Source organism: Myodes glareolus, chromosome 19 (genome assembly GCF_982192425.1).
Source record: "Myodes glareolus chromosome 19, mMyoGla1.1, whole genome shotgun sequence".
Taxonomy (NCBI): Eukaryota; Metazoa; Chordata; class Mammalia; order Rodentia; family Cricetidae; genus Myodes; species Myodes glareolus.
The window spans coordinates 42,665,440-42,807,483 of record NC_142044.1 but is presented as its reverse complement, the minus strand read 5'-3'; the positions used below and the strand labels follow the sequence as shown (position 1 = coordinate 42,807,483).

The 142,044-nt window shown below is 49.1% G+C and overlaps 4 protein-coding genes, 1 long non-coding RNA gene and 1 pseudogene across 16 annotated transcripts; 3 read left to right on the top strand and 3 right to left on the bottom strand.

Moving 5' to 3' along the window:
• The first annotated feature begins 23,469 nt into the window (after nt 1-23,469).
• Nucleotides 23,470-49,095, top strand: Ncf4 (neutrophil cytosolic factor 4). 2 transcript variants are annotated; one of them, XM_087899031.1, is made up of 11 exons: nt 23,470-23,485; nt 23,605-23,740; nt 36,328-36,412; nt 37,050-37,203; nt 39,713-39,783; nt 41,668-41,795; nt 42,435-42,492; nt 43,078-43,176; nt 47,048-47,178; nt 47,432-47,497; nt 48,707-49,095. In XM_087899031.1, the coding sequence occupies exons 2-11, from the start codon at nt 23,709-23,711 to the stop codon at nt 48,900-48,902; spliced, it is 1,020 nt and encodes a 339-aa protein (XP_087755157.1). In that variant the 5' UTR covers nt 23,470-23,485; nt 23,605-23,708; the 3' UTR covers nt 48,903-49,095. The 2 variants fall into 2 exon arrangements, with proteins under 2 accessions (XP_087755157.1, XP_087755156.1); XM_087899030.1 differs by lacking the exons at nt 23,470-23,485; nt 23,605-23,740 and adding an exon at nt 31,091-31,253.
• Nucleotides 49,096-61,164: 12,069 nt separating this feature from the next.
• On the top strand, nt 61,165-104,732 carry LOC146890946 (cytokine receptor common subunit beta-like). 11 transcript variants are annotated; one of them, XM_087899025.1, is made up of 16 exons: nt 79,971-80,246; nt 81,379-81,583; nt 88,921-89,031; nt 89,482-89,657; nt 90,759-90,882; nt 92,447-92,640; nt 94,200-94,357; nt 94,434-94,602; nt 95,095-95,230; nt 95,351-95,508; nt 97,801-97,940; nt 99,224-99,383; nt 100,273-100,363; nt 100,564-100,621; nt 101,271-101,374; nt 102,018-104,732. In XM_087899025.1, the coding sequence occupies exons 4-16, from the start codon at nt 89,570-89,572 to the stop codon at nt 103,132-103,134; spliced, it is 2,697 nt and encodes an 898-aa protein (XP_087755151.1). In that variant the 5' UTR covers nt 79,971-80,246; nt 81,379-81,583; nt 88,921-89,031; nt 89,482-89,569; the 3' UTR covers nt 103,135-104,732. The 11 variants fall into 11 exon arrangements, with proteins under 11 accessions (XP_087755148.1, XP_087755151.1, XP_087755153.1 ...); XM_087899022.1 differs by lacking the exons at nt 79,971-80,246; nt 88,921-89,031 and adding an exon at nt 61,165-61,539; XM_087899027.1 differs by lacking the exon at nt 88,921-89,031 and having other exon boundaries at nt 81,467-81,583; nt 89,486-89,657.
• A 962-nt stretch (nt 104,733-105,694) lies between these two features.
• On the bottom strand, nt 105,695-106,660 carry LOC148118960 (uncharacterized). Its single transcript, XR_015735640.1, has 2 exons — nt 106,085-106,660; nt 105,695-106,032 (listed from the first exon to the last, which is right to left on the bottom strand). It is a non-coding gene; the product is annotated as an uncharacterized LOC148118960 (long non-coding RNA).
• Nucleotides 106,661-111,184: 4,524 nt separating this feature from the next.
• Nucleotides 111,185-124,096, bottom strand: LOC148118959 (cytokine receptor common subunit beta-like). Its single transcript, XM_087898689.1, is given in 13 exon segments — nt 111,185-112,486; nt 112,489-113,058; nt 113,061-113,131; nt 113,133-113,333; nt 113,922-114,025; nt 116,172-116,381; nt 117,123-117,262; nt 119,552-119,709; nt 119,830-119,965; nt 120,452-120,620; nt 120,697-120,854; nt 122,426-122,613; nt 124,015-124,096. Coding segments are annotated over 13 exon segments (2,238 nt in total). The 5' UTR covers nt 124,047-124,096; the 3' UTR covers nt 111,185-112,385.
• On the bottom strand, nt 124,063-126,722 carry LOC148118958 (cytokine receptor common subunit beta-like; the record flags this gene model as incomplete). Its single annotated transcript, XM_087898688.1, has 3 exons — nt 126,521-126,722; nt 125,312-125,435; nt 124,063-124,096 (listed from the first exon to the last, which is right to left on the bottom strand). Coding segments are annotated over exons 1-3 (246 nt in total), but the record flags the coding sequence as incomplete, so codon positions are not given.
• An 11,571-nt stretch (nt 126,723-138,293) lies between these two features.
• LOC148118957 (small ribosomal subunit protein uS2 pseudogene) lies at nt 138,294-139,197 on the top strand (annotated as a pseudogene).
• The last annotated feature ends 2,847 nt before the right edge of the window (nt 139,198-142,044 follow it).

The following is a 142,044-nucleotide window of genomic DNA, read 5'->3' as shown; positions in this document are numbered from 1 at the left end:
TCAGGTATGACTGTATCAAAGGACTCGTTGGTATCACCAGTCTATAACTCAGGCAGATTCTCTGCCTGATTGGTAAGATGGCTGCTTTCACTAGGAGAACCATATTCCAGAGTTCAGTGACCCTGTGATAAGGTGTCTTGTACTATTGTCTTATAGCAAGTTCCGGGCAGATCTCCAGCAGCTCATATGGGTTACACGCCTGCCTTTAAACCATCTCTGTGAGTAGCAGGTGGAGATCTCTTATCAACCAGGTCTAGAACCCCACTCAAGACTGTAGCTCCAGAAAATTGAATGGGATGAATTCCTTCCATAAAAAATAAAGAGGAGGAAACCACCATGGGAAGAAAAGACAGTGGATAGAGATTGAGAAGAAGGGAGAAAAGGAAGGAAGAAGTGGAAGAGGGAAGGAGGGAAGGAAGGAGAAAGGAAGTGGGGAGGCAGGGGATGGAGAAAGAAAGGGAAGGAAGGAGGGAGGGAGAGATAAAGGGAAGGAAAAGTGGGTTCAGCTGCCAGCCAAGGTTAAGCCAGTTAGCAGAGAGATGGCACGGTCATCCTCATTTCAGATGGGAAGAATCAGTCCCTCAGCAATAGTCAGGGAGCGCCTGGTCCACATGAGGCATGACAGGGTGACAAGGGCTCTCTCTGGTCTCCCAGATGCCAAGCAGGCTCCTCTTCCAAATGTCTGGATTACACAATGGTATTACAAACGAACAGTGACACAGAGTGATCCAACGATGAGGGAAGCCCTGCTGTGATTCTGAGGTGACAGGCAGGGCCACGTGCTGGGCAATGGGGAGTTATGAGTCAGTGGACTTCCCCAGTAGGCTGGCCAGGCCTGAGAGACGGTCACTCTAGGACAGGAGGGCAACATGTTCAAACGTGCTCTGGGAGCTGATGATTCTGACAGACTGAGGGAAAAGAATGGCTTCCAATCTGGTGCTGATGCTCTCTGGCCCAGGTTGTATTACAAGCATCCCTAGAATCAGACTCTGAATCCTGCCTGTGCCATAGGCAGATAAAACCCATTGTGCTCCCCACCCCCACCAGCAACTCCTCAGCTAGTCTCAGAAGAATGACTATATCCATGTTGAATTTTTGTTTACAAACGTTTTCTTAATCTATGAATAATAAAAGAATGATTGCTATACTTATTTGGGAGTTATCTTCTTAAGTTTTAGTCAACATATATAAATTATACACAATTAATTTCATTTTGACATTCTCATAATACATATAACGTCTTATGATCATATTCATCTCCTGTCTCAGTTTAGTTTCTATTGCTGCGGTAAAACCCCACAACCCAAAGCAACTTGGTCAAGAAATCTCATTCTGCAGTTTATAATCCACCAAGGGAAAACACGGCAGGAGCTCAAGGCAGGAGCCTGGAGGCAAGAACGTAGAAGACGTGGAGGGACACTGTTAACTGGCTTGCTTCCCATGGTTTGCTTTCTTATAAACCCAGGACCACCTGCCCAGGAGGGGCACCACCCACAGTGGACCCTCACTCATCAACTACGAATCAAGAAAGAGCCTCTAGTCCAGTCTAATAGGGTATTTCCTCAGCTGCAGTTCCGCTTTTCAGATGACTCCGGCCTGCACCAAGTTGGTCAAACCCTGACGATAACATGCCCCTTTGCCTCTGGACTCCCTCCCGCTCTCCTTCCTGATTAGTCAGCCTTCCATGTTCACTGATACTTCGTTGTTGTGAGAGTTCTTTCCTGGGATGCCTAAGCATCATCCGCCTCCTCCTCACAAAGCCCTAACAACAAACAGAGATATGAACCCACTAAAATTCAACCAGTAGGAACAATGAATGTGTTAGATTTTTCCCACAGAGCATGCACAGTGGTTTGCCTACCAGAGCATGAGTGAACCCCAAGCAGCCTCACTGGCTGGATAAAGGCTATACCAAAGCTACATGAATGGAGACTCTTTGCAGTCAAGCTCCCTCAGCCGGCATCCTTTAGTAACCCCCAAGACCCCATCAGTGAAGGCAGTATGGTGGTTTGAATGAGAATGGCCTCATAGGTACAACGTTTGAATGCTTGGCTCCCAGTTGAAACTGTTTGCAAGGATTAATGTGGCCTGGTTGGAGGAAGTGTTGTCACTGGGGGCAGGCTTTGAAGTTTCAGAAGACTTTTGCCATTCCCACTATGTCTCCTTTCTGCCTTCTGCATGTGGGTCATGTGATCTCTCAGCTATTCCTGCCACCATGCCTTTGCTCTGCCACCATGGACTCTAACCCTTTGAAACCATAAACCTAATTAAATGCTTTCTTTAATAAGTTTCCTTGGTTATGATGTTTCATGACAGCAATAGAAACCCTAACTGTCTCAGCTAGGCTTTACTGTTGTGAAAAACACCATGACCAGAGCAACTCATATAAAGGAAAACATTTCACTGGGGCTGACTTACGGTTCAGACGTTTTAGTCCATTATCATCATGGTGTGTAGCATGGTGGCATGGAGGCAGATGTGGTGGCTGAGAGGTAGCTGAGAGTTCTACATCTGGATCTGCAGGCAGCAAGAAGGGACAGTGAACCACTCACCCTGGCCTGAACCTCTGAACCCCCCAAGCCCACCACCCACTGACAAACCTCCTCCAACAAGGCCACACCTCTCAATAGTGCGCCACTCTTTATGAGTCTGTGGGGCCATTTTCATTCAGACCTCCACAGTAACTAAGACAGAAAGCCTTGCATACAAATGGTGGGGAGGTGCAGACCCTTCCCAACTCCGCCCTCCATGAGGGGATATCAATGTCAGTACGTCTTGCTGTGATGACATTTTTGCAAGTAGGTATAGTTGATCTGGTAACAACAACAACAACAACAACAACAATAATAATAATAATAATAATGGCTGTTGCACTTGGAGGGTCGCATTCAACAGCAGTGGTCCAGTGATGTAGAGAGCTGCGTGGAGCTGCACCTTTAAGATGGCACTGGCTGCCGCCCTCTGCAAGCCCGAAAGCGAGTGCTCTCTGTGACAAACAACTCCTTTTATGGTTATGGCCCGTAACTTGCTATGATCGTGTGTCACTTGCGTATGCTTGAGCCTATGGGCGATGTCCACGTGGCACTCTGGGATAGGCAACCATAGGTTATATAAGGGCTGGGAGAGGTCTGCCCGGGGAGAGAAGTGAGAGAGAAGCCATTGTTCAAGGTCCTGAATAAACTGCCTGCAAGAAGAGCTCCGGTGTCGCGTTGTCATTGCTGGTTCGAGGCGGTCGTGACACAGTGACATTCTGGCAAGAAGAGGGGAGGATTGATAAGACCCCACCCCTTCCTGAGGATCTGCAGCCTATTAATGGTTGCTGGGGGTGGGCGGAGAGTCATTTTCTTTGCCCATGTTTCTGTATCTCTTTATCCATGCTTCTGTGATTGACCCTAATTATACTTTGTTGAGTTGTTAGATATTCTGAAGGAGACTTGGTAACACAAAGTGCTGAGAGACATTGTTCACAAATACAATGCCAAGGGGTCATTTTGAAACCGAGGGGAGTGAGGGCACAGAGAAGAAATAAAAATGCAAAGACAGTTTTGGTTTTCTTGCGTTCTACCTTAATGCTACTGCGTAAATATCAATATGTTATTTTATAGTCTATGGAATCTCACCCTTAATCTCAAAAGCTGTGATAATTAAAAACAGCTGTACACTAAAAACCTGATGACTCTTCATATTCTCACAAGAGAAACTAGAGAGAGGACTCAACAGTTAAGAGCGCATGCTGCTTTTTTTCGGAGAACTAGACTCCAGCTTCCAGTGCCCACAGCAGACAGTTTGCAACCATCTGTAATTCCAGCTCTAGATCACCCAACACCTTCTTCTGGCCTCCACAGGAAACTGCCTTTATGTGCACATGCCCACCCACAGACACACAAGCATACACAAGTGTAAAATAAATCTTTTTAAAAACATTCTCACAAAGGGAAGTTATGCTATGTGCATAGCAGATGATGAAAACAATACGTTCTCATCTTCTGAGATTTGCACACACAAATTAAATCTCCACCAGATTCTGCCTTAAGTTTAATGATTTACTAACATTGTGGTTATTGGACACTTCATGATAAAGAAGCTCTGCTGTTTTGGGGGGCTTATCTTGATTCCTAAAGTCTAGAGCAATTCCCCGGGTTACTGTGGATGACAGTGGGGAGCTGTGCCTTCTACTACATGCTTTATTGAGTATATACGGTTTGCTGTCTCCAGCAATGACACTGTCTCTTTCAGATTCTTCTTTGAGAAACCCACATCCACTCTGTCAGATGTCTGCCTTTTCTTCTGAATGCTTCTCTTTCCCTTAACCCTCATGCTTAAGTCTATATCAAAATGTCTTTATTCAGTCCCGACTCTACTTTACAAGCTAGATAGTCCTAAAATTGTTTTCCATATCAAAGCTCCAGATTCTATGCTACCTAAAGTTGAGGTTCCTAACAGTCTAGAGAATTCCCTCAGGCTATTGTGCATTTGGCTTGGCCCACAAAACATGATATCCTGAGGGCTCGTCTGGGATCCTTCCGAAACATGGTTGCTGGGTTTCTTTTCTTGCAATTAGCATTTGTGCTCAACTGTTGCATGATACTCTTGGTTTCTCAGCTTCTCTTTTGCTGGCCAGAGACCCCTGTAATGCTAATGAATTCCACTGGCATTAAAACCAGGAATCCCTTAGGCCCATCCATGTCCTGCACCTGGGTTAGAAGGAACTCCACCGGCTCAGCCAGACAGACATGCAAGACACGGTTGATCATCTAGGGTCTTGAACTCCTTATCAAGTTCCCAAGAACATGCAGGACAAGTTGTGCCTCCTGTCTCTGTCTCCAAACTTTGACATTCAATCCTGGGTGTCTCTCCACTGTTACTTTCTTGGGGCTTGTTTTGCCAGCGCTGAGCCTCAGGCTTCCCCTGTAACATGAGGTGGTTGACACCACTGGCTATACTTGACTCTACTGAATTCTTAAGTTCTAAATGATCAAGATGGTAAATTCCATGCTATGAGTGCATGAACTCAAAATTCAACACTTATGTGATTTTTTTTTAAATTGGGCAAGGCTATAGGGGCCCCTGTCACTCCAGTGCTGTAGAAGGGAGAGACAAAAATTGCTGAGGCATGATGCTTTCCAGACAAGCTCCAGGTTAAGTGAGAGACCTTGTCTCAAAGGAACAATGCCAAGTGTGATAGAGCAGAATGCCTGGTGTCCTCCTATGAACCTCATATGTATCCACACACACATTCATAATACATAATACCATACACGCAGGTTGTTTTTTTTTTTGTTTTTTGTTTGTTTGTTTTTTGTTTCTTTGCTTTTCTGTTGCTGGGATTGAATACAACGTGGGAGAAAAATGGGTTATTTGGCTTACAGGTTAAAGTCCATCACTGAGGGAATCCAAAGTAGGAAGTCAGTGCAGGAACCTGGAGGCCACAGAGGAATGCTGCTTACTGTCTTACTTCCCATGACTTGCCCAACTACCTTTCTTTCACAGCCCAGACCACCTCCCCAGGGAAGGCACAGATCATAGTGGGCCCCTTCCACAACAATTAGCAATCAAAAATGCCCTACTGGCATGTTTATGGGCCAATGTGATGGAGGCAATTCCTCAACTGAGGTTCCTTCTTTTAAAGTGTGTCAAGTTGACAACTGAAACTATCACACACGAGAGAGAGAGAGAGAGAGAGAGAGAGAGAGAGAGAGAGAGAGGTTGTGAGATTGTGAGATTGTGAGATTGTGATCAGGCTTGTTTTAGCTTTTTAACTGCCTCAACTTCTGCAGGTGATAAAGGGAAGAAATGTTTGATGAGAAACCAAGACCTGCATAATGACATTCCTGGAGCACACAGACAGCTGGGGCTCTCCAATGGGTCGCAACATGAAGCCCAGCCCCACTGACCAAAGAGACTCAAAGACATAAGGACCACAGGAGCCTGGTTTCAGATCTTCACTTCCCAGTCCCCCATGTCATGTGCCCTTATGGATTCTGGGGATTGAACTCATGTCCTCATGGTTGCAAGGCAAGCGCTTTACTAACTGAGCTATCTCCCAACCTCTGTCAGAGATGACTGTGAGTACTGTACTCTCTTGTGACAGCCTGTTCAGCTGATGTGTTCATGATTCATGCTGCACCACCATGGTAACAACTCTGTCAGGTGACAGTGTAGGGTATAATTTTCACTATACTTTATATGCTAGCCTTGAATGCATAGTCCCCCTGCCTCAGCCATCTGAACACTAGGATTGCAGGCACCTGCCTCCAGACCCAGCTCACTTATGACCCTGTGGGGACTACCGTCATTTATGAAATCTGTCATTAAGTGAACTGCCATTACATGGTGCCTGGCTGTCATTATTTTTCCTAGCCAGAGTTTTTTTTGGCAGTTGCCTCAGGCCACTTCAATACATCAGATGTCAGTCTACTGGGCCAAGTGTATCTAGACCAACTGTTCCCACGGGTCTGCTTAGAGCATCAAAGCTTTCATGATGGGTTAATCCATAAAGATGGCCCCAGTGTCTCCCCACTGTGCATGTATGCCAAGCTGGAGTCTCCTCCTCGGCTCCGCTGATGGGCAGAGATGCCTTGTGACTCACTCTGATGGACAGGAATGGTGAAAAGTGGACTGTGCCTGTCTGGAACCCAGAGTGCGGCACGCGATGCAGTTCCCACCTGTCCTCTACCAGCAGTCGAGTGCAGAAGTGGAGACGGACCGCTAAGTGATGAGAGTCTACGGCTCAGCCAGCTACCCACTGTTTCAACCACCACGCTGGATGCAGCCCCCATCGATGACAATCCCTCTAGTGACATCATGTGGAGAACTGTTCACTCTTAACCCAGTTCATCCCCAGAAAGAATATATTTGGGGGTTAGCAGGAATCCTGAGTTTCTCTGACAGTACACAGGCATCCAACAAGAGTCATGGAAAACCCACATTGTTCCAAGGCAAGAGTATGGTGAAAGGCTATTCCACAAGGAAATAGAAACTATTCATATTTTTAAAAAGAGATCTCTGAAGGTCACTGAGATGGACTAGCTGGTGAAGGTGCTTGCCCCCAAGCCTGACAACCTTAATCTGATCCCCAGGATCTCCACAGTAGAAGGAGAGAACTGATTGCGTAAGCTGTTGTCTTAGTTAGGGTTTCTATTGCTGTGAAGAGACACCATGATTGTGCAACTCTTACAAAGGAAAACATCCAACTGGGGCTCACTTACAGTTTCAGAGGTTCAGTCCATTATCATCATGGTAGGGAGCATGGTGGCATTCAGAAAGACACGATGCTGGAGAAGGATCTGGGAGTCCTACATCTTGCAGGCAACAGGAAGTAGACTGAAATATTGGGTATGACTTGGGCATATATGGGACCTCAAAGTCCACCTCCACCGTGACATACTTTCCTCCAACAAAGCCACACCTCCTAAGAGTGCCACACTCTATGTGTGAGTTTATGGGGGGCAATTATATTCAAACTACCACAGTTGTGTACACACACACACACACACACACACACACAGAAGGGTGGATAGATAGACAGATGATAGACAGACAGACCAGCAAAATATGTAATAATTTTTTTTTGAAAAAAAAGTCTTTGGGACCCCCAACTTTTTACACTTAAGAACAAAGTGGAGAGAGTTCCTGGGCTGCCTGTGTAGACATTTGTCATGCTAAAGGACAGACGACTCAGAAGTTAGAGCCAGGAGACCAGATGGCAGAGTCAAGAGTTTAGGATAGCAGTTTAGGGAATTGCTTTCATGATGAAGTAATGTTTCTTGTCCCGTGTCTCCAGCTAGACCTCCCCTTGTGAGGGATCAATGTCAGCTGTGGATTTCTCTTTCTCTTCATTTTGAATGGGGGTGTCTCTTGTGCTAACCTGTCACTCTCTCACCATTGTATGTTTTGAAGTTTTACTGTTAAAAATCTTCTCTTTAATTCATGAAGTTTTGAACCAAAAGGCGCTATGCCTGTGGCGCCTCTGATGCTGAGATCCAAGCCTCCTTTCTGATGTCTCCATGATATGGGAATTCAGGATCCTTGGGATGTCTGATCTTGTTGTTTTGATCGTGTGCAGGTGGCCATAGATAGTGTGAGTTCCTTAGTGTAATAGTCACATCACGTCCAGAAGACAGCATGCTACAGCCCTCTTGCCTGTTCTATGTTCCTTACTCTCTTCTCATCACATCTTCCTTGATGCTCCCTGAGCCTTGGTGGTTGGGAGATTGAGGTATATGTCCTATTCAAGACTGAATACCCACAGTCACTTATGAGGGAAGATATGTTCCATGTGGGAAATATCTGAATATTTGCTCTGAAAGTACAGATTATTGTGGATTAATGAAAATCACACATTCTTTGTATCTCTTCTCATCAAGACATAGAGTTCACACTCTTCTCTTTTAGAATATTGACTGGTCCTGTGACATGCCTTTACCAACATAGTGCTGTAGAAAGCCAACCACTATGAATAGAAACCTTAGCATCTTTCTAGCAAGGCAGGATAATTGGGTAGAGAAATTCTGAAGAGTGACAGATACATGGGTGACAGGGAAGGCCAGGCATTTCAGCCACAGTCTGTCACTGTTTTAGATCCCTTAGCACTCAGAGAACTAACTCAATTAGCAGCACATGGAACATTGATGAGCCATTCCCACTACATCTTGTATAATTGAAGTGTCATGAGGAAAACTAATGATTTCCACAAAGTTAGCTTCAGGATAGCCAAGGCTATGCAAAGAAAACCTGTCTCAAAACAAACAAGCAAAATAGAAATAAATGTTGGTGTCAACAGTTGCTCTGAAAAAAAAAAAAGCATATGTGAAAACTGGTACCAGGAGTGGGGTTTGACTTCATTGATCACAAATGCCTTCTGTATTTCAAATTACTATGTTATATAGTCTCTTTCTGTGTGTCTCTCTCTGTCTCTCTGTCTCTGTCTCTGTCTCTCTCTCTCTCACACACACAAACACAAAATACAGTTATGCTTTTGTTGGGTTGCTTATTTAGGATCGGTGATGATACCAATAAATTACCCTTTTACCTCTGAAGTCATTAGATTAAATCAAGACGGTGTCCTTGAGGCTTCTCACCTGAATCTAGATCTCCTGTAGACCAAGACATTGATCCTTGTGTTGCTGAAGTGATTGGAATACCTTGGGAAGGCAAGGATTATTTCAACTGTTGGAGATCTAGGGATCTTTATGGTCATAGGAAAGACTGTGGCTGCCACCAGTTCCTCCTGGTCCTAATTGTGCATGCCACTTCACTCATTAAAAAGGAGAATAGATTTCTCCATCCTCTTGACTCTGGGATGTCGTTGTGTTTTTCTGATGGACAAAATTCACAATATCACATGAATTTTCAAAGCCTAGACTTCCTATTGTTTTGAAGTTTTCAACCTAGCTTCTTTGGACATGGCCACAATATAAGCAGATTGGAGCGAAATCCCTCAGTGATAAAGACCCTTATGAATGAAGCTTAACTAGCCTCCAGTCTTCAGTGTATCCCAGATAACGTCTCAGGTTTGTGGGTGAGGCTACCTTGGGATTCCAATGTATCCTAGCCTGTTTTCTTTTGTGATCACAAACTACCTGAGGATGGTAACTTATGGGGAAAAGAGTATTTCTTTGGTTCATGGTTATGGAGGCTGGTAAGTCCAAGATTATGGTGCTAGAATCTGTTTGGCTTCTGGCAAGTTTTTATGCCATGTAGAGATGATCACATGCTTTCTTGGGATTCCTTTCTTATAAAGTCACTAATGCTATTATAGGGGCCCCAACCCCATGATCTAATCTAACCCCAACCACATACCAAAGACTTTACTTCTAACTGCCACAGCATAGGAACTAAGGGATCAAGATTTCAGCATAAAAACTTTGTGTGAGTGCATCTGCACCATAGGGAAACGTCAGCCAAAATGCCAAATAAATGGCCTTTAGTGATACTGCATGGAACTGAAGAACTGACTAACTACCTAACCCAAGACTCATTAGAAATAATGTATCATAGGGCTGGAGAGACAGCTTAGAGAGTGAATGTGCTTGCTGCATGAGGCTAAGCAGTCTGTCTTTCATCTCAGAACCCATGTAAAGCAGTCAGGTGTGTTGGATGTCCCAGAACTTCTTGGACCAACTAACCTAGAGTGTGCGGCATAGAAGAAAATTGACAGAGAGCTTCCATCACGAGGTGGAAGGAGACTCAACTCTTAGACATTGTTCTCTGATGTCCACGTGTGCACCATGACCAGTACCCGTGTGTGCATGCGTGTGCATATGGAAGTACATGTGTGTGCACACACACGTGGTAGGGGGAGGAAGAGGAAGAGGAGAGCCATTCACCTAGGAATGGACAGCTGAGCTATATCCCAACAATTTCTCTTTAGGGTTGGGGTTATGCCTGGCCCTTTAAAAACCTCTTCTAAGGAACCATCTTCAACTTTCAAGTTCTCAGCTTCTCCCATTCATCTTTTTTTGTGCATTGCTGTGGGGGAAAAGCCAAGGAGACACAAACCGGCGTTGACACCCTTGTTCGTTAGGTCAGTTAAGTGTTCCAGAGCAGGGCTTGGAAAACCCCAGTCTGAGACCCATCCAGCTGGTCTCCCTTCACCACTGTTCGAGCAGTTGGTGAATGCTGACCATGAAACCTGATGCGAGCAGATACTTGCAGAAACCGATGCATCCAGACTCTCACGTTGGAGGACAGAAGAACTTGGCAGCTCCTGTCTTACACCGTTAGCTCACATTCAAGTGTATACAGCTCCTTGCCAGAGTATAGGTGCTGAAGGGCACAGCATCAAGGCCAAATAAACATACAATGCATCGTGGGAAAATAAAAGGCAAGGAAGCTTCCGCAATCCCAAGATTCTCCCCAAGGTAAGAGGAGAGCTGGAATATTCAGTTTTACTAATCTCCTAGATCTCTTTCTGCTGAGGCATCTTCTGTGACTCACCCTGGCACCTGCTGTTACCAGACTCAACAAGTGGCCCTGGAGGAGGGCAGCATGGAGCAGTGGAGCAAAGGGGACAGGATTCTTCAGGGCCTGCCAAGCAGGCTAGGCTGGCCAGTGAGCCCCCAGACAACCTGCTTGTCTCTGCCTCCCCATGCAGGCATCACAGGTGCATGCGGACACAGCTGGCTTATCTTCCCCCTCATGTGTGTAGTACTTGTCTGTGAATTTGCACGTGAGGGTGCACGTCTGTATGGAGGAATTTCCCTCAGTCACTCTCTACCTTGTTCAATGAGGCAAAGTATCTTAGCTGAGGCTAGTATACTAGCTAAGGCTAGCCGGCTTCCTCTAGATATCCCTGCCTCTTCCTTCTGAGTGCTGGGGTCACAGGCATGCACTACCTTATACACACTTTGCTTTTATTGATACATAACAAATGTGCAACTTTCTGGAGCATGGGTGATGCTTTGATATGTGTTGTTCTTCTGTAGCTGTCAATAAGAGCATGTAATATTTCCCTCTGTGGTGGTTTGAATTAAAATCAGCACTCCCTGGCAGGACTATATGTTTAAATACTTGGTTCCCAGTTGGTGGAACTATTTGGGAAGGATTAGGAGGTGTGGCCTTATTAGAGGAGGTGTGTCACTGCGGGTGGGCTTTAAGGTTTCAAAAGTCGCATGCCACTCCCAGCATGCTCTCTGCCTTATGCTTGTGGTTCATGGTGTGAGCTCTCAGCTGTTCCTTCGAGCATGCCTTCACCCCACCATCACGAATTCTCACGCTTTGGAACCATAAGCCCAATTTTAGAAGTTGCCTTGGTCATAGCATTTTGTTGTAACAACAGAAAAACAAGTATTAAATACATCCTCCTACACTCATCTCTTTGAGATAGAAAGGAAAATTCCTCTCTTCTAACTAATTTGAAAGCTATGTTGCAGTGGTGTCAGTCACAGCCAGCCTGCTGTGAGATACACACCGGAGGGCTTTCCTTTGCCACCTTGTACTTAGCCACTCCCAGCCTGCTAGCCCATCCATCTCCAGTAACCGCCCTTGTTGCTAATCTCAATAGGCTGGCCCCCACTGTGTGTCTGGACCACGTGTTCTTCATTCATGACTCAGGTTGATGCTGTCTCTTGGCACTCATAGCCAATGGAGCTATGGGCGTGAGAATGCAAATATCCCCTCAAAGCCCTGATTCCTTCTCTGCTGTGTACTCACTAGCAGGTAGGCTCCTCATATGGCAGTTCCCGTTTTAAATGTTTGAGAAGCCTCAGTACTGTTTTTTGTGATGCTCATACTTCCCAACAGTGCTTAAGGGGTCCCCCTATTCCCTTCATCTGTCTCTTCTCTTTCTTCCCTGGGTTTTTCTGGCTATATAGCAGGGGGATTAGCTTTAAAAGGACGGGGGAAGGGGTACAGCTGAACCCTGCAATCCTCATCTTTCCTCTCTGTTACCATCAAAGCTGCTGCCGGCCATTGTGTTCCTCTCCTGTACCAGGTGCACAGTTTGCAAGTGCTACTCTGGAACAGTTTGTGTGTGTGTGTGTGTGTGTGTGCGCGCGTGTGCGTGTGTGTGTGTGTGTTTGTGCGTGTGTGTGTGTGTGTGTGTGTGTGGTCAGAAAGAATATCTTATACCTGAGGACATCTGTGTGCTTAGCCTGATGTCTGTTCCCCATCAGCCAGGCTCCTCTGCAGGGGGATGTTCCGCACCCCTCCCCTGGCCCATCCACGCTTCCTTCCCCCTTTGACGTGCTCAGAAGCCTCACAACTCAGCTCCTGCCCTCTCTCTGCTGGGCCTCTCTACTCTCTTATCCGCTCTTAGGAATGAACACAATGAACTTGCTGAGTAAGCAGCACAGGGATGTCCGCTCTCTCTGGAAGAGCATTTGGGTTTAGAGGAAGATTTGTGCAGCTCTGTGAGCAGCAGCAGTGTCAGCCTTTTCTTTCCCACTGGACCACAGGCCTTTCTGGTACCTGTGACCATCACAAATGTCCCCACCCCCAAGCTTTAGCGGCTTACATTCCAAGGCCAACTTCCTGATTCACGTTCTTTTTGCCTCTAATTACTTGGACCAGAGGAGGAAAGGGAGTGTTCCGGGGTACTCTGTGTGTACTGCCTAACTGACCTGGACAGGCCTGGGCTATGCATTTGATTCAGTTCTGGCAAAGTGGGCAGTTCTACTGTGGAGCTTTGCTGAGGGCCAGATCTGGTGTGTGGCATCTGCATGGGCTGGTCCTTAGAAGCCAGACCAGGCTACTGTGACCTGGCACAAGACACTGGGTCATAGGTGGGTGCTGCAAAGAGCTTACTGAGCCTGTGTGTCTAGATGTGACAGAGGGCCTCCCTCCCTTCAGATAAAAGGAACAGATGTTGGAACTTGCTAAGGTGACACTGGGTCCAGAGCAGGCAGGCCCTGAGCATCCCTTTAAAAGGTGACCATAGCAGCAACATGTATGTGGCTCTGCTAACTCAGACAGTTTCCAGGAGCTGGTTCAGAACCTGAAACAGCCTCATCGTCCCTCTTGTCCCTTTCGTCCTTCAAGTCCCCCGCTGACTTTTCTTTATCTGGTTGCTGCTGAGGTCAGTATGCAAGGAAGTCCCTTATCACGGAAATGAGATGTCTCATCTCTTGGGTCTCGAAACTCCTCTCATTTCCCATTGTTTGTAGAAGAGAATCCTAACTTCTCTGGGCACCAGCAGGCTCACATCCCAGAACAGGTGGGGAGGTCCTGCTGGCCTGTAACATGCACACACTGTATATATGGCCATTTTATGTTCCTCACTCGAACCGCAGAAACTCCACTGCTTTCTCCACCTGAAGCCTTTCTCCGAACACCCATAGCTCCTGCTGCACATGAGTTACTTTATCAGAGAGATATCTCCAAGCCACATCAGAGAAACATGGCCTCCACTGTCTCCTCCTTCCTCTTTCTCTGCTCAAGGTTCTCCTGCTATTGAGCGTGGGATTCCCACTCACTTGTGCGTCACTGAGATAAGATCACAGGTATTCTTGCACCCCCAGGAAGCTGCCTGGAAACTAAGGGCATCCATAAACAGTTATTGAATTTGAAGAATGGCTCAGTAGTCAAGAGTACTCGAGGCTCTTTAGAAACAGAAGACCCGAGTTCAGTTCGCAGCACCCACATCAGGTGGCTTACAACCAACTCCAATCTGAGGGGATCCAACACCTTCTTCTGGCCTCCTTGGACATGAGGCACATACCTGGCACACAGGCAGACAATGTAGCACCCAAGCATTTACACAAAATAAAAATAAATCTTTAAAAAAATAAGTTAAAAATGTTTCGGATAAGTGGATGAGACTTTGTGATTAAAGAAGTCTCTCGACAGAAACTGTGACCTGTGTGACTCCCAGAGTGTCAGAAAGATTGTAAGGGCCAGAGGGCAGGGAGGGCCAGACTGAAGGAGTGGCTTCCGGACGTGATAGGCCCACTGTGCTCTTGACCTCACAGTAGCTGTGGGTGCCCACACAAGATCAAGTCAGTCAGCACTCCAGCGTGGAGGGAGGGAGGGACCTTGAGGCCCACCCGCAGGTGAGTTAATGACAGTTAAAAGCTTCTTTGTGTGTGTGTGTGTGTGTGTGTGAGAGAGAGAGAGAGAGTTTTCTTTAAGAGTGTGGCCTCTCAGAGCTTAGCCATGCTCCAGAGGATGCCCACACACCCATAAGTTTATGGGCAACACAAACATGATTCCGTGGGTCATTTAAAAAAGAGAGACAAAATGTGAAGTTGGGAGGGAGTGGGAGGTGGAGGCGTGGATGTGGGAGCGGTAGTCAGTGCCTTGGGGGGGGGTGTGAATACGATCAAAGTTCATCATATGAAGGAATTAGTAAAAATATTATATTTAAAAAGAAAAAAAAAAGGAACGGTGTCCTGTAGCTAGTGGGACACCATACATTGGAGGGGAGAGGCCCCCTTAGGCGCTTTGACCTCCAGGCCTCAGGACAGGCAAGGGGGGTGGCTGCACCCGTCATAGCTCACAGAGCCGCATCTGATACACCGTGTCCACCACTGTGGAGTTTAATTTAGCCAATGCCTTGGCTGCAAGAGACAGCTGGTAAATTTAGTCGGGGGATTAAGGAACGTATAAGATGCATAACTCCTTAAAAGGAACTGGGTGTCCAGGGAGAACCAAAGCCCGAGCACCCCGGGGCTTGGCCGTGAAAGGTAAGGCAGTATCCCTCTTGGTGGAGTCTGCAGGCCAAGGAGCAGGTTTGCTGAGTCTTCCGAGGAGCAGCACGGGGTGGCGCAGGGCACGGGCACAGCCAGTGACTGAGAGAGCACCCTCCTTTAATCTGCTGACAAGGAGCCTCCTCAGCCTCCAGGCTGCCTAGAAACCAGAAATGAATAGGTGGACCAGTTACTGTGGGAAAATGAGAACATTCTGCAGGGGGAAATTAAGGATGACGATCGCAATTAACCAGGAGAATGAGAACACACTTCTTCACCACGGGCCATGTAGAAACAGCCAGCACACAGCTTCACACGGAGCTCACACGGGTGGAGATTAAAGAGCTGGCAGGAAAGGGTCCCTGGCCACAGACAGGGCAGTGACAGGAGAGAGGAACAGGCAGGAAATACTTTAGACTCTGCTCAGCCTCGTCTCCTTCCAGAGAAGCACAAAAGCGAAGAAAGACCCTGAACCTATCCTATTTTAAAATGTTTTAGGTGATGATCGGAAGCAATAGTGAGGAGGGGCAGCCAAGAAAGTTCACTTACGGAGCAAACAATGGTCACTTGTATCTAATTAAATTCACATGCCTTTTGACCTAACGACAACTCATCTATGCTTACCCTAAGAATATTCTTCCTTTTTTTTCCTTTCTTTTTCTTATTTTGGGATAGGATCTTAATATGTGGCTCTCACTGGCCTTGAACTTACCATAGAGCTGAGATTGACCTTGAACTCTTGATCTTCCCAAGTGCTAAGTAAATGCCTCCACACTCAGCCCTGAGAGTCCTGGGGTAATAGCACAAATAAGCTGAGAGCTTCCAGTTTCCACCGGTGAGACTAGATCACTCCAACAACATCCTCTTTTGAAACTGGAAAAAGCCAGACATGGTGTGAGGATCTTGAAATTTCTGCTCTAGAAGGCCGAGGCTAGCCTGGGATCCTGAGTGGGACACAAATTCATCCCTGACTGACAAAAAAGATAAAACCGTGTTATAAGGTAACTCAAGCTTTTCTTTTTCATCTAAACTCATTATTTTGGTCAATTGCCCTGAAGTTCAAATTACACCAACAATATATTTTCTTTTTCACGGTTTTTTAGGTTTTGCTTCATTTTGTGTTTTATGTGGTTTTGTTTTGTTTGTTTGTTCTGTTTTGTCGAGATAGCACATCTTCTCCAAGACTGACTGGCCAGTGAAGCCCCCAGGGGATCTGCCTGCCTCTGCCCCTTGCCCAGTACAGTTACATCTAGCTTTTATATGGGTGTTGGGGTCCTGAACCCAGGTCCTCAAGGTTATGTGGCAGGGACTTTACCTTCTGAGTCATCTCCCGTCTCTCACTACCCTCTTCCAATTTTACAACATAGAAACAAGATAACACAGCCTTAGTATCACACAAAGGCCACAATCCCTGCTTCTCTCGGCCCCTCAGATAGAGCTTAGACTCCCCAGTGTGTCTTAGAAGGCCTTCCCGAACCTGCTCAAACTAACCTGGTGCCCTTTCCTCTCCTATTTCCCCTCTCTTGTTTTATTTTCAATAGTGTACAGCATCTCCTAGGCCCTGACTTGGAGTTGTACCTACTGCTTGTCTGACCTTCCACCGACCTTCCACCTGCCTCAGAGTGAGGCCACACCAGGCTCTGCAGAGCTTGGTCAGGTCAGGTATGTATCAACGAGGCCATGTACAGAAACGAATGCTCTTTGAGCCACGCTGGAGTCCATGCCTGCCAAAGACATGACTCTCGCCACGCGTCACATTCAGCATCCTCAAGCACAACTGTGTGGTTGAGCAGTTGTGACCAGGTGCCTGCTGATGCGCCAGACATTAACCCCTGCAGTGCTAAAGGGGACCCTTGGGGTCAGAGAGGAGCCTGTGTCAGTATGTCATCCAGAGGTGAGAGTGCTTTAACCAACCAATGCAGCCTTATCTTCCTCCCCAAGAGCCCCTTCTTATCCCAGGCCTCAGCCTCCTCCCTCTCCACATTCTTATGGCCCACCCTGTCCCCATGCAGGTCACCTCCATCTCTAGCCTATTGCTTTTGGAGGCTTTTATTTTGAAACTTTTGCAGGGTTCAGAAAAATATGTGACCCATTTTCATTTTACCCCCAGAGTTTGTCCACAGGGCTTGGAGAGCTTCCCTTACCACACGGCACCGTGGACACCCATCTGGCTCCATGCTTTTGCCTAAAGATCTTTTGCTCCCATGACCCTAACCCTCAGAATGGGGACACTGAGCTTGGAACCTAAACAAAGGTCAAGGCAAGGACTGGGAGTTCAGGTCTGGAATCACAGAGAGACTGAAACAGGAGAATTGTAATCCAGGGCCTGCTTTGGGTTAAAAAGACAGAGACCTTATTTTAAAAAAAATGAAAAGTCAAAAAGGCCAAAGTTGTAATTCCAGGGCAGAAAGCTCCCCTGACATGCGAGGGGCCCCAGTTGGATTTCTAGTATGGCAATCAAAACACAAACAGGCAAACCCCCAACCTTCTAACAACAGCAAGAAAGGGCAGATGAGGGGCTTACAAACAGTGAATCCACCAGACACTTCTAAATCAGTTTGCAGATTAGACCTGCCTTTGAGACAGCAGCCTAGTGATGCTGAGAACACTTCAGAGAGCACCCATGGTCACAGGTACGTGTGAGGCTGAGGCAGGGGCATTATTTGAGCCCAGCAGCCCAAGACTAGCTTGAGCAACCTAGGGAGACTCTTCCATGAAAATGCTGACTCCGAGGCAGTTGAAGCGGAAGCTCCAGGTTGTGTGGAACTTTGAACAGCAAATATTGCCTCTCTGGGACTACGCCTCATCTGTCAGGTAGGTGACAGTCTTCAAGGGGAAAGGCTCTCTCTGTGTGTCTGTTTCTCCACATTCCTTCAGCATCCATCTCTGAAAGTGTGGAGCAGTCTGAGATGCGGCACAGGGTGGTAGGTGGGTCTTCCACAGAGAGGGTCGGCTGGGGGAGGGTAACGCTGCATCGCTCCGGCGGTCCTGAACCTCCGTCTACTTGTATACTTGTAAATAGTCCACTCCGTCTATTCTGCCCACAGTTGTACTGGGTGAGTGAAAGCAAAGCCCCTGGGACCTGGGGCTGCACCTTGCTCCTCCCTTAGATGAGACGCTAGGGACCAGGCCAGGGGTACCCAGGAAGCAGAAGGTGTTCTGAAACCAAGACAGTTTGAGTTCCTTTTGCTCGTGTCACCTCTGTGACTGTTCTATTGCTGTGGAGAGACACCATGACCAAGGAAGCTTGTGAAAGAATGTATTTAACTGGGGGGGGGGAGGGTTCACGGTTCTGAGGTGGGGAGTAGTAGTGACCATTGTGATGGTTTGAGTGAGGATGGCCCCCATTTGAATGCTTGATCCTTAGTTGGAGGAACTGTTTTGGGAAGAATTAGGAGATGTGGCCTTGTTGAAAGAGGTGTCACTGGGGAGTGGGCTCGAAAGTTCAAAATCCCACTCCAGACCCAGTCTTGCTCTCTGCTTCCAACCTGGGGATAGGATGCAAGTTTTCAACTACTGCTTCCGTGCCCTCCCTGCCTGCCTGCCGCCTGCCTGCTGCCTGCCTGCCTGTCTGCCTGTCTGCTGCCCGCCTGTCTGCCTGTGTGTTGCCTGCTACCATGCTTCCCACCATGTTGGTCACAAACGACCCTCTGAAACCATAAGCAAGCCTCTAATTAAATGTTCTCTTTGATAAGTTGTCTTGGTCATGGCGTTTCTACACAGCAATAGAAATGTAACTAAGATGCTGTCATGACCGGGAGCATGGCAGCAAACAGGCAGGCATGGTGCAGGAGCAATAGGTGAGAGCTTGGATATTGAAGCAACAGCCACGAGGGCAGAGAAAGAAAGAGCTGTCAGTTAAAAAGTCAAAGCAATATTTGACTCATGAAAAACCAAAGTTGCTCAGGAAGGGGGAAATCACCTTAATACGCACAATGACATTTAAATAAATAATTTATGTGGTTGTACAAATGAACACCAGACCATTGCTGTAAGCCAAAGTCATGATATAAACATCTTGGGGGCATGGAAAGGAGTGCATTAGGCATGGCAGAGCACTGGATTCTCATTTACATAAAGAGGAGACTGACATATAATTTGAATGAATGAATGAATGAATGAATGAATGAAAAATAAAATGACAGTGTCGGCTTCTGTTCAGAAACAAAGAACCACACACAGGAGCTTTTAGCAAAACCCCCTGAGGAACGTAGGAAACACCTTCCCAGCGGGTGTTAGCTAACCCCTAACTTTGGTTCCTTTTCTTTTCTTGCTTAATTAACCTTCACACCCAGGAAACCATTAGCTCATTCCACTTCACCCCCCCCCCCCACTAGTCTCAGTGACACCAGAAAGCTCACGCCTGGAGTGACAGCCAGAGAAATATGGAGTCAAATTGGTATAACAAAAAGCAGACTTGAATCAAAGGCTTGTCATTTCTTTCTTAGTCACAGAGTCAGAGTCAGAGTGTTCCCTGATCTTCACAAAAGCAAGATTAATAAACCATTCCAGGGTCCACCCTATAGGACCCTCACCTCTTCACACGTGGACGTCCACCAGAAGGCTAGTGCCAGGTAAAAAGATGGGGGCCTCAGGGTCTAGCTCACCACCTTCCACTCTGTCCTGTTACTAATAGAGGTTTTTCTTTCTCCTGCCACTGCTTTGGAGTCTTTGTCCTGTGTAACTGTAGTCAGGTTTTACGATGGTAGGAGGCTGGCTATCTTTGGCTGTGCAAAGGGAGGAGAGAGTTTATCAATATGCTCTTTGTTGGTATAAATTGAGCACTCGCATTTCTGGTGCAAATATTGATAAATCAATGGAATAAATCACAGGAGCAGAAGCAAAGGCACTGGCTCGGGAGAATGGAGCAAACGGCTGTGGAGAGGGGACGTAGGAAGAGTCAGAATCATCTTGGCCGTCCTCTAAAAATAAATATTACGTATGTTTAATGATGTTGGTGTGTGTATGTGTGTGTGTGCCTGTGTGTGTGTCTGTATGTGTGTGTGTCACCGCCTGAGCATGGAGGCCAGAGGACGAATTGAGGGAGTCGGTTCTCTCCTTCCACCATGTGAACTCTGCAAACTCAGCTCGGGTCATTAGGCCTTGAAACAAGGTCTGCCTGTTAAACCATCTCACCAGCCTTTTCTGCAGCCACTTTTAGTAGCCGCTGCCCATCTGCCTCTGCGCTGTGTCTGACTTAACACTCCTTTTTCTTTTCTTTTTCTCTCTCTTTCTTTTTTTAAAATAGGGTTTCGTGTAGCCATGCCTAGCCTAGAACTCACTATGTAGCTGAGGTTGACACTGAACTTCTGATCTTCCTGCCTCTACTTCCTGGGTCCTGAGGTTACAGGAAGACCTGCCAGAGTTGTTTTGTGTTTTGTTTGTTTGTTTGTTTGTTTGTTTCAACTCAGAATGTAGATAAGTGTGACACACCTCTCTAGCTTCCACCAACACTAAAACAGAGGCCGTGGGCTAGAACCCACAGACCCTGCCCCTCGCCACTGCAGCTTTCTGTCTGATGTGCTGACCTCTGCATTTTATAAACATATTGATTTATGACTTTCTTTCCTGTGACTATCAAAGCCCATGTGACCTTTTCTAGCCAGAGCATGTCATTCAGGGTAACTCGGATCTATGTTCCCCTGCCACCGTTGTTCCTCTCTGGCTGAGAATAAATTATTAGCTTATTTCCTTAGGGCAGAGTTGGTGTTTTTCCGTTCACAGCACAGAGGCACTCCGGGAAGGGAGGGGAGCCTAGTTCTCTCCCTCAGCTCAGCTGAAACACGGTTGATTCTTCTCCGCTCAAGGAGGGATGGGAGTGGATGGGGCAGTAGGATTTGGGGGGCCAGTGTGGATAGCAGGCCTGGGACAGGAAGACCCTGAGGGGCAGCCCTTGACATAATCACAGATGGAGGAGGGCAGTGTGATCTAGGACAGGGCTGTGGGGCCCTAAAGGAGGCCAGGTGCACTCCTAACAGACTGTGTGTGTAGGGTGAGGGTGAGGGGGGGCCAAAATGATGCCCGGAGTGCATGAAGGGGAGATGCTATTTAGAGAGAGAATGCTGGATGACCGGGATCAGCGAGGGTCTAGGGACAGCGACTCTTGGCTCTGGCTCAGGGAGAGGCTGCAGACCCAGGGGAGGTGACACACACATATACCCAGAGAGAGCTAGTGGCAGGAAGGCAGCCAAGGAAGGGCTGTAGTGAGCCCTGGGAAGGAGCCCCAGCCGTGGGGCAGGGAGGTGGGAGCGGCTCAGGCAGGGCAAAAGCTGTGTCTCCAGCAGAGAGCTTAGTTGGGACAGGGGCTTTAGGAACGGCAGGTCACTGGTGAAAGTAGTTTAGCCTCAGGCAAGGGACTTGGAGGCCAGTAAAGAAAAATCTGGCGGTTGTGTTGCAGGAGACCAACTATAAGCTGGGGCTAGAGGGGAGGCAGGGAGAGGCATGCTGGTCCAGCAGTCACTGCCACAACATGGGCTTGACAAGGGACACATTTTTCCCCAAGGCCCAAGGTGGAACCCATCAAGATGCAGAAATGGCCTCGGTCCCAGCAGAGGCACTGTTTGTCCATCCATCCGATTGCCTCCCCTCTGCCTCCCTTCCCTCTTTCCTTTTCTTTCTCGCCAACACGTGTGGACCCTGTTTGGACACTAAAGATTTAAAGATCAGTGGTACACATGACTTGCCCTAAATGTGCTGTCCTGCGTCCCAGTCCACTGGAGGGAAGGGCACCCCTGGGTTGCAGCATTGGGGGTGGAGGAAATAAAATGGTGGCAGGAAACAGCCTTGATCACATCCAGGCAAGAAGTGTCCCTGGGGCAGCACTCTGCCTCCTTACACTGAGGACAAATCTTCCCAGCTCCTCACCCTTGCTCTTGCCCTGGCTCTTCTGCGCGCAGAAGCACTCGCTGGCTCTTCCCTCTTGACTCTGGAACGGTTCCGTAAATACAGAGCAAAGACTTCACTGGGGCTGCGGGAGGACTGTCAGGGATTTATTGTTTACAACTGTTTTCATGCCATGACAACAGAACCCAGCAATCGTGACAGAACAGCACCCCGCAAAGTCTGGAGTGTTTACTATCTAGCTTTTCCTGAAAATGGCTGCCAGCCCCATGCTGTCACTGAGCAGAGCGCTGTGACAATTCTCTCTCCAGTCACTCTCAGTGCGAATGGAACGGGGTCATAAACTGGAGTTTGCTGTCGCTGGGCCATTTTTCCAGAAGGTGGGAGGAGAGAAGGGAGGTGGAAGGGGTGCTATGTTCCTTTAACAAATATGTACCCCTGGCTTCCCTTTCCAGGGCACTGGCAGGAATATGCTACCCTGTTCCACGTAGCTTTGAGGCAGGTTGGTGACGTGCTTTGGATGTGGTTTGTCACCCAAGGATTTCTGTGTTGGAACATGAGATGTGGTAGCAGAACTTTATCTTAGGGAGCCAGTACAGGGTGTCTGAAATTCCTCCCTCAGAGCCTCTTCACACCTAATAAGTTTATACAGGACCCCGGGTAAGCAGGTACATAAACCAAATGTTTGCTGACAATAAAATTGTATTTTTAAACAATTCCTTGACATACATATAAGCTTACAACTTATTAAATATGAAAACAAATTGGCATATTAATGAGAGGAATATGCTTGCTATTTTTAAATAAATAACCAAGTCTTGGATAAAGATATCCTGCAGGATGTCGAATGTCTTCAGTGCTTTGCAGCATTGGTAGATAAATATGATTTTAGAATTATCAACGATGAGACCACCAGAGGCAGGACAAAGTGACAGTGCATTGCGAGCCATCTCAGACATGGCCGGAGATTCTGCACTAACTCCTAGCTAAAATCCACCAAATGGCACTCTTACAAAGCAAAACTCAAGCCAGCAACTTGAAAAGCAGTTTTCAACAATCAAGCATTTTAACGCCACACAACCCAAAGGCACCCCAACCTGGAGCTTACACACTAAAGAAGGCTGAAGTAATATCAGAGTTCTTCAGGTATACTTCCATGAGAGAAGAAAATGACAGACAATGAAAACATTGCAGTTCAAAGTACGATCAACTGGAATCTGAACCTTTGTGTTTCAGGCAACGCTTGTCAGCATTGGGAGATATGACGTCACGTTCCGTGCAGAGTGCGCATGCGTGTTTGGAACCGAAACTGCAGTGACGTCACATGACAAAATTGCCGGAAACACGGGGCTCATTACACACCTGATTTTGAGTTAATTTGTGATCAAATGTGGTTCATAAATTTTTTACTGGGGATATCTGTGTATGTGTGATATTTCCACATTTAATTAGGTGGCCCCCACATTGGGGTAGGGGAGTTACAGGGGGTCACAACCCACAGCTTAAGAAGCTGGGCTCAGGTGGGTGATGCTTACTTCTCTGACAGACACACCCTAGGAAGAGATTACAGTGGTTCTACAGGGACCCACCCAAAGTTGGCTTGCAGTTCTTATTACTGGCTCCTCACCCCTGTGTCCAGCTCCTGTTTCCAGTCTCTCTGTGTGAGCATCTTATCCCTGCACCCTGTGATGTCATCCTCTGTGGTGTGATGCAGCCAGGTGGTACCTCAACAGAGCCAGCATTATGCTGTTTGGATTTTCAGCTCCCCCCAAATGGTAAGTTAAACAGGTATCTTTTCTTCATCAATTCGCCAGCCTCTGGTATTTCATTGTAGTAGGGAAACAAGAAGCTAACTCAACTGGGAAATATTATTTTAGATGGGTGGCCATGAGTTCTCTTGCTGCACCTAGCATTTCTGAGTAAAGGAGGTGGGAGAGAGTGAGTTGTAAGGGACAGCATTCTCTGCCACATAAGTCAAGAGGTGCAATTTGTAAACGCTCAGATTATGCTGAGGTCAGCAACAGATAAGAAATCCCTGCTTCCTCCTCAAATATTTGTAGAGCCCTCAGTTATATGAGGGTCCAGCCAAATGCCCTTTATAGACAAGCAAATCAGAGAATAGGAGGTGGGGTTAGAGCTGAGAGGAGACAGTTTTATCACCAACCTGGAGCTCTGATCCTTGAGACACTTGTTCCCTGTCCCTGCGGAGCAGGGACCCAAATAGAGCCAGTGAGACCTGGTGCCTTGGGAGCAGCCATCTCTGAGAAGTACAACCTGGAGCCAGTTTCAAATTGGGGATCTGTGAGAGGTCAGTGCCAGCAGGTGAGAGCATCATGGGCCAGATGCCAGCCTGTCTTTCTCAGCCCTCATCTTTCCCAGACTCTCTCTGAAACAGCAAGGCTACCTGTCACTCCCCTGTGGCAGGCATTGCACTGGAAATGGGATAAGAGAAACTAGATTGTAAACATGGATTTCCTAGTCTCTCCCTATCGGTGCATGTATGAAAGGATGCATGTGGCATGCATGTATATGTTTATAACCCGTGCATGAGAGCATGTGTGTATGCGTAGATAAGCACATGTGAACATACGCATTCATTCATGCACGCAAGGTTGATCTGTGTACCTTAACAGTGTTTGGAGATGCTTGGCAACATTGTACTGGATTTGTTTCTATCTACTCTTAATCTACTTCAGAGTGGAGGTTAACTGAATGCTTGTGTAGCAAACAAGAGCAAATGAATGGGTAGATGGATGGATGGATGGGTGGGTAGGTGGATGAATGGGTAGGTGGATGGATGGAAGGATGGATGGGTGGGTGGATGGATGGGTGGGTGGGTGGATGGATAGATAGATGGGTGGGTGGATGGACGGATGGATAGGTGGATGGATGGATGGGTGAATGAGGGCCATTATGACACAGTAACAGCATGAACTTTGGAGTAAGCCACAGAAGAGCTCCACACAACATTCTGCCGCTCACCAAGGCACTTTAGTTTCCTAATCTCATAGTGCCTCAGTTTTCTCATCTCCAGAACAGGTATGAGAACGTTACCCATACCATGCACACAAAGTCACTTCATTCCTAGTTGGCCCACGGCATTGTCCTAAGGGCTGCCGCACAGCTCCTCCCCACCATTCGTGGACTGTGTGCCAACACAAACACTTAACAGTGTACTCTGGCTGCTTTTGTATTTATGGTCAGTGGAGGGGGACTACATAGCAAACCCTGGTCCCAAACAAACAACAATCCAGCTAATTCAGCATCCTCAGTCCAGGAGCTCAGACCTTAACTTAGGAGTCTCCAGACTCTAGGTGGTGCTGCAGAGAGGAAGCCTGATGACTGAGTCATAGCGCCCCCTGGTGTTCATGTCCTTCAAAATTTAATAAATGGGAAGCTCTTCTCCCAAGTGAGAGTGGAGGGGGTGAGGAATTAAATTTCAGTGTGATAAATTGTATCATAGAAAGGAGCAAGACAAATGGGAGATAGACTTGCGGGGGAGAGAGAGAAGGGAAGGGTCAAGTCATACTAAGGAAATTATCATGGGTAGCGTTAACATCTATAATTCCCTCACCGCCTATTTGATGTTGGACTAAGCATTCATTTCCTTGGTTAACACAGGGTCGCAAGGTATGGTTAGAGCCATGCACACAGTAGGTGCTCTATACAGAAGTATAGATGGTTCCTATACTTCTTTCAATTTTTTTTATTGCATTTGTATTTATTTTGTGGGAGTGCATGGACCAACTACATGCATGTGAGGTCAGATGACAACATTCAGGAATCAGTACTCTCCTTCCATCATGTGCGTCCTGGGAATCAAACTCAGATGAGCAGGCATGGCAGCAAACACCTTTACCCACTGGGCCACCTCACTGGCCCAGATGGCTAACATATGTCTATGAGGCAAATATTATCTCAGTTTGGAAAGCTGGATGCACAGACTCGTGGCCAAGAAGGTGACAGGGCTGGGACATGGGCTGCTTGTGAGTTCACACTGGCTCTGCTTCCGGAGAGGGTGGGGCCCACCTTCAGGGAGTTTGCCTTCTCGATGGTCTCCCGGCAGCCTCCGGGTACTCAGCTCAGCCTGGGACCTGCCCAGGATGGCTATTTATGGCTCAGGGAGGCGTCCAGTGAAGCTCCCCTCATAAATTATGAAGGGAGACACATGTGGGTCAGGACGGGGGAACTCAGGGCATGAGGGAACCCCAGCAATCTCTCTCTCTAATCAGGGAGTTTCCTTCTGTTCCTAAGGCAACAGCTGAGGCAGACAGCAGAACTGTCAGTCTCACGAGGGGTTCTGAGGTCCCCTCAGGTCCTGCTGTTGGTCTCCTAGCCCTGACTGCTGACAGCTCTCTGCCTCATCCCCCTGAATGGGGGCTGTCTGCTGTTTCGTGTGCCCTGTGCCCACACAAGCAGGGCTTGAGCAGTGCTGGGTGTTTTGTGACCTCCACATTCTCTCTCTATTCAGACTCTGGGAACCCCCAGCTGTTTTCTGAGCATGGTTGTTCCCCTCCTGGGGGTATCAGAAACTGTGGGTCATGTGGAGGTGCTCCTTGGCATCTGCTTTTGAGTTTGTGGTGTGTTTTTAATACTTCAGTTTCTTGGTCATGGTTAGTCTTTTGTTTAAATCCTGTACACCCCTAACTTCCTCTGACAATTCACTCCTCCCCCTGGCTTGCTCATCTCAGGTCTCTAATCTGACCACTGGGTTGTTAGTTTTGGGGTGTCTGGACCTGACGGAAAGTAAGAAGTTGAGAATTTTCTTCTGTGAATGAAACGTGCCAGTCTTCATGTGGTCTTTAAGCTTCAAATTAAATGGATTTTTGTTTGTTTGAGACAGAGGTTTGCTATGTAGCCCAGGCTAGCCTCCACCCCAAGATTCCATGTGGCCTTTGCTTGTTTGTTTACTGTCAGGCTGCTGAGGGTGGAGGCCATCAGGATGTCAGGCTGGAGTTGGATTGCTCCAGGTTTTTTTTGTTCGTATGCAGAGCCATGGAGGCTTACATCTCAGGAACTTCAGGAGCCCAGATGCTTACTGTCTCCCTGGAACAGGTGGGATCATGAAATGAAGAGGGCCAGGGAGGAGTGCAGGAAGCGAGGCAGCTCAGGACTGGAGCCCACTGCTGACAGGGTGTCTGGCTTCCAATTACACTGCCTCAGAGCTGCGCACAAAATTAGCAGCAACATTCTCCGTAAAAGGAGCCAGAGAAATAGCTTCATTCAGCAGAACCCCAGGCAGGGGCAGAAGACAGAGGAAGAAAGGGGTCTGGCCTCCCGCACTGTAGACACAAGTTCCAGACTCCTCCTAGGACACTCCTGGTCTCTGCTGCCCAGGTGGCTCCCAGGCTGAGTCAGGAACACAGGATGATCCCTTGTGGGGAGAGAGGGCTGAGGGTGAGAAGGTGAAAACTCAGAAAACCTGGAGAAGGTGGCCTAGAGAGCACAACACACACACACACACACACACACACACACACACACACACACGTGTGCACGCGCACGCACGCAAACACACACAGATGAATAAAAACTTAGTTGGCTGGTTGTGGTAAACCCAGCATGTGGGAGGCCTAGACAGAAGAATGTCAAATTTGAGGAGATCTTGGGCTACATAGTAAGACCTTGTCTCAAAACCAAAAGACAACCAAAAAGAAAATGTCCTGCCTTGTGGGGTGGCTCACACCTGTAATCCTAGCATTACTCCAGGGTGGGGTAAAAGATTACTTCAAAAAAAAAAAGATTACTTCAAATTATAGGCCAGCCTAGGCTGTATGATGCATAATGAGCTCCAATTTAGTCTGGCTTATAGAGTGAGACCCTAACACACACACACACACACACACACACACACACACACACACACACACAGAGCCAAAAAGAAAATAAATGAGAAATGGTTTAGAGAGTGTGTGTTGGCCTGTAGGAGGACAAACTGCCATTGTGTATGTGTGTATGTGTCTGTTTGTCCATCTGTCTGTCTGTTGACATAGGCTACCACCAAGACTCTCTCAGAGAAGAGCATTATCTTCTGTTTGTGAGGCCACCACTCTCCACATTAGAGGGTCTTTTAGAGGCTCTGAAAGAACCCTAACCCTTGCCCACACAGTTGCACTATCTCTGCACAAACTGGCCTTGGACTTGAGACAGAACTAAGGGAGCCCTGAACTTCAGCCCTCCCCAGGGCTGGGCTTCCAATATTCACTCTTGCTTTATTTGGTGCTGGGACTGAACCCAGGGCTTCACCCAAGCAGGGCAAGGGCTCTCCATCCAAGACCCAAACACATTTTAAGCCAGAGCATGTAGGCTGTGACACAGTCTTTCACTAGTGCTGTGTGGCATTGTCTTGTGGAAGCAGTGTCACCATTTCCTGTTTCCTGACCACCTGTTGACCAACACTCTGTTGCCCCTGGGCCAAGCTTGTACCTCTGTGTTCAGAGATACCCTCCTCTACTGCGTCCCTCCCGGTTCCCCTGAGTCTTTCCTCCTAAAGCCACGATGTCTGAGTCCTGAGTCCTGAGCCAGAGTCCGTGTCTGTCTAGCTCCTCAGGTGTGAATTCTTCTGAAGCCCAAGGCGCCTGCTTTGCAGTTTTGTGTTGCGCTGACTCCAAACTGCTTCCGCAGCACAATTCAGGGCCAGCTTTTCTCTGGATTTCACACCAGTGGGGGCTTCAGGCTTGATGCTCTGACCTAGTACTTTAACTCCCTCCCTCCACCCGTTGCCTGGAAGGGTTCCTCGGCTCCCACAGGCACCCAGGCCAACAGCTGAGAAATCCTTTTCAATGCTTGCTGTGACACCCAGCTCCTCATGGGAGCTCAGGGTGTGGGAGCCAGCCATGATAAGCTGAGTATGGGCAGGTCACCCAAAGGAAGTTCTTTACTTCCAACTATTACCACATGCCAGAGTAGAACTCAGCCATCAATAAATTTAATAAGAGGCCTGAGTCTCAGTAGTTTACCCTGATCCAGGGTAGCAGGAAGAATCACAGCTGAGATTACCCAACCTCCACCCAAGAGCAGACCATTCAAAGGAAATGCCTAACATTTCAACCACTGTAGATAGGACCACCTGCCAGAACACACTCACCAGGACACCCCTAGATAAATGTCAGCCAATCAAGGGTCCTAAAACCTCAGAAACCCCTCATCCCCACCTTTACTACTATAAAACCCTCTTCTAATTGAGCTCAGGGCTCTCCATTTATTCCAATACATTGGACATGCAGAGAGACCAAGTTTTGCAAACTTGATTAAAATAAAGGCTCTTTGCTTTTACATATGGGACTCGGTCACCTTGTTGGCTTTTGCAGGGACTTTGCAGCTTTGGGCATATCAAGGGTCTACTTCCTGCCAGCAGCAGGACCTGTGGCCTGCACCTGGTCTCCAGCCAGTCACTGGAGACTCCTCTCGAATAGCACATGTGCGCGTTGCTCCCAAGGTCTGGTGATCAAGTCTCTAGCTCCAGTCATGGGTGTAATTCCTACCCCATCTTAGAACCTGAAGATCGCCTTGCCGTGTCTTGAACAGGACTCTTATAAGTATGCTTTAAAGACCAGCATTTTTCTGTGCTTGGAGTAGGATGGGCCTTCCGCTTGTCACCTTGATCTATCTCTGCAGCACAAATACCTTGACAAACACGCAGCCACTGGTGGCATGCCCCTCTTCCCCTTTTCTGTCCCTTCCAACCTCACTTCCATCTCCCCAGGAGCCCATGCCCTGCAGGGCCATGTGAAGGGAAGTTCTTACTGGACAGGTTCTATCCTGAGATGCTGGATTCATCCACTCTGGGCTGAGTCAGGATCAGAAGGTCCCTTGGGGTAGCAGAATGGAGAGGGGCATTTCAAAGTAAGGGGCTGGGCTGCCAGTAGTTCTGTATTCTTGGAGTCAGAACCTGAGGGGTCTGAGATTGGTTCCAACCCAGCCCTACTTAAGGTGAGACATGTGGATGGCTCCAGACTCCCCAGCAGGGGCCCTGTCCCAAGTGCCATCTCCAAGTTGGGGAGATATGATACTGGTTCAGGCAGGAGGGGTACAGGATTCAGGCTCACGTATTTAGTGATGGCCAGGGACACCGTAGCAGACTGCTCTCTCTTTTTGTACACTCCAGCAAGTGAAACTATCAGGGGACAGGGAGTTAGGAGGGATGGACATCCTGCGGGGCAAGGGCTCTCCATCTCCATCCCAGCTCTCCATCCCAATTTTAAGCCAGGACACATAGGCTGGGTTGCAGGATCCATCCTCATTGCAGGCTTCTTCCCTGAGAGCTCCCTGCAGAGCCCAAGGTCCCTGTACATTAGAGGAAACTGTGCTCACATAGTCTGGGAGTATGCAGGATGGCACTGGCCTGGAAGAAGCTGCCTGGCTCACAAATACACAGGGAATACAGCTGGGAGGGGCTTGCTGCAGGAAACACCCTAAGAGTGAAAAAGGAGGCGTGGTCTGGACTGGACGCGCCTGTCACTCAAAGGACAACTTCCCAGCTGAGACCTACAGGAGGCCAGAAGGGAGTATGGGAAATGAGGAGGCAGTAAGGTTAGAGAGAGCTGGGGGAGATGAGGCAACTTGCCGGCCCTTGGGGATTCTGAGGCCAACTGAGGATTGGGGCTCTTCTGAGAGCAGAACGGGGAGGTGGAGGCAGTTTGTAAGGAGAGCTTCCGAGTGCTTGGCAGCTCTGGCAGAGCTGAACGTGGGATCTCAAAGCCCCGAGCACCAGGATGAGATCAAGATGGGGCATAAGTCAACCTTCACACCCTTGAATAATGGAAGAAGGGGAAGCAGGAGAGCTTCCCGCCAGGAGTTGTGTCTCCACCAGACCTTAGGGATGGCACGTCTTGGAAGCCTGGGCAAGGGGCTCAAGACATGAAAATGAACAATGAGTTTCCAGGGTCGCAGGGCTCCCTAATGGACTAACAGAGCTGAAAGTGCTTCGCTGGTGGGTGGGGCTTAGCACCAGAGGCAGGCACTGAGGAAGTCCCCGAAGCCCAGAACCCAAGAGTAGCAGTTCCTCAACTGCTATGCAGCCAGGAAGTGGGTGAGAAGAAGTGTGGGGCCAGGCAGCTCAGAGCCTGAAGGAGGTACTTCAGGGAGTGTCCAGAGAAGCTGGGGAGGGAGGGACCTCCTCAAAGACGGCTTGGGGAGACTCCCCCAAGCCCCGGGTGGCTCCCAGACACAGACAGGAGGAAGTGAGAGGTGAACTCAGTTCTGGGCCTGGCTGGGTAAGGCCCTGGCCCACCTGCCCTCGTGACTACCCACAGCCATGGCCCTGGCCCAGCAGCTGCGATCGGAGAGGTGAGAGTTGCCCACATCCCCTCCCAGACTTCCTCACTGATCCCAGCAGGTCTGGGTGGGCGGTGGGGGTGGTAAGAGGCTGTCCCTCCGGTCTCCTGGTGTCAGTGCATCAGACCCAGGCTCCTGCACTTGGCTTTGTCGTCTGCACTGAGAATTCTAAGGCTCAGAGTGGGGAGTGGCTTAGATGGGGCCAATGGCCCACAGGATGAGTGGGCGGCAGAGTCCTGAGAGCACAGGTGTCCTGGGGACTAGGCTTGCGTTCCTGGATCCACACTGCAGTCAGAGGTGGCTTCCCATCTGCTGTCCAGACAGAATCAACCCGTGTTTCCTGTCTTTATTCAGGGCTAGGTTTAAAGAGCCCTGGCTCTGTTAAAGAACTCCACTTAATTTTCTGCACAGCCCTTTGATATCTAACAGTATTGCGGGGGGGGGGGGCGGGGGGGGCTTTACTAGTCACTATTTCTATCTCTCCTGTGCCTGCCCAAGGTGTTTTTGGTCTTTTGGAGCACAGCTGCATCCCTGGGAGGCAGAACAGCGCTGGTACCCATACTAGATGCTCAGTAAATCCGCTAGAGCTCAAGAATGACCTAGATCTATCTTCGGCAAAGCGGACATTGTACAGATAGGAACAGTGAGGCCTGGTGTCCCCCAAGCTCGGCCACCTCTTTCAGCCAGCCCTTGCTCGGTGTCTCTTCTGGAGCTCAGGTCTGTGCTGCCGTCTGCATGCGAGAACCCAAATGGCAGAGCTTAGAGTCTGTCCCCTGGATCAAACAGAAACAAGCACTAGGGAGCACGTCTCCATGTGAACCACTTGAGAGACCCCAGAGCCGGGTCTGACTGGTGAGACCCAGGTGGGAGCAAAGGGTGCATGAGAGCTGGCAAAAATGATGGGACTTCTGCAGGTCAAAGGTCAGAAGAGGCTTGCCTGTGTGGCAGCAGGAGTTAGTGCTGGGGCGGGGATCACAATGAGCCTCCATAGCTACCAAGGGGTGCTGGATGTGACATGATTCTAGTCCCCCTGATCCCACGTTCTCCTAGAAGACTGACAGACACGCAAACTTGATTATTCTAGGAACTGCGGCTGCTTGAGGCTTGGGTCCCTTCCTGTTTCTTGGGGTGCAGATGACGCCTGTGATGACCAGTAGGGTTGTGTGTCTCCTCTGCCCTCAGAGGGGCAGCTCCCCTTCTCTGCCCCTCATGGAGTCGTGGGCCCAGGTCCTAGGGTCACCAGATCGAGCATCTCCAGCGCCCTCTTTAGTACCAGACCAGCAAAGATAGGGAAGAGGAGACAGTACATACAACAGTCCTTTCTAGAAACTTGTGGACACGTGTCCAAAGCTAAACAGGGTCACTTCAAGGGCAGCTGGGGAATTTAGTTCCGATAGCCACATGCCAGATCCCACTGTGGATGAGATACCATGAACCTGAAGTTCTCGGTATTCTTGCGGATTGGGTCCCCAAGCTGACCACCACTTCTAGCTCCCTTGTGCATGGAGCCCGGGGTTGACCATGAATGGGGCCCGAGGAGACAGCTGCTCAGGAGGTGTAGTGGGTTCCCTACCCCCACACCACTGCCTCTTGCCAACCCAGCAAGCTAGCAGCCCGCTCGCTCTGCCTCTACCAGCGTGCCAGCTAGTCATGGGCAGAGGTAACTGCTGAGAGCCGACTAGGTACCTGGTACCATTCTGGGCACTTAGGGAGGCAGTGTGCCAGTATCCCTGCCCTGGTGGGATTGTAAGGATCCTGCTTGTCACAGAGGGATCTCCTGATCCGTATGACATAAGTACTAGGTTGTCTCCAATGCCAGAGGGATGGGAGGAGTCAGAGGATGGGGAGAGGCCCACAAGGTCTCTTCTGGTCCAGCTCACAGTGCTGGTCCCAGGCCCTATCTGGCCCCACTATGTCTTCTGACACCAGCGCTCCCTCAAACACTTCTGGGTTCTTTTACCTGACAGAAAAGTTGAGGTTTTTCCATTAGGCATCACAATCCCTTGTGTAGGACTTGAATGTGTCCGGCCTCCTCTGTCCTTGTTCTGCCTCATGTCCTTGTGTTCCGGTCATGGATACCTTCCTGAGGTTCCTTGAAATTGTCCGCTTTCATGTCCCCAGACTTTTACACTCACTGCCTGCCCGGCCTGAAAGGCCTTCCCTGCTGCCATCTCCAGCTCCTCTGTGAGTCCCTGTTCATGGCTGTAGGGAACTTTGCTTCCCCCTGACAGCCCTACCCAGGACAAGCTGTCCTCTGCCATGCTCCTGCCTCCTTGAAGGACTGGTAAGGGTCACCTCTCCTGCAGAAAGGTCTTAGTAGCGGCGAAGCAGGAGGCTTACTTATTGGGTATTCAAATTTCCCCACTCCACGGAGCTCTGGGGCACAAGAGAGCAAGGTCCTTGTGTGTTAGGTAGTGCCTGTTCTATGGTGCAGGAGCAGAATATGGGAACAGGCCAAGTGCTCCGGTTCATCCAAGATCTCTCAGCTGCCTTGCCTCAAATCCTCACCTGGGCAAGCTCCTTAACCTCTCCAGCTTTCTAGTTCTGTGCTTCAGGTACCTAGATCCTGGGTGCTCCCGGCACTCCCAGGTGTCACTGTTACCCAACCTTCCAGAATGGCCCATGGCCGTGTCTTCCTTTCCAGTTCCTTCCTAGTCCAGCCCATCCTTGGTGCCCAGGAAATTACTACTGAGTGTAATATTGTACTAAGCCCTGGGGGAAGTAGACGAGGCCACTCTTGGGCCATGTTGAAAGTGAGTAGGAAGGTCCCCAGTAGCCACAGAGGTGCCCCAGCCTGGAAGACCACCCCCGCTGGCCTGCTGACTCCCTGAGTCACTGCCTGGTGACTTCTGTGTCTTAATGCACCATCCTGGGACACACCAGGTCCCAGGAGACAGGTGAACAACGTGGACTGGGATGAGAGTGTGCAGGCTCCTCGACCCCTCCTGCTGTGAGACATCGTATGGGACATGTCCCATTTGTCTCTCGGGCTCAGACAGGAGAACCCAGTTGCTTCTCCTCCTCCAACCATTCTCACCCTCCCTCTTCCCCATCCATCTTCCTCTTCCCTTCCCTATCTCATTCTCCTTGCCCTTCTCTTCCTTCTCCCTGTCTTAATCTCCTCCTCTTCCTCCTCAAGGGCCTCCCTCTGCAGTCCAGGCTCATCCCCTTCCCTCCACCTCCGAATTTCTGAGATCACAGATACGTGCCGTGCTGCCAATGACTGGCTACATCTGTTTCCTTCTTCTTGGTCTGAGCATAAGTGGCTAGCCGGGTGACATTGGCTGTGCTGCATTTGGTGGCCTGTTTTCTCTTTCTGATTGCCCTTCCCAACCCTCTTCCATTCCCTGGCAGCTCTTCTCCGAAGGGCCTTACGTCTAAGTCTAACCTCAGCCATAAGCCATAGGCTGGTGGCTCTCACCTTAGACAGGCCATGTGGACCCCACCAGGCCAGCCCTCACACCTGCACACCAGTTTCCTATTGGATGTCTGCCCAGAGGCCTCTCACAACAATTAACCCGGTCTGAACTGAGTCGCCAAGCCCCGCCTCTCCCTGTGCCATTCAGAAGCAGGCAGCATTCTTGTCACGCCCCTTTCTTTCAGTCCAGCTGTGCCACCATACCTTGGTCAAAGGTCCTTTTGGAAACTCATTAGGCTGCAGGGCAAAGAGGAACTGGTCTTGACTTGAACTGTTCTTTCTTCCTTCGCAGAAGTCCATAGGAAGGCTGTCTAACTCTGTAGCGCAGGGAGCTCCACACCGCCACCCTGGATTCTTTCTTTGTGCATTGTGTTTTTGTCTCATGGGCACACTGTGGTTGCTACAGATCCAGGTGTTCCCCCACCCCATCCCATTTCACTGACCGAGCTAGTCACCTGGTTGCTTTGGGCCTCAAGGGCAGATGGGAACAGGATTGCTGTTTGGGTCAGGCCAATCATGACATACTGCCTCTCCAAGCTGGGCACCCTCAGAGCCGAGCATGGCTGGCACTTGATTGGCCAGGAGAGAACAGGGACACACAAAATGCTAATAGCATCTTCTGGGGTCTTATCTTTTGTGTGTCTTGTCCCATATGACTCCTCACTCTTGGGGCATCCTGTGACTTTGTCTCATTCAGTCTCTGCCCCTCCTTTTCTATCCACGTAACTGACTGCCCTTGGTGAACTCCTGAAACCAGGCTTTACTGAAGCCCACCCCGTTCCCTGCTCCCAAGACCCTCAGTAACTTACCCACCTCAGGGCCCACCAGGCTCTTCCTTGGGGCTCAGAACCTGAGTGTAGGCTTTTTCCACTGCCTAGAACCTCCCTAGTTTCCAGGGAATTCCAGTTAACCCACTTAGATCTGGCTCAGGTGCCGTTTTTTTCTTTGCTTAGATATAATCAACTGTTCTCTTGACTGGGGATAAGTGGGGTTCTCCATCAGTCAACCTCATGTTACCATAACAACACACCAGATCAATATATGGAGTACAAAGTCTTATTTGGGTCCATAGTTCTATAGATCCCAGTCAAAAGTGGGACAGTCCCTTTGCCTTGGGCCTCTGGCGATGGTAGCAAATTGGAGCAAGGGTACAAGGCAAAGGGAACTGCTTGCATCTGGAATCAGATGCAAGGAGAGGGGCTAGAGATGAACATGGTCCCTTGGTCCTCCTCAAAGCAAGCCCTGGGAACCCAAGGACCTTCCATGAGGTTCCACCTTCCTAGAGATCCGCAGCACTTACCTGTGGACACCCTGGGGACTAAGTCTTTAACTGTGGCCTGTGAGAGACATTCATACACCTTCAGACACCCCAGCACACTCTTCATCCTGTCATGCAGAGCCTAGCTCAAGGCTGCCGCAGAGGGGCCAGGCTCTTTGGTGGGCAATGAAGCTGCTGAGTGGTTGGCTGGGCAAGAAGCTGGCTGTGGCGTCCGACTCCAGATTGTGTCCCTCATGCTCAGAGCTTGACCTGTGTCCTGATGTCTCTGGGTTCCCAGCATCAGTGAGGTGCTGGGCATGGACAGGGTGCAGAATGAGTGTGGGGCTCTACCAGCTTTGCCCAGAACAGACAAAAGTGGTAACTGGTGCCCTCCCTCTGGCCTCCTCCAGTGACTTTGAGCAGCTTCCTGATGACGTGGCCATCTCCGCCAACATCGCTGACATCGAGGAGAAGAGGGGCTTCACCAGCCACTTTGTAAGAGCCAGCCCTCTAACCTCTGCCCTCCTTTGCCCTCTAACCTCTGACCCTCCACCTTTTGTCTCCTGTCTCAGTAGGACCGCTTTTTTCTTTGAAACACCTGGCAATTCTCTGTGACACCCTGACTATCAACTTGGTTTTTCTAGACAGGTTGATTGTCAACACATGCTGAATAGAATGTAGGGGTGCTTCTGAACACATCCAAGCACATGGAACACTCCCAATGAAGCTTACCCCATCTAATACAGTGCAGGGCTTGAGAAAGCCTGTTCTCTCTCTGTGACCTCTAACCTCATCCTGTGCCTGATAGCTTTTGCCCTGACCTCCCGGGTTCTGTGCCTGTCTCTGGGTCCTCCCTACTTCACTGCCCTGTGCCTAGCTCTGGGCTCTCTTGTCCTCCCTTGTATCCCAGTCCCTCTACCTTCTGGTCCTCTGACCTCCCCAGCCGGTCCATCTCCCAGCCCCTCTCCAGGGACTCTCTACCTTCTAGACACCTCCATCTCCCAGCTCACTCAACTCATAACCCCCCCCCCCAGCCTCCCAGACCCTCCCCCAACTCCCTACCCATCTACAACATCCACAACTGCCCCGCCCCCCACCTCTTCCCCCCACCCACACACTCTCTCCTCCTCAGGTTTTTGTCATTGAAGTGAAGACGAAAGGGGGATCCAAGTACCTCATCTACCGCCGCTATCGTCAGTTCTATGCCCTGCAGAGCAAGCTGGAGGAGCGGTTTGGGCCAGAGAGCAAGAGCAGCCCATTTACCTGCAGCCTGCCCACGCTGCCAGGTAGGCCGTACTCCGCCCTGATGCCTCCGAGCTAACCCTGGTCCCCGCTTCACCTTCCAGCTCTGCAGAATGTCATTTCAAATCCTTTTACAAGTTACTCACTTGGCCAGTGGTCCTCCTGTAGCCCCAGGCTGGATGTGTCTCCCAGCAGCCCCCTCTCTGCCACCTCTGTATATGTGTTCCCCCAACACTGCCAACTCTCTCTCTTCCAAGTACCTTCACTATTAGAGCTTCTGCTTCATCATCTTTGGCTTCTGGTGGCCAGGACAGCCAGCTTGTCACAGTCGTCCACCTGCTGGGAGCCTGGGTTGGGAGCGCTCAGCACCAGGGTTCTGGTCTTTCCTGTCTCTCTCAGTCACCCACGAGGTGAGCTCTCTAGCTGAATGGTTTCAGCCTCTACAGATCCAATGGCTCCTTCCCTGTCCTTTGAGGAAGCAGGGTACCACATAGTTCTGAGTACAAATAGTCTCCAGCCCCACCCCTGACCTCTCGGGCCTCCTCACATACCTCACCTCATTCCAAATCTCCAGTGCCTGCCTGAGCCTGCCAAGCAACTCCTTAGAGGCAGTCTCTGTCCTATCCCTTACCCCTTTACTAAGCCTCAGAGGCCTGCCCCTCTTCCCTTTTTCCAACCCGCCTCCCATGTGTGCACTGCCCACTACTCTAGAAAGAACCTTATTCTCTTCATCCATCTCCAACAAGGACACAGGGCTGAGAGGCAAGAGCCCTCCCATCCCGGTCCCTCCCTCTCCCACTTGTAAGTGGTGAGGAGGGGCCTCTACCATTCCAACTAACACCTCTCTCCTCCCCACATACTTTCTGTTTCTTTGACACACTGCCCCCTCCTATGCATCTGCATAGGCTCCCTCCCCCCACCAGCTGCTGAGTTATTAGGAAGCCTCCCTATGGGGAACATCTCTTCTGGGCCTCCTGTCCCAGGTCTCTAACAGATCCTGCTTTCCTTCCTTTTGCAGTGACTCTTCTCCTGCAGGCGCAGGGTCTCACCCTTGTGTCTGCTCTGGTTTCGGCTCCTCCCACCCCACCAACACTTACCTCAGGAGGAGTCCTGTGGTTCCTGTCTGATGTCCTGTCCGGAAGCTGCTGAGGGTCCCCTTTGTGCTTCCTCCATTAGACCTCCTTCATCTGAAGTTCCCCTCCTGCCTTTATGATTCCTGTTTACCCTTGTGTACACTATGTTCTCCCAACCACCCTAGGAGCAGGGCACCCTCCCCAACATCCTGGTCCCGTCTTGTCTTCTCAGACTGGACATCCACTCTGGCAAGCCAGCTGGGGCCTGAGACTTTGCCACTTTCTAGTTCATGGCTCCTGTCTAGCCCCAACCTTTATATACTTCCTTTCTGGCACCACAGGCACCCAGCCTGCCTGTCCTGTGGCACAGGGGTTGGACAGGATTGCCTTCTGGGGCGGCCCTCTGGGTGGCAACTCCCCCAAGTGCCTGCCTAAGGGCTCTTGGAGGACACTTATCACTTGGTAGGATATCACCTGCTTCCTCTTTCCCAGAACACCCCTCCTTGCATTTGGTACTTGGCTCATTCGTCCACCCAGGAGATACTTTGTCCTCTGCAGTGTCAGTATGTGTAGTGGGGTATGGGGCCATGGTTTCTAATTATGGCAGCCCACTGAAAGGGACCTTAGGGCTCTGGGAACCCCTACTTGGTGAGGTGCTTGAAAACTCATGTGGTGACCTAAACATTATCCAAGTCTGAGGATGGGAGACCACAGTGAACAGGACAGGCAGAGATCCCATGCTCCAAGCTAAGGCTTGTGAGTGTGTGTGAATACATACATGTGCATCTGCTAAAGAATATTTTATGTGTGTGCTCATACATTTGTATGTAAAAATATATTGCATCTGTGTGCGTAAGTGTGTAAATGTGCATGAGCATGTGCACATAGACCTTACGTTAGTATTTGCATATATGTATATGTGTGCACACATGTGCATGTGGGTATGTTGTGTATGTTTATATTCATGCATGTATGTATGTATTCACACGTTCCTGAATGCAATATATGTCTATGGTATGTGCACATATTATTGTGTATGTAAATTCATGTGGGTACATTTGAGTGCACGTGCGCTCATGTAAATATATAGGTGTGTTCATGTGCGTGAGTGTGAATGCATGTGTCTATGTGAGGGTATGTATATGTAGTTTGTGTACGTTTGAGCTTTGCATGGGTGTGTACAGTGTGTACTTTGTGCTGAATGTGTATGTGTGTACATCAACACATGTGGAGAGGGTGTATGCATGTACACACCTTTGTGTGGGGGAATAGGTATGACATAGAGAATTTCCTCTCTCTTCTAGCAATGATGTGATTAGAAGATGAATTTAGAGAGTGTCATAGTGATGCCCTGGTTCCATGGCAAAGGCAGGAAGAGCTTTAAACTGGGGAGAGGGATGCTGGGCAGTTATCTGCTGGAGGGGCAGTTGAAGGGCAGGCACCGTGTGGTCCAGGCTCTGGGAAGCTTTTCTCTCCTCAGCCAAAGTCTACATGGGTGTGAAGCAGGAGATTGCTGAGGCCCGGATCCCTGCCCTGAACGCCTACATGAAGGTATGTACCTACTGCCATGTCCTCTTGGTGCTTGATCCAGAATGGAACACTGGGGGCTAGATAGATCCTTGGGGTATGGATTTGAGAACTGGGCTTTCCTTGAGGCTCCCATGGCCCTATCTTCAATCCTGAGAAGCCTGACTGGAAAGAGAAGCAGGGTATGTTCTCAGGGATCCAGGAGCTGGGTCACAAGGAGTCACACTTGACAAATCCTTGAGTGTTCCAAGCTCTGGAACACAGTGTCTGTCCCCCAGGGCACCTGCTGCCCAGTGGGGACAGTGGGAGCAAAACCCCCAAACCACACAGAGGTGTCTCACGCCTGCACCATGGGCCAGAACAGCAGAACACATCCCCTCCCACAGGCCAGAGAAGGGCACCTTTGAGCTCATACCTCTTCACCTGTGTGCAGCTGCATTTGGCTACACTCACTGTCCTCGGCTGGGTGTTCTGTGTTCCCACTATGCACACTGTCAGCTTTCTATGCCATGGAGACACAGAAGAAACGGTGTCAGAGGCAGAGGGCAGGGTGGCCAGGAAGGGACACCCTCCCATTTGTGACTGTACAGGGAAGGACCGGTGCTCCTGGCAAGGCAGTGAGCATCCAAGCCATGGCTTGTAGGAAAGCTTTCCTTGGTGTCCAGAGGTGACTTTCTAGAGACAGTGATTAGGGGGACTGGCTTTGTCAGGAACGTATCCTATAATAACCCAGGAGCTAGAATCAGAGAGAAAAATGATCTACCCAACGCTACACAGCTTAGTAACTGGGACACCCAGAGCCACTGAGATGCTTGTGTAGGGTCTCCCTGTGGCCCAGGCTGGCCTCAAACTTGCTATGTAACTGGGAATGACCTCTATTTGGAAAGCTCTTGATTTGGAGACTTATGTTGGGATGGGTGCCTTGGAGTGAGTGAGACATCCTCACCCTCCTTCAAGAGGCCCTGACTTTCTCTTTGTGAAATGGAGGGGCCCTCTGCTCTCACTGGGTGAAGCTGGAGTCTGTGGAGAAAATGAGGAGGAGGTGTTTTTAGAGCTGTGAATCTGCTTCTAGACTGTGGTCCTGAGAGATTTTCCACAGGACTCTGGGTTTCTCTGGAACGGTAGCTCCCCCAAACTGGCCTCAGCTCTGCAGGGTACCCGAGCCCCATGGGGCTAGATGAGTAGCCATGTCAGGCTCCCCTGCCCCATGCCTTCATAGCTTAGCCACAGTGTGTGTGCACAGGGTGGAAAGAGGCGTGGGCATCAACCTACAGGTCCCCGGTCCCAATCACTTCCAAATCTGACCCCCACCCCGACCCGGGCCTAGCACTGACCTTTATGACTTAGTAAGTAGACTGCTTGCCTAGCATTCGAGAAGTCTTGGGTTTGATCCCCTGTACCAAATAAAGTGAGTGTGGTGGCCCACACATATGATCCCAACACTTAGGAGGCGTGATCAGAAGTTCCAGGTCATTCCCAGTTGCATAGCAAGTTTGAGACCAGCCTGGGCCACAGGGAGACCCTACTCAAGCACCACCAGTGGCTCTGGGTGCCCCAGCTCTGTTACTAAGCTGTGTGGCCTTGGGTAGATCATTTCCCTCTCTGATCCTAGCTTCCAGGTTATTAGGGGATAAGTTCCTGGCAAACACAGTCCTCTTAATCACTGTCTCTGGAGACCTTTAGATGATTCCAAATGAACTATCAAGCCGGCACCGCTCTCCTGCCCATCCTGGGCCAGAAGCAGGCTTGGAAATTGTCTCCTCCAGCTTCTGAGGGCTAGTAACTCATTTTTATTACCAGCTGAGAATGCGTTAGCAGAGATGGGTAGATGGGGCTGGCATTGTGACAGGACTGCCTAGATCTTTCTGTCGACTTTCTGCCCACCCTGTCCTGCCCCTCTCCACACAGAACCTCCTGAGCCTGCCGGTCTGCGTGCTGATGGACCCCGACGTCAGGATCTTCTTTTATCAGTCTGCCTATGATGCAGAGCAGGTGCCTCAGGCGCTCCGCAGGCTCCGACCGCGCACGCGCAAAATGTAGGCTGCTATCACCGCACCACCTCTGAGCCAGCAAACTGAGTCCCGTCTCTAGCCCCCAGGGGTCGCTGCTGCTCCTTGTTTCTAAGGGTCCCAAGCTCTCTCCCCTCCACCCTGTCCCTCACAGAAAAAATAACCGGGCACCACAATAGGGGAAGGGCTTTGGTTTCTGAACCAGCCACTTCTTTGAGGAGCCAAGGAAAATTTGGCAGGGTTCCTGAGCCCTGACCTGCCCCAAATTCTCTTTCGCCCCAGTCACCTCCCTGTGCATCTAGGAAGGCATGGTCTGAATTCCAGCCACGCAGGCACCTCCCCCGCAGCCTCAGTTTCCTTGGCTGAAATGGAATAGTAACATAGTGAGAGAGGTCGGCTCTAAGAGCCAAGCTGAGGACAGGTGGAGAGTTAAAGGCTTGGAGGAGCCACGACCTCCTCTCCAACCCTTCTCCAAGCTCTGTCTCCTGGGCTTCTGTAGGAGAACAACCTCACCTGAGGCAGCAGTGGGAATACAGGAGGAGGGGCTGGCTATGGGAGCAGATGTGACTGGTGGCTGTGCATCTTTCTTTCCCAGCCTCTCCAACCCAGGAGCTGGGCCCTGGGGGGATCCACAAGACTGACTGACAGCCCCTTTTCTTTCCATAGCAAGGGTGTGTCTCCACAAGGCGCCCGCATGGACCGCATGGAAGCGCCGAAAGCAGAGGTATCCACAGGCTAGACCTCATCCAAGGCATTTGTGGGGTCTGCCTGCTGTGTGCCACTGTGCATTTGCATGGTGCTGGGTACCCGGAAAGAAGGAGGGGCCACAGTCTCAGTCTGGGATGCTGAACATCCCTGTCTAGCTGAGGGCAGGGAAGTGCCCAGCACGCTGAAGCAGGGGACTAGGTGGCCATTCATCAGTTCATCCCAGAGAGCTTGCTGGGATTCTTGGGTCAGCCATGCCTACGCACCGAGGCCTCAGACAAGGCCTTGTCCTCTGGATGCACATAGCTCCAGAAACACACGCAAGGCATTTCAAAGTCCATGTGGGCAGTGCAGTCAGACAAGCCTGACTCAGAGTTTGGACCCTCCCCCTGTATGTGAACCCTACCAGCTCTGAAAGGACCACCTGCTTGGTAGCTGGGGAGACGGGGGCTCCAATCTGTGATCCTCCATGAACAGAGGGCTGTATCAGCATCTTTTCAAACCCTCAGTTTCCATACCTGTAAAATGGACGCCAAAGTTGTTGTAGGTCTTCAAGGGCTCAACCAGTATCTTCTCCCTCTCAGCATGGTGTCCTTCTCTCCAGGCCCTGTTTGACTTTACTGGGAACAGCAAACTGGAGCTAAGTTTCAAAGCTGGAGACGTGATCTTCCTTCTCAGCAGAATCAACAAAGACTGGCTGGAGGTGAGATGGAGATGAGGCCAGAGTCCGTAAGATGAACTGAAGCTAGAGGAGAGATGGTGGTGACGTCAGAGAGTAAAGAGATGAGGTGGTGAAAGAGAGGGTGAAAGTGAAGTGAGAGTGGAGAACAGGTGGAGAGGAGACTGAAGGGGGTGGAGGTGACGGCGGAGAGAGATGGATGTGAAGTTAGATGTGAGGATGGGGTGAGGATAGAGGTGAGGATGGGGTGAGGATGGAGGTGAGGATGGAGGTGAGGATGGAGATGAAGATGGGTGAGGATGGGGTGAGGATGGAGGTGAGGATGGGGTGAGGATGGAGATGAAGATGGGTGAGGATGGGGTGAGGATGGAGTGAGGATGGAGGTGAGGATGGAGGTGAGGATGGGTGAGAATGGGGTGAGGATGGAGTGAGGATGGAGGTGAGGGTAAGGGATGAGGCAAAGGCAGAGGTGAGGATGGAAGAAGGGTGGGGTGGGGTAGTTTGGGTGTGGTGCACAGGTAACACCATGGAGAATATCTTGGGAAGCCCAGGGGTGGAAGTCTCTGAAGCAGTCCCTGAGGTCCCTGAGGTTCGGGTGACCGTGAGTCACAGGTGTCATAGAGCCACATGTGTCGATGAAGCAGAACATTCCCCATAGCGTGTGTTGAAGTCAGAGGACAGCTTTCAGGAGTTGGTGCTCTCCTTCCACCAGAAGCAATCCCAGAGGTGGAATTTAGGTGGACCGGCTTAGCTGCCAGCCTCTTTACTCCACAAGCCATTTTGTAGCTACCCTATTTTAGTTTCTTGATCACTAATAGGGCGTCTTGGCACTCTTGGTTTTGGGGGACTGGTAACTCCTGGGGGAGGGTGGGCTATTCGATACAGTGCAGGGCATTCAGCAGCTTCACGTTCTTCCTGCTAGGTGCTGGCAGTGGTCACAACCACCACAGAGGTCTCTCCATGTTTGCTTTGGGGGTCAGAGTTTCCCCCATTGAGAGATGTGGGGGATCATATATGACAATGTTACTTCCCTAGCCAGTAGCAAGAATGGCTGTAAATAAGAGTGGGTGACCTTGGGGCTGGAGAGTTGGCTCAGCAGTCAAGAGCATTGACTACTCTTCCAGAAAACCGGGGTTCAATTCCCAGCACCCACAAGACAGCTCACAATTGTCTGTAATTCCAGTTCCAGCGGTCCTGGCACCCTCACACAGACATCAATGCACATAAAAATAAATCTTAAAAAAAAAAAAAGAGTGGGCATCCATGCCTGAGGCAGCTTAACGGGGAGCACTTGCCCAGTGTGCAAGGTCCTGGGTCCCACCCACCGTACTGCCAAACAACAACAGAACGGAGTATTTTACTAGTGTGTCTGGACTGTTCGCTGTTTTTAGCTGGCCTCTTGTACCTCAGGAGGTTGCTCAACCCATGGTTTCCTTTCCTGTAAATGACGAAAGCACTGTTTCCTCATCAGTTCCTGGCAGGGATAAGGGAGAGGCGGATGTCGTCCTGGCTCGCCCCCAGAGAGTCTGGATGCCTTGTTCCCAGTGCAAGTGAGGGTACTAGGACGACTTGAGTGAGACCCTGAAGCTGGGACCCCCAGGTGTTACTTTGCTCTACACTGATAGGAAGTAGCTGACCTGGACCTGGCTTTCTCCTTCAGATAATATTGTTGCTAGTGGACACTCTGCCCCTCGGTGTTGGAAGGAGGCTCTGGGACGGGCTGAAGCAGGGTCCCTGGTATCCTGGGGCTGGAGAGGAGGGAGTGTGGCAGGTGTAGGGACTGGGCTGTTTGAGCTCTGCTTCTTCATGCTCTGGGTCTCAGAAGCCTGCAGCGCCTTTGTCCACCCTAGCTACTGCTGTGTTGACCCTGTTGTAAGAGGGACTATAGACCTGGTCCAGTTTTCTGGAAAGTCTTACTGGCTGGATCGCGATCACCATCAGATCTCAGGCTGCAGGAATAGGAACCTCAGTTCATAGCTCTGTGTGATGGCATGGAGAGGATGTGAGCTCAGGCAGCAAAGAGGATCTGAGCTCAATCCCTAGGACCCACATTAAAAGGCTTATCATCCAGCTCTGGGAAGGCAGAGGCAGGTGGATCTCTGGGGCTTGCTGGCCGGTCAGACCAGCCATGGCTGTGTTCTAGTTAGCTCTCCACTGCTGTGATAAACACCATGACCAAAGGCAACTTGGGGAGGACATTCCAAGTCACACTCTATCCCTGAGTGAAGTCAGGACAGGAAGCTGGAGGCAAGAGAGGATGCAGAGGCCATGGAGGGGTGCTGTGTACTGGCTTGCTCCCCATGGCTTGTTCCCCCTGCTTTCTTACACAACACAGGACCACCTACCCAGGGATGGCTCCACAGAAGAGTCCCAGATCTGTGAAAGACTGTTTCAAAAAGAGAAAAAATATAGTTAGAGCCTGAGAAATGGAATCTGAAGTTATCTTCTAGCCTATATATGTACACACATGTGCATATATATGCAATACTCATATACGCACATGCATATGTACATATGCATACATGCACACATTCATATAAATACACATATGCATGCACATGCACACAGTACATGTGCATGCACATACTATAGAAATATACATATACATGCATATGCATGCATGCACATATACACACACTCATATAATACATATACATGCATATGTACACAATACATATGAATGCACATACTATAGATATACGCATACACATATACACACACTCATAAATACACATATGCATGCACATGTACACACATGCATATCATGCACACTCATTTAAACACACATATGCATGCATATGCACACATGAATATACTCATTTAAATACACATATACATGAATATGCATGTACACACACTCATATGCACATGCATATATACATGAATATGCATGAATGTACACATGCACACACCTATAAATACACATGCACACAAACATCTACACAGAAAAGAATGCATCTTTTGTCTCATGGTCATGAAGGTTAAGAGATATGAGCGACACAGAGACAGGGTAGGGGTCCTGGTCCTGCCCTTAGGGGACAGACCCAAGCTTCTGGGAGACACTCAGGGAGTGAGAAGGAGCAGGAAGCACTTCCAAGCTTCTCTGTACCCCCACATTCTTCCCCTTTCCTAATTTCCTCCTTTACATGTGTGGCTATCTGCCAGAGAGCATGCGTGTTCACATTCTGTGCTCTCAGGAGTGTTATATTAAGGAATAGTGTTTATGTAACTCCAGAGCCCAGAGCTTGGACATAATGGTGTTCAAAATCTTAGCTGAAGGAAAGAATGAGGAAGGGAGGGAGGGACAGAGAAGAGGAAGAAGGGAGGGGGAGAGAGGCAGGGGTGTACAACTTTCCAGATAAATTCAGAGCTTTCTCTATAACTGAAGTGCTATCTTCAGGGGTGGGCAGCTTGGTGATTCTCCTCACTTTTTTTCCCTCTGAATTAGTCAGCTTTGGTCACGATAACAAAACACTCAAGGCAACTAGCTTATGAAGAGAAAAGGTTTGCGATGACTCACTATCCGGGAGTTTCCATTTCTTTACCAAGTGACCCTGTGCCGAGGCTACTCATCATGACAGAAGCGTGTGAGAGTGCAAACCCCTGGCATTACGGTCAGGAGGAAAGACAAATCAAATAAATAAGCAGTTAAATAAAGAGCAGAAAGAGGAAAGGACCAGGCCTCCACTACCCCGTTAAGGGAACCCTCTCCCTAGTGACGGAAGGCACTTCCTCTAGGACTTGTTCTCCAAGCTCCCACAACCCCCAGCAGAGCCACCCTGAGGACCAAGTCTTTGACACGTGGGCTTTGGGGAACAATCTAGGGACCTTGTTTTTATAGAGTGTGGGGCCCTAGATTTCTCTTCCAGATGAGGCAGCTCCTTTTCCCCCACAGGGTACAGCCCAGGGAGCCACCGGCATCTTCCCAGGCTCCTTCGTGAAGATCCTCAAGGACTTCCCTGAGGAGGACGACACCACTAACTGGCTGCGCTGCTACTACTATGAGGACACAATCAAAACCATCAAGTTGGTGTCCCTGCTGGGAGAACAGGACAGCTCGCCTTCCTTGCCACCCCCATCACCCCACTCTCTCCCAGTCAACGCTCTGGTGTTGTGTGTCCCCACCCCACCCCCGCCCGTCCAGCTGATGTGGCTCCCATTGCCTCTCAGATACACCCCAGCAGTATAACAAGCTATAGCAATTGTTTGTTCCTGGCCCCCAAGCGTGCTCCCTGCCACACACACCCTCATGCTTTCTCTCTTCTACTGTCTACCTTAGGGACATCGCAGTGGAGGAAGACCTCAACAGCACCCCTTTGTTCAAAGACCTGCTGGCACTCATGAGGTGAGAGGCTGGGTGGGAAAGAAGGAAGAGAGCCTGGGGAGGAGAATGGGGTTGGGGGGAGGCTACCACCTGTGCCAGCTCCAGCCCCTGCAGCCCCCACCTCCAGCCCCTGCAGCCCCGCCTCCAGCCCCTGCAGCCCCTGCAGCCCCTGCAGTCCACGGTGCCTTTAGAGAAGAGTTGAGCAGGCTGCAGAGCACCAAGGACTCAGCTGAGGTCATAGTGTGTGACTGCAGATCTGCTGATAGAACGCATGTCTCTAGCTGAAAGCCTTGAAGTTAGGCACAGCCTCCCGCTGGGGAAATCACCAGCACCCCGTGGTCCAGGCCATTGCTGGACTGTTATTTTGTAGAGCCATCAAGCGCTGCCCCATCTCTTACGATAAAAGCAATGCAGCTTGTAATGAGAATGTAGTGTCTGTAACCATATTTCACTCCTCTTGTTTTCTGCTGGGTGCTCAGATCCCTTCAGTACATGCACACACACGTACCCCCACACACATATACACATAAACACACAAAAAAGCCACACACAAACACACAAAACCGTATACACACCTACCACATATAACAAACAAGCCCAAACACACAGTACATACAGACATACACAAACATACACAGATGCACAATATACACAGCACAAACACAGACTCGAAACAGTCATACAAAAACACAAGTAAGCATAAATATACATCGATACCTGTAACACAAACATATGCACACACAAATACCCAAAGCAAGCATACACAGACACACAAACAGACGAACACACACACACAATGTCCCCCTGGATGTTGCTGCTGTCCACGATATTGTCCTTGACGAATACACCGTCTCATTATTTTCTGGGGATAATTTTCAAGAACTGTCATCACAAGATAGCAGTTCTGCAAGATGATTAGACATGTCTGTTAGGTCAAATGGTACATGGGAAGTCAGTTTAGATCTTGTTCCCACGACCCCCGTGGAAGCATGGCTATCTTCCTGCAGCTCAGCTAGTTCCCACAGGCCGCCCTGGGCTGCCTTGCCATATGCAAGCTGCTTCAGGCTGCACCACTAATGATTACAAAGCTCCCTTTTTCTTTGATACCTCAGTTTCTCCATCTTAAGAATGGGAGGATGGTTCCTTGGATGAGCTAGTACCACACTCTGTAAACCCAAGACCCTAAGTTCTCCCCGAGAGCCTCAGACTAATCCTGGTGTGTTCCCCCAGGCGTGAGTTCCAGAGAGAGGACATCGCCCTCAATTACCAGGATGCCGAAGGGGATCTGGTTCGGCTGTTGTCAGATGAGGATGTGGGACTCATGGTGAAACAGGCCCAAGGCCTCCCCTCCCAGAAGCGCCTCTTCACCTGGAAGCTACACGTCACCCAGAAGGACAACTACAGTGTCTACAACACGGTGCCCTGAGTCACTGGGGTCCCTGTGGCAAGAAGGGGGAGCTTAGCAAAAGGCCTACACTCTCTAAGAACACGAGGACCTTCAGGGAGGCTGGCATGAGATGCAAGCCTCCAGGCTAGAGGCTGGTGTGCCTCTGGACCAGGATTCTACTAACTTTTGACACCTCTGAATTAAATAAACCCTTTTGTCTCTACGGACCAGACTTGGGAAGTGGAGTTTTGTGGAGCAGATCAGGCAGTGAAATGCTATTGACGAGGGCCTGTTGCCCTTCCAGATGATGTGGGGAGCACGGTGAACCCTCTTCCTGGTGGAACACACCTTTAACAGTACATTAGAATCTGCCACCCAAAGTCTCTAAAAAGCACACTGCAGGGAGAGGAGACCCTGCCAGTCAGTACAGTTGAGAACTATTGGGTCTGTGGTATTAGAGCCCTAGCTGCCCTGCCCACCTGGGACCCAGGACGTGCAAATTCCACCCCAGTCACTCTGCTTTGGGTGGGTGTGGCCAATATGATGGAGTTCCTTCTCCCTGTGGCTCCTGGTTTCTCCTTCAGGGAACCAACTGCCAGAATCCCTGACCCTTTCCAGCCCAGGGCGGGCCTGTGGAGATGCAATAGCAGACAGTTGTGTTGAATAGCCTGAGTCCCCGAGCTGCCGTAAGGAGGCACCACAAAACGGAGACTGAAAAGACAGAAAGGAACTGCCTTGTAGCTCTGGCTGGCAAAAGTTCAAAACGAAGGAGCCCGTAGAACCCCCTCCCCCATGAAACCTAGGGAAATCATTCTCTCCTCTCCCAGTACTTGATGGTCTACCAGTCATCTGCAGCATTCCTTGGCCTGTGGAAGCCTCAATCTGTCTTCACGTGAACTCCCTCTTGTGCCTTCTCTCTGTGTGCACCGTCCCTGTGTCCGATTACCCCTTTTTACCGGGATACCTGTCAGACTGAATTTGGACCCACAAACATAGCCCTGTTTTAACTTGATCACCTCTGTAAAGAGCCTATTTCCCCAAACTGTCATGTCCCGCACTGTAAGTGGGGACTTCAACATGACATCGTCAGCTCAGACCTATCAATTCAACCTGCAACACTCGTTCCATCCATGCTGTTCCCATGGTAAGGGCAGGGCGTCTGCCGCAGGTGCAGAAGGCCAGGGTGTGGGAATATAGCTTCATTGACGAGCAAGGTTTCCATGGCAATAGGGAAAACCTGAGCCTATCAAGAGGCAGTACTGGCCTGGGGCTCACCTGTAGAAGAGACTCCAGGACAGGCAGGCTGACTTCACTGACATCACCGGTGGGCTCTGGTGCATAGGCTCTGGCCACGGAGAAAGACGGGATGTAAGGACGATGAATCATATTGACTTAATATTTTTCTTGGCAAGGCAGCTGGAGAAGTCACCGAAAATGAGAGATACTGGGATGGAAAGATAGACCAATGAGAAGAGCACACGAGTGGGTTCAGATCTCCAGAACCCACCTAAAGCTGGGTGCTTTACGGCACTCCTCTGTAATCTAGACACTCCAAAGGCAAGATAAAAGGTGGAGGCAAGAGATACCCGGAAACCTCTGGGCCGGCTAGCCTGGCATGCACTGAGGTGACGATGAAGGAATTTGTATCAAACAATGTTGGAGAAGAGGACACCCAAGATTGTCCTATGACCTCCATACATACACCCTGGCATGTATACACACACACACACACACACACACACACACACACACACACACACAAGGATTTCGAATAACAGACATCACGGTGAGCAGCAATACAGAAGAGATTGTCAGCTCCAAGAAATGTAAGGACAGGAGCATAGTGACAAGTCCAGGGAAGTACTACAGCCACGACTGGCTTTCTAGAACTGGGGCCATCTTTGACAGCTGGGGAAGGTTGCCTGTGTGGGCACCACCCGCTCAGGAGAGGTCAGGGGGTAAAAAAGCATTTCTGACTTGAACTAATTCTCTAAACCACACATGGCTCCCTGAGCAACGCTCACGAGCCTGACTGACTAGTAGGCTCATGTATGATGCCGACTGACCAGGGCCTGAGCAACAAGCTGTTCTGACTTGGAGGAGATTGGTCGGGAAGCAGGCTTACTGGGGAAATGGCTCTGGTTTCCTGGCCTGGAAGCCTACACAGTGCACACACACTCGAAGCTGCCTGCTCTCAGGAGAGGCTGGAAGAATGAACTCCTAACCAAACCCAGGAGTCTCCCACCCACATGCCTGACCCACGCTGAAGGGTTAAGGTCTAATTGGCCCAAGGCCTAAACACAACTGCTTGCCAATAAATTGCTCCTACCAACGAAATCCTAGGAAAGGGGCTGAAAGACCAAGGAAGAAAAATCTCGGCAGGCAACATTAGAAGCTGCACATAGTAGGTAAAACGGACTTGTAAGAATTAGTTCATCCCAAACACTAATGATGAACTCATGACCAATCGAACAATATAGCAGCATTTAAGAGTTAAGGGGAAAGAGGGAAAGTCGGTGTATACAGTTGCTCTAATTTATTGTTTAAAACATTCAGCAATTGGCAAAATCATGAGAAATTCAAAGAAAAAGAACACAATCTATTCCTGGAGGGGAAAGGGGAGGTAGGTCATAGAACTGTCTTTGAGGGTGGGCCGGATGTTGGACTTAGCAAGCAAGGACCTCAAAGCAGATGGCGCAAGTTGGCTCAACCCATGCTCAATGAGTTACATAGAAAGAATGAGTCCTCCCATAGAGACTTGCACTACTAAATGAGCGTGAGAACAAGAATTATAATGTGTGGCTAGAGTTAAAAAGTAGAATAGTCAAAGAGAGAAATCCACACCGCTTCAGTGTGAGACTCGAGTGGGCTAGGAATAAGCACACTGAGAGATGAAGTCAAAGAGACGGGGCTGTTGCGGTCACGCCTTCACAGCAGCCTGCGCAAAATTAAGACAGCCAGGATCCCAGCATAGATGAGGATGACTTGGAGGACATGCCTCTTACCAAGGAACTGTTAGCCGTGGATAGTTGCCGTGAGGGGAAAGTCATTCTCTTTTGAGGATATGGCTACCGGTAGGTTTCCCTTGTTCTAGCGGGAAACCACCACACCCATGCGCAAATGGGCAGCACTAACTGAACTTGGTGGGTGACCAAATTTCTTTCTAAGAAGCAAATCTTACTTGTGTAATCTTCAGCTCTAAACAAAACAGTTGTGTTTAGCGGCTACAGGGGCCTCTGCTATTATCTCCTGCTTTGATGGTTCCTTTGGGGCTTTATGTCTATCTAAAGTAAAACGTCCACATTGGGAGAGAGTGTTGGCTGATGATGAAGATACGGGCAGGGGCACCAATAGACTTACTAAGCTAATTGGTGACAACGGTGTCACCAGATCATCAGTGGGAGAAAACTGCTCTGCAGAATAAGCAGATGAGGACCCCCAGCTAATCTTGCTGACTACCCCTGATGTCCAAGCTCTACCGTTAAGATCATGAGACATTCAGGAGCAACTGAGAAAAGATAACATCTACTATCTTTGAACAGAGTAGCCAATTTACCATCTGGTATTATTTCGACTGAAACTCCATATGTGTGTGTGTGTGTGTGTGTGTGCGCACGCACACGTGCACATGTGAAAATTGGACAACCTTGAGTGTCTTCAAGCACCTTACCCTTTCAGTTTGAGATAGGATCTCTCGTTGGCTTTGGACTTCACCAAGGCCAGCTGCCAGCCAACTTCCAGGGATCCGTCTGTCTCCCCCTCCCATCTCGCCGTGGACTGGGACTGCAAGCATGATCCACTGTGCTTGGCTTCTGTGGTAGTTTGGGGCATGACACTCGGGGGATTGTGTTGCAGAGGCAAGTTTTCACCAACTGAGCCATCTCTCCAGTTCCAGAGAAATGCGTTCTGGCTCAGTAAGAACCCCTTCAAACCAGTGGCACAAACTCTGTGGTAACATTGTGGACTGGGGAGCACAAAGACTGTTACCATACCTGGGAACTGCTTGACCGCCCCTTCCTGAACTTCATGTGAAAAGTATGGTTCCGTGTTTATTTCTCCCTAGGGTGTGTGCGCTGTGTGGCCTCTGTACAGGGAATTTTGGAGGAAGAGTGAACACCATGTTTTTAGACTATAAGCATGCTATAGTCACAAAGCCTAAGACTCCACAATTCCCTCAGGGCCACTCACACAATGGCGGGGTTTTCGGGAGGGGTGTTGGGGTAGTGCTGATGAATCAGAATTGACATCTTGACCCAGATTCTGTGCGTGGAGATGTTTGTAGACAAATGAGCCCAGTGGGGTATGGAGAATGCCTTGTGACTAATGAGAAAATGACTCCAAGCTTCATCCTTGCAGAAAACAGCGGTAAGTCCAAGCGTGTGTGAGCGGGAGCGGAGCTCATGGAAAGCCAGGTTGACTGTGGCTTATCTGTTGATTGTCCTCTGTGATGGGGAAATGGCTGGTGGGGACAGATAAAAGGAGGGTGAGATGATAAGGCCGTGATATGAGTGTTTGTTAGTTGCTGAGCTCGGCCATTTGTAATGAGCAGCAGACCATGGGAAACGCTCTCATTGGAAATGGACCTCTAACGGTTGTGGGGGTGCACGCAGGGAGGGTTTCCTGGAGGAGGGGGAAGCAGGAGGATCATGAGTTCAAAGCCACAATGATAGTTCCAGGACAGCCAAGGCCACACAAAGAAACCCTGCCTCGAGCCCCACACCCTCCCCCAAAAGAAAATGGGCCTCTTTTAATTTGTAATCCCATGGTGTCTGGTAAGGGGCATTGTTGTCCTATTAAAAGGTAATGCCATTTAAACTATATATGCATATGTTTACATGGTAGGTTTTTGGTTTTTTTTAAGTGAAAAATAGTATTATTTACCCCTCTCCACATTCCGTCCTCCACCCTGCCCTCCCATTCTCCCCCCCCCATTAAACCTTCCCTGTACTGCTCTTCCCCTGTAACCTTTTATATGACTTCGTTCTCTCTTCCTCTTGAAATCCCCACCTTGTTAATTTCCTGACCTCCATGAGTATTCCAAATGGAACACATATGAATGAAGATTCAAGGTTAATATCTTCAAATGAGAGATATTATTTGCCGTTTGTCTTTCTGGGTTACCTCACTCGGAATGATTGTTTCCAGCTCCATACATTTGCCTTGAATTTCATAATTCTTTCCTAACACCTGGCTAATAGTGCCTTGTGTAAATATACCACATTCTTATTACCTGTTCATCAGTTAACAGACATAGAGCCAAGAATGGGTTAACTCCTTTGGAGTTGTACGAAATGAGGTCCCATAAACCACCCTCCAACATGGCAGGCTATTGTCGGAGTTCTTAGTGCTCCAGAACTTGAAGACACTATTGCAGAAGACACCACATACCTGAGTCACAGAACATGGGGGAACCAGCTTTTATTCACCTGGAAGTTTCTGTTTTATTGGCTACAGTTCATAGTGTTGGCGAGAGCTGTGTACACTACTGATGGAGAAAGAAATCACCACTCTTACCCATTTGTGAACTCTGTGAGCTAAAACAAGGGCTGGCCTGGAAAGGTATTTCCACTATTGCAATAATGGCATGTACGTTCTTGAGTACACAATCATTTTATGATTGGCTTCAAGGCCATACCATAAGTTGAAGCCCATATCTGGCACCATTACTGGGGCCAAGATCCTGTGGTTAAGCCAGTGATAGGCCCAGGGGAGAACCTACTACTTCTACCCTTCTTAATAGACTCCTTATACTCCTCCTTATACCCATAGATTAGGGCTTCCATGTTCCTGTTGGAGCTCCAGCCCCGACTTACAGCAGTGATGAGGCCTGACCTGAAAGTTGTAAAATGAAATTAACTCTTTTTTTCTACTGAGTTGTTTTTGTTCAGTGTCTTCTCACAGCGACAGAGAAGCAAGTTAAGGCAGAAACTGGCATCAGGAGTGGGGTCATGCTGTGAGGGGCCTGACCTAGTGGTTTGTTATGCCTTAGATTGTTTTGTGGAGGGAATGCGGAAAGTTCTGGAGCTCTGAACTGAAAAAGTCATTGAGAACTCAGAACTTAAGGAGCTGTTAAAAGTACATGGAAGATAAATGCTGAATGCAATGCAGATGCTGGATGCTGGGTTTGTGAAGTGTGGGAGCTAAGCAAAGACTTTATCATGGTCATTTAGGTAATCATCTGAATTAAGAATCTATGGAATCTGAACCTTTGCTTTCCTCTGGGGCTGAAGAATCAGCGGTAAGAGGCCAGCCTCATGAAGCAGAATCTTCTGGGAAGTATTTCCTCAGAGTCAGCACAGGAAATTGTGGTCCAGAGGGGGCCAGGGCTGCATCTCAAGCTACCAGCTTGGTGATGTGTAAAACAGTATCCCTTTCACGATACTGCTTTTGGCAACGTGGAAGCTGCAGTATTGAAGGTGTCATTGAGAGCAGATGAGGTTTGGCACTGTGAGAGGCCAGGAGAGGGTACTGGTGAAGGTGCAGCCTTGGCTTCAGTAGAGACCCCAGGATTAAGAGGGTCGTGGAGAGAAGCTGGGGCTCAGTGCCATGTGTCGGGATCAGAGTCCCTGAATAGGGGCCGGGAGGCCAATGGTGAAGTACAGTGTCAGATTGATGAATATCTTAAATATCACCATAGAACCTTTATCCAGCAACCCATGGGAACAAAGGCAGAAGCCTGCTTCTGAACACTGGACTGAGCTCCCAAAGTATAGTTGAAGAGTGGGAGGAATGGGAATATGAGCAAAAAGGTCAAGACCATGATGGGGACACCCACTGAAACAGTCTACCTGAGCTAATGCAGTTCACCAACTCCAGCTGGACTGGGAAAAGACAAGGATAGGACCAAAGTAGTCTCTCTGAATGTTGTTGAAAGTTACATGGCTGGGGCAGACTGACGAGCCACTGTCAGTGGCACCAGGATTTATCCCTACTGTTGTATTGGCTTTTTGGGAACCTATTGTCTTTGGATGGATACCTTGCTCAGCCTAGATATATAGGGAGGGCCTTGAACCTTCCCCAGAGCATTGTGCCTTACCTTCTCTGAGGAGTGGATGGGGTTTGGAGGGGGTAAGTGGAGAAAATGGGAAGAAGGGAGGGAGTGGGAACTTGAATTGGTATGTATAATGAAAAAAGCTAGTTTATTTTCTTTTTTAAAAAGTAAAATAAAATAAAACCCTGAAAAGACTGTGGGATTTATAAAGTTGTGTGTGTGTGTGTGTGTGTGTGTGTGTTGTATTGTGATAGTAGCTTCAGATCTTGGGGATAAACAACACAAGGAAGATTGTGGTTTAATAGTGACATGTTTGTGTGTCAAGTTGACAAGGTGTGAATCACTCTTTTTCTCACAGCTTGGCAGAAACAGAGAAGAGGGAACCTCAAAATGGCTCCTTCAGACTGGCCTGCGGGCAAGTCTTTGGGGAGCATTTTCTTGTTCAATAACTGATGGTGGAGGACCCAGTCTATTGTGGGGAGTGCTATTCCTGGGCAAATGGTCCTGCGTTGTGTAAGAAAGCAAAGTGAACCATGGGGGCCAAGCCAGTCATCAATGTTCCTGTGCGATCTCTACTTCAGTTCTTCCCTCAGTGATGGGCCGTGATGTGGACGTGACGTGGACGTGACATGGATCTAAAAGCCAAATAAATCCTTTCCTCCTTCAAGGTGATTTGGTGACCAGAAAGCAAATAAGACACATACCTATAGGTTTTTGGTGCATGTGTTTATAATCATAAAAGTGTATACAAAATTGTATGTAGAACACCAGAGAGCTCGAGATCCCAAGGCTCTGGTGAAGATGGCATCGCTTAGAGAACACAGCTCAACTCGTGAATTAAGGTAAAGACAGCAGGTGCACTAAGTTACTAACGGGCCGGAGGTGAGCCCAGAGACACCGTGAGAAGATGCGCCCACGGTATTAGCACATCGGCGTGAGAAGGAAGAGCGGTGTTTTGGAACTACTCAGTTCCAAGGAGAACTAATAAAATGGGATTGGGCCTGCCACACCCTTTGAAAAGATGTACAAAATATGATCTCCTTAGTCTTGAGCTACAGAAACGTTTTTGCATATAAAACAAAATCAAATGGCTATAAATAGACTTGGTTAAACTTAAGGATTCTATCCCTGTGGTAATCATTAGTCTATATTTCAGTCAATTCTTTTAAAAAAGTTTTTTTTTGGTTTTTTGGGGTTTTTTTTTTGAGGGGGGAGCAGAGTTTATCTGAGTAGCCCTGACTGTCCTGGTAGTTCTGTAGATCAGGCTGGTCTTGAACTCAGACCAGAAGGTCTGCCATTTCTGCCTTCCAAGTGCTAGGATTAAAGGTGTGTGCCACCATGGCCCAGCAAAAGATTTTAAGTGTGTATGTCCATGTGTGTGTGTGTGTGTCTGTGTGTGTGTGTGTGTCTGTGTGTGCGTGTGTGTGTACATAGGTATGGACACTTGAGTCCAGGTGCCAGAGGAGACCAAAAGAGGAGGTGCTAGATTCTCTGGAGATGAAATTTAAAGCATTTGTGAGTTGCCCAATGTGAGTGCTGGGAGTCAAACTCTGTTCCTCTGCAAGAGCAGTACTTACTCTCCAGTTGCAGTTGGTGTTTCTCTCGTTTCTCACATAAGAGAGAGAGCAGGCAATGTCTGCCCTTCGTGGTAGTCTATTGCACTTGGTGTGGTACCCTCCAGTTCCATCTATGGCACTTTGCAGTCTGGGGCCTGAAGTCACACTGCTCAGCCCTCTCTGTTACAAAGAGACATGATAGGAGAAAGTGACAGCATTTGCCCCTCTCCGACATTTGATGGTACCCATAATCCCAAGAGGGAACGGCTTCTTCCTCTTTAGGGGCCAAGACTGCAACCAACAAGTTGTGACTATGACCTCTGTGTGCTTTCTCTATTTGCTAGATGTGAGGGATTTTCCAGAAAGGCAGGATTGGGTGGTGCTGTGCCAAGTGATCCTGGCCTTGGAGTAGAATGGTCCATGTAGAAGTCCAAGCCTGGCACTGTTAGCGTGAAGGACTTGACTCTCATTTCCAAGGCTGAAAACTTGGGGACTTTCCACTTACACAATTCAGGTTAATGTCCCCCCTGCAAATAAGAAACACCTCCCAAGGGCTATGGTTTGGAGGATTGCCGTAAAGCGCAATTGGAATGAGTTAAGAAGAAGGGTCGATTAGCTGGACGTGGAGAGGGCATTCAAAGAGTGTTTGTGATAAGAAAGGAAGGCAGAGAGCTGCCTATTCAGAGGTTGCTATGGAGAGAAGAGAAGCAAGGGAGGTCAAGAGAGGATCCAGGCCTACCTCCACTTCTGCCTAACTGGATCACTTACAGTACAGACTAAGCTTCCTCATCTGTAAGATGGGCTAAAAGTAGTATCACCTGCCTTGTTCCCCTGGGAACATTTCCTAGAACTTGAAACCCTCTTAGAACGGCACTTCACAATGGCACCTGGACTCTGACAAGAAATCTGAGCAATTTGAGAAGACAACCTGACCCAGAGGGGACAAGGACACAGTGGACATAGCTATCATCCCCCTCCTGTCCTACGGGTTGTATGACTATGCAGTCAAGCTGGGTAAGTGTCTCGGCAACATGAAGCCACTCAGCAGTGCAGTGACATGGTCCTAGCTGCTAGGTGGACTTTGATAGGCTGTCACAAGAACCCCACCCTCAGGTGTCCTGCAGGGCAAGGTAATGAACCCTGTAATTACAGTGGGACATTTGATGGGTTTGTCTGGGCCAGCATAGGCTCTTACAGTTTTGTATTCTGGGCCAAGAAGAATGAGATGGGCACTGACTTTGAGCCTCTGAGATCGATATCAGTCTGACCATGGATGTACATGCATGTGCACAAGCAAGTGTGTGCACATGTGTTGGGAGAGGGGATTGGAGTGGAAAACGCAAACACAGCAAAAGCAATAGGAAGATGAAGGCACTGTCCTTCAAGCATGATGTCCCCATTGGCACCTGGAAATCAGAGCTGTGGTTACTAGCAGGAGACTCTCGTGAAATTGGAGTCACTTGTGAGTGCCCGGGACAAGGAGCACGAGATGGAACATGATGGGGGTATAGACACTGTTAGCATCAAGTCACCATGTTCCTTTAAGAAACCCCAGTGAACTCTTTGGCTCACCAAGCTAGTAAGCATGTGTGGAATGGCTCTTTGGTTTGTGGTACCCTACCTGGGTGACTAGACATTTGCTCACAACTTCCCAGAAAGTCATGCATCAGATGGGTGGGGTCAAAATTGAGCAGGAAGAGTCATGTGTTTCTGAAGTCTGAACCAGAGAGACCTGGAGATGGTCCCGTGAGGATGCCACAACCCTCCTAGTTAAATGTCTTCTCCACATTGCTTGGCTGCTTGCTTTCCTTCCTTCACGAATCATTGTTCATCAGCGTGCTCACATTTATTCATCCACTGTGAGGCAGCGTCTCAGGTAGCCCAGGCTGGCCTTGTGCTTACTGAGGGTGACCTTGCACTCCTGAGCCTCCTGCCTACATCCTTTGAGGGCAGAGATTGCAGAGATTACAGGTCTGCACAGCCGTGCCTGGCTTTATGTGGTGCTAGGAATCGAACTCGGGGCTTTGTGCAAGCTAGGCAAGTGCCCTACCAACTGAGCTCCTTCTCCAGCCCTGTACACACACACACACACACACACACACACACACACACACACACACACACATGCACACACACACACACACGTGCACGCATGCACACACACATAAAACGAAGGAGTTGGAGAGACAGTTCAGTGCACATACCTGATGACCTGAGTTCAGTTCCCAACTCCGGACTGATTTGCAAATCTTTGCCCTCGTGTGCTTCAACTTTCCGTGGTGGTGTAGTTCTTCCTGCATTTCTGATTACAGGGTGTGGCTTTTATTGTGTGATGTGATGTGTGTGTGTGTGTGTGTGTGTGTGTGTGTGTGTGTGTGTGTGTATGACTTGTTGACTCTTAAAGTACTTGGCGCCTGTAAGCCCCCTGGGGTTTCTCTTGTCTGACCACAGGAACCCAAACCCTTCCCGAGTCACCACCTGCCCATTTCCTTATTTCTCTGCTTTGTCCCTGTGTTCCAGCCTTAGGCTGCTGTTAAAAGCCAAACCTCTGCTTCTGCCCCAGGCTTTGCATGTGTTGGACCTGGGACTCCCCAGCCCCACTGACCTCTTCAGAGAGAAGTGGGAAGGGACCCAGAGCTGTGTCACTTCAGTTCAGCCATGGGACACTTCTCTATGGCAGTAGCTGAAAACATCTTAGAACTTTTCAAACCCCAGCAGGAGTAGCTCCACTGAGTGATGCTGTTTCCCCAACCCAAGACCCCAACAGTAGAAAGGCAGCTTCCTCAGAGCTGGGGTTGAGTCTGTAATGGCCTGTGCCCCCAACCTAGCAGGAAGACTTAGACGTCTCCTGCTCTGCCTCCACTCTTTGAATCTACCCCCTCATCCTCCATCTCCCCACCCCCACCCCAGGTGTTTAGCTAACAGCTTTATACTTGATTTATTTTTAAAGATTTGCTTAATTTTTCATTATAGGGAGGAGCATGTATATATGAATGCAGTTGTCTGCAGAGGCCAGAGAGGGCATCGGGCCCCTGCTGGAGTTGGAGTAACAGGCATCTGTGGGTACCCTGACATGGGTGCTGGGATCTGACTCAGGTCATCTTGAAGAGCCATCCCTCCAGGCCTTTAATTAGCAGTTCTTGTGTTTGTGTGTGTATAGAGGTGTTTGATGTGTGCACATATACGTATGTATGAGTGTATGAGAGTATGATATGCTGGGACATGGTGGTGTACACCTTCAGTACCAGTACTCAGGAGACAGACTTATGCAGAGTTCTGTGAGTTTGTGACCATGCTGGTCTCCACGGTGAGTTTCAGGACAGTCAACATTACACAGTGAGACCCTGTCAAAAAAACCAAAACAGACAGGTTGTGATCTATATATGTGTGCTTTCTCTCTCTCTCTCTCTCTCTCTCTCTGTATGCGTGTGTATGTGTGTCTGTGTCTGTGTGTCTGTGTATCTATGAGTGAACATGCAGAGGCCAGAGGAGGACATTTGATATCCAGATATTTTCCTCTCAACCTCACCCTTTCGAGACAAGTTCTGCTAATTGTTGCGGAATATTTGTTTACACTGTGAAGATATGTCTTTGCCGAGGTATTTTGAGTGATTTGATAAAAAGCTGGAAAGGCTATAGCTAGGCAGGAGGTATAGGCGGGACTTCCCGGCAGAGAGAGGGAAGGAGAAGCTGGGAGGAGGACTCTAGGTCAGGGATTTCGCCAGCAGACTCAGAGCAGCAAGTCAGATGTGCCATACTAAGAAGAGGCAACCAAGCCACGTGCCAGAACATTGCTTAAAAAAAATAACGGGCTAGCTGGGTGATGGTGGCGCATGCCTTTAATCCCAGCACTCAGGAGGTAGGGGCAGGTGGATCTCTGTGAATTCGAGGCCAACCTGGTCTACAGAGTGAGTTCCAGGACTGCCCAGGCTGTTACACAGAGGAAACCCTATCTCAAGAAAAAAAATGACCTAATAAGTTATAAGAGCTAGTTGGGGAAAAGTCTAAGCTGAGGCCAAGCTTTCATAGTTATTATTAAGTCTCCGTGTTGATATTGGGAAGCCGGTGATCCAAAGACAGTGCAAGAAGGAAGCCGACTGCAGTCAGTGGACCTGGAGCAGCTGGGCTGGTGAGTATCCTCCACCGTGCTGGGGTTATAGGTCCATGCAGCCTTGCCCCGCTTTTACATGGGTGCTGAATTCTAAACGCATGCTTGCTTCATCTCTCCAACCCATGCCTCATCTTTCTGTAAGGATACCCGCGCTGTGGGCTTAGAGTCCAGTCAATGGCCCCATTCGCCTCCATTTTCTTGTAAAGATCCAGTCTCAAAGCAAGGGAACGTCAGAGTATTGGGTACTTCAGGAATCTAAGCTATCACAGGGACAAAGTGGGCAGTCAGTGAGGAGACTGAGAGGGGGCTGGTGCTCCACGATGAGGGCATTTCCAAAGAGGGTACAGGGACAGGTGGGGCGGGATTAGATGACACTGGGGTTAGATGTGATTGTAGACTCTTACCTGAAACCCAGGATCTGAAGCCTGCCATAGGGTGGCCCTGAAATCTCTTGGGGGGGGGGGGGCGGGGAGCGGCGGGCGGTCCATTCCAGCTGCCCCAGGGCCACAAGGCAGAGGGTCTCTCTTGTGCTATTGGTGATTTGGTGTCAACTGAGCATTGACGATATATAAACAGTTACTTATTTCATTTCTATGACCAAATACATGACAAGAAACCAGTTGAGAGAAGGATGTATTCCGGTCGATAGCTTGAGAGTACAGTCCATCAATCATGATAGGAAGATGCATATTATGGAGGGAGGGTGAGGACTCTGGTCACATCGTGTTTGCAATCAGAAAGCAGACAGAGATAGATGTTTGTTCTCCTTTTCCCCCTCTTTCATTCAGTCTCACCCCAAGCTTATGGTACAGTGCTGTTCACATTCATGGTGGAGCTTCCTACCTCAGTTTACCTCTCTGAAACACCCTCACAGACACACCCAGAGGTATTCTCCAAGGGGATTCTAAATCCCACCAAGATGGTGATTGAGATCAAGCATCGCAGACACCCTCTGTGGGGACCCATCTCTCCGGTGGCCCTGGCCATAACAGCAGATGACCTCCTTTAAAACCGAGGAGCAGTGGGCATCCCCGGCATGCCTGGCTTCTCTGGGCAGGGTCAGGCCGGGTCATACAGTCTATCTCAGAACCTTCGTGCCTGCTGCAATCAGCCAGGTCTTTTAGCTCAACCAAGCAGTCGGGCATGCTCAGTATAAAAAACAAAACCAATAATATAGAAGGTGCTTGAGTCATGCTACCTTATATGAAGAGACATAAACCCTGGAGACCACAGCCAAGGGACCCTTGGAAAGAGAGGGTGACCCAGAGACCATGGAACTTCCAGAGGGCAGACTGAAGAGAAGGCTGTCATTCCTTAGAGCTGGGGCCGAGTCCCTGGGGAGTCCTAGAAGAAAGGTACCTCAGTGGGGTTTGAACCCAAGGCTATGAACCCACACGACATTCTGCTTTCCTATTTTCCATTCTGCTCTCCTAATTTTCCTCCCAGATATTAACTGTCCCTACATCCGTCCGGTGCACATGATCATATGCCCCCGGCTCTCCCACCCATACACTAATCATTCCAGGACACATGGTTACCACTTCCTGTGTTGTGCTTGGGTGACTATCAATTTGAAGGAATCAGATTATGCAACAGAGAAAGAGATTAGAGTTCTGACCAAAGTCACTTCTAGACCCAAGGAAAGCGGGTCTCTGTGGGAGAGAGGTGTATGAAACTAGGGACAGAGTTTGGGTATCATGTGTGTTCTGAACAGTTCCCTGTCAATGGTGGCTGAGTTGGGGGTTCCCAGGAGGGTACCAGGGCCTGTGGGCCTCCATCTCTTTTGTCTGTTAGATGCTCAGTCACCCAGGGACCTGTCTCAGGCTGCTTGTGCAATGGAACCCCAGCCCCACCTGTCCTCTCTGGTCAGTTCTGCGTGCCCACCTCTTGCAGCTTTTGTTAGCACCTCCGCCCTGGGTGCAGCTTGCTGTTCATGGCAGCTTCAGGAATCTATATGTCCGGGATACTCCTCAGAATCCCTTCCTAGAGTTCATGCATTCTTGCTTGGAGAACACCCTTCCATGCCACAGACTGGCATCCTCAGTGAGAGTCTACCCGCCTCCTGCTCCTGGGCCTGTCCCCACATCTCAGTTACCTGGCCCCACAGCCCGCAGCTGGCAATGCAGACCCAATCCTTAGCTTTGAGTTAAGATCTAAGGGTTCCCCATGGCCATGGCTGCTTTCAGGGTCCTTCCTCAGTCACAACTCACATAACCGAGACGAGCTTGGCTTCTTCCCGTGGGAGCCCACTCGTTTCTGATAGCTCAGTTCCTACATTCCTTCTTGTGCTGCGGTCCCTGACACAAAAACTCAAAATGAGGGGATGTGCTTTGCTTTCTCCTCCCTCAGATCACTTCCACATTGTGCTGTTGGCTTCTGGGGAAGCACCTATTCTCAGAAGGAGCCTGCATTCTCTGCGGTCAAAACCAGCCCATGCCAAGGCACTTCAATTAATGAGTGAACCCTTGCTGAGCTCAGTGACAGGGCCTGCCCCAAAACAAGGCAAATGGCTCCTGAGGAATACCAAAAGTTAAGTGGGTTCAGAACTTCTGGGGATCTAAGGCTCTCAGAGAGGTCAGAGGCAGTCAAGGGATGTTGATCAACTCATGATAGGAGAAGAAGGAGATGCAGCCAGAAGTTAAATAGATGAATTCAGGTTAAGAACACCTATAACTCAAAAATCCAGACTCCAGAATGTTACGAAGTGCTTGCACAGTGTCACAAGTAGGAAATTCCTTTGTGAGTCTCTAGAAAAAGCCTATTGTGTTTAAGATGCATGCAATACAGAAATGAATTTCCTATGGAGACTTGGGCCTGCCTTCTGAATTGCTCACTGTATATATGTGAATATTCCTAAGTCTTCTGGTCCCAGGTATTTCCAGGCTCTGCCTGGAGTAGTTAAGTAGCTCATTGTGACCACAGGAGTCAGGTGTCACATGAGAAAATGTCACATAAAGCCATAAATTAAACAAATTGGAAGCATGGCTTGGGTGCTTCTACACTCAAATGAAACCTGGGAAGTCCGGTGGGCAGCCCTGTGAGGAAGGGGTGCAAGACTGAAGCATGTAACAGGAAGCTTGTGTGGACATATGAAGACCTGGGAGGGAGACGGGGGACAGGTAGAGAGGAATGCCATCTATAGCGTAGCTAAAGCAGAATGGACACACATACAGATATGATGACAGAGCAAGACAAGGGCCCGGGGTTATTTCGTGGGAGCGCCTGCAGGCTCAGGACTGCCGGGCTCAGGAGATAAAAGATTGAGGTTTAGTAGTTGCAGTTGCTCAAGAGAGAAAAGGGAAGTCTACTCAGATACCATAAAATTGAAAACATGCCAAAGGAGCCATCAATTTCCAGATAAGATCTGCCTGGGGAGCTAGTGTTTGCCACAGAGGAACTTTGGAAAAGCCTGTGACTTTTGAGATCCGTGGAAGGAGGCCACCCATGTCTGATTAGAATGCTGTCTAGGTGTGTGTGCCATTCCCATTTGATCTGTGCCATGTTGCCCTCCCCGTGCAGGCTAGTATATCAGGCAGGCACGTATCTGGTGGTTCCCGTTCCTTAACACTGGGAATCAGAAATAGCGACACATTCCCTGCTCCTGGTGGGTTGTTAGGCCAGTAAGGGGGACAGTGTGAGCATCTGCAGCCGAGGGTGGAAGATGGTCAAACCAAAAGGCCCTGCAGAGGTGGGAGGAGCAAGGAACCTATCTCATGAAGTTTCCCCATGGACTTGAGGCCATGTTGGGCTTCCCTCGTCATGGCCATGATGCTTCCAAAAGTTCCAGGAGCACAGCTCACAGGGGGGAAAGGTACAGAAACCCCAGGACCCTGTGTTTGCTTCTAGGACCCCTTTTGAAGGCCTCAACTCAGACACTACTTGTGGGCTAGGGGTACCACCTGCTGAGTGTGAGAGGGAAATGGGGCTCAGTCCAATTCTTGTCCAAGTCCTCCTGACAACCTGGTATCCTCCTTACCTCTTCAGGAGAGAGAATGGACACCAGGGAGGCTGAGTACTCTGGCAAAGTTTTGAAGAACGCAGGTGTTTCCACCTGACAAGGACCACCATTGTCTCTGAGGCCCACCTAGCTCCAAGGCACCTGCTCTGTGCCTTGTGCTTAGATTTCCCAGGAGCATACGCCCTGCCTTCCACGGGCTTCTGCTGTGGGATAGGGTCCTCCGGGTTCATAGAACAGACAGCTGGGAATTATAAACTCCCTGTCATTTTCGTGTCCCATGACAGACACACAGCAGCAGTTCAACGCTTGCTGGGAAGATGAATTAATGCATGTCAGCATCTTAGGTCCCCCTCAACAACTTGGTGCCCAGCCTTGCCCATGGGTACCTCTTCCTGCTCTCCTCTACCTCCAGGTGGAAATATCTTTTTCTTATACTTCACAGAAGCAGTTCAAATGTCTACACCAGCACAGGAGTTGGCCAGCTTCTCCATAAAGGACCTGTCTGTCAGCCGGGTGGGAATCTGCTGGGACAGATAGACAGAGACAGACCAGGGAGAGAGATACAGACCAGGGAGAGAAGGTGCAGCTAAGAAGTTCAGGGAGACATTTTTGTCTTCAGGGTACACTTAGAACTTCCAGGCCTATGGTCCTGGTGGTGGCTGGTGGGATGGGAAAGAGTTCCAAGACCAGGGAAAAGAGAGCACCTACCCCAAGGAATACTCCGTAGGTGGGAAGGCTGAGGCTATTGATTGGCAGGAGGGCTTATGTTGAGTCAGTTTGACCTGTGGCAGATGGATCAAAGTCACAACTTCCTGAAGCTCACCTGAGTTTTTTCAAAGTTAACAAAAGAGATGAAAGTTTCAGATATCTTAGCATCACCGCCATTTGTAATCTGCACTGAAATCCTAGTTGTAACAAACGCAGTTAACCATGACTGCAAACGGTTTGAGTAGACTCACGACTTTGAGCCACAGCAAAAGCTTGGGGACCCAAAAGGATAAAGATCCGGGTTAAAAGCATGAACAAACATTCTTTCCTCTGTCCAGAGGGCTGGATGCATATAAATTGGACAGAGATGTTTTCAGCACAATGAGAAACATTTTAAGTCGATATTTAGAAAACAACTAAGCAAAATTTTAAATTAAAAGGAAAATTACAATTCTGAACCTTTGACTATGATAACAGTAGCTACTACTTTCTCAAAGCTAGATTAATGCTTCACCAGAACACCTTTGAATAATGTTAGAGCTCTGAACTTTTAAAGTCTTAACATCGTGTATTATATTTGAGTCTTATTCTTTGCATATCTTAAATCAGTTCCTCAGACCTTTAGAACTTGTATTTCCACACCTCATTACTTTCTTAAACTCCAGCATCTTACATAAACTTTAAACCTTTTTCCTATCAAGAGTCTATTGGGGACCAGTTCCAAGGCCTGTCAGGGTTCAGAGAGGAAGCAGCAGCCAGCAAAAAACTCAGGATGTCTGAGGGTGAATGAACCTCTCTCCCACCTGCTTTTCAAATCAGTCTCTTTATTGTTCTGTCTCAATTCTAAGTCTCCTGTCCTACACTTAATTCCTCCTGGCTTCTTCTCCTTAGCTTAAAAACTCACTTTCCCCCAGGAGCCTTGACGCGATAAAGAAATTACAAAAGTTACCCCTCATTGGTCAAAAGCACATTCCTAGGGTAAGTGCTAAGGGGTTGAGCCATTGTCACGACAACACAAGGGTTTCAAGGGTTCAGGAGTAAAACTGTAGCCAGATGGGGTGAGGAGGGGAGGAAGTGCCCAGTGGCAAACTTTGAGTCACAGGTCTTTTGTTAACAGACTGGCAAGTGAAGATCTGGCATGCTTTTCTTAGGGTACTTTGTGTAGCAAGCTTGGTTGGACATCTGCAACTCTGACCTTGAGCACAGCTGTAAGATTTGTGATTCATTTACAAAAAAGTCTCTAGTCTAGCTTGAACTTGCTTTGAAGCGAAAGTGAGCTAATTGTGAGCAGTTAGTCTAAGGAAAAGAAGAAGGCAGGCTTTTAAGTGTCCACAGCCCTTGCGGGATAATAGATCCAATCATGAAGCATGTCCCAGTATATATTCTATATATCAAAACTATATAGCTAAGTGAAAAGTCATCCTCCTGATCATCCACAGATATATGTGCCCATAAGATTGAGATGTCACCGTGAGATCACATATACACGTCACATGAGATCACACACTGCAATGCAGGTATTGGGAGACAACCAGCTGCTTTAGCAAAGGTAAGCAGCAGTCTCCACAGTCTGTGGTCTGTCCTGCAGGCCTCCCCTGGACAGGACTAACCTCCATCAGAGCCACGCCTCTGGGGGGTGGACATCTGAATTACCAGTTGCCATGTGCTGTGTGCATATTCCACGTCCTCTGACGTTTCCCTCCCCCATCCAATCCTTTACCATGAGAGATGGGTGATTGATTACTAAAAGTAGTCATTGAAAAGCAAGTTGGTTTAAGTAAAAGAATAGTAAAGACTAAAATTATGGCTATTAATAGTAGCATGATAGCTTAAGTTTGTGTTTACAGTGGAACCTGCTTTGTGAATTTAATTTTTTCAGTGTGAAGACTGTCAGCAAGGTAGACCTGTCTGTGAGTCTGCCTTCTTCAGCTGGAGACCTAGTAGCTCTGGACAAACAAGGCCTGACTTTTACATATAGAATGGGCTGACCGGGTAGCTGATGCCTTAGGGGAGGAACTGAGGAAGGTCAGCTTGCAGCTACTGAACTGCTGAGCTTCAGCTGGCCATCAACACCATCAGCATCTGAAAAGGATACATTTGAGTAGGAAGCAAATTCCAAATGGCATCTGTAACAATTTAAGTACAGAAATTTACCTGAACAGCCAACCTGGAATCCTCCGTGGTGATATCAGTGGCTTAGCTGCAGGCAGAAGTTGTCAATCTTTGGCTGTCATACAGGACAGATCAGCCTGTGGTCAACAGACCCAGGTCTGAGAGAATTTTTTTTTTTTTGGTGTGGGGGGTATAGAGTTTATTTAGTGGGTTGTGGAGGGGGAAGGAAAGGAGAGAGGAGGGAAAGAGAGAGAGGCAGCTCCAGGAGAAGGGCAGACAGATAGACAAGGTCTGAGAGATGTTTCTGTGGAGGAGAAAACTGACCCAACTTGGCGAGGTGGAGTAGAGCAGTCTGCCCTACAGGTGTACAGACTGGGCGGGGCCCTGGCTGCAGCTGCTCTCTGCCCAGTGCTTGGCATTGCCACAGCTGAAGTGAGCTCCAGGTGGAGTTGTTGCTGCCAGTCTTCTTTGGAGAGAGTCTCAGCTGTTGTTACCTAAAGCTGGTATTTTTGTCTGCCAGGGAAAGCCTTCCTCATTCAACACTTTAAATGCTATATTCAGCAGATCTTTCTGAGGAATTTGAGGGCCATTGTTGAGTCTGTTAAGTATACTTGATTTTAAACAAACTTTACCTATTTTTAATTACTTGCTTTAGGCTTAACCTTGACAGCATATACAGAAGGCTAAAACCTGCTCCTGTAAATTAATTTACATTTGTACTTAGCGTGACTACAAGCATACTTTTGAGCAAGTGAAATAATTGAATCATTATAAGTGGCTGGCCATTAACTTACATGTCTTAATTATCCTCGACAGGTTACACCAGTTAGTAGCTTTTATAAGATTAGGATTTTACAGTTTTATTTCTGTTGAGCAGCCTTAAAATTTTGAACTGAAGATAATTTAGCATCAAAATAAAACTTTAAATCCATGATTACAGTCTATAGAGAGACTAGAAATCTTACATTCCTGATCTTTTCATAGTGTACCTTAACAGAATATGACAATTTCTGGTATGACTCAGTTTATCCAAATAGCTTAACCTTGACAAAGTTATCAAAGACAAAGAAGCTAGGCATACATCTTCAAGTCAGTTTCTGCCAGACTAAATAGACCTAAGAATAGATCAACCTTATTTATCAAATATACCGTATTCACCAGACATATTTTGTTTCTTCTCTAAATTTTTCTAGAAGCCTGGTGTTGAACACAGTTAGCAAAAGACTAACTGACTAGACGTACATATTTAAGTCATTTTTTTTAGCTAGCCTGGATAGAACTTTACAATTTTAGGAATTTATAAATCTTAATCAAACATTTATTGTTACTAATTTCTATTTCGAATAAAAAATAATTGAAACATATACAGTATGCTGTAGCAGGTATATTTTTTAAACAAGAGTTGTATCTAATTTACGTACAAATATGTTGTAGCAAATTAAAATTACTATTTATAGATTATTTTTAAATGATCAACTTTTTGTTACAAGGTTTAAACTAACTTTTTGTTGCAGATTTTATAAAGTTCTTCAGAACAATGAACTTACAAATCCTGAGATAAGAGAGTTTACACAATAGTCTTACAAACTTTGAGATGAAGCTCGTACTTAGCAGGAGTTTTATTTATATGGGGGGGGTACTTAGAGAGTTAGCTAAGACCAAGAGAAGGAGTGTGAAAGGAGCAGCAGTCATCCCTAGTGGAAATACTTCACTTTGCTGTCCTTGTAAGGTCCTTAGCATCTTTCCCTGTGCTGTTTTCTTTTGCTTTTACTTCTCCCTGTCACAAGGAGACAGGTGGCCTGCCTGACCCAGGGCAGAGATTTAGCAGGAAACTCTAACAACAATGCTTTGGTCTGGAGAGTGAGGGCCATAACCCAACTCCAGAAACACCTTTTCCTTTTAATAGAGTAGAACAGAACAAAACAATTTTTTAAATATTGCACATACACAAACGACATTTGAATTCCATTAAGACTGAATACAGATGCGGGGACTGGAGCAAGCAGAGAGATAGAAGGCTCAGGGATCAAAGATTTTTGAAGGTAAAGCAGGAGTTTAGAGATAAGAGATTTGGGGATCGTTTGTTTGTGTGGTAGCGGAAGTCATTACAATCTGGGAGAATTTGGAACTCAAGTATGCCACCAATGGCCATTGAGCTGTATTGATGTCAGGATATCTGCAGGAAGACAGTGAGGCTTAGTGGAACCTGAGCACCTGAGGAGGAAAAGGGATTAGGGAGGGAGGTGAGGATTCTGGATGGGGAGAGGTTTTGGTTTGAGCTGAGAGACAGAGCAAGCGGGAAAGAGAATCAGAACGACGGGATTGTGGAAGAGGCTGGGGGAAAAGTCTCATTAAAGGAATCCCACCAGAGAGATCATCCCAATAGAGGGAGGGGAGTAAGGGCCTTAGCAGAGAGATGTCCTGAATCACTGTGGAGAACATACAGAGTGTTTCTATGTGATGCTCACCCAGGAGGGCATAACAGGCTCCAGGAGCCAGAGAGACCAAGTGGGTGGGGAGACCCTGGATGGGAAGAGCCCATGACTAGAGACACAAGTGAGCAAAGAGAAAGAACAAGTAGCAAAGAAAGCGTCCTTTAGAAGGAGAGGGAAGATGATGGGAGAGGCCTAGGGACAAGGGCCTCAAACAGAAAGTCCATCAGAGCGAGGATTCGAGTATCTCAGATATCCAGGAGGACATAGAGAAGTGCCTGATGTACTGCGGGACTTCAACAGCGGGCTCCAGTGAGCCAAGAAGAGGGACAAGGACAGAGCAGGGGATGTGAGGAGCGACAAGAGGTTAGCCATGGTTAGAGATGGAGCCAGCTCCAGGGGAGATCAGAGAGCATGTTGGGAGGGAGAGCAAGGATGAGAGAGAGAATAGTAAGTGTCCTGTGACAAGAATTTCAATCCAGGATGTCCTCAAGAATACTGGGAGACTTGTCCGTGAAAAATGTCCCAAATCACAAAGAAGAGGCATTCCTACCAATTGATGGGTTCCCAGTATGGGTAGAAAAGCTGACACACCACTATTGTGACACCAGTGTGATTTCTATAAAAGTTGGAAGCTCCAGGAGTTGACAGAGACAGAGCAAGTGACTCCGAGGTGACACCTGAGTACCAGAAGAGATCAGGTGGAGGAGAGAAGTGACTGAAGAAACAGACTCTAAAGTTTGGAGTCGAATATGGTGGGTGGAGGAGCCAGCAGAAGTAAATGTTCCATACCTTATGAGAGTCAAATAAGTCACCCCGTTCAGTTAGGAAAGTCCAAGCACTTTGGAAATGGGTCCATTTATGCCCCTCCAGGTGTTTGACACTAGATGTATCAATTGACATGACCACACTATGGTATGGTTAAGGGGAAGGTTTTTATTGCACATATGAAAGGGTGAACAGCCAGAGCGTCTCAAAGAGGCCAGAACAGAAAAGGAACTGGACTGAAGATGGCCAGGAGACTGAACGTGGCCAGGGTTATCTCTGAGAGAGGAGAGAGTAGCGGGGGATGGAGCATAGGGAAAAAGCTCAGTGAGAGGAGCAGGAGCAGGGCAGAGAGCAGTAGGGAGAGCTGATAGAGGAGAGCAGTAGGGAGAGCTGATAGAGGAGAGCAGTAGGGAGAGCTGATAGAGGAGGGCAGGGTTCTAAGAATGAGCGCTGGGGGAGGGAAGATGTGAACTAGAGGGAGGGGAGGGGAGGAGGGGAGGAGAGCTAAGATGTTAGCTTGGACTTGAAATGTGTAACAGGTACTTGGGATCCTGAAAGAGCCTGACACCACAGGTAGCCATATGTCCCTTCTGCCAGAGGTAAGGAAATGAATGACCCCTCTTGGTAGAGGGAACCCAGCTTCACAAGTTCCTGAGGAATGTTGGCCTTTAACCTCCAGAAATCCTCCTATATATAATTCAGGTTGAGCTCATTTCTGGGTATCTGGACTGTCTTTTGGAGTTTAGAGGACTGGAGTTCCCTTTGGACACAATCACCATCATCGTTGTCATCATCACTATATTAAATCAGACTTACAAAGTGGGGTGTTTGAAAGAAAATGGCACCCAAAGAGAGTGGCAGTATTAGGAGGTGTGGTTTTGTTGGAGTAGGTGTGACCTTGTTGAAGGAAGTGTTTCTGCACGAGTGGACTTTGAGGTCTCCTGTGCTCAAGCTATGCTCATTGTGACAGTGTACTTCCTGTTGCCAGTAAATCAAGATATAGAACTCTCAGCTCCTTCTCCAGCACCATGTCTACCATGATAGTTGACTACACCTCTGAAGCTGTAAGTGACCTACCCCAATTAAGTATTTTTCTTTGTAAGAGTTGCCATGGTCATGGTGTCTCTTTATGGCAATAGAATCGCTAAGTAAGACACAAAGGAAGAACATTATTACCTGGGCTACAATTGGATGAATCTTGAGGAACGTGCTAAGTGAGATAAGCCAGCACAAAAGGACAGCCACAGTGTGATGCCATTTAGAGGTCCCCTGCCAGTTAACTTTACAGAGGCAGAAGGTAGAGTGGTGGTTTCTGGGGCCCAAGAAAGGAGGAATGGAGTGCTACTGTGGCGTTTGAGTTGCGAGATATGAAAAAGTTCTGGAGGTGGGCAGTGGTGACTTCCTGGGTCACCTAAATGTCCACAAGGCACTGACCACACGTGTGAAAGCAACAGGAACGTCAATTTTTGTATATTTTATCACAGTCTGTTCAAAAGCGGGTGCAGTTGGTATACATTGAAAAAAATCGCAATAATCACTATTAGAAACTGTACAAGGATGCAAGCATCCACTTTGGATAGAATGCTCTGATTCTTGATCTAATGGTGGATATCTGGGTTGCAGATTCATAAATGTTTGCTCTCCACTTGATATACACACACTGTAGAGTTCTTTAATGTAAATACAGCAGAGGAATTTTTCTCAGTTCTCTGGAGAAAAGCTTAAGTCCTAGGCATAGAGGAGCCAAGTTCTGTGACACTCAAGCAAGGTCTTGAGAACAAGATGGATCTACGTCTTTGCCCACCCCCTTGACAGACCACTCTGTGAGTGACATTTATCTGGGCCTCCACGTGGGACCTCACAGTCACATCTGAGATATGCTTAACCCTCTCTAAGGCACATGGTTAGGACTAAGCGACATTAGACAGTCTTAAAGATGCTGATTTACTCTGCCTCTGACTACAAAGGCTTTTGTTAGGAATGAGAGAGCCAATGCTTCACTGAGTTGACAGACACCTCTCCTCGGGCCTGTTAGGACCAAAGCAGCACCCTCAAATGGCAGTGCTGGTGACTTTGTCCTACAGGGGAGAACTTTGGCCGAGTAAGCAGCAGGAATGTAACTGGATAAACAAGTCTAAAGGCAGGTTTCTGTTTACTGGAAAAGGAGATAGCACAAGGCAGTTTCCATTTGCAAGAAACTTCCCTTAATCAGCCCCAAAGGTCAACTACCTTAACATCTAGTTCCCGGTCAGTCCTAGCAGTCCATCTCAGCTGACACATAACATCTGCTTGTTTTGTGCTGCACTCCCCTTCCACTCCCATGTTGCTCCTTTCCCTGCCCCCTGCGAGATATTCTTGGCAATTTGATCCCCAGTGAACCTCTCTTTGTACCCACGAAGCGGTAGAGTCCAGTGGTTCTACCATTCCCTCGCTTACAGTGCCTGGCTGCTTTGACCAGGCAGCTGTAGGTCAGTCAGGCAGTCCCTTCCTCGACAGCCCCCTGCAGGCAGTCCAGCTGTGTGGTGAGGGTTCATCTTATTGTCACCTTGACTGGATTTAGAATCTCCATGGGAACCCCAACTTCCGGTGTGTCATGAAGGAGTTTCTAGATTAGGTTTGGCTGAGGTGGGGAGACCCATGCGAAATGCGCTTGGCGCTATGCTGTGGACAAGGCTCTCAGACTACACAAGAGAAAGCTACCTGAGAACCAGCATTCAAGGCTCTCTGCTTCCTGACTGCAGATCGCCTTCCCACCATGATGGTAGCACAGAGAAACCCGTCCTCCCTTAAGCTGCTTCTGTATTTGATCACAACACAAAGTGGGGTGATTTGAACAACCTGTGACCACTTAAAGGAAATGCTTGTGTGACAACAGCAAGCTAGGCTGCTGGGAAGCCATGAGTGCTGCCCCTTGGAGACTCTGCCCCGGGCAAGGTAGCTCCAGGAAACTCACATCAACCTTTGGAGTCCCCAGGGTAGGTGCTGGCTTCTGAGTTTAGGCGTTCAGGTCTTCAGCTCTCAAAGCAACAAGCAACCTGCAAACCCACAAGTCTCGGGTAAGTTTCTAGCTTTTGGGGCCCAGAACCATTGTCTCTCTAGCTTATGAAGGCTTAGCGCTTGCTCAAATCTGGGCCTAGAGCTACAGCTTTCTGCATTTATAGCCTGGATCCACAGTCTCCTTGTTCTCAAAACATAGGGCTACAAGCCCAGCCTATAAGTCACTGCTTTCAAGAGCTCAGGACCGTAAGCCCAAAGGAAGCTTGCCCACGTGTAATGTTTACCTGAACAAATGATCTCCATTTGGGACACAGCTAAGGTGTCTGTGAGAAGGAAGGAAGGAAGAAAGGAAAGAAGAAAGGAAGGATGGAAGGAAGGAAGGAAGGAAGGAAGGAAGGAAGGAAGGAAGGAAGGAAGGAAGGAAGGAAGGACGTAGGGAAGCTGTTCCTGTTCTGCTCTGCTTTAGCTGTCACAGCTGTCCGGTGTTGGTATCATCCACAATTCCATTTCTACACATTAACTATTGTCAAGTCCTAATGATATTTTACATTTAAATCACTTGCTGGGTGTGACCTGGATGATCCCACAGGAAGACCCAAGGTTGAGGTACATCTTTGCATACCAAGGAGGTCCCAGTTGTCAGGAGCTCAGCTGAGCAGCCAGGGGTTAGGGTGACCAATGGATGGATCAAAGAATACCGTCTTTGATGGTATGGGTGGTGGAAACAAGGGGCCAGACCCAGGGAGTGCAGCCATTTCTACACTGTCTGCCCTGTGAAAGGCTGGTGAAGCGTCAGATGCGTCAGCACATACATGACTTGCTTCATTATTAAGGGAGCCCAGAACAAAAGGGATGACAGTCTGGGGAGGTCCTGGAAAGGAAGGAGGGAAGACATGGGGTAAGGGCTAGAACCGGAAAGGGGACAAATGTCTTCAAGACTTTTCTCCTTCTCCCTGGGGACACCTCACCCAAAGTGAACCTTGTAACCTCAGCCCAGCATGTCAGAGAGGGGTCCAGGCATAGAGCGATTGGCTGGGCGGAACACAAAGATGTGGAGGAGAATCACAGTCCAGGACCCAACCTTGACTTCGGTGCCCTTCAGAAACCTCAGGGTATTGGCTGGGCCTTGACCTGGGTAGAAGCCAGTGTTCCTTCATGAGACCTACTGGGCAAACTTTGGAAAGTGTCCAGGCCTAGGAACTGGACCGGTTTTAATCACAATCTAGCTTCTCCCTAAGGTAAGTCCCTTGGTGAGCAGAGGGGTTAGGTTTTTCTAGTAAATGAAGCTCCCAAGCTCCTTGGTTACAGAAATCCTTGCCAGGCTGGAAAGCTCTGAACTCTGCAGGCCTCTTCAAGCCCTAAATGCACAGAGGACCCAAGCTGATGCTGAGCTACCCAGCTACCTCCCCTAGACCTCCATGCTGAGGGCACTCTTCCTCCTGGGCACCTGGTAGCCAGAGCTGGATTTTGGCCCCTTCCTGAATTCCCAGCCCCTGCCAAGCACAGGAGGGGGAGCTCAGGGTAGGAGGCCCAGAGAGATGTTCTTCAAGCCTGTCCTCTCCAGCCCCAGGTAATTCCCTCCTGACATGTCACAGCAGAAAGAGACATCACACTGGGTAGAAGAACCTGAAACAACTGGGGTCAGAGACTCTCTATTGCCACTCCAGCCTGGGATTTCCCTGCCCAGGCAGAGAACTGCGAGCTAAGTCTGGACGGCCTGGCAGGGAAAGTATGCACACAAACACACACACACACACACACACACACACACACACACACACACACAGAGAGACACACACACACAAGAATATACAGGTCAGCAGGCAGAAGCAGGCAGGCAGGCAGGCATTCAGACAGATAGAGCAAGTAAATAAGTATGTAAATCAGTAAAATAAATAAATACGTAAATGCAAAAACAAACAAACAAAAGTAAAGAAATAGAACTCAGGCTAAGTTTGGCTTCCTGGCTGCCATGGGTTTGGTGTCTTCCCTTGGCTGTGCTCCCCCACTGTGATGTACTGAAACTCAGAGCACCAGAGGAGAGCTTTGAACCTCCCTTTGGGGAGCTCTTTTCCCAAAGGTCTTCCTGACAGCAGATCCCCATCGCTCCCAGCTAACTCATGCATGCAGCTATGGCTTCTCTGGTATGTAAGGTATGTAAGGTGCCCAGCCTGGTGGCTGGTAGAGAGGCAGGTCTCACATACAGGGCCTCCCATGAGTGCCCCCAGAGAACTTTAAAGTGAGCGAGTTTGGTAATAAGATATTTTAGGATGGAGAATGCTGGCCCTCTGTCAACTCTGCCCTCTGTACTGGTGTGAAAGGCAACACGGAAAATCCCCAGAAGAAAGCATTCTGTCAGCAGCTGATCAAGGGCAGAAGTCTCCACAGCGAAGGGTGCCATCTTACCTGTCCTTCCATGATGTTCAGAGACACCCTCCACAGCATTTTTGAATGAACCCTTAAATGTCAGAGGACAAGCTTGTACCATTTTAAGGGGGTGCTCTACTTCTGCCTCAACATTTCGGGTGCTCTATGGAGCCAGTCCTGAGTGGCAGCCCAGTCTGTCTCCAGCTGTCACGAAACAGCTTGGATATCACCATCCTCTGCCACCTGCCACACCACTGCATCCTCCTGAAAGTGAGGAGCAGAGCAGGTTTGGAAATGCCCTGGGATGGAGACTCCATGGATGTTCCCTTCCCTGAGGGCAAGCTGTGTGGGTTATGGGTTTTGTTTTCTTCATGACTGGTTTGGTTTTGTCCCCCCATTTACAATGAGCATAAATCTGTTGACTCAGTTGGCAGAGTTGAAAACTTCATGGGTGATTTTACCAAGTTGGAGTACAGGGAATTCTGCCATGATCACCAGAGGATGCCAGTGTCTCTGTTGTATCAAGGGACAGTGAAAGTGTAGAGTTTCAAACTCAGAGCTCGAGTCTTAGGGGAATTCAGACCCACCCCTCAATGGTGGACAGACCACCATCTAACGGTCCTGCAGAGAGAAGTGTTCTGGCCAGCCCAGGGAACCCGTTAGTGAGCCATTTCTATCACCGACCTAAGACTGCCAGGAGCATCACAGCCACTGGGAGCCTCGCATGAGCCACGCACCTGCTCTTCCCTGTGTGAGCATGACTGAAAATGGCACCTGTGGCCCTGTGTGTGTTTAGATCCCTGGCAACTGGAATGAGCTGAGTCCTGTGAACATCAAGTCAGCCCTTTGTCCTCAGTGGTGAGCTTTGTTCCTGTTCTCAGCACTTTAGAACCTGGTGTCTCCGATGCTGCGGTGCGAGAGCCAGTGAACAGCTGGAGTGTTTGTGTGCCTGATTCTGCAAAACCACGAACAGGTGTATAGGTGTATATGTTGTCCTGATTTTATTTATGCTGTGACAAGAGCCATGGACATAGCAATTTGGGGGAGGAAAGGGCTTACTTCAGGTCACAGTCCATCATTGGGGACGTCAGGGCAGGAACTCAAGCAGAAGTGTAAAGCATGAACCGTGGAAGATGCTGTGTGCTGGCTGGTCATAGACTAGTGCTACATAACTTTCTTACGTGGTTCAGGACCATCTGCCTAAGGAATGGTGCTGCCCATAGTGGGCTGGGCCCTCCACACCAATTAACAATCAAGGCAATTATTGCGGTTGCTCATGCCTTTTGGAGGCAAAGGCAAGCAGATCTCTGTGAGCCTGAGTGCAATCAGGCTGCACAGTGAGGTCCCATCGCCAGCACAGAAACGGTCAAGACAGTTCCACCCCAGACATGCCCACAGGTTAATCGGGCCTGGACAGAGGTCCTCATTTGAACCTCCTTTCTCCGGTGACTCTAGGCTGCTCAAATTGTCCGTTAAAGCTAACTAGGAGAGGTACGGCTAGATGGAGGCATATCAAAACATTTCATTTACATAAACTGGGCTAAATGGTTACCTATGTGTTTTTTGCTTTAAATGAGGTACTGTCTCCAAGGCTATAACCTGCAAGTCATAGGAAACACTGCATAGATACACCAGGGACTTTCAATTTAATAAGGTGACCTGCACACACATTTGGATGGCTTAGGCGCTGCATGCTGCTGTTATTCGTAGGGAAGGCCTTCTAAGAGGCCTCTTTTGGCTACTAGACACCTGTGTTCATTTTCATTTTGAGTTAAGATTTGAAGTTCATTCCATGTTAAGAAAAAAATGGATGGGTGTCTGAAAGAGGTGACTGGAGCTTGGTGACAGTTTCTACGGTACCTGTGCAGCAAACTCTACCAGGCCCCAGTCTGGCACTGTTCCTAAAACCAGTAGGTTGCCAAGAAAGGCATATTGTCACTGGGGTATGAGTAAAGAGCAAAGGAATTTCTTGTCAACTTTGCATGTCTGGAATGTCCTGTGTAGGTGGGGATGGTGACTGTGAGTGACCACTTCACTTATGTGCTGTGCACTGAGTTTTTGGGGCGTCTGGATGATGTGTTCATTTTCTCAAACACTGAGGGTTTGGAGGAAGAGTTACACAATGTGTGAAGAGATACTCGTTCCTCTGAATTTCAAGGCCAGTAGGGCGGTGGATCCAGTGTTCAGATAGAGGCCACCTACCTTGTGTGACTTCCCATGTGTACAGTGAAAACCTCTCATGGGTTCCACACGATTCCTACCCAGTGCCACTTGGTAGCAGTTACTATGGCATAGCTATTAACGGGTTAAAAGAATTTAATAAGCACTTGATTAAACACCACTGCAAACCAAGGGAGTCCCATCCACCTACCGTCCATGCCGAGGACCGAGGGTATTTATGTATGGGGAGATGAGAAATGACCAGTTTGTCTGACACTGCCTTTTTCTAAAAAAGAAAGAAGAAAGAAAGAAAGAGAGAGAAAGGCTGACACTCCATCCATTGTATTTTTACACTCATTTGTTTTGTGTTTTGCCATATTGTATTAAAATATCACTCATGTCTATGGCATCTTTTGGTGCCCCTTTAAATTTTGCCCTGAAGGAGGGGCTTACTCACTTCTTTATAACCCTACCAGCCTCAGATTTATTCATTCCTTTCATTCATTCATTCATTCATTCATTCACTCTCAGTCATGAAGTGTGAGCCATGGCAGGTCACTGGGGGAGGGGAATGGAGGCAGACCCTCACTTATCCTAAGACCAAGTTGGGGGAAGGTCACAGTGGACTCTAGGGCAGGATGGAGAAAGTGAAGCTGACCCCTAGGGATCCAGAATGTTTCTGGAACTTACTGAGGGCTGTGAACTTAGGTTTTCCACATCGATGGCTTTCCCTCAAAACCCTTCTGGTTTGTAGGTGCTTCTAGAAAAATACCACAAGGGGTCCCAAGGCTTTAAGAGGCCACCTGTAGCTGATTTGCATAAAGCCACATGCTGAGAAGTGGTGCCCTTGGGGTCCACCCTAGTTCTGCCTGGCTCTGGGCCCATGCTCAGCAGGGAGGTGGCCATTGCCCCCTGTTTCCTCCAGAGGGATCAGGGAAGGCGACTTGGAAGAGGCCATACCTGGACTGAGACTTGAAGTGTATGTGAGAGCTGACCAGGAGACAGTGGGGTGCAAGCTTCCCTGGCAGAATTATATACCGTCAGTGTTATCTGAGACTCATGTCCGCAATTCTGAGAAGCAGGCGAAGCTGCTTGTGAAAGGCACTGGTGCTTCCTCATTCTGCTCTCTGTTTCCTCCCGACGTGACACAAATAAATAGGAAGCGCCTAAGGCTCACTGCTCCTGGAGGCTCCCGAAGGAGGCTGCCTGTACCAAATGCAGAGGTAAGGCTTCCTGCTGCGGAGCTGAGGATGGGCTCAAAGTAGCGATTGTGGGGTCTCCAGGATAGAAAGGGGCAGGAGGATAAGGAGTTGGGGTGGCATCTTGTTCCAGGGATCTGAGGAGGTACTAGTGGCCTTCCTGGGAAGACTAGGCCCCTGATCCCAGGGCAGTTTGTAGGGGAGGGGCTCCCAGAAATGTACCAGCTGGGTACACAGTCAGAGTTCTGGGAGGAGTAGAGTTAGGGTTGCTCTGAGACTCTGTGAGGAGCCAGTGTTGTCTCTGGGGATCTGCTGGCATGGAGGACTCCCTTGAAAGCTCTGCCTGGGGGTAAGCACCATGTTCTATCTAACTTTGTCACCCGTGTGTTAGTTCTGTCCTTGACCTGGGCTTCCAGCCACACATCTGTGAGATAGGGTGAGTGGGAGACATGCCCCCCTCTGTTCTCAACTAGAAATGGAGGGAAGAGAGAGAGAGAAAGAGACAGACAGGCAGACAGAGGCAGAGAGTGCTGAATGATCTGGTATGTCTCTGGATCCTTCCCAAGTGACCTTGCCAAGTTACACCCGGCACTGTGGGAGGTTCTACATATCCCCCTCTGTCTTCAGTGCGTCTTTATCCCAAGTCCTGTAGAGAAATTCTCTCTCTCTCTCTCTCTCTCTCTCTCTCTCTCTCTCTCTCTCTCTCTCTCTCTCTCTCTCTCTCTCGCCTCCTCTCTTTCTCAGCACACTGTGCTCCAGACCACTATAGGTGATTTGGGATCAGGCCCAGATGTCTGTGTTCTGTACCTATGGTGCTGGCTGAGGGGTGTCTCATCACATAGCAGAGGACCTGTCCCTCCTGAATGACAATACACTCAGCTTCTCTGCTGACTGGAGTTAGAGGCAGCCCCACCACTGTCAGGTCTCACAGCTCACACACTAACCGGCTCTCACGGCCGGCGTGTCATGTCATACATTAACCATTGTTTAGAGAAATCTCATGACCTGTGAACTTAAGAATTTGCTTGAGGCTCAGGCCCCAGTCTCTGCTCAAACCCAACCCTCAGTGCCTTTGAACCTAATTTGGCAATGAGAAGGGACCTTCACCTACTTCTCTGTGGTACAGAGCCTCTCCTCTTCCTACCTCTTTCTAAAGGGCTTTAAAAGAAGACTCCTTCTCTGTCTGGGTGGGCTGAAATGTCACTTCAGACCCTACCATACGGTCGGCGCTAACAAATCTTTAGATGGAGCCTAACATCCGGGAACGGAACCTGAAAGGCGTCAGTGATGCTGTCCCGTGAGCTCCTCCTCCTTCGCTGCTGCTGTCTCTACGTATAACCCGCGACCTCCGTCCTTCTCTGGTGAGTCCCTGGGGTCTCCTAGGACCTCCGGTCTGTCTGTGTGGGGAATCTCAGAGCTAAGTCACAGGATCCAGCCTTGCTGAGTACAGAGACACCTGTTCTCAGCTCCATCTACTGTTGGTGACCCGGCAGAACTTCAGGAAGGTGTCTCCCTTGCTGCCTCTAGATCAGTGTTCTCAACCTGCAGGTCGCAACCCCTTTAGGGTCAAACATCCCTTTCACGGGAGGCACCGAAGACCATCAGAAAACACAGGTGTTTGCCTTACGATTCGTAACAGTAGCAAAATGTACCGTTATGAAGTAGCAATGGAAATTTTATGGCCGGGGTCACACAGCATGAGGAACTGCATTAAAGGGTCACGGCATTCAGAAGGTTGACAACTGCTGCCCTTGCCCTCTTGACCGGATTTTCTGATGGTGTCACTCAGTCTCACCTGCCTAAGGACTCGTCGCTTCCTGCATAGCCTCCACACACTGCACCCACGGGGGAAGATATTAAACCTTAAATCCTGATTTTCTTTAGCAACATTGACCACAGCACAAGGAGCCTGAAAAACAGCTCCTTTGATTTTTCTAGATTGCGCCACACAGTGCAAAGCAAGTGGCCTGAGACCCCTTGGGCATCCTTCCTCCTTCATAACTGACCCGCTGTCAATTCAAGACCACATTCCAAATTATAAAAGAATTCCATCCACTCTTAAGGACATAATTCTCTCTCTCTCTCTCTCTCTCTCTCTCTCTCTCTCTCTCTCTCTCTCTCTGTGTGTGTGTGTGTGTGTGTGTGTGTGTAAGAATTTCCCCCACGGTGTCTCTGTCCACAACGACTGTTCTTATTGAAATTCTCAAAGCAAATATAATCTGATTAATTATCTCATTTCCGTGCCTTCAGTTTTTCCCACCATAACAGAGGATGAGAGCCTGGGTGTAGGCAGGAGACTCACAGGTGCAGTCGTGAATGTGTGTGTGTATTTCTGTCCCCACGAGGGACTGGCTTGTAGCTACTAGGCCTGGCTGTAGGGTTTTCCCACCTTGGAGGCCCTGCCAGAACATTTTTGCATATTCAGATTCTGACTTGATTAAATCATATCTCGCTTCTTTGTAATTTCATAGTGAGCAAACTTTACACTCACTCCTGGCAACCCCCCCCCCCCCATTCATCAGTTTTGCTTTTGTTGTGCTAAAGCCACTTGTGTCCCAGAGAGGGCGTGGGCTCATCAGTGTTTAATGTCAAAGGCCCAGACACCCGATTTATTAAGGATTAGGATAACCTAGAGTCGTGGATGTTGCAAACACATGTCTGCAATTGCGGGACTTTAGGTAGATAGTCAGAAGTGACTGCTCTTAAATTATCCAATCCAACCTGGATAAGAAGGCTCAGTGTCTTCTGCTGAGGTGGAAAGGCTCTGTCTTCAGCACCTGATCTGACCTTATTTTTTGACGTAGCTCAGAATGGAAGGATCTCAGAAACATGGGCTAATCACCCGTGACTTTGTGTTAGTGGATGTTTATCAACAAGCAAACACTGCTTATAGAAGCGTTGTGTGAACACACCACAAACAAATAAACAAAGAAAGAAAAACCCCAGAGTGGCCTTTTGCCTATTGGTTAAGTCAGTTCTAATGAATACCTAATGGAAAACACACCCAGCATTTAGACACAGGAGCGATATAGAGTACCAAACTCTTTTAAGATGAAGAAACCAAGTCCAAATGGTTCTACCATTTGTCCAGAGTAACCAATACCATACCATTGGTATAAAACAAGACAAAATGGAGCAGAAAACAATTGACAGAAATCCAAGCGGTTCTTCTAATGTGACTCTCAGAGGCAATAATGTAGGCAATGTACCCGTCTTGATTCCCATTAGAATATGGTTATTTTTCCACACTCATAATTTAAAAACCAAGTTTCCATATATATGTGTGTGTACATATATATTATTACATTATATAAATTAAAATACAAGCTACTGCTCCAGGAAAGGGTGTCAAGTTCACATATGTTCAGAAGGAATGACGCGACGTACAGGACTCTTCTGGCGTGCCTTTGGCCAGCACCACCCTCACTTCTACAGGCTTTCCATCAGTGAGACAGGTTGACTCTCATTGCCGTGCGGGGCCTGTTGTTGACTTGGGGACCTACGGCGGAGCCTCTTGGTTCATCACCAGCATCTAGTCTCCTTTCCTTTGCCGCCCTCCAGTTGCGGAGAGCTTCCCTCTCCTGCTTTCTTCCCAGCCTTTTGAGATGCAGAGGAAGTCTCACCTACCTCAACCCAGACAGGCTGCCCTTTCCAGGATTTCCAGCATCTGTCAATCTCACCTACTCCAGAAACCCATTTTCCCTCTCGCGACGAACACCTCGGACCTTCCCTACCACACGTTCTCGAGGCTCTCAGCCCTGGCTTTTTCCTGGCTTGGTCCCTTGTTTCCTCCAAATCTATTTTAGTTCCTCTGCAGACTGGAGCAGCTTCCAGCCTGTGGGTTGCCGGGCTAGCAGCATCTTGGGTTTGAGTCATATCCCAGAGGTGTGTTTAGAAATATCAGTAGGTATTGTCGAGTCATTCCCCTGAAAAAGCGTCGGAAGGCGGCACCCCAACTCCCCAAAAGACTCAATGAACAGGAGGACATTTCCCTTTATATTGTTTCATAATCTTCATCCACATGATTGACAGTCAAACCAGTTAGCCTGTGTGTCCTATTTACTTACGTGTGATGTAAAATACAGTCCCCTGGGCTATCGTTCTCTGTTTCCTTTGTCAGGCTTACAATGTCTTGGGTCATAAAATGATTCTGCCATCCGTCACCCTTTGGTTTGCTCTGTGTGTGTGTGTTCTTGGATGTATGGATACATATATGTGTGCATGTGCAGGTAGGGGCCAGACAACACCCTCGGGCGTCCTTCCTTAGGTACAGCCCACCTTGTTTTGGAGACAGAGTCTCTCACTGGCCTGGAACTCAGTGAGCAGACCAGGCTGGCCAGTCAGAAAGCCCCTTAATTCTGCCTTACTGTCTCGGCCTCCCCAAAAGTCCGTGCCACCACATTCAGCTTCTGGGCCTCGAACTCAGGTCCGTACGCTTGCAAAGCAGACCCTTGACCACCAAGCCACCTCTCCAGCCTTGTCTGCTGGTTAGTGTTTTGCTTTGCTTTGTGGTTTCTGGGTTCCATCTTTTACTCAACCCTTAATATTAAAGATGTATTTTTAATGTTTCTAATGTTTTAGTTTCGAGTTTCAGATCTTTAATCCGCCTTGGATTTGGACTGGAGAATAAGATGTAAAGAAACAACTTAATTTAAAAGCATGGTCCCCTCATTGACTAGAAGCCACCAGTCACAAGTGTGCAGCTCTCTCCTTCCTGGTGACTGGAGATAGCACTCTGGCTTTCTAAGCCCTGACATACTTGTTATATTACTTATCATTTGTTTTGTTTTGTTTTATCTACAGTTATTTTTCTCTTTGCAAATCCAGCATGTCTCTTCTCTCCCATTTCTTGGAATTCAGAATCAATTTATCCAGGGCATTAAACATTCTTCTTTCCCTTCCACTGAGCTTCAGGATTATTCTCAGCATAACCAACCCCTGGAGACAGAGGTGGGACTTTCTCCTATACCCACCTTGACTAGGAGGGAAGTCCTACAATCCCCTCTGGCTCTGACACTGCCCTGGATTTCAGGGGGACAAACTCAGGTCATCAGAATGGTTTGCGCATTAACCATTTGCTGGTCCTATCAAGTAAACGGGCTTTTGCCTCTTGCTGGCGCTGCACTGTGAGTAGACTTCCCAGAGGCTCCCTTTCCCTTGTCAAGTGCTCTATGTGGCCACCATGCACACTCCTTTAACAAATCTGTATCCAAACGGCTTGTGAAATTGCTTTTGTGTGGGGTAAATTTCTGTTTGCTGTCCCTCCCACCAAAAATTATATTTCTTCATAAGCTTAGAAATTAGAGCATGGAAACACTTCTGTCCCCCACTTTCTCTCCTCAGTTCTCCTGTCTCTACACTTACCCTCCATCCTCGGGGACTCCTAACCCTTACTTGTTTCATTTTGTTTAGAAAGATTCTCACTGTGTTGCCCAGGCTAGCCCCAGACTCCTAGTCTGAAATAAAGCTGCCACAGCCTCCCTAGTAGCTGGGATTGATGCACACACAAGGCCCTGACCCAATCCTTACCTGTCAATCACCCCTCCTCATTTATATATGATACCGGCACTTGGACTTAACTAGCATGTTCTGCCCTCACAAAGTCAGTTTTCAGTTCTCCTCCACCCCAACCTCATAGTCACCTCCCACCTTCGTCATCTGGCCTCGCCCTTGCCACAGATGTGTGCTAACTTGTGTTTCATGCGGTGGCAGTTCTTCCTTACATAACTGGTGTCTCTGTTCCGATACAGCACCTGCCTTGTTTGGAATCTGTCTTTCCTTTTTAAAAAAAAACACGCTAGAATAACATTTCCAGGAAATATCTGAAAACTCTTTCTGGCCTTCATGGAAACAAACACTTTGGTTGCCCCATGAACATCAAGGAGAACTTGGTCTTTTTAATTTTTTTTAGTATTGTTTATATGGGGCAGGGCACATGTGGACCACAGCTGGTGTGGAGGTCAGAGGATGGCTTTCTGGGCTCATTTCTCTCCACTGAGGAATCTGGGACTTGAACTCACGTCACCAGGCTTATGCAAATACGTTTACCTGCCATAGCTCCCTGTCTCCTCAAAGTGTGGTTAGAAACCAGGGCTCTCCCGAGAAAATGTTTGCCAATGTGACCTTTATCCTGCTGGAAGAAGCCTGCTGTTCATTTTTTGCTGGAAGCTTCTCTAGGATTACCCTTCTCTCCTTGAAAGACTGTTCGCATTAGCACGTAAGTGAATGACACATTATCATGGGGGATCTTGGAGGTTTGAACTTGGTCTCTGTCCCTTATTCGGCAGCCTCCTTCTTGAATCAAGTTTCTCCCCCTTGTTTCCTAGTTAGCGGGCTGCCATCGCCTCTAAGTCCAGAAGGTGTTTCCAGCGGCATTTTAGTTGCATATAAAAACTCTCATGAATAGCGCTCAATTCCCCAGGTGTCCAGCTTCCCCTCACATAAGGAGACCCCATAGCGGACCTCAGGCTGTGGTAGTCACTCTAAAGTGACAAGAGGAAGCCTGGTTCTCTTCCTGTCGCATCTTCCTTGCATGTGGCTTCCATCCTTGCCTGAGGATCCAAAATGGTTGCTGGAGTTCCAACCATGACTTCTGAGATACGGGTTAGAGAAAGAAAGAAAAGAATCAAGGGGAAAACAATCAGATCTCTTCCCACGCAAGCCCATGCCTTTCCGGTGGCCTCTGGGCAAGGTGCACTTAGGGCTTCCACTCCCATCTCCTTGGACAGCCTTTAGTCATGTGGCCAAGTCTAGTAGCGGGAGAGAGTGAGGAGTGTTACCTTTTATTCTGTGCGAAGTGGACCCAAGAAGGTAAGGGACAGCTAGGCAGCTGGCACTGTGGGCCACATGAGTCCCTGATTCTCTGCCCTCTGCTTGGTTTACTTTACAGAGCTTCCATGGCGTCTGAGACGGTGTCCCCTGCCTTGTCCATGTCCTTGTCTTTGCCCACCAACCTCAGTCAGGTGCTTGTCTGTGGTGTCCATTCTGTGATCTGACCCATCATTGCATTGATTTTATTTTTTAATCCTGGCTTTCTATCTTCCAACATCTTATTCTGACAGCAGCAGTCTGGGTTCAAATGCCTCTCAGCTCTGCAGTAAGCAAGGGTGCAGGCACAGAGCTTCAACATTTGCTGTCCCTGGGCTCTGTCTGGTCAATAAAAGAATGTCAGCATCTGCCTTGGAGCAGACACAGGACATGTCCATCACTGCCAATCAGGAAATACAACCTCTCAGGGAAGCATGGGTAGAGAGGGAGAGTCCTAAGCCACAGCTGGGTTCGGTTCCAGCCTGCCTCTCACAGCTGTGGCATTGTGGACCCGTCACTCATCTCGATACAATTTCCTGTCGGTAAGGACTCTAACAGCTGCCTTCACCAAGAGGTCTCAATTTCTGCAAAGCTCTGCACACACTTCCTGGCTGATGGTGGGCGTTAAACCTTCGTCAGGCACTGCCCTGAATTCTCTGGGCTTGTTTAAATGTTCTGCTCACGTTCTTCGATGACACAGCTCTGTTGTCCTTTACAGTTCATCAGGGTGACTTGCTCTCCGTGACTTGAAGTGTTAGGGACTGAATGGCCATGTCCCCCAAAATGCTTATGTTGAAACCCCATGCCCAGTGAGAGGGTACTGGAGATGGGGCCTTTGGGGAGTGATGGGGTCTCAGGAGTGAGTCCTTAGGGTGGGACTGATGCCCTTATATTAGACATCCCAGGAAGCTCCCTTGATGCTTCCTCTACGGAGGTAGCAGTGAGAAGCCTGTGAGAAAGAGGCTTCGTCAGACCTCAAACCTGCGTGTGCCTTGGACTCTCCATGTTCCGGAACTTCAAGAAATAAGTGTCTGTGGTTTTTATGAACTGCCCCATCAGTGGTGGTCAGTGTCAGCAATCCTCCCAGATTAAAACATTGGTATATCTTCTTTTTGCCACATTGTCCTTTGCTCAGTGACGCTGGTGGCTTTATAAAAGGCAGGGAATTGAGCTTCAAAACACCTTCGTCACTCTCTGTCTCTGAATCCTTTGATTACTTCTAAGCTAAGACAGCTCAAGAGTGCAGCGGCAATGGTATGATGTGGTTGCACCCTTAGTGTGTAACTTCTTAGCCTCTCGTTTGGGGAGTAGTGTGAGGCAGAGGTTTGGGATTTGTGTGTGTTGTTGCTTTCAGTCATATAATCATTTTCAAATGGAATATTCCATCATTTTACACTGTTTACTGATTCCTCTCCCATTTATATAAGCAATCTGGGGTAAAACAACACTTGGTGCAGTCAGGGTATCCATTGACCAGATAGGTAGATGATTGAGAGGTAAAAGACAGGCAATGTCAGAGATAGACAGATAGATAGATAGATAGATAGATAGATAGATAGATAGGAAATATATAGATCTATAGAAATGTAGATAGATAGATAGATAGATAGATAGATAGGAAATATATAGATCTATAGAAATGTAGATAAATTGATGAATGGATAGATAAATGATAGATGATACATGAATGAGTAGACATAGATATATGTATATGCGTGGATAGAAAAATGGACAGATGTGTACATACATAAATGGAATAAGGACAGATAGATGGATAATTTATTTATAGATAGGTAGACAGATGCATTGATAAGCAGATGAAAGATGGATAGATAGGTGTGAGTACTCTGTGTATCTTAGTGACAGAAGTTTCAAATGGCCTGCCTTGTAGGAGCCTCCACGCCTCTGGTACTTCCCAGGTGAACGTAATGAAAATGAGGAAATCCCCAGGCTTCGGGGAAAGGGGAACTGGGAAGAAGAAGCGCCTGTGGGAGAACTGAGGGTAAATGGAGCAGAGGTGGGGAGAGCACCAGGCTCTGCATGTAGTAGAGAACAAGGATGGCGTGTGTGTGTGTGTGTGTGTGTGTGTGTGTGTGTGTGTGTGTGTGTGTGTGTATCTGTGTGTCTGGGTGCACGCACACACACATGCGCATGCACTCATGTGTGAGGCCTGGTTAAAGTGAAGCACCAGTCTTACTTCTAACACAGGGCACTGCCCCATTGTCCAAGGGGGACCTGCTGCCTCAGAGGCCATCAGTCCTGTCTCTCCGCATGATCATGCTTTAGGCTAAAAGGCCTAAGGAAAGGGAACAGTCCCAAACACCACACATCAGGGCCTCTCATTTGGGTTCTGACCGCTTAATGTCCTGGGCAGCTCTCAGACTACGCACCCTTCTGCAGTCTCAGAGTAAAGAATCATAGACCTGTAACATGAGCGTGGTCCAACCCCCAGCCAGGCAAAGAGAGAGGACCCCAGGACAATGAGGATGTCACCCTGCCCATAACTACAGTCTGCCTGTACAGTCACCTAAAGTCCCAGAATGGACCAGCAGATGGCATTGACCTGGAGCCTGCTCTACATGGCCCTGCTGGCTCTCTGCTGGAAACCTGGTGTGACAGAGGCACAAGGTGAGTCTGAAGGCCCCTTCCCTTTTCATGCCTCTTTTTAGCTGAGTCTGCTAGAACCACACCCACCATATACCCAGCAGCCCCCAGACCCCCAGCAGCTCCATCCACTGTATGCAGCTCTGTCTTCCTTTCTCTCCTGCACCCTCCTTTTTCTCCCTCAAGACTTCCCTGGATCCCTCTCTTGCCTGTTCTCCATCTTCCTGCTCACCCTTGCCTGGCCCTGGGGCATCTAGCCCAGTGGTGTCCCTCTGCACCCATATTGCTCAATGTAGCCCCCAAAGCCGAGTCTCCAGTGAGCCAGCATCTTCTCTGCCCCTTCCCCAGACACTCCACTCCTCTGAGGACTTCAGGGTCCTCCTAACCCTTCCTCCTGGGGGCTCTGGCCTAAGGCCATCTCCCCACAGTAGATCTAGCCCCCTCATCTCTACTCAGACGATAGTGGAGTAATCTAGAGTCTTCTGAGGCTAGAAGACTGTCCTCAGTGCCCCTTAGACCTCCTCCGTGACAATGTGAAAGTCACATTCCCTTTACCAAGCCCAGGTTCAGAGGTCAAGTCTCAGATGATCAGGACCCTGGATAGGGAGGTGACAGTTACATCTCAGGCCCTGCTGTATCTGTCCTGCCAAGTGACACCACGGAGAACAGAGCCGACCTGGGCAATGCTCTTAATGAGGCCTGTGTAGCACAGGACATGCAGACAAAGCTGAGAATCCACTGGCATCTCATGTTCCTGGAGAAGAGGAATGCCCCCAACACAGCCCACCAGGCTCAGGGCCCTCCATCTATCTGCTCCCCTGAGTGGGCCTCAGCAGGAAGCTGGAGGTGCTGGTGCTTAAAAGAGTTGTGGGATTCAGGGCCTCATGGTGCATGACTTTAACCCAGCACTCAGGAGACACAGGAAGGAGGATCTCTGTGAGTTCGAGGCCAGCCTGGTCTACATAGCAAGTTTCAGGACCATCCAGCTTACACAGAAAGACCCTGCCCCCAAAATAAAAACAAAACAAAAAAGTAAACAAACAAACAAACAAACAAAAACCCCAGAGTTGTGGGGCAGGGGATACCTGGAGGCGAGACTGTGACTCTCCTGCTTCTCCCTGTCAGACACCATCCCTCTGCAGACTCTAAGGTGCTACAATGACTACACCAGCCGCATCATCTGCAGCTGGGCTGACCTGGAAGATGCCCAGGACCTCATTAACATGACCCTCTATCACAAGATGGAAAAGTGAGTACCACTGGGTCCATTGGTATTGAAGCCCAAGGATCCTGCTGCCACCAACAGCTCTCCTGCCCCTGCATCACCAATGATGTGCTGCCACCATCCCCGGTCACCTTATATATGTGCCACCCAACACCTGAAGTGGTGTCTGCACCACCAGGCCTTCCTGTACTGAGTATCCTGTCCCCCCTCTCTCCCCTGCTCCTACCACAGCCCCCTCTAAGGGGCACAGTCCCTCATGCCTTTCCCATATTTCTTGTCTGAATGCACTCCCCTAGGATGTGGCTGTCTCCAAGGAATCCAAATTGTTCCCATCACTCAGAAATATCCCAAGTCAAATGGCCAAGCCTGGGCCCTCGACCCCCAACCCTCCTAGGATGACCTCCTTGTCGTTCACCGCCAATTGACTCCCAGTTGCCACCTTCACCAGGGTCCCTTGGTATCTTTAACAACTCCTTCTGGTCTCTTTGCTTCCCTTTTCTCCTCTGTCCACTGTAGAGTGTGAGATCTCTAAATGTGGTCCTGGCTTATCTATATGCAGTCTTCAGAAAGCCATGGGCTATGGGCAGACTCCCAGATGCTGATGGCCATTTGTAGTCCAACACTAAAAGCCCAATTCTTCTCTTGTCTTCATCTCCACACCTCACCTCTGTTACTGGGAGGAAATGGTAGCATGACTACTGACTGAGAGGTTTTGCTTAAAATGTCTTCTAGCTCCTTTCCTGCTTCTTAGCAAACACCATTGAGTTTGTCTGACCAGCTCAGACACCACTACCATCCAAACTACTTACGATCACCAGGATGTGCCATGCCCTTATCCTGTCACCCTGTCTGTCCATCCTAAGTCTTTCCCTTACTCAGTAAAATTCTACGAATCCTGCACCAAAGCAAGTCCCCACTTTGCTCACTCATAAGTTCTTACATGCATGCTATTAACAAGCACACAAGTAAACCTACATTCCTTGTGGCAGGACTCAAGAGTGTTTAACTTGCAGCATGAAAGTCAATACTCGGGGACAATTCGTTAGGTCTGGAAAGAAATGACTGACAATTGTTCAAACTAAAGATTCCAGAGAGGGAGTTGTCAAATACTTCCCTGCTTTGGCATCACAAGTGTAGGACTTCTTTCTATAAGAACATAAAGGAGAGGGTTATTTTGGTCTCCGGTGGGCTTTGGGACAGTAAGTAAGTGGTCATGAGTTTCAGCGTGATCTGAGATTTAGACGCATGTACTATGGTGATGTATGTAAAGGTGATTGGGTCATTGGTTGTCCTGGGTGCTGCACATCCAGAGAGATATTACAAATCTGTAAGGTTTTTGTGTGTTTTGTGTGTGTATGTTTGTGCCATTCTCTCTCTCTCTCTCTCTCTCTCTCTCTCTCTCTCTCTCTCTCTGTCTTTGTGTGTCTCTCTGTCTCTCTCTGTGTGTCTTTCTGTCTCTGTTTCTCTGTGTGTCTCTGTCTCTGTGTGTGTGTGTGTGTGTGCGTGTGTATGTGTGTGTGTGTGTTGTTCACTACCAGACACTTACCTTGGATAAACACAGGCATAATCAGAGCTAATAAATTTTCAGTGACAGGGTCTATCCAGTGTCCTGCAGCCTCAGTGAAGACCTACGCTGGTCAGAGTGCCCGTCTGCCCACCGATGTGTGCCCAGAAAATGTGAAATTGCCAACACAAGCTTCAGTGTTGCGTATGAAGACTACTACACATTCCAACCAGACCGGGATGTGGGCATCCAGCTCATCATTCCATTGGCCCAGCATGGTGAGCAGCGGGGGTCCTGCCTCGGGAGGGGGTGCAAGAGTGGGCAGGCTACTGGAGGAGGGTTGGAGTGAGTGTCTCCCAGGTTGAGGAACCCTGACCTGGGGTTAGAACAGATGTGATATGACCAATCTGCCTGAGGTCCCCCTGTCCCGACTGCTTCAGTCACTTACCAAGTCTCAAACTCTCCTCTGTAGGGGCAATGATTGTGACTCCCGTAGGACTTTCAGGTGACAGGACTCTGGTGTTCCTTGTCTTGCCTCATGGCTGCAACACCTTGCCCTATGAATGAGGCTCCCAGACCCACAGAAGTCCCAAAGTGCCAGGGCTGGGCACCAGGGATGGTCACACTGCCATACACTTTCCATGCATCTGATACAGAGTCAGGCTCCTCACCACCCTCTTGGGACCCAAGAGTGTGCATTGGGTCCACAGGACCCAAGAGTGTGCATCAGGTCCACAGGACCCATCCTGCAGCATGGTCTTAGGTGGAGCCAATGTTCATCTGTGAGGTTTTCTTGGGGACTATAGCAGACATGTCACCAGCATCTCAGACTAAAGGAGAAACTGAGGTTTGTATGGTTATTCTAAACCTAAGAAGTCGGGGTCTTGGGGGACACTGTGGGTCTTTTTGCCCTCAAGCATTGCTAGGTTGATATCTGTTGTCAAGTGAGTGCCTTTGCTGTCTGAAAGAGTCCATCCTCCTGGGAGCTCAGAGCATCAACTGAGGGGGTTAGGAAGCTCACAGAAGTCAGTTGCCATATGCAGGGGATGAAGACAAAGGGCCCGGGCAATCAGGAAGGGCTTCCCAGGAGGAATAGAGGAACAGCGCCACTGAGTACTTGGTTTAGGTGGAACACAAAGTCAGAAGCAATTCTTAGGAAAGCCCACGTGCAAGGGCTGATTGACAGTGGGGGGGCAGGTCTGGAGAGAGTGTCGCATGCTGGAAATCTTGGTCACGTTCATTCTCTACAAGAAACATCAAGTTCTAAAGGCTGGACAATGACAGGGAGAACATGAGGGACAGGCAGCTGCATCTCAAGGCCTGAAACAGGGAATGTGATGGGAAAAAGCTAACTGACCCTGGTGTGAAAAGGCAGGGATAGGAGTTATACTGAACTTTGGTGAGACAAGAGAGGGACACGGGGTTCTGTCTCTGGACAGGAGTCCAAGAAAGTCACCAGGGGAGATGACACTTACACTGGGCAATGAATGACCACAGTTGTCATTCAGGAGGCCCCTGAGCTGTGGAGAGGGTGGGTAATCACAGAGGGAACAGCGATGGCTCTCAGCGCCCTCTGCTGGAATGTAGGCATCACTACACAGCAGAGCAGAAGGAGGCCCCATTTAATTGTGCCTGGAAGGCACAATTACTGTCAAATCTGGTCCCCAAGTTTTCAGGTTCCAGGCCTGAATTGCAGAGTAAGGGTCCTGAAGCTTTCTTGTGATCATCAGCTGATGGTGTCAGCACTGAACCTGGGACCAAGTGGTACCCAGAAGGCCAGGCTGCCCTCAGGTGCCCAGCATGCAACCCTAGAAACCCTCTGCTTCCTCCCCTGCAGTGCAGCCCCCACCTCCCAAAGACATCGGCATCAGCCCCTCTGGAGATCACTTCCTGCTGAAGTGGAACTGGACCCTTGAAGATGCCCAGGTCCCCTGGCTGTCACAGGAGGACGTAGAGTTTGAGGTGGCTTACAAGAGGCTTCAGGACACCTGGGAGGTAGGTCCCTGAGTCACCTGTGCCCAGCCTGGTGGGATGGCCCAGAAGGCTACTTCTTCAGCTCCACTCTCCACAGGATGCTCCCAGACTCAACACCAGTGACTTGTGGGTCTCCCTGCCACCAAAGCTGTTTCTACCCAGCAATATTTATGTGGCCCGTGTGCGTACTCGGCTATCCCCAGGCTCAAGTTTGTCTGGAAGGCCCAGCAGATGGAGCCCTGAGGTGCAATGGAACTCCCAGCCAGGTAATGGGGCCTGTGGGAAGTGCTCCCCGTAGGAGCCCAGACAATGGAGACTTAGTCTACACCTGAGGCTCCAGCATCTGCCCAATGTTGTCATCCGCCCCTCCCATCAGCCCTCTGTCCTCAGTCCTCTATCTGGTCACTCCACTTCACACACCCTTAGATTTATGGCCCCAACTGTGTCCTACAATGTCAGAGACAACCATGACAGCAACAGCAGCAGCAGCAGCAGCATAGACCCTTGTGTTAACAATGCTGGACTGTAGGTAGGTTCACCTACATCCCTGTGTTCATGCTAATACCCAACATTCAGAACTGGTCCCCTCTCCCAAGATGGGGCAGAAGTATCTGGGTCTGTCCATGCTGGGAGCACGCAGAAGTCAGGCTAGGGCAGAGTTAGGCTGAGGTCCACACCAGGTCTCTATGAGTCACCTCGTGTCCCAACCTTGGGAATGAGTAACGGTGCCGTGGCTGAGCGGCAATGTGTTCCCACAGGGGACAAGGCCCAGCCTCAGAACCTGCAGTGCTTCTTCGATGGCGTCCAGTCCCTCAGCTGCTCCTGGGAGGTGTGGAGCCAGGTGGCCGGCTCTGTTTCCTTTGGGCTCTTTTACCGCCCGAGTCCAGCTGCTCCGTGAGTGTCGTCTCTCCATGCTGCCCTGCTTCTTCTTATCCTCAGGGCTGGACCTCTCTGAGGGCTTAGCCTGATCTCCACTCCCCTGACCCTGCTCTCAGCTGTATTTTGCTTCCCCAGGGAGAAGGAATGCTCCCCGGTGGTGAAGGAGCTGCAAGGCAGCCTCTGCACCCGCTACCACTGCAGTCTAAACGTGTCCAACCCCAGCGCACACAGCCAGTACATGGTCTCTGTTAGGATGCGGAAACAAGGGAAGTTCATCAAGAGCTCTGAACACAGTGAGTTCGCCCTTCCTCTGCATGGGTTCGCAGGGCTATAAGGCTATGGGGGTCCATTGTGTCAACCCCTAAAATATGGGGAATGCTTCGACACCTTTGTGTCTGTATCTTTCAAAGATTTTCAGACCAGTGAGTCATGGTGACAAAATGAATACTCTGGAGTTATAAATGTGTCTCATTAGGTAAGAGTTATTGATGAACAAGCATGAGGACTTGAGTTCAAATCCCAGCACCCACATAAAAGTTTGTGCTCATATGCACCTGGTAGGAGACTGGAGGATTGTTGGGGCTTTTTGGCTACTAACATAGATCCAGGGTCAGTGAGAGAACCTGACTTAAGGGAATAGGACACAGAAAAAGGACAGAGAACGACTTTCTATGACTTCTGCATGCCTATATAGGCACCCACACCCACACGTAGGCTTATGCAACACCGAAAGGGAGAGGCAGAGACAGAGACAGAGAGATGGGGAGAGAGAGGAACCAGGGACGTCACAGCCCACTTGTACCTCATCTGCTGCAGATGACAATTGTCACTGCTTGAGAGTAGCACTTGAAACCTGCTCCCTCCTCCCCTTCTGCTTCCAGTCAGCCACACACTTGCCCCCTCCCTGGGACCGCCATCCTTAACTCTCCTCTCCCCCGGAAGTTTCCAGCCTCCTCATCCAACTAATGTTCTCACTCCCAACTCTGCTCTAGGTTTTACTTTTGTGCCAGGGAAGGAGTGTGTGCCAGCAGATGGCTTCCTTATAGATCCATGTCACACCTTCCCGGCACATGGCAAAGACCTTGAAACAAGGAAGGCTTTCCATCCTTCCAGTACTGCGTGCCACCGTCGGCAGACAATCTCTTGTACCTGAGTTCACAGCCAGATGTTTCTCTTGGTGGCTTCCTTCCAGGGAAAGGGATTCCATTGACTCAAGAGAGCCCTTGCGTGCATTATGTCACCCACGTTGCTTTTGTTAAAGCCTCAGAAGTCCTCAAGTTGTGAATCTTCTGATGGGGAGAGAGAAGCCCAGAGTGACTGCGGGGCTTCATTTGAGGTTCCCAGCTCTCTGAGAATGTACTTCAGGGCTCCATGAGAAAACCTGAACACATGGTCGTGTCTCAGCTTGTGGTCTGCTGGCCAACTGTGCAGGATTGTCACCAAGCGTCTAAAATTTTCAGTTTAGACTCAGTGTGGTGGGAAGATGGTCATCTGGGTATATCTGAAAGCCTAATCTGTGTGCGTGTATGGGGGGATTTTTAGAATAACAAGGACTTTCTAGCCCATCCTGGCTTCAGGCTACTCCCAGGGTCATTGAAGCAGCAGAGGGGATGGCTGACTTAGGACAGTGGAGACACAGGCTCTTTACTGCTCAGTTTTTATCTGTAATCAATCTGGGGCTCAGTTTCCCTGTGTGTAAAATGGGGGAAGTTAGAGCACCTCACAGGGGAAATGGGAGAGCAGAGAAATGGATTTCCCATGAAGCGAGTGTGTTGCCCAGGAATTCAAACAGTCCATGTACCTAGACAGGGAGTCACGGCTTGCTGATTTTTCCCCTGTAATCTAACACTAGCAGAAGCATCAGGCTTTGGGCCACCTCATTACTGTGGCTTACCTCAGCCGTTCCCCCAGGGACCAAGGAGGGACATTGCAGTTCGGTAATGCAGGGTGTTCATCTTAGAAAATTTCCCATTGTTGTTACATGACATCATAACCAAGGCACTTCAGAAAAGAGAGTGTTTCCTTTGGGTTAATGGTTTCAGAGGTCAGAGTTCATGATGGCAGAGCAGGGCGAGCAGGCACCAGGGGCAGAACCTGGAGCAGCAGCTTCAGCACTCCTGGTTTGGTTGGATGGTTAGCTGATTTTTCAAGACAGGGGCCTCTGTGGAGCCCTAGCAATCACGAATCTAGTTTTGTATTCCGGCTGGTCTCAAACTCACATAAATCTGCCTGCCTCTGTGTCCCCAGTGCTGGAACTAGAAGTGTGCACCACCTCATACATTTTGAACCTCAAGCCAGAGGCAGAGTACAACTCAAAGCCTGCCCCCAGTGACACACCTGCTCCATCAAGGCTGCACCTCCTAATCCTTCCCAAAGAGTTCCACCAACTGAGGATCAAGTATCCAAACAAATGAGCCTATGAGAGCAGCATTCTCCTTCAAACTACCAGAGTTCTAAGGAGTCAAAATGACAGGGGATTGGGGAGATAGGTCCAGGGAAGAGAGCAGCTAGGATCAGCTTGGTTATGGGGAACACACCGTTGGAGAGAGGACACTTGACATTCTCTGAAATTATCCCCCCTGCAGTCCAGATGCACCCTCCAAGCCTCAAAGTGACCAAGGATGGAGACAGCTACAACCTGCGTTGGGAAACTAAGAAACTCTTCTATGCTCACATCGAACACAAATTCCAGGTCCAGTACAAGAAGAAGCTGGACAGCTGGGAGGTGAGGACCAGGACCCAGGGGAAGTTGCGACAGTGAGGCAAGGAAAGAGAGAATACCAAATGAAGCCCTATTTCCAGGAGTCTACCATGACCTCAGTACCGACACAGTCAATAGCGAGAGTCCCATATCTTGATGATGGGTTCGGGCTCAGAGAGGTAACATGACAGGTCCTGTGACCAGCAGTGTCCTTGGGCTGAGGAGGCAGAGACAGAGGGGACACTAGATGTGCCTATAATGAAAGTTTCAGTGATCACTCGGCCTGGGTTATTTCCTCCCAGGAACCAGATCTGAGACATTCTTATAGCTGTTGAGGGTCAAGCTAGTGCTCAAGGCAGGTCATGCCAAGCACACATTCCATATGCAAAGCCTGGGACCTAAGTGCAGAGTGTGGCTCCACAGACCCCAAAGCAGGACTTTTCAGAGAGGGAACGGAGAAACTGAGATGTAAGAGTGGGTTAACACCACCACTACCTCCACCTCCTCCACCACCTTCCCCTCCACCTCCACCTCCACCACCACCTCCACCACCACCTCCACCTCCACCTCTACCTCCAACTCCACCACCACCACCACCTCCACCTCCACCTCCACCTCCTCCTCCTCCTCCACCTCCACCTCCACCTCCTCCTCCACCTCCTCCTCCTCCTCCACCTCCACCTCCTCCTCCACCTCCTCCTCCACCTCCACCTCCTCCTCCACCTCCACCTCCACCTCCTCCTCCACTACCACCTCCACCTCCTCCTCCACCTCCTCCTCCACCTCCTCCTCCACCTCCTCCTCCTCCTACACCTCCTCCTCCTCCACCTCCACCTCCTCTTCCTCCTCCACCTCCTCCTCCTCCTCCTCCACCTCCTCTTCCTCCTCCACTTCCTCCTCCTCCTCCTCCTCCTCCTCCTCCACCTCCTCCTCCACCTCCACCTCCACCTCCACCTCCTCCTCCTCCTCCACCTCCTCCTCCACCTCCTCCTCCACCTCCACCACCTCCTCCTCCACCTCCACCACGTCCTCCTTCACCACTACCACCTCCTCCTCCACCACCACCACCACACTATCTCATGGCCTAGGACCTGGAATACCAGTAAGATAATCCTGGATCAGACAGATTTTAGACTAAGGCAGCAGACCAGACAAATTGGGAGGTAAAAAGAGTCTGGGCTTGAGCCTGGGTATGGCTATCAATGATAGAAGAGGTGGCACCTGGGGCCACCACAGTGGTTGGTCACAGTAGGCCATGAACTGGGGTCCTGGTCTGGACTACACCTTCAACACTCCTGTCACTGCAGGACAGCAAGACAGAGATCCTAGATAATGCCCATAGCATGCCCCTGCCACGGCTGGTGCCCTCCACCTCATACTCGGCCAGGGTGAGGGTCAAGCCCCTCCCTCAATACTATGGGATCTGGAGTGAGTGGAGTGAGGAATGCAGCTGGACCACCGACTGGGGTATGTCTCTTGGCCACCACACTCCTGGGACAGTCCCACTGCACAGGGCAAGGGAGGCTCTAGACCCATCTATCCCAGCCTCCCTCCCCCGTGACTGTCCCTGGGAAATGATGGCTCATATATTGTACACTGAGCGTGGGGACTTGGGAGAGGAATGGTTCTATCTTACTGTCCTTCTTCCTTTCCGTTGGGGCTTAGACCTCTTGGTTTGATTAGACTTTATGGTAGCCATGATTAGTCAATCTAAGTTTCTTGTTCCCATGTCTGCAAAGCTATACTCTCCATGTACCTACAGGAGTGCCTAGTTTTGGATGTTGGTGGGACCCACTGGTCCTGCTCATTTTCCTTCCCATGGCATTAGCATTCCACCCTCATTCTCCCCATGGTGACCACCTGTGCAAGGAAGATCCACGGAACTTAAAAGAGACCTGGGAAGTGGCATTGGTAGAAAGAATTCCTCATAGCAGGACTTATTGAAGGGGGAGTCGTGGGCTGACAGCCAGTTAGGCAGGAGGAGGATTGGAGCCATGGACTCAGGAGATAGACAGGGGAGACTTACAGGGCCCAGGTCAAGAAGGCTAGTGTCCTGACAGAAGGGACCCCTTTCTGGTCCACTCTCCATCTCCTCTGAAGCTCCTGATCCTGGAGATCATGCTCTGAGCTGCCCTCTTCAGGAAATCTCCCCATTACCAAGGTCAAGCAGTCCCCTCTGGGTGCTTCTGCTGCTGCTGAGGGCAGAGCTTCTCCACATTGAACACTGAGTAAAGACCCAAGTATTCGTCCCAAAGTATCCAGCCTTCCTCACAGAGGGCCTGGGAACCCTAGCTCCTCCCTCAGACTGCATCCTATGCCTCCCACCTAATGCTCCTTCTCCTTCTTGTTGAACAAGTGATGCCCACATGGGGGATCGTCCTCATCCTGATTGTCCTCATCCTGATCTTGCTCCTGGCCCTCCGCGTTGGCTGTGTCTATGGGTGCAGGTAAGGGCAGTCTGTGGACAGAGACAAGTGGGCACGGGGCCCCAGGGTCACAGGGATGACACAGCCTGGCACAGTATGATTCCCTCACTGCCACTCCTCACCTGGCTTCAGTTTTCCCTCTATACCTGGGCACACGAGTAGGTGACCCCAAGGTCCCTGGACCTTGACCTTCATTGACACATCTTCCTGCTGTCTTCCAGGCTGTACAGAAAGTGGAAGGAGAAAATCCCCAACCCCAGCAAGAGCCTGCTGTTCCAGGTAGGAAGGCAGGGATGCTGCTGATCCCTGTCCCAATGCTGTCACAGTGGAGAAGGGTGAGAGATCCAGGAGGCAGGACTAGCAGGAGGTGGATCTCTGAACTTCTTGGGGACCCGAGAAAACAGGAGTGCACAAATTGCCCTAGCACTGTCTGGCACAACAGACAGAACAGTGAGCATTCCCTTGCAGAGGAAGCTCAGGAGGGGCTGCTCCTGGGGATAGGGATGGACCTGAGGGCCTCCACGAAGGGATTTGAGCCTAGCATAAGATGTTTCTGAGCTGGTGGAGAGCCAACTGCATCAAGGGTGCCTTCAGAGGGTCAGGTCCCGAGACAGGGGTCTAAGGAATGAAAAGGCATAGCTGCCAGTATCTCATGACCCAATGGCCATGGGCTGAAGAACCATGGGAGATGAAGCTGTGGTGAACAGTATGGCCTGCTCCCTTCATGAGCTTGACATCTGAGGGAAGTGACAATTCCCTGGATGCCTCTCACTTTCTTGTTGTCAGAGGCCTGAGTTTGGCCTCACCATGGGGACATTCTTTCCTTGTCTGGAGCTCATGGAAGACATCACACACACATGCAATGCTCCACTGTCCCCTCCTTCCTGAGGTACCACATTCACAGGCACAAATGCCCTTCCCCTTCTAGGATGAAGGAAAAGGACTCTGGTCTTCTAGCAGCACAGCAGCCTTTGCCACTAAGAACCTTACCCCCCAGGGGTCACAGAGAAACTCTTTTGCAAAGCTACATGGGTAAGTGGTTCATTCAGACCCTTGGGTAGCCTGTAGGAGGACACACCTTGACTGTGCACATCAGCATAGCCTGAGGTCTCTGAAGTGAATGTAGGAGATGACACCCACTGTAGTAAGTGCCACTCCAGGTAGCCATGAGGAAGATCTTCCTGATTCCCAAGTTATGATGAGAGAGAGAGACCAGAGACAGCATCCTTACATGGGAAACCTCTCCCTGTCAGGATGGCTACATAAGCCATGCACTGCAGTGGACTCATGGGTGGCAGAGAGTGCATTTCTGAGGGATTAAACTTGTGTAGTGAGGCTAAACCCCACATGTCAGGGTAAATCAGTGGCCCTGTTGGTAGAAGGATGGAAGGCATCCATGGTACCCAAGAAGATATAAGCCCTGCCCTGCACATAGTGGGCCACGAGGAGCAGAAGATAAGAATAAAGCCTATAGTAGGGATGTGAACTGAGCCCTGAGTACATACATGATCCTTTGGACACTAACATAGGCCCATGTTATTTGCTGGGTCTCACCACCACCATTCCTTCGTGCTCACTGTGAGGTCTGGAGGGGTCAGGACTTCTGAAAAGGATGCCTGACTGGGTATACATGACATATCTCGGTTCCTTGTCTCTACCCTCATTGTCCCCGCAGGATGTCATATCCATATACGGCGGACAATGAAGTGTCACCTCTCACCATAGAGGTTCCTAAAATTGTTCAAGATTTACCGTCTGGGGCTGACCCAACTCCAGTCATCTCACCAGAACCCATGGAACAGCTTTCCGATGGCCAGAGAGACCCACCAACCCATCTGGGCAAACCTGAGAGCCAGAAACCCAACTTTGACTTTAACGGTCCCTACCTGGGGCCTCCCCAAACTCACTCCCTGACTAATCTCCAAGGCCAACTGGTGCCCCCAGAGAAATGTGACAGCCTGAAGCCAGAACAGCCACACTCCCTGGAGTACCTGTGCCTGCCTCCTGGGGGACAAGTGCAGCTGGTACCACTGTCTCAGGCGATGGGCAAGGGCCAGGCTGCAGATGCAGAGCTAGAGTCTAGCCTGAAGACCACAGAGAGCCCTTCCATGGAACAGAGGGATAGCCCTTCACTCGACCTGAGAGTGGAGGAACAGGAGCCAAAGGACAGTGCAGTGACTCTGTCCTTAAACTCTGGAGACACTGAGGACCCCGGGGTGGCCTCTGGCTATGTCTCTCCTGCAGATCTGGTGCTCACCCTGCCCACAGGGCCCCTGTCTACCTCTCTGGGCCCCTCTCTAGGATTGCCCTCAGCTCAGGGTCCTAGTCTCTGTCTCATGCTGCCTGGGGTTCCTCCTGGAAGCCCAGCTCTTCCACCCCCAGAATTTAATGACTATGTGCAGCTCCCTCCAGGCATGAGTCAGCCCCCCAAGATCCCTCTGGGAAATCCTGTCCCTCCTGTGCCAAGCAGCCCCATAGTAAGCCCAGGAGAGCACAGAGAGGAGGTAGCCCCAACATCCCCACACCCCGAAGGCCTTCTTGTTCTTCAGCAGGTGGGTGACTACAGCTTCCTCCCTGGCCTGGTGCCTGGTTCCCTCTCACCACACAGCAAACCACCTTCTCCAGGCCTGTGTCCGGAGATGGTGGACCTAGACCAGGATCTGTCTGTCAAAAAGCCTCCCTGCCAACCTATGCCCCAGATGCCAGCCATTCAGTTTTTCAAGTCCCTGAAGCATCAGGACTACCTGTCACTGCCCCCTTGGGACAGTAGCCAGTCTGGGAAGGTTTGCTGAGTCCATGCCTGCCTAACCTCACCAGCAGCCCTGCTCCTCAGCCTGTGGATCTCAGCCTGACATCTCCAAAGAACCCCAGAGGATTCCTCCACGAGATGAATAGTCTTCTCTGCTCTCAGTCCTGTTTCCTGGCTTTTATAGGATCTCCTTTCCTTTCCTTCCAACTTGTTGGAGTAGAGATGGGAACAGAGAGGCTTCTGAGGGTGAGGCCTGCATGGTCTGTTTAGGGTTTAAGGACTGCTATGGGTTGCTTGTCCCCCTCGGGCACCAATAATGCAGCATGGTTCTGGCTCAGTGCAGGAGGTGGGAGGCTCAAGTGGATTCCTTGGAGGTCAGACATGCAAAACAGGCGGGCTCATGTCACTCCAAGAATTGGTGTGGTTCTCTATGACAATCTGAGGCTCCTGAGGTTCTTTCAGAGGGGACTGGGAACCCCCATTATGTAGAGAAGTCACTGATGTGGACAGTGCTGCCTAGTGGTCACAGCTGTGGCCAGGATGGAGGGATGAAAAGCAATGGGGAAGGATGGGCATTGAGAACTCCTGGTGTCAACTGCAGGAAAGCCAGGGTATGGATCCCTCCAAGGTGAAAAACATGATAATCACACAGGACAGCACATCCAAAGACTTGTCTGGACATCCGGACTGCTCTCCCTCTGGAATGCTTACATACCTGCTACCTGCGACTCACACTGACCACAGATGTGGGCATGCTATGGGATTGTGGTCCTGGGAAATTGCTACCTTGTTGACCCTCAGGGCACAATGGCATTACATCATTCCATTCTCACTGCATTATTTGTTTCAGGTCTGGTTCGCACACAGCTCTTGTACATGCCTTGAGTATTGGCTTTTTTGTTGTTGCCGCAGAGGAGTTGGGTCCATGAACGATTTTGTCCCTCATAGTGACATCTTTTTCAGATGAGACATACAGCTCTCTCTCCATGGTCTTTCATGGGACAGACACATCTCTGATAAATGTGTTCTCTCCTAGTTTTGTGTAGGAGGCACAATGACACCCTAAGCACGTCTGCATTGCTGTGAGACAGATTGTCGAGCTGAACCCCTCTTTGGGGCCATATTTGCAGCAACCTTTGCAGCAAATGTGCATTTGCAGTAACCTTTGCATGGGAGGTTTTCTGTCTCTAGAACCCACACTTACACTGCAGAGCTCTGTCTTTGTATATTCCGAGGACCTGGAGCCAGGGCACACTGTGTCACTTCTTCACCCATCTGCTCTCCCTCCCCGAATCTGAAAGGCCCTTCCATGACCCATCAAGTCCTCAGATGGCCCTGGTCTGTCTCAACATCTTATCTTGTGGCCTCACTCGCTAGATGGCAACCATGACTCTTCATGTTTGGTTTTGATCCATGGCAGGCAGAGTAAGTGTTCCTTGGTCCCTGTTCATTGCAGCAAAGAAAGCCACTAACATTGGATGTGTTTCAGTGGCAATGTTCACAGTAGCTCTCAATACCTTCTAAAACAGACCCTCTAGGGAAACAAGCAAGAACGACTTCCATGTATTAAGACATTGACTCAAAAATATTTTGCATTAAGAAAGAACGTTGTAATAAAATATTTGTAGCATACCACACAAAGGTGTGTGTGTGTTCTGTGTGTGTGTGTGTGTATGTGTGTGTGTGTGTGTGTGTGTGTGTTGGAAGGTTAGGGGAAAGGACATTTTAGACCCCTAGTATATGGTCAAGAAGACACTTCCATAGGGCGGGACATTCGGTCTTTGAGACATGGCAGTTAACACGGTGACAGTTTCAGTAAACACAAGGTGGCATGGGGACAGGATAATGAGGAGAGATCTGGCTATAGCCCACAGGGTAAGAAGCAGACAAGCTTCTAAAAAAATCTCGACGGGAAGAAGGAAAAAGAGTTGAATGTGAGCATAAAGGATCAAAGACATGCTGGCACTTCCAAGTCCCCTGGAACTCCATTTAGCTGGGGGTCTCACACTCGCTCTCTGTTTACAAGCATGGGAAGCTAAGATGAACTGAACTGTCCCTGGGAAAAGCTGAGAACGAAGGACAGTTTATTCTTAACAGACCCACTCTAGTGACTCCTGGAGTCACTGCCTCTGTCAAGCCTGCTTTTGTACTGAGGTGGGGAAGTCAGGGCGTGAGCTGGCCCAGGTGGTTTGTACAGGTGTGAGACCAGGCAGAGACCAGGCAGGGCCAGGAGGCAGAGGTTCTGGTAGGCCACATCTCTAAGAACACGGGGACATGACGTGGGAAATGTTTTGTAGGAAACAGGTGGGGTGAGATGATGCTGACTTCACTGGGTACTGGTCAGAGGTTGAGAGCTAGGAAGCCCCAACAGCCATGGGCTGAAGATGGTAGAGAAAGGCTGAATGGTCATTATAATTAAAGAGTCACCATAAATCAGTAAGGACCCACAGGAAGATAAAAATATTGATCAAAAGTTTACCCTCACTAGTAACTAGCTATAGGAGAATTAAAATTAGACATGGTTTTTTATTCGAAAGACTGGTAAATATTATGTGCGGGGCGCCATCCTGTCCAGCAGGAATGAACCCCACCAAAAACGAGAATTCCTTCTCTGGTCACATCTTTATTTGGAGCATTCCCTTGAGGAAAATTGGGGGAAGGGACGATAGAGCAGGGACGAGAGAAAGCTTAGAGAGAGGAAGTAGGGTCCCGAGGCATCTGCTTTTAAACGGTGGAGCAGCTTGAACGCTGTCCTGATTGGTTAATGCCATTCTGCTGGTCTGAGCATGTGCAGGCAAGGGTGCAGGCAGGGTTGCTCAGCCCCACGTGGCTACCTCCAAACTGCAGGACCACCTGTGCCTCCAGGTGGCTCCCAACATCTCCCCCTAATTATTGTCTTTAAGAGCAATAAGGCAAAACTATTTTCCAATCTGGTCCCCACCTCACTTGGGCTAGCAGGTAGCACACCAATCAAAGACATACCGCACTTCCACCTGGACGCAGCATGCCAAGGATATCTCTGCTCCCACCCATCCCCAAGGAGGGAGAAAGGCAGAATAGAGTCAGTCAGAAAATTGTTAAGAGATGAGAGGTTGCACAGGGTGTTGCTCAAGTTGATGTTGTGAAACAGCTGCTCTTGGCACCGCCCAGAAGGTCATCTCTGCTGCCTCCGCATGAATCTTCCACAGCAGGACACTCAGCATCCACTGGGTCGTCTTCTTTATCTCTCTGGTCGGTCTCGCTGGCATCCAGATGTATGTCAGCATTCCTAGAAAAACATAAACAAAACTCTCCTCCCAAATTAACATTTAAGAGTATTAAAAACTCTCAGTGTAAAAATTCAGCACAATCAGTACTGGAAGTAGGCTGGTTTTGAACTTAGAGATCTGCAGGTCTCTGTTTCAAAAAGCAAATCTTGTTTGCCTGTACCAGCAAAATTTTGAATTAAAAATTAAGTGTATAGAATGCAAGAGAAATCCTTTCTCTGGGGGAAGCTGTCACTGGTAGTGTAGTCCCCCTCTATTGTTTAAAAACCAAAGCAGTTGTCATTGGGAATTGAACTCATAACCTTTGGAAGAGCAGGCAATGCCCTTAACCGCTGAGCCATCTCTCCAGCTCCCCTATTTAGATGGAAAAAACCTCTAGGTAGCATTGTTTATTTCACCCGTTGCCAGGGGCAATAGGTAATGATAACCAGGTTGACGCGCCTTTATTATGATAATTAGGACCAGTTCTTTGAGGGAGAATGGGCGTAGATCATCTGGCTACTTCCTGCTGACAAAGGGGCGATGTTTGGGGGATAAATGTTTTTATCTGACTGAATTCTTGGCGACAAATGTTTTTATCTGACTGAATTCTTAGCGACCTTGGCTGAGGGCGGCGGCAGCGGACGGCGGCGGCTCCGCCTCTGAGGCGCGGCCCACCGTGGCGCGCTCCGCATGGCCCAAAGGCATGGCTCCGCCCCGGGCCGTGCGCGGGCTCGCCGGTTATCCCGTAACTGCGAACTGTACCTCAGCCTCACCTCAGGCATTGAATTCGCACCGCCAAGCTCCGGCGAGGGGGGGCATCCGCCCACCCGTGGGGGGGCTTCTCCTGCCCGGTCCGCCTGCGCGCAGAGCCCCGTTCTCTGGGAACTCACCTCCCGGCTCGCCCATGTTGCTATGGAAACACAGTTTTTCTGCAGAGCCGATTCAGCTCCTCTCTGCTTTCTATGGCGCCGCTGCTCACCACGCAGCTTCCGCCTCAGTCAGGCGAGTCCGCTCAGGTGCTGAAAAAGTCCTCCAAAAACCATAGCCCCGCCAGAAGGCCGGGACACATAGCCTCTGATGTCACACGGACTTTAGCCCGCCCGTCGCCATAGCTTTTCGTAGGCCTCCAGCAAACTCCCCGCCAGCAACTGGTTAGCATGGCCACGCCTCCCGAACGAGCTAGCACTGGAGAGTGCAATTTTGCGTCTCCCTCCTGAGTAGCTGGGATTACAGGTGTGCACCACCGTGCCTGGCCCACTTCCGTGTTTCTAATCAGGCATTACCGCTCAAAGGCGGGCCGGCTGCCGCCAGCACTCTCAGCACGATCAAGCAGCTTGTCTTTCTCAGTCAAAAATTAAAGTTTTTTGTACGTGAGAGCCAGAGACTGAGCTCTCTTAACAAAATTAGGCGAAAATCACCTCAGAAACTCTGTGGCTCTTTAAGAACAGGGAAGGCAGTCTTAGAACACGATCAAACTCGCCTCCCTACGAGACTGTTGCCCCGAGTCTCTTATCAGCGAGTACGCACGGAGGAAGCCGCGGATCTCCCAACCGTAAACCTCGCTTTTTCTCAGCTCCACCTGCACTGAACTTAAGGGATTTTTCTTCCCCGTTGCTTTTTGTACCTTCTTTCAGATACCTTAACTTTGATTTTTTTTTTTTTTTGTATTTACTTTTCTATTTAGGCCTATCCTTTGAAATTCCTTTTTACATTTCTTTTCCTCCCCTTTTTGGGGGATTTACAGACGTCACTCACCGCTCCACGTGTTCAGAGTTCTGAAATTCAAGGCTCTCTGTGTCCTGGTGTCTGATCTTGGCTTTTTCTCCCGGGCTTTCTCAGGGTCCCCCGGCGTAGTTGTCAGGGTCCCTCAGCGTCCCGGGATTTCGAGCACCAGTTGCGGGGCGCCATCCTGTCCAGCAGGAATGAACCCCACCAAAAACGAGAATTCCTTCTCTGGTCACATCTTTATTTGGAGCATTCCCTTGAGGAAAATTGGGGGAAGGGACGATAGAGCAGGGACGAGAGAAAGCTTAGAGAGAGGAAGTAGGGTCCCGAGGCATCTGCTTTTAAACGGTGGAGCAGCTTGAACGCTGTCCTGATTGGTTAATGCCATTCTGCTGGTCTGAGCATGTGCAGGCAAGGGTGCAGGCAGGGTTGCTCAGCCCCACGTGGCTACCTCCAAACTGCAGGACCACCTGTGCCTCCAGGTGGCTCCCAACAATTATGGGAGAAAATATTGATATTCAGAATTGGGAAAGGCATAAGATATAATAGTCTTATAACAATTTTTAAGTGGACTTTATGTTTTACAGTGGTTTTGTGTTCATTGCAAAATTTAGATCCATAGAACACCCATAGTCCCTCCTAGCCTCCCCAACACCAGCAGCTTGTATGAGAGTTACCTCAGTCCCTTTGAGCTGCTGTAACCAAAAACTAAAATAAAAAAAAATTTGAGAATCAGTAGAATTGTTTATTGTGCTTCTGGAGACAGGGAAATCCACAGTAAGAGGCCATTGGAAGCTGGGCAGTCATGGTGCACACCTTTAATCCCAGCGCTCGGGAGGCAAAGGCAGGCAAATCTCTGTGAGTTCAAGGCCAGCCTGAGCTACAGAGCTACACAGAGAAAGAACCCTGTCTCAAGAAAAAAAAATAAGAATAAGAAAATAAAACAATAAATAAATAGACATTGGAACCAGATGTGGCAGCCAGTGCTGCAATCTCAGTACTCAGGAGGCTGAGACAAGAGGCTTGCAAAGAGTTTGAGGACAGCCTGTGCCACACAGTGGCTTCAAGACCAATCAGAGCTACATAATGAGTTTCATGTAAGCCTGGACTACAGAGCAAGATCCTATCCGCAGAAACAAAGAAAAGATATGTGAGACTCGGTTCCTGGCTAAAGCCACTTCCTCACAGGCAGGCCCTTCTCACTGCTTCCTCTTGTGGCAGAAAGGGTCGGGGGACCTCTTCGGGTCTCCTTTGTAAGGGCACCAATCCCTGCTGAAGCAGACAGGGTTGAGACTTTGCGACCTCCTCACGCCTGCCAAGGACATGCTTTGATGTCACCATGAGTTTTAGCAACAGTCTGCTCTGGGAGGCCGTAAATCCTAAGGCATGGCAACAGTAGCATATTTGACAAGATTAAATCGATACATCACTGCCTCCCCGGTAGAGAGGATGACTTGGGGGTACACACTTGGCATTTCACAGTCTATGGACTGGGACCCATGCAGCCCATGCCCACCACTACTGTGTCACACAGTGGCACACAACAGGCAGGATCTGTTCTCTGTTAGTTCATGCCTCCTCCAACCGCTGCACCTTTTAGATTCCCAGTCTCGCGTTCTCAGAATAAAAACACTAGGGATTCTGGAACTGCTGTCTTCAGACCAGTATCATCAGTGTCAGTGGGGATGATACACTAACTGCAGTGTCTCGAAAACAAAATATCCTGGTCTATGAAATCTGTCTTCTTAACAATGCACTTCGGATCCCGAAATGTCCTCTCCCCTAACCTTCCAACACACACACACACACACACACACACACACACACACACACACACACACACACACGCCATTGTGTTATATGTTACAAATATTTTATTACAATGTTCCCTCTTAATGTAAGGTATTTTTGAATCAATTTTTTGGTACATGGAGATCGTTCTTGCTTGTTTCCCTAGAGGGTCTGCTTTAGAAAGTATTGAGAGCTACTGTGAACATTGCCACTGAAACACATTTAAGATGTTAGTGGGGGTTTTTTGCTGCAATGAACAGGGACCAAGGAACACTTACTCTGCCTGCCATGGATCAAAACCAAACATGAAGAGCCATGGTTGCCATCTAGCGAGTGAGGCCACGAGATAAGATGTTGAGACAGACCAGGTCCACCTGAGGACTTGATGGGTCATGGAAGGGCCTTTCAGATTCGGGGAGGGAGAGCAGATGGGTGAAGAAGTGACACAGTGTGCCCTGGCTCCAGGTCCTCGGGACATACAAAGACAGACCTCTGCAGTGTAAGTGTGGGTTCCAGAGACAGAAAACCTCCCATGCAAAGGTTGCTGCAAATATGGCCCCAAAGAGGGGTTCAACTCCCGTAATCTGTCTCACAGCAATGCAGACGTGCTTAGGGTGTCATTGTGCCTCCTACACAAAACTAGGAGAGAACACATTTATCAGAGATGTGTCTGTCCCACAAAAGGCCATGGAGAGAGAGCTGTATAGTCTCATCTGAAAAAGATGTCACTATGAGGGACAAAATCGTTCATGGACCCAGCTCCTCTGCGGCAACAACAAAAAAGTCAATACTCAAGGCATGTACAAGAGCTGTGTGTGAACCAGACTTGGAACAAATAATGCTGTGAGAATGAAATGACGTAATGCCATTGTGCCCTGAGGGTCAACAAGGTAGCAGTTTCCCAGTACCACAGTCCCATAGCATGCCCACATCTGTGGTCAGTGAAGAGTTGCAGGTAGCAGGTATGCAAGCATTCCAGAGGGAGAGCAGCCTGTATGTCCAGACAAAGTCTTTGGATGTGCTGTCCTGTGTGATCACCATGCTCTTCACCTTCGAGGGATCCATACCCTGGCTTTCCTGCAGTTGGCACTAGGAGTTGGTTCTTTCTTTCTTTCTTTCTTTCTTTCTTTCTTTCTTTCTTTCTTTCTTTCTTTCTTTCCTTCTTTCTTTTTTATTATTACTTTTAAAAATACCAATCCAAATTCCCACTCCCTCCCTTTCTCCCAGTTCCCTCCCTCTTCCTCCACAGACCCTCCCCCCACCCCTCCAACCCTAAAGGAGCATCATGCACCCCGCCCTGTGGAAAGTCCAAGGCCCTCCCTACTACATCTAGGTTGAGCAAGGTTTACATCCAAAAGAGAACAGGATCCCATGAAGCCAGTATCTGCAGTAGAGATACATCCCAGTGTCACTATCGGTGACCCCTCAGTCTGCTGCAGCTGTCAGCCCCCTTCAGAAGGACTTGGTTGTTCCCATGCTCATTCACTCCCAGGCCAGCTGGAGTTGGTGAGCTCCCATTAGCTCAAACTGTCTCAGTGGGTGACCCCCTCATGGTCTTGAATTCCTTGCTCATACTCTCACTCCTTCCACTCTTCAACTGGGTCTTGGGAGCTCAGTCCAGTGCTCCGATGTGGGACATTGCCTCTGTTTCCATCTGTTGTTGGACAAAGGTTCTAGGGTGATATTTAAGATAATCATCAGTCTGACTACAGAGTAAGGTCAGTTCAGGCACCCTCTCCTCTATTGCTTAGGGTCTTAGCTGGGGTCATCCCTGTGGGTTCTTGGACATTTTTCTAGAGCCAGGTTTCTTGCTAACTCCATAATGGCTCCACCAATCAAGATATCTCTTTCCTTGCTCTCATATCTGTCCTTCCTCCATCTTGACTATCCCATTCCCACAAGTTCTCCTTAACTCCACTTCTCCCCCCTTCTACCCCCTGCCACCCTGCTCCCAAATTTTTGTCTGATTCTAATTGGCACCAAGAGTTCATAATGCTCATCCTTCCCCATTGCTTTTCATTGCTCCATCCTGGCCACAGCTGTGACCACTAGGTAGCACTGTCCACATCAGTGAATTCGCTACATAATGAGGATTCCCAGTTCCGCTGAAAGACTTTAGGGCTCCCCAGGAGTCTCAGATAACCATAGAGGACCAAGCCTATTCTTAGAGTGACATGAGCCTGCCTGTTTTCCATGTCTGACCCCCAAGGTATCCACTTGAGCCTCCCACCTCCTGCACTGAGCCAGAACCATGCTGCATTATTGGTGCCTGAGGGGTACAAGCAACCCATAGCAGTCCTTAAACCCTAGACAGACCATGCAGGTCTCACCCTCAGAAGCCTCTCTGTTCCCATGTATACTCCGCAGTGGAGGGAGACAGGCGGGGTGGGTATTGCTGAAGGGAAGGTCGGGGCTGAGAGCAGAGAAGACTATGCATCTCATAGGTAAAGCCTCTTGGGGTTCTTTGGAGATGCCAGTCTGATCCACAGGCTGAGGAGCAGGGCTGCTGGTGAGGTTGAGCAGGCATGACTCAGCAAACCGTCCCAGGCTGGCTGCTGTCCCAAGGGGGCAGTGACAGGTAGTCCTGATGCTTCAGGGACTTGAAAAACTGAATGGCTGGCACCTGGGGCTGCGCTGTGGGGATGTTAGGGCTACTTTCTCTCTGTGTTCTCCTGGGCTTACTATGGAGCTGCTTGGCACAGGAGGGACAGGATTTCCCAGATGGATCTTAGGTGGCTGGCTCATGCTTGGAGGGAGCTCCACATAGTCATCAAATTTTGGGGGTGGAAGAGCTGGACTTTCAGGAGGAACCCCAGGCAGCATGAGACAGAGACTAGGACCCTGAGCTGAGGGCAATCCTAGAGAGGGGCCCAGAGAGGTAGACAGGGGCCCTGTGGGCAGGGTGAGCACCAGATCTGTAGGAGAGACATAGCCAGAGGCCACCACGGGGTCCTCAGTGTCTCCAGAGTTTAAGGACAGAGTCACTGCACTGTCCTTTGGCTCCTGTTCCTCCACTCTCAGGTCGAGTGAAGGACTATCCCTCTGTTCCGTGGAAGGGCTCTCTGTGGTCTTCAGGCTAGACTCTAGCTCTGCATCCGCAGCCTGGCCCTTGCCCATCGCCTGGGACAGTGGTACCAACTGTACTTGTCCCCCGGGAGGCAGGCACAGGTACTCCAGGGAGCATGGCAGTGCTGGCTTCAGGCTCCTATCCATCGTGGGGGCACCTGTTGACCTGGCAGATATAGCAGAGAGTGGGTTTGGGGAGGCCCCAGGTAGGTTGATGTCAAAGTTGGGTGTCTGGCTGTCAAGTCTGCCAGAAGGGATTAGTGGGTCTTGCTGGACATCGCAAGGCTGCTCCATGGGTTCCCGTGAGGCAGCTGAAGTTGTGTGAGGCCCAGATGGTGGATCTTGGAAAATGTTAGGATTCTCTACTGTGAGATGGGATACTTCATTGTCCCCCAGTTGTGCATAGGACATTCTGTGGAGACAATGGAGATAGAGATTTGGCCTCTCCAGAAGTTCTGAGCCCTCCAGACCTTACAGTAAGCACAAAGGTGTGGTGGATGTGGGTCCAAGCAAATAACATGGGCATATATTTGGTGTCCCAAAATCCTGTACTGAATGTTCGGTTCACATCCCCATCCTAGGATTTGGCCTCAATTCTGCATCTCGTAGCACACTACCTTCAAGTGTGAGCTCACACATGCCTGGGTACCATCCATGCCTTACATCCCTTTACCCACAGGACCACTGACTCGCCCTGACAGATTGGTTTTATCTCAATACAGAAGTCAAATCCCTGCACTCTCTGGCACCATCAAGGCCACTGCAGTGCATGGCTTGTGTGGCATCCTGGAAGGAAGAGGTTTCCCACTTAAGGATGCCATCTCTAGTCCCTCTTTCTCATCCTAACTTCATGAGATCTTCCTCATGTCTACCTGGAGTGGCTCTTGCTACAGTGGTGTCACCCCCTACATTCACTTCAGAGACCCACAGAATATGCTGACGTGCACAGTGGAGGTGTATCCTCCCACAGGTTACCCAAGGGTCTGAATGAACCACTCACCCCTGTAGCTCAGTGAAAAGGTTGCTCTGTAGCCCCTGGGGGATAAGGTTCTTAGTGGCAAAGGCTGCTGTGCTGCTAGGAGACCAGAGTCCTTTTCCTTCATCCTAGAAGGGGAAGGGCATTTGTGCCTGTGAATGTGGCACCTCAGGAAGGAGGGGACAGTGAAGCTTTGCATGTGTGTATGATGTCTTCCATGAGCTCCAGACGTGGAAAGAATGTCCCCATGGTGAGGCTCAGCTCAGGCCTCTGACTCTAAGAGTCATCAGATGTCAAGCTCATGAAGGGAGCAGGCCATACTGTTCACCACAGCTTCATCTTCCATGGTTCTTCTGCACGTGGCCATTGTGTTATGAGATATGGGCAGCCATGCCTTACCATTCCTTAGACCCCTGTCTCAGGACCACACGCTCCGAAGACAGCCTTGATGCAGTTGGCTCTCCACCAGCTCAGAAACATCTTATGCTAGGTTCAAATCCCTTCCTGGACGCCCTCAGGTCCATCCCTATCCCCAGGAGCAGCCCCTCCTGAGCTTCCTCTGCAAGGGAATGCTCACTGTTCTGTCTGTGGTGCCAGACAGTGCTAGGGCAATTTGTGCACTCCTGTTCTCTCGGGTCCCCAAGGAGTTCAGAGATCCACCTCCTGCTAGTCCTGCCTCCTGGATCTCTCACCCTTCTCCACTGTGACAGCACTGGGACAGGGATCAGCAGCATCCCTGCCTTCCTACTTGGAACAGCAGGCTCTTGCTGGGGTTGGGGATTTTCTCCTTCCACCTTCTATACAGCCTGGAAGACAGCAGGAAGATGTGTCAATGAAGGTCTAGGTCCAGGGACCTTGGGGTCACCTACTCGTGTGCCCAGGTATAGAGGGAAAACTGAAGCCAGGTGAGGAGTGGCAGTGAGGGAATCATACTGTGCCAGGCTGTGTCATCCCTGTGACCCTGGGGCCCCATGCACACTTGTCTCTGTCCACAGACTGCCCTTCCCTGCACTCATAGACACAGCCAAAGCAAAGGGCCAGGAGCAAGTTGAGGATGAGGACAATCAAGATGAGGACGATCCCCCATGTGGGCATCACTTGTTCAACAAGAAGGAGAAGGAGCATTAGGTGGGAGGCACAGGATGCAGTCTGAGGGAGGAACTAGGGTTCCCAGGCCCTCTGTGAGGAAGGCTGGATACTTTGGGACGAATCCTTGGGTCTTTACTCAGTGTTCAATGTGGAGAAGCTCTGCCCTCAGCAGCAGCAGAAGCACCCAGAGTGGGCTGCCTGACCCTGGCAACTGGGGAGACTTCTAAAAGGAGGCAGCTCAGAGCATGGCCTCCAGGATCAGGGAGCTTCAGAGGAGATGGAGAGTGGGCCAGAAAGGGGTCCCTTCTGTCAGGACACTAGCCTTCTTGACCTGGGCCCTGTAAGTCTCCCCTGTCTATCTCCTGAGTCCATGGCTCCAATCCTCCTCCTGCCTAACTGGCTGTCAGCCCACGACTCCCCCTTCAATAAGTCCTGCTATGAGGAATTCTTTCTACCAATGCCACTTCCCAGGTCTCTTTTAACTTCTGTGGATCTTCCTTGCACAGGTATCACCATGGGGATGGTGAGGGTGGAATGCCAATTCCAAGGGAAGGAAAATGGGCAGGACCAGTGGGTCCCACCAACATCCAAAACTAGGCACTCCTGTAGGTACATGGAGAGTATAGCTTTGCAGACATGGGAACAAGAAACTCAGATTGACTAATCATGGCTACCATAAAGTCTAATCAAACCAAGAGGTCTAAGCCCCAACAGAAAGGAAGAAGGACAGTGAGACAGATCCACCCCTCTCCCAAGTCCCCACTCTCAGTGTACAATATATGAGCCATCATTTCCCAGGGACAGTCACGGGGGAGGGAGGCTGGGATAGATGGGTCTAGAGCCTCCCTTGCCCTGTGCAGTGGGGCTGTCCCAGGAGTGTGGTAGCCAAGAGACATACCCCAGTCGATGGTACAGGCTGTGGAGGACCGCAACCACATACTCCATTACAAGATGGCGCTGGCATCCGGTTTCACCGCCAGGTGAACAAGATAACGCACATGTGTTTGGTAACTTCCCACTGCTGTCCCTGCCTACTCCCGAGGCATCATCTGGGATAATGGGCAGCGGACCAATCCAAGAGTGACACGTCCGAAGCAAGGACTGTTTCCTATATAAGGGATGGGTTCCCTCATTTCTGGGTCTCCGCTTTGGAAGCTTATGCTCTCTCTCTCAAGACGCATTAAAGCTTTTCTGCAGAAGGATCCTAAGTGTCCCACGTCGTTCTTGCGGGCGAGACGGTAGTGCGGGACAACAGGCAAAGTGTCCTCTCATCTGATGCTTCCCATGGTAGTAAGTGAGGGGCTTAGCCTGCACCCTGGCCGAGTATGAGGTGGAGGGCACCAGCCGTGGCAGGGGCATGCTATGGGCATTATCTAGGATCTCTGTCTTGCTGTCCTGCAGTGACAGGAGTGTTGAAGGTGTAGTCCAGACCAGGACCCCAGTTCATGGCCTACCAACCACTGTGGTGGCCCCAGGTGCCACCTCTTCCATTGATAGCCATACCCAGGCTCAAGCCCAGACTCTTTTTACCTCCCAATTTGTCTGGTCTGCTGTCTTAGTCTAAATGATGTCTGATCCAGAAGCATCATACTGGTGTGATGGATCGTAGGCCATGGAAATGGACTTGGGAAACAGGACTGACCTTCTCCTGACTCTGCTGATCCACTCTCAGGCCTCCATTTACTAGTTCCCTCTCTCTGAAATGTGGGTCCTGGACAAAGAGTCCTGCTTTGCCCTCTGTTGAGCCCTAGCCTGCATCTATGTGCAAAGCTTCTACATATGGGTTGTACACTCAGCAAGACCTACTCTAAGCATTAGGTTAGGCCTAAAAAGCTACGTCATTGGCTCATTCTAGTTCCTGGGAGGAAATAACCCAGGCCGAGTGATCACTGAAACCTTCATTCTAGGCACATCTAGTGTCCCTCTCTGTCTCTGCCTCCTCAGCCCAGGGTACTGCTGGTCATGGGACCTGTCATGTCACCTCTGAGCCCAAATCCTTCATCAAGAAATGGGACTCTTGACTTTTGACCCTGTGGGTACTAAGGTCATGGTAGACTCCTGGAGATAGGGCTTCCTTTGGTGTCCTGTTTTTCCTTTTCTCCCTGTCCCCAACTTCCCCTGAGTCCTGATCCTCACCTCCCAGCTGTTCAGCTTCTTCTTGTACTGGACCTGGAATTTGTGTTCGATGTGAGGATAGAAGAGTTTCTTAGTTTCCCAACGCAGGTTGTAGCTGTCTCCATCCTTGGTCACTTTGAGGCTTGGAGGGTGCATCTGGACTGCAGGGGGGATAATTTCAGAGAATGTCAAGTGTCCTCTCTCCAACGGTGTGTTCCCCATAACCAAGCTGATCCTAGCTGCTCTCTTCCCTGGACCTATCTCCCCAATCCCCTGTCATTTTGACTCCTTAGAACTCGGGTAGTTTGAATGAGAATGCTGCCCTCATAGGCTCATTTGTTTGGATACTTGATCCTCAGTTGGTGGAACTCTTTGGGAAGGATTAGGAGGTGCAGCCTTGATGGAGCAGGTGTGTCATTGGGAGAGAGGACTTTGATGTGCACTCTGCCACTAGCTGTTGGTTCAAGATGTGTGTGTGTGTGTGTGTGTGGTGGTGGTGCACGTTTCTAGTTCCAGTACTGGGGACACAGAGGCAGGCAGATTTATGTGAGTTTGAGGCCAGCCGGAATACAAAACTAGATTCATGATTGCTAGGGCTCCACAGAGGAACCCTGTCTTGAAAGAACAACTAACCATCCAACCAAAGCAGGTGTGCTGAAGCTGCTGCTCCAGGTTCTGCTCCTGGTGCCTGCTCTGCCATCATGAACTCTGACCTTGAAACCATTAACCCAAAGGAAACACTCTCTTTTCTGAAGTGCCTTGGCTATGATGTCATGTAACAACAATGGGAAATTTTCTAAGATGAACACCCAGCATTACTGAACTGCAATGTCCCTCCTTGGTCCCTGGGGGAGCGGTTGAGGTAAGCCACAGTAATGAGGTGGCCCAAAGCCTGGTGCTTCTGCTAGTGTTAGATTACAGGGGGAAAATCAGCAAGCCGTGACTCCTTGTCTAGTCTATGGACTGAGTTCCTGGGCAACACACTCACTTTGTGGGAAATCCATTTCTCTGCTTTCCCACTTCCCCTGTGAGGTGCTCTAACTTCCCCCGTTTTACACTCAGGGAAACTGATTACAGATAAAACCTGAGCAGTAAAGAGCATGTGTCTCTGCTGTCCTATGTCAGCTACTCCCCTCTGCTGCTTCAATGACCCTGGGAGTAGCCTGAAGCCAGGATGGGCTAGAAAGTCCTTGTTATTCTAAAAATCCCCCCATACACGCACACAGATTAGGCTTTCAGATATACCCAGATGACCATCTTCCCACCACACTGAGTCTAAACTGAAAATTTTAGACGCTTGGTGACAATCCTGCACAGTTGGCCAGCAGACCACAAGCTGAGACACGACCATGTGTTCAGGTTTTCTCATGGAGCCCTGAAGTACATTCTCAGAGAGCTGGGATCCTCAAATGAAGCCCCGCAGTCACTCTGGGCTTCTCTCTCCCCATCAGAAGATTCACAACTTGAGGACTTCTGAGGTTTTAACAAAAGCAACGTGGGTGACATAATGCACGCAAGGGCTCTCTTGAGTCAATGGAATCCCTTTCCCTGGAAGGAAGCCACCAAGAGAAACATCTGGCTGTGAACTCAGGTACAAGAGATTGTCTGCCGATGGTGGCACGCAGTACTGGAAGGATGGAAAGCCTTCCTTGTTTCAAGGTCTTTGCCATGTGCCGGGAAGGTGTGACATGGATCTATAAGGAAGCCATCTGCTGGCACACACTCCTTCCCTGGCACAAAAGTAAAACCTAGAGCAGAGTTGGGAGTGAGAACATTAGTTGGATGAGGAGGCTGGAAACCTCCGGGGGAGAGGAGAGTTAAGAATGGTGGTCCCAGGCAGGGGCAAGTGTGTGGCTGACTGGAAGCAGAACGGGAGGAAGGAGCAGGTTTCAAGTGCTACTCTCAAGCAGTGACAAGTGTCATCTGCAGAAGATGAGGCACAAGTGGGCTGTGACGTCCCTGGTTCCTCTCTCTCCCCATCTCACTGTCTCTTTCTGTCTCTGCCTCTCCCTTTCGGTGTTGCATAAGCCTACGTGTGGGTGTGGGTGCCTATATAGGCATGCAGAAGTCATAGAAAGTCGTTCTCTGTCCTTTCTCTGTGTCCTATTCCCTTAAGTCAGGTTCTCTCACTGACCCTGGATCTATGTTAGTAGCCAAAAAGCCCCAACAATCCTCCAGTCTCCTACCAGGTGCATATGAGCACAAACTTTTATGTGGTTGCTGGGATTTGAACTCAGGTTCTTGTACTTGGTCATCAAATACTCTTACCTAATGAGACACATTTCTAATTCCAGAGTATTCATTTTGTCACTTTGACTCAGTGGACTGAAAATCTTTGAAAGTGACAGACACAAAAGTGCCAAAGAGATCTCTATGTTCATTAGGGTGACACAATAGGTCCCAATAGCCCTATAGCCCTAGGCACCCATGCAGAGGAAGGGCGAACTCACTGTGTTCAGAGCTCTTGATGAACTTCCCTTGTTTCCACAGCCTAACAGAGACCGTGTACTGGCTGTGTGCACTGGGGTTGGACACGGTTAGACTGCAGTGGTAGCGGGTGCAGAGGCTGCCCTGAACCTCCTTCACCACCGGGGAGCATTCCTTCTCCCTGGGGAAGCAAAATAGAGCTGAGAGCAGGGTCAGGGGAGGGGAGATCAGGCTAAGCCCTCAGAGAGGTCCGACCCTGAGGATAAGAAGAAGCAGGGCAGCATGGAGAGGTGACACTCACGGAGCAGCCGGACTCGCGCGGTAAAAGAGCCCAAAGGAAACAGAGCCGGCCACCTGGCTCCACACTTCCCAGGAGCAGCTGAGGGACTGGACGCCGTCGAAGAAGCACTGCAGGTTCTGAGGCTGGGCCTTGTCCCCTGTGGGAACACATTGCCCCTCAGCCACGGCACCCTCACTCATTCCCGAGATTGGAACGCTAGGTGACTCATAGAGACTTGGTGTGGACCTCAGCCTAACTCTGCCCTAGCCTGACTTCTGCGTGCTCCCGGCATGGACAGACCCAGATACTTCTGCCCCATCTTGGGAGAGGGGACCAGTTCTGAATGTTGGGTGTTAGCACAAACACAGAGACACAGGTGATCCTACCTACAGTCCAGCATTGTTAACACAAGGGCCGCTGCTGCTGCTGCTGTTGCTTTCATGACTGTCTCTGCCATTATAGGACACAGTTGGGGCCATAAAGCCTAAGGGTGTGTGAAGTGGAGTGACCAGATAGAGGACTGGGGACAGAGGCTGATGGGAGGGGCCGATGACAACATTGGGCAGATGCTGGAGCCTCAGGTGTAGACTAAGTCTCCATTGTCTGGGCTCCTATAAGGAGCACTTCCCACAGGCCCCATTACCTGGCTGGGAGTTCCATTGTACCTCAGGGCTCCATCTGCTGGGCCTTCCAGACAAACTTGACCCTGGGGATAGCCGAGTACGCACACGGGCCACATAAATATTGCTGGGTAGAAACAGCTTTGGTGGCAGGGAGACCCACAAGTCACTGGTGTTGAGTCTGGGAGCATCCTGTGGAGAGCAGAGCTGAAGAAGTAGCCTTCTGGGCCATCCCACCAGGCTGGGCACAGGTGACTCAGGGACCTACCTCCCAGGTGTCCTGAAGCCTCTTGTAAGCCACCTCAAACTCTACGTCCTCCTGTGACAGCCAGGGGACCTGGGCATCTTCAAGGGTCCAGTTCCACTTCAGCAGGAAGTGATCTCCAGAGGGGCTGATGCTGATGTCCTTGGGAGGTGGGGGCTGCACTGCAGGGGAGGAAGCAGAGGGTTTCTAGGGTTGCATGCTGGGCACCTGAGGGCAGCCTGGCCTTCTGGGTACCACTTGGTCCCAGGTTCAGTGCTGACACCATCAGCTGATGATCACAAGAAAGCTTCAGGACCCTTACTCTGCAGTTCAGGCCTGGAACCTGAAAACTTGGGGACCAGATTTGACAGCAATTGTGCCTTCCAGGGCCTGAACATTCAATTAAATGGGGCCTCCTTCTGCTCTGCTGTGTAGTGGGGCCCTCATTCCAGCAGAGGGCGCTGAGAGCCATCACTGCTCCCTCTCTGATTACCCACCCTCTCCACAGCTCAGGGGCCTCCTGAATGACAACTATGGTCATTCATTGCCCAGTGTAAGTGTCATCTCCCCTGGTGACTTTCTTGGACACCTGTCCCCAGACAGAACCCCGTGTCCCTCTTCTTGTCTCGCCAAAGTTTATTATAACTCCTATCCCTGTCTTTTCACACCATGGTAAATTAGCTTTTTCCCATCACATTCCCTGTTTCAGGCCTTGAGCTGCAGCTGCCTGTCCCTCATGTTCTTCCTGCCATTGTTCAGCCTTTAGAACTTGAAGTTTCTTGTAGACAATGAACATGGCCAAGTTTTCCAGTATGCCACACTCTCTTCAGACCTGCCACAGCAATCTGCATTTGCACATGTGGTTTCCTGACTAAGAATTGCTTCTGAATGTGTGCTCTGTCCAAACCAAGGACTCAGTGGCAATGTTCCTCCATTCCTCCTGGGAAGCTCTTCCTGATTTCCAGTGCCCCCTTTTTTGCCTTCTGTTCCCTGCATGTGGCAGGTTGTTCTTTTGTGTCTCCTAACCCCTCAACCTAAGCTCTGAGCCCCTGCCCCTGGAGGAGGGACTTTCTCAAATACCAGAGGCACTTACTTGACAACAGGCCTTACCCTAGCCATGTTGGAGGGCAAACAGGACCCGCGGTGTTCCCCAAGACCCTGCTCAGGTTTAAAATGACCATACACACCTCAGTTTCTCCTTTAGTCTGAGATGCTGGTGACATGTCTGCTATAGTCCCCAAGAAAACCTTACAGAAGGTCATTGGCTCCACCTAAGGCCATTCTGCAGCATGGGTCCTGTGGACCTGATGCACACTCTTGGGTTCTGTGGACCTGATGCACACTCTAGGGTTCCGAAAGGGTGGTGAGGAGCCTGGCTCTGTATCAGATGCATGGAAAGTGTATGGCAGTGTGACGTGTCATGGTCATCCCTGGCACTTGGGGACTTCTGTGGGTCTGGGAGCCTCATTCATAGGGCAAGGTGTTGCAGCCATGAGGCAAGACAAGGGACACCAGAGTCCTGTCACCTGAAAGTCCTACGGGAGTCACAATCATTGCCCCTACAGAGGAGAGTTTGAGGCTTGGTAAGCATTTGAAGCAGTCGGGACAGGGGGACCTCAGGCAGAGTGGTCATATCCCATCTGTTCTAACCCCAGGTCAGGGTCCCTCAACCTGGGAGACACTCACTCCAACCCTCCTCCAGTAGCCTGCTCATTCTTACACCCCCTCCCGAGGCAGGACCCCCGCTGCTCACCATGCTGGGCCAATGGAACCACAAGCTCAATGCCCACATCCCGATCTGGTTGGAATGAGTAGTAGATTTCATCGGTGTTTTCGAAATATGTTTTGGGGATAACACATCTTCTTGGCACACAACAGTGGGTGGATGGGCATTCTGACCGCCACAGGTCTTCACTAAAGTCACAGGACACTGGAAAGTCCCTGTCGGTGAACATTCATTAGCTCCTACTATATGCCTCCTTTTATCGAAAGTCAGTGTCTGGCCATAAACAACACACACACACACATACAAACTACACATACATACAAACATACACACACGCATACACAGAAGCACAGACATACACTAGAAAAAGAGATACACAGAGAGACATACAGACACATATATAACCATATATACACATACACAACACAAATTCACAGGGGCACACACGTACACAACACAGACACACAGATATACACACAGCAACATACGTGCACCTATACATGCCCATGCAGTGAGCACCCTGATAGGGAACAGGCACTCATTAAACCACCAAGTAAGAAAAATGTTATGAGAAAATGTTGGATAGGATCAAAAGGCAAGGATGAGGAGCCTAGATTTGGCTGTGAGAACAGCTGGACTCAAGGTATGTACAGTATGGGCAGAATCTCTAAGGACTTAGGGGAAAAAAACAGGCCCCTATGCATCAGGCTGATTACAGCAGGCACAAAGTCCTTGAGGCTACCACCAGGCCTGCAACCAGAATGCACACAGAGGATGCAGTCTAAGGTCCAGTTAATGAGCTGGCTCCTGCAGCACTCACAAGAAATCTGAACGCAAATCGGGGAGACTAAAAGGGCCCCCGGCTTCAAGGGCATTTAGTTGGCTTTGCAAACCGCTGATTCTGGCAGTCACACAGCAGAGCAGAACGTTATTCTTGCTCTACCATGAGCTTTGCTGTGGACAGCACCTCTGACCAAGGCCTTACAAACAGGTCAAGGTCATGCTCTAGCTGAAACAGTTCAGCTCTGCTCCCATTCTCTGCGTCTTCAACTGCAAGACTAACTATCCCTGAGGAAATACACTCAAGAGGCACACTCTTAAAACCCTAGAAAAAAACTTACAGAGCAGTAGCAAGAAAACTAGCAGAGTCATTGTATCTAGGGTAAGCATTCAAAAGAACGAGTCCATTTGTAGATGTGCATAGATGGCGAAGAAACCATTGTAGAAGCCAGTGATTGCTTTCTGTTGTCTAGAGAGCTGTTTTGCTGCAGGCCTTCTACAACCTTTGCATGGCTTTGGTCACAAGACGGTCCTGGCACACCCAGAACGCCTTGCACTATTGAGTGCTTCAAAAAGGACATAATAAGGACTAAAATTTCAATGGTGTGAAGTTTTCCTTCATGAAACAGATTAGATCAGGGGCTTTGGTATGAGGAGCTTATTTTACCCAAGGAACAAATTTGTGTGACAATAAATATACCTTAGCTTGACTGTGAGGGGTACAGTCCATTAGAGACAGCTCCTTCCTGATGCCTCAGAGCCTGAGTATACACACACGCACACACACACACACACACACACACACAAAACAAACAAACAAAAACTATTAATCTTACAGATTAGTACTATCTCTTGAGATGTCCAGCATCCAGGGCAGCTAAGCAACCAATGACCTTCATATAATCACAGCATGTGTGCCTGAAACCCAAATCACACTGAAACTTACGACCTCCAAGGCCAGCTGAGACCAAAAGGACCCTCTCCCCAAGTCCCTGTAGAAGTCCTACACTTACGAGGCCAATGGAGGGTGACCTCTGGCTGTCCCCTCCCTGGAATCCTGTTTGGTTTGTACACTTGTGAATCAGTTCTTTCCCTGGACCTAACAACATGACCTGCATATTGGGTTTCATACTACGAGCTACACAGTCTTGAGTCCTGTTACAAGGAATGTAGGTTTCTCTGTGTGTTTGTTAATAGCACAGATGTAGGAACTTATGAGTGAGGAAAGTTGGTACTTGTTTTGGTGCAGAATTCGAATGATTTCACTGAGTAAGGGAAAGACTTAGGGTGGACAGACAGGGTGATGGAGTTGGGCCATGAAACATCCTGGTGATCGCAAGTCGTTTGGATGGTGGTGGTGTCGAGTTGGTCAGACTTGCACCTCCTTGGGAGACAAACTTAGTAGTGTTCACTGAGAAGCAGGAAAGGAGGTAGAAGACACTTTAAGCCAGACCTCCCAGTCATTAGTCACGCGACCATTTCCTCCCAGTAACGGAGGTGAGGTGTGGAGATGGAGGTAAGAGCAAAATTGGACTAGAAATGGCCATCGTCATCTGAGAGTCTCTGCCCATGGCCTACAGTGGACTCTCCAAAGACTGCATATAGATAGGAGGCCAGGGCTGCAATTAGAGATCTCACACTCTACAGTGGACAGAGGAGAAAAGGGAAGCAAAGAGACCAGAAGGAGTTGTTAAAGACACCAAGGGACCCTGGTGAGGGTGGCGGCTGGGAGTCAATTGGCGGTGAACGACAAGGAGGTCATCCTGGGAGGGTTGGGAGTCGAGGGCCCAGGTTTGGCCATTTGACTTGGGATATTTCTGAGTGATGGGAACAGTTTGGATTCCTTGGAGACAGCCACATCCTAGGGGAGTGCATTCAGACAAGAAATATGGGAAAGGCATGAGGGACTGCACCCCTTAGAGGGGGCTGTGGTAGGAGCAGGGGAGAGAGGGGGACAGGTTACTCAGGTCAGGAGAGGCCTGGTAGTGCAGATGCCACTTCAGGTGTTGGGTGGCACATATACAAGGTGACTGTGAATGGTGGGAGCACATCATTGGTGATGCAGGGGCAGAAGAGCTGTTGGTGGCAGCAGGGTCCTTGTGCTTCAATACCAATGGACCTAGTGGTACTCACTTTCCCAGCTTGCGATAGAGGGTCATGTTAATGAGGCCCTGGGCATCCTCCAGGTCGGCCCAGCTGCAGATGATGTGGCTGGTGTAGTCATTGTAGCACCTTAGAGTCTGCAGAGGGATGGTGTCTGACAAGGAGAAGCAGGAGAGTCACAGTCTTGCCTCCAGGTTTCCCCTGTCCCACAACTCTGTTTGTTATTGATTGCTTTTTTGTTTTGTTTTTATTTGGGGGGCAGGGTCTTTCTGTGTAACTGGATGGTCCTGAAACTTGCTATGTAGACCAGGCTGGCCTCGAACTCACAGAGATCCTCCTGCCTGTGTCTCCTGAGTACTGGGTTAAAGTCATGCACCATGAGGCCCTGAATCCCACAACTCTTTTAAGCACCAGCACCTCCAGTTTTCTGCTGAGGCCCACCCAGGAGAACAGATAGATGGAGGGCCCTGAGCCTGGTGGGCTGTGTTGGGGACATTCCTCTTCTCCAGGAACATGAGATGCCAGTGGATTCTCAGCTGTGTCTGCATGTCCTGTGCTGCACAGGCCTCATTAAGAGCATTGCCCAGGTCGGCTCTGTTCTCCGTGGTGTCACTTGGCAGGACAGACACAGCAGGGCCTGAGATGTAGCTGTCACCTCCCTATCCAGGGTCCTAATCATCTGAGACTTGACCTCTGAACCTGGGCTTGGTCAAGGGAATGTGACTTCCACATTGTCACAGAGGAGGTTGAAGGGGCATTGAGGACAGTCTTCCAGCCTCGGAAGCCTCTAGACTATCCCACAGGGCCTCCGAGTAGAGATGAGGGCTAGATCTACTGTGGGGAGAGGGCCTTAGGCCAAGCCCCCAGGAGGAAGGGTTAGGGGGGACCCTGAAGTCCTCAGAGGAGTGGAGTGTCTGAGGAGGGGCAGAGAGGATCCTGGCTCACTGGAGGCTGGGCTTTGGGGGCTACATTGAGCAATATGGGTGCAGAGGGACACCATTGGGCTGGATGCCCCAGGGCCAGGCAAGAATGAGCAGAAAGATGGAGAACAGGCAAGAGAGGGGCCCAGGGAAGTCCTGAGGGAGGAAAAAAGAGGGTGCGGGAGAGAAAGGAAGACAGAGCTGCATACAGTGGATGGAGCTGCTGGGGGTCTGGGGGCCGCTGGGTATATGGTGGGTGTGGTTCCTAGCAGACTCAACTAAAAAGAGGGATGAAAAGGGAAGGGGCCTTCAGACTCACCTTGTGCCTCTGTCACACCAGGTTTCCAGCAGAGAGCCAGCAGGGCCATGTAGAGCAGGCTCCAGGTCAATGCCATCTGCTGGTCCATTCTGGGACTTTAGGTGACTGCACAGGCAGACTGTAGTTATGGGCAGGGTGACATCCTCATTGTCCTGGGGTCCTGTCTTGTTGCCTGGCTGGGGGTTGGGCCACACTCATGTTACAGGTCTATGATTCTTTACTCTGAAACTGCAGAAGGGTGTGTAGTCTGAGAGCTGCCCAGGACATCAAGTGGCTAGAACCCAAATGAGAGGCCCTGATGTGTGGTGTTTGGGACTGTTCCCTTTCCTTAGTCCTTTTGGCCTAAAGCATGATCATGTGGAGAGACAGGACTGATGGCCTCTGAGGCAGCAGCCCACACACATACACACATGGGGCAGTGCCCAGAGATGGAAGTGAGCTGGTGCTACACTTGAACCAGGTCCCACATATGAGGTGAGACACACTCACACATACACACACACACACACACACACACACAGGCCTGCCCTTGTTCACTAGCACATGCAGAGCCTGGTGGTGGGTGGAGTCAGGGGGGATTGGATACTAAGGTGTGATTGCTCTTTTGTCTCTGTCTCTGCACACACACACACACACACACACACACACACACACACACACACACACCCTTGTTCTCTAGAACACACAGAGTTTGGCATTGGGTGGGTGAGTGGGACCAGGGTGGAAGGAACATCTAGGACATCTAGGTACGATCACTGTCTTGTCTCTGTCTCTGCACACACACACACACACACACACACACACACACACACACACGCATGCACACTCGTCCTTGTTCTCTACTACATGCAGAGCCTGGTGCTCTCCCCACCTCTGCTCCATTTACCCTCAGTTCTCCCACAGGCGCTTCTTCTTCCCAGTTCTCCTTTCAAGGAAGCCTGGGGATTTCCTCATTTTCATTACTTTCATCTGGGAAGTACCAGAGGAGCAAAACTTCTGCGTATGGCCCCTTCACCTACAAGGTCATTTTTTGAAACTTCTGTCAAGATACACAGAGTGCTCACACCTATCTATCATCTGCCTATCAATGCATCTGTCTACCTATGTATCTATAAATTATCCATTTGTCTCTCTATATTCCATTTATGTATGTACACATCTGTCCATTTTTCAATCCACACATGTGTATGTGCCATTTATATGTCTGTCTACTCAAACATGTATCATCTATATATGTACCTATCTATTGATTTATCTATCTACCTATCTACAGATCTATCTATCTGTCTGTCTACAGATTGATTTCTATCATTTATCTATCTATCTATCTATCTATCTATCTATCTATCTATCTATCTATCAATCTATCTCTAACATTGCCTGTCTTTTACCTCTCAATCATCTACCTATCTAGTCAATGAATACCCTGACTGGACAAAGTGTTGTTTTACCCCAGAATGCTCTATATAAATGGGAGAGGAATCAGTAAACAGTGTAAAATGATGGAATATTCCATTTGAAAATGATTATATGACTGAATAACAACACACACACACAAATCCCAAACCTCTGCTTCACACTACTCCCCAAATGAGAGGCTAAGAAGTTACACACTAAGGGTGCAACCACGTCAAACCATTGCCGCTGCACACTTGAACTGTCTAAGCTTAGAAATAATCGAAGGATTCAGAGACAAAGAGTAACAAAGGTGTTTTGAAGCCCAACTCCCTGCCTTTTATAAAGCCACCAGAACAACCGAGCAAAGACAATGTGGAAAAAAGAAGAAGATATACCAATGTTTTAATCTGGGATAATAACTGGACAAGGGAAGAACTAACACACGGCTGCCAAAGTTAGATAGTACATGGTGCTTACCCCCAGGCAAAGCTTTCAAGGGAGTCCTCCATGCCAGCAGATCCCCAGAGACAACACTGGCTCCTCACAGAGTCCCAGAGCAACCAGGTTCCAATCAGGGACCAAGTCTTCCCAGGAAGGCCTAGTCTTACCTCCTCGGGTCAATGGAGCAAGATGCAACCCCAACTCCTTCTCCCCCTGCCCCTCTCTATCCTGGAGACCCCACAATCGTTACTTTGAGCCCATCCTCAGCTCCGCAGCAGGAAGCCTTACCTCTGCATTTGGTACAGGCAGCCTCCTTCGGGAGCCTCCAGGAGCAGTGAGCCTTAGGCGCTTCCTATTTATTTGTGTCACGTCGGGAGGAAACAGAGAGCAGAATGAGGAAGCACCAGTGCCTTTCACAAGCAGCTTCGCCTGCATCTCAGAATTGCAGACATGAGTCTCAGATAACACTGATGGGCATATAATTCTGCCAGGGAAGCTTGCACCCCGCTGTCTCCTGGTCAGCTCTTACATACACTTCAAGTCTCAGTCCAGGAATGGCCTCTTTCAAGTCGCCTTCCCTGATCCCTCTGGAGGAAACAGGGGGCAGTGACCACCTCCCTGCTGAGCATGGGCCCAGAGCCAAGGCAGAACTAGGGTGGACCCCAAGGGCACCACTTCTCAGCATGTGGCTTTATGCAAATCAGCTACAGGTGGCCTCTTCAAGACTTGGGACTCTTTGTGGTATTTTTCTAGAAGCACCTACAAACCAGAAGGGTTTTAAGGGAACGCCATCGATGTGAAAAAGCTAAGTTCACAGCCCTCAGTATGCTCCAGAAACATTCTAGATCCCTGGGGTCAGCTTCACCTTCTCCATCCTGTCCACTGTGACCTTCCCCCTACTTGGTCTGAGGGCAAGTGAGGGTCTGCCTCCATTCCCCTCCCCTGCTTGAGTTCCTGCCCTGACGTCCCCAATGATGGACTGTGACCTGAAGTAAGCCCTTTCCTCCCGCAAATTGCTATGTCCATGGTTCTTGTCACAGCATAAATAAAATCAGGGCAATACATACACCTATACACCTGTTCGTGGTTTTGCAGAATCAGGCACACAAACACTCCAGCTGTTCACTGGCTCTCGCACCACAGCATCAGAGACACCAGGTTCTAAAGTGTTGAGAACAGGAACAAAGCTCACCACTGAGGACAAAGGGCTGACTTGATGTTCACAGGACTCAGCTCATTCCAGTGGCCAGGGGTCTAAACACACACAGGGCCACAGGTGCCATCTTCAGTCATGCTCACACAGGGAAGAGCAGGTGTGTGGCTCATGCGAGGCTCCCAGTGGCTGTGATGCTCCTGGCAGTCTTCAGTCGGTGATAGAAATGGCTCACTAACGGGTTCCCTGGGCTGGCCAGAACACTTCTCTCTGCAGGACCGTTGGATGGTGGTCTGGTCCACCGTTGAGTGGCAGGTCTGAATTCCCCTAAGACCCGAGCTCTGAGTTTAGAACTCTACAGTTTCACTGTCCCTAGACACAACAGAGACACTGGCATCGTCTGGTGATCATGGTAGAATTCCCTGTACTCCAACTTGGTAAAGTCACCCATGAAGTTTTCATCTCGGCCAACAGAGACAACAGATTTATGCTCACTGTAAATGGGGAGGGGAACCAGTCACCATGAAAACAAAACCCATAACCCACACAGCTTGTCCTCAAGGAGGGAAAAATCCACGAAGTCTCTATCCCAGGGCATTTCCAGACCTGCTCTGCTCCTCACTTTCAGGTGGATGCAGTGGTGTGGCAGGTGGCAGAGGATGGTGATATCCAAGCTGTTCCATGACAGCCACTCAGGACTGGCTTCATAGAGCACCTGTAAGGTTATGGAAAAAGTAGAACATCCCCTTGAAAATGGTACAAGCTCGTCCTCTGACAGTTAAGGGTTCCATCAAAAATGCTGTGGAGGGTGTCTCTGAACATCATGGAAGGACAGGTAAGATGGCCCCCTTCGCTGTAGAGACTTCTGCCCTTGATCAGCTGCTGACAGAATGCTTTCTTCTGGGGACTTTCCATGTTGCCTTTCACACCAGTACAGAGGGAGAGTTGACAGAGGGCCAGCGTTCTCCATCCTAGAAAATCTTATTACCAAACTCACTTACTTTAAAGTCCTCTGGGGGCACTCATGGGAGTCCCTGTATGTGAGACCTGCCTCTCTACCAGCCACCAGGCTGGGCACCTTACATACCTTACATACCAGAGAAGCCATAGCTGCATGCATGAGTTAGCTGGGAGCGATGGGGATCTGCTGTCAGGAAGACCTTTGGGAAAAGAGTTCCCCAAAGGGAGGTTCAAAGCTCTCCTCTGGTGCTCTGAGTTTCAGTACCTCACAGTCGGGGAGCACGGCCGAGGGAAGACACCAAACCCATGGCAGCCAGGAAGCCAAACCTAGCCTGAGTTCTATTTCTTTGCCTCTTTGTTTGTGCACTTATTTATTTTACTTACTTACTTACTTACTTACTCTGTCTGCCTGCCTAGCTACCTGTATGCACACATATGTGTGTGTCTCTGTGTGTGTGTGTGTCTCTCTCTGTGTCTGTGTGTGTGTGTGTGTGTGTGTGTGTGTGTGTGTGTGTGTGTGTGTGTGTTTGTGGGCATACTTTCCCTGCCAGGCTGTCCAGACTTAGCTCGCAGTTCTCTGCCTGGGCAGGGAAATCCCAGGCTGGAGTGACAATAGAGAGTCTCTGACCCCAGTTGTTTCAGGTTCTTCTACCCAGTGTGATGTCTCCTTCTGTTGTGATACGGTCAGGAGGGAATTACCTGGGGCTGGAGAGGACAGGCTTGAAGAACATCTCTCTGGGCCTCCTACCCCGAGCTCCCCTCTTGTGCTTGGCAGGGGCTGGGAATTCAGGAAGGGGCCAAAATCCAGCTCTGGCTACCAGTGCCCAGGAGGAAGAGTGCCCTCAGCATGGAGGTCTAGGGGAGGTAGCTGGGTAGCTCAGCATCAGCTTGGGTCCTCTGTGCATTTAGGGCTTGAAGAGGCCTGCAGAGTTCAGAGCTTTCCAGCTTGGCAAGGATTTCTGTAACCAAGGAGCTTGGGAGCTTCATTTACTAGAAAAACCTAACCCCTCTGCTCATCACGGGACTCATCCTAGGGAGGAGCTGGGTTGTGGTTAAAACCTGTGCAGTTACTAGGCCTGGGTATTTCCAAAGTTTGCCCAGTAGGTCTCATGAAGGAACACTGGCTTCTACCCAGGTCAAGGCCCAGCCAATACCCTGAGGTTTCTGAAGGGCACCGAAGTCAAGGTTGGGTCCTGGACTGTGATTCTCCTCCACGTCTTTGTGTTCCGCCCAGCCAATCGCTCTATGCCTGGACCCCTCTCTGACATGCTGGGCTGAGGTTACAAGGTCCACCTTGGGTGAGGTGTCCCCAGGAAGAAGGAGAAAAGTCTTGAAGACATTTGTCCCCTTTCCGGTTCTAGCCCTTACCCCATGTCTTCCCTCCTTCCTTTCCAGGACCTCCCCAGACTGTCATCCCTTTTGTTCTGGGCTCCCTTAACAATGAAGCAAGTCATGTATGTGCTGACGCATCTGACGCTTCACCAGCCTTCCACAGGGCAAACAGTGTAGAAATGGCTGCACTCCCTGGGTCTGGCCCCTTGTTTCCACCTCCCAGCAAGCCATTGGAGGCTCAGTAGTGGTGTTCTTTGATACATCCATTGGTCACCCTAACCCCTGGATGTTCAGCTGAGCTCCTGACAACTGGGACCTCCTTGGTATGCAAAGATGTACCTCAACCTTGGGTCTTCCTGTGGGATCATCCAGGTCACACCCAGCAAGTGATCTAAACATGAAATATCACAGGACTTGACAATAGTTAACATGTAGAAATAGAATTGTGGATGATACCAAAACCAGGGAGCTGTAACAGTGGCAGATCAGGACGAGAACAGCTTGCCTATGTCCTTCTTTCCTTCCTTCCTTCTCACAGGGACTTTAGATGTGTCCCAAATGGAGATCTTTTGTCTGTTCAGATAAATATTACAAGTGGGCAAGCTTCCTTTGGGCTTACGGTCCTGAGCTCTTGAAAGCAGTGACTTATAGGCTGGGCTTGTAGCCCTATATTTTGAGAACAAGGAGACTGTGGATCCGGGCTATAAACGCAGAAAGCTGTAGCTCTAGGCCCAGATTTGAGCAAGCGCTAAGCCTTCATAAGCTAGAGAGACAATGGTTCTGGGCCCTAAAAACTAGAAACTTACCCGAGACTTGTGGGTTTGCAGGTTGCTTGTTGCTTTGAGAGCTGAAGACCTGAATGCCTGAACGCCTGAACTCAGAAGCCAGCACCCACCCTGGGGTCTCCAAAGGTTGATGTGAGTTTCCTGGAGCTATCTTGCCCGGGGCAGAGTCTCCAAGGGGCAGCACTCATGGCTTCCCAGCAGCCTAGCTTGCTGTTGTCACACAAGCATTTCCTTTAAGTGGTCACAGGTTGTTCAAATCACCCCACTTTGTGTTGTGATCAAATACAAAGCAGCTTAAGGAAGAACAGGTTTCTCTGTGCTCCCATCACTGTGAGAAGCCCTTCACTAGGAGGGTGAGGCAGTCTAGAGTCAGGAAGCAGAGAGCCTTGAATGCTGGTTCTCAGGTAGCTTTCTCTTGTGTAGTCTGAGAGCCTTGTCCACAGCATAGCGCCAAGCACATTTCGCATGGGTCTCCCCACCTCAATCAAACCTAATCTAGAAACTCCTTCACAACACATTGATGTTAGGGTTCCCATGGTGATTCTGAATCCAGTCAAGGTGACAATAAGGTGAACCCTCACCACACAGCTGGACTGCCTGCAGGGGGCTGCCGAGGAAGGGACTGCCTGACCTACAGCTGCCTGGTCAAAGCAGCCGGGCACTGTAAGCGAGGGCATGGTAGACCCACTGGACTCTACTGCTTCGTGGGTACAAAGAGAGGTTTATTGGGGATCAAATTGCCAAGGTTATCTCGCAGGAGGCAGGGAAAGGAGCAACATGGGGGTGGAAGGGGAGGGCAGAAGAAAGCAAGCAGATGTTATATGTCAGCTGAGATGAACTGCTAGGACTGACCGGGAACCAGATGTCAAGGTAGTGGGAAGTGTCTTGCAAATGGAAACTGCCTTGTGCTATGTCCTTTTCCAGTAAACAGAAACCTGCCTTTAGACTTGTTTACCCAGTAACATTCCTGCTGCTTACTCGGCGAAAGTTCTCCCCTGTAGGACAAAGTCACCAGCACTGCCATTTGAGGGTGCTGCTTTGGTCCTAACAGACCCAAGGAGAGGTGTCTGTCAACTCAGTGAAGCATTGGCTCTCTCACTCCTGACAAAAGCCTGTGTACACGGAAGGCAGAGTAAATCAGCATCCTTAAGACTGTCTAATGTCGCTTAGTCCCAACCATGTGCCTTAGAGAGGGTTAAGCGTATCTCAGATGTGGCTGTGAGGTCCCACGTGGAGGCCCAGATAAATGTCGCTCACAGAGTGGTCTGTCAAGGGGGTGGGCAAAGACGTAGATCCATCTTGTTCTCAAGACCTTGCTTGAGTGTCACAGAACTTGGCTCATCTAGGCCTAGGACTTAAGCTTTTCTCCAGAGAACTAAAAAAAAAAAATTCCCCTGCTGCATTTATATTAAAGAACTCTACAGTGTGTATATATCACATGGAGAGCAAACATTCATGAATCAACACATCCAGATATCCACCATCAGATCAAGAATCAAAGCATTCTATCCAAAGTGGATGCTTGCATCCTTGTACAGTTTCTAATGGTGATTATTGTGCTTTTTCTCGCTGTATTCCAGCCACACCCGCTTTTGAACGGACTGTGATAAAATATACAAAAATTGACATTCTTGTTGCTTTCACATGTGTGTGGGGTGGTGCCTTGTGGACATTTAGGTGACCCAGCAAGTCAACACTGCCCACCTCCAGAATTTTTTCATATCTCGCAATTCAAACGCCACAGCAGCACGCCATTCCTCCTTTCTTGGGCCCCAGAAACCACCACTCTACCTTCTGCCTCTATAAAGTTAACTGACAGGGGACTCTAAGTGGCATCACACTGTGGCTGTCCTTTTGTCCTGGCTTGTCTCACTTAGCACAGTTTCCTCAAGATTCATCCAATTGTAGCCCAGGTAATAATGTTTTTCCTTCGTGTCTTACATAGGGTTTCTATTGCTGTGAAGAGACACCATGACTATGGCAACTCTTACAAAGAAAAATACTTAATTGGGGTGTTTCATTTATAGCTTCAGAGGTTTAGTCAACTATCATGGTAGACATGGTGCTGGAGAAGGAGCTGAGAGTTCTATATCTTGATCTACTGGCAACAGGAAGTACACTGTCACAATGAGCATAGCTTGAGCACAGGAGACCTCAAAGTCCACTCGTGCAGAAACACTTCCTCCAACAAGACCACACCAACTCCAACAAAACCATACCTCCTAATAGTGCCACTCCCTATGGGGGCCATTTTCTTTCAAACACCCCACTTTGTAAGTCTGATTTATTATAGTAATGATGACAATGATGATGGTGATTGTTGTGTCCAAAGAAAACTCCAGTCCTCCAAACTCCAAAAGTCAGTCCAAATATCCAGAAATGAGCTCTACGTGGACTACAGGAGGATTTCTGGAGGTTAAAGGACAACATTCCTCAGGACCTTGTGAAGCTGGTTCCCCTCTACCAAGAGGGGTCATTCATTTCCTTACCTCTGGCAGAAGGGACATATGGCTACCTGTGACTCAGGCTCTTTCAGTACCCCAAGTACCTGTTACACATTTCAAGTCCAGCTAGCATCTTAGCTCTCCTCCCCTCCTCCCCACCCCTCCCTCTAGCTCACGTCTTCCCTCCCCCAGCGCTCATTCTTAGAACCCTGCCCTCCTCTATCAGCTCTCCCTACTGCTCTCCTCGATCAGCTCTCCCTACTGCTCTCCTCGATCAGCTCTCCCTACTGCTCTCCTCTATCAGCTCTCCCTACTGCTCCTGCTCCTCTCACTGTGCTTTTTCCCTATGCTCCATCCCCCGCTACTCTCTCCTCTCTCAGAGATAACCCTGGCCACATTCAGTCTCCTGGCCATCTTCAGTCCAGTTCTTCCTCTTTCTGTTCTGGCCTCTTTCAGACGCTCTGGCTGTTCACCCTTTCATATGTGCAATAAAAACCTTCCCCTTAACCATACCATGGTGTGGTCATGTCAATTGATACATCTGGTGTCAAACACCTGGAGGGGCATAAATGGACCCATTTCCAAGGTGCTTGGCTTCTCCTAACTGAACTGCGTGACTGATTTGACTCTCATAAGGTATGGAACATTTGCTTCTGCTGGCTCCTACCACTGACCATATTCGACTCCAAACTTTAGAGTCCATTTCTTCAGTCACTTCTCTCCTCCACCTGATCTCTTCTGGTACTCAGGTGTCACCTCGGAGTCACTTGCTCTGTCTCTGTCAACTCCTGGAGCTTCCAACTTTTATAGAAATCACACTGGTGTCCCAATAGTGGTGTCTCAGCTTTTCTCCCCATACTGGGCACCCATCGGATGGAAGGAATTCCTCTTCTTTGTGATTTGGGACATTTCTCACGGACAAGTCTCCCAGCATTCTTGAGGACGTTCTGAATTGAAATTCTTGTCACAGGACACTTACTATTCTCTCTCTCATCCTTGCTCTCCCTCCCAACATGCTCTCTGATCTCCCCTGGAGCTGGCTCCATCTCTAACCATGGCTAACCGCTCGTCGCTCCTCACCTCCCCTGCTCTGTCCTTGTCCCTCTTCTTGGCTCACTGGAGCCCGCTGTTAAAGTCCCACAGTACATCAGGCACTTCTCTATGTCTTCCGATATCTGAGATACTCGAATCCTCGCTCTGATGTGAGGACATAGAAACACTCTGTATGCTCTCCACGGTGATTCAGGACATCTCTCTGCTAAGGCCCTTACTCCCCTCCCTCTATTGGAATGTTCTCTCTGGTGGGATTCCTTTAGTGAGACTTTTCCCCCAGCCTCGTCCACAATCCCGTCGTTCTGATTCTCTTTCCTGCTTGCTCTGTCTCTCAGCTCACTCCTGTCTCTAACCAAGAACTCTCCCAATCCAGAATCCTCACCTGCCTCCCTAATCCCTTTTCCTCCTCAGGTACTCAGGTTCCATTAAGCCTCACTGTCTTCCTGCAAGTATCCTGACATCAATACAACTCACTGGCCATTGGTGGCATACTTGAGTTCCAAATTCTCCCAGATTGTAATGACTTCCGCCACTGCACAAACAAACGATCCCCAAATCTCTCATCTCTAAACTTCTTCTGCTTCACCTTCAAAAATCTCTGATCTCCGAGCCTTCTTTGCTCTTGGCTTGCTCTAGCTCCCCATCTGTATTCAGTCCTAAAGGAATTCAAATGTCTTTGGGGTATGTGCAATATTTTAAAAATTGTTTTGTTCTGTTCTACTCTACTAAAAGGAAAAGGTGTTTCTGGAGTTGGGTTATGGCCCTCACTCTCCAGAACCAAGCATTGTTGTTAGAGTTTCCTGCTAAATCTCTGTCCTGGGTCAGGCAGGCCACCTGTCTCCTTGTGACAGGGAGAAGTAAAAGCAAAACAAAGCAGCACAGGGAAAGATGCTAAGGACCTTACAAGGACAGCAAAGTGAAGTATTTCCACTAGGGATGACTGCTGCTCCATTCACACTCCTTCCGTCGGTGTTAGCTAACTCTCTAAGTACCCCCCCATATAAATAAAACTCCTGCTAAGTACGAGCTTTATCTCAAGGTTTGTAAGACTATTGTGTAAACTCTCTTATCTCAGGATTTGTAAGTTCATTGTTCTGAAGAACTTTATAAAATCTCAACAAAAAGTTCATTTAAAGCTTGTAACAAAAGGTTGATAGTTTAAAAATAATCTATACATAGTAATCTTAATTTGCTACAACATATTTGTATGTAACTTAGATTCAACTCCTGTTTTAAAAAATATACCTGCTACAGCATAGTGTATATGTATATGTTTAAATTATTGTTTATGGAAAATAGAACTTACTAACAATAAATGTTTGATTAATGTTTATAAATTCCTAAGATTGTAAAGGTCTATCCAGGCTAGCCAAAAAAATGACTTTAATGTGTATGTCTAGTCAGTTAGTCTTTTGCTAACTGTGTTCAACACCAGGCTTCTAGAAAATTTTAGAGAAGAAACAAAATATGTCTGATGAATACGGTATGTTTGATAAATAAGGTTGATCTATTCTTAGGTCTATTTAGTCTGGCAGAAACTGACTTGAAGATGTATGCCTAGCTTCTTTGTCTTTGATAACTTTGTCAAGGTTAAGCTATTTGGATAAACTGAGTCATACCAGAAATTGTCATATTCTGTTAAGGTACACTATGAAAAGATCAGGAATGTAAGATTTCTAGTCTCTCTATAGACTATAATTATGTATTTAAAGTTTTATTTTGATGCTAAACTATCTTCAGTTCAAAATTTTAAGACTGCTTAGCAGGAATAAAACTGTAAAATTTTAATCTTATAAAAGCTACTAACTGGTGTAAACTGTCGAGGATAATTAAGACATGTAAGTTAATGGCCAGCCACTTATAATGATCCAATTATTTCACGTGCTCAAAAGTATGTTTGTATTCACGCTAAGTACAAATGTAAATTAATTTACAGGAGCAGGTTTTAGCCTTCTGTATATGCTGTCAAGGTTAAGCCTGAAGCAAGTACTTAAAAATAGGTAAAGTTTGTTTAAAACCAAGTATACTTAACAGATTCAACAATGGCCCTCAAATTCCTCAGAAAGATCTGTTGAATATAGCATTTGAAGTGTTGAATGAGAAAGGCTTTCCCTGGCAGACAAAAATACCGGCTTTTAGCCTTTCCGCGCTGTCCCGGGACGGGTCCACACGGCGGCGTTGTTCTTGGTTCCCGACGTAACTAAAAAAGGGAAACTTAAACAATGTCCGAAGCCCTTGACGTCCTGCAGATGATGGAGGAGGATGTCCTCAAATTCCTCGCTGCAGGAACCCACTTAGGTGGCACCAACCTCGACTTTCAGATGGAGCAGTACATCTACAAAAGGAAAAGCGATGGCATCTATATCATCAATCTGAAGAGGACCTGGGAGAAGCTGTTGCTTGCAGCTCGGGCTATTGCCGTTGAGAACCCTGCTGGTGTCAGTGTCATCTCCAGGAACACTGGGCAGCGAGCAGTGCTGAAGTTCGCTGCCGCAACTGGAGCCACTCCCATCGCTGGACGCTTCACCCCAAGGACCTTCACTAACCAGATCCAGGCAGCCTTCAGGGAGCCGAGGCTTCTAGTGGTGACCGATCCCAGGGCTGACCACCAGCCCCTCACAGAGGCGTCTTACGTGAACCTGCCCACCATTGCCCTGTGTAACACAGACTCACCTCTGCGCTACGTCATCGCCATCCCCTGCAACAACAAGGGAGCTCACTCGGTGGGCCTGATGTGGTGGATGCTGGCCCGGGAAGTACTTCGCATGCGTGGCACTATCTCCCGTGAGCACCCATGGGAGGTTATGCCTGGTCTTCTACAGAGACCCAGAGGACATTGAGAAGGAAAAACAGGCTGCTGCTGAGAAGGCCGTGACCAAGGAGGAATTTCAGGGCGAATGGACTACACCAGCTCCTGAGTTCACTGCTGCTCAGCCAGAGGTGGCTGACTGGTCTGAGAGTGTGCAGGTGCCCTCGGTGCCCATCCAGCAGTTCCCTACTGAAGACTGGAGAGCCCAGCCAGCCACTGAGGATTGGTCAGCAGCTCCCACAGCACAGACCACCGAGTGGGCTGGAGCCACCACTGAGTGGTCCTAAGCAAAGGAAAAAAAAAGTGGAAGGAAAATAAAGTTTCTACAGGCTGTCAAAAAAAAAAAAAAAATACCGGCTTTAGGTAACAACAGCTGGGACTCTCTCCAAAGAAGACTGGCAGCAACAGACTCCACCTGGAGCTCACTTCAGCTGTGGTAATGCCAAGCACTGGGCAGAGAACAGCTGCAGCCAGGGCCCTGCCCAGTCTGTACACCTGTAGGGCAGACTGCTCTACTCCACCTCGCCAAGTTGGGTCAGTTTTCTCCTCCACAGAAACATCTCTTAGACCTTGCCTGTCTGTCTGCCCTTCTTCTGGAGCTGCCTCTCCCTCCTCTCCCCTTTCCTTCCCCCTACATAACCCACTAAATAAACTCTATACCCCTTCCGCCCAATCTCTCAGACCTGGGTCTGTTGACCACAGGCTGATCTGTCCTGTGTGACAGCCAAAGATCGACAACTTCTGCCTGCAGTTAAGCCACTGATATCACCACGGAGGATTCCAGGTTGGCTGTTCAGGTAAATTTCTGTACTTAAATTGTTACAGATGCCATTTGGAATTTGCTTCCTACTCAAATGTATCCTTTTCAGATGCTGATGGTGTTGATGGCCAGCTGAAGCTCAACAGTTCAGTAGCTGCAAGCTGACCTTCCTCATTTCCTCCCCTAAGGCATCAGCTACCCGGTCAGCCCATTCTATATGTAAAAGTCAGGCCTTGTTTGTCCAGAGCTACTAGGTCTCCAACTGAGGAAGGCAGACTCACAGACAGGTCTACCTTGCTGACAGTCTTCACACTGAAAAAAGTAAATTCACAAAGCAGGTTCCACTGTAAACACAAACTTAAGCTATCATGCTACTATTAATAGCCATAATTTTAGTTTTTACTATTCTTTTACTTAAACCAACTTGCTTTTCAATGACTACTTTTAGTAATCAATCACCCATCTCTCATGGTAAAGGATTGGATGGGGGAGGGAAACGTCAGAGGACGTGGAATATGCACACAGCACATGGCAACTGGTAATTCAGATGTCCACCCCCCAGAGGCGTGGCTCTGATGGAGGTTAGTCCTGTCCAGGGGAGGCCTGCAGGACAGACCACAGACTGTGGAGACTGCTGCTTACCTTTGCTAAAGCAGCTGGTTGTCTCCCAATACCTGCATTGCAGTGTGTGATCTCATGTGACGTGTATATGTGATCTCACGGTGACATCTCAATCTTATGGGCACATATATCTGTGGATGATCAGGAGGATGACTTTTCACTTAGCTATATAGTTTTGATATATAGACTACATACTGGGACATGCTTCATGATTGGATCTATTATCCCGCAAGGGCTGTGGACACTTAAAAGCCTGCCTTCTTCTTTTTCTTAAACTAACTGCTCACAATTATCTGACTTTCACTTCAAAGCAAGTTCAAGCTAGACTAGGGGCTTTTTGTAAATGGATCATAAATTTTAAACCTTACAGCCATGCATAAGGTCGGAGTTGCAGATGTCCAACCAAGCTTGCTACACAAAGCACCCTAAGAGAAGCATGCCAGATCTTCACTTGCCAGTCTGTTAACAATAGACCTATGACTCAAAGTTTGCCACTGGGCACTTCCTCCCCTCCTCACCCCATCTGGCTACAGTTTTACTCCTGAACCCTTGAAACCCTTGTGTTGTCGTGACAATGGCTCAACCCCTTAGCACTTACCCTAGGAATGTGCTTTTGACCAATGAGGGGTAACTTTTGTAATTTCTTTATCACGTCAAGGCTCCTGGGGGAAAGTGAGTTTTAAAGCTAAGGAGAAGAAGCCAAGAGGAATTAAGTGTAGGACAGGAGATTTAGAATTGAGACAGAACAATCAAGAGACTGATTTGAAAACCAGGTGGGAGAGAGGTTCATTCACCCTCAGACATCCTGAGTCTTTTGCTGGCTGCTGCTTCCTCTCTGAACCCTGACAGGCCTTGGAACTGGTCCCCAATAGACTCTTGATAGGAAAAAGATTTAAAGTTTATGTAAGATGCTGGAGTTTAAGAAAGTAATGAGGTGTGGAAATACAAGTTCTAAAGATCTGAGGAAGTGATTTAAGATATGCAAAGAATAAGACTCAAATATAATACACGACGTTAAGACTTTAAAAGTTCAGAGCTCTAACATTATTCAAAGGTGTTCTGATGAAGCATTAATCTAGCTTTGAGAAAGTAGTAGCTACTGTTATCATAGTCAAAGGTTCAGAATTGTAATTTTCCTTTTAATTTTAAATTTTGTTTAGTTGTTTTCTAAATATCGACTTAAAATGTTTCTCATTGTGCTGAAAACATCTCTGTCCAATTTATATGCATCCAGCCCTCTGGACAGAGGAAAGAATGTTTGTTCATGCTTTTAACCCGGATCTTTATCCTTTTGGGTCCCCAGGCTTTTGCTATGGCTCAAAGCCATGAGTCTACTCAAACTGTGTGCTGTCATGGTTAACTATGTTTGCTACACTGGGATTTCAGTGCAGATTACAAATGGCGGTGATGCTAAGATATCTGAAACTTTTATCTCTTTTGTTAACCAGCAAGTTTTGTTTTACTTAACATTATCTTTTTCTTTTATTCAATAGAAATTGAAGGTCCAGGAAAAAATAATTACATGTTGACTCAGAGTGACTGACACAGCCCATGGGGTGGACAGCAGGCAGGTAGATGGGACACTCTTGGTTTGCAGTGGTGTTTAATTAAGTGCCACCTCTTTTAACCTGTGTAATTGCTATGCCATAATAACTGGCACCAAGCATAAGACCATGGTGACAGATTTCTCGTCCTCAAGGCCTTCAAAGTGTCGCAAGGGCAAAACAATAATGTCACCAAGAACTCATTTGCTTCTGTGCTATTTCCT

Coding starts and splice junctions, on each gene's coding strand:
- LOC146890946 (XM_087899022.1), top strand. CDS start 89,570: ATGGACCAGCAGATGGCATTGACCTGGAGCCTGCTCTACATGGCCCTG. Junction 94,358..94,433: donor GGCTTCAGGACACCTGGGAG/GTAGGTCCCTGA, acceptor CACTCTCCACAG/GATGCTCCCAGACTCAACAC. Junction 97,941..99,223: donor AGAAGCTGGACAGCTGGGAG/GTGAGGACCAGG, acceptor CTGTCACTGCAG/GACAGCAAGACAGAGATCCT.
- Ncf4 (XM_087899031.1), top strand. CDS start 23,709: ATGCTGTTTGGATTTTCAGCTCCCCCCAAATG. Junction 43,177..47,047: donor TCAACAAAGACTGGCTGGAG/GTGAGATGGAGA, acceptor TTTCCCCCACAG/GGTACAGCCCAGGGAGCCAC. Junction 47,498..48,706: donor GACCTGCTGGCACTCATGAG/GTGAGAGGCTGG, acceptor GTGTTCCCCCAG/GCGTGAGTTCCAGAGAGAGG.